Here is a 108,739-nt window from a genome sequence, read left to right on the forward strand (position 1 = left end):
ATTAATTCATCGTATAATTATAATACCCACTTTGTTCATTAATTAATTTTAATTAATGGAGGACTTGTGCTCTACGAGTGAGTGTGTGGTCCTCCTTAACTTGCAATATTGTAAATTGAAACCCTTGTTAGTTTGATTTGAATATATACGGTACAAAAATAATCTAACTAGAAATAGTTTATCAATATCTATCCGACATTTTTTACTTACCTTTAATTACCTTTTCATCAAAGTCTACTCAAATACTATGTCTAAATAAATTTAGAAAGAGTAAAGCAGCTTACTACTTCATATACATGTTCAGATTTGAATTTTGTTTTAAAAATTAAAATTAAGATTAAATTAATTAAATTGAGATAAAATTAAATAATGTTCATTAATATTAGAAGGTATTAATTAGTGTCTAAACCACTTTGATAAGAGTACTGATAAAGGACTTGAGCTCTTGACAGAGTGAGTGTGTGGTCCTTAAAAGGACCTTTGGTTTTTTTTCTCTAAAGACACAGAATGAGCGCTTTAACCTCCGAAGCCGTACAGAGTGCGTCCCTGTCTCTTCAGAGCATACACCACATCCATGGCGGTCACCGTCTTTCTCTTGGCGTGCTCGGTGTAGGTGACGGCATCACGGATGACGTTCTCCAGGAAGACCTTCAACACACCGCGGGTCTCCTCGTAGATCAGACCGGAGATGCGCTTCACTCCACCACGGCGAGCCAGACGGCGGATAGCGGGCTTGGTGATTCCCTGGATGTTATCACGGAGAACTTTACGGTGACGCTTAGCGCCTCCTTTACCCAGTCCTTTTCCTCCCTTTCCTCTGCCAGACATCCTGATATTTCAGATAGTAAATGATCAGTGTACCAAAAACAGAACAGAACAGAACAGATAAGCCTGGTTCCTGTAGGGACAGCTCAGGACTAGCAGTCCTCTCCAGTCCCTGTTTTCCAATTGGAGTTGGTCTGGGCTGGGGGATTGGATGGGAAGAAGAGGTTACCAAGTTCACCATTAATTCACCATTAATTCACCATCACCTCACCTCAATCACCATAATTTTTAAATTTTCAATTTTCTTTTTTTTTTTTTTTTTTCTTTTTCTTTCCTTTTATCCCCATTTTCTTGATTATAATAAAAGTGGTACAAATAATAAAAGAACACCACAATTGCCCCATAATTAAAAATAAAAGAGAGTATGATAATAAAAAGAATAAAACGAATAAATAATTAAATAAAAACTTTTACGATAAAAACCTTAAAAATTAAAAATTGTAGCCCTTAAAATATTATGTAATGGTGTCAGTCTTCTGTGTCAGTACTTCAGTAAGACAGACAGGGGAGTGCTACAGAGGTATCTTGGTGGGTCAGTCTTTTCCTCCTGTATGGTCTGTTGTAATGAAGGATTGTTTTCAGCTCTTTGTAGATATTTTCTTCCCAGGACGGCGATTCTTTCCTGCAGGGTCATGAGGCCAGATAGTTTGTGGGTGTATTTATTGCTTGTATATTTTGGTAGTCTGTAGCACATTTTTATGGCGATGTTTTGGACAACCTGGAGTTTTGTGAGCTGTGTTGTCCCTACGTTGCACCAGGCAGGCACTGCATATTCAAACAGTGGTCTGATGTATGACTGATACACCCTCACAGCTGTTTCAGGATTGGCTCCTCCTTGTTTTCTGCAGAGCACTTTCAGGTGGTTGAGTCTCCTTCGCGCCTCTTTTTCAATTTCAGCTATGTGTGCTGTCCATTGCATATTTTCTTGAAATGTTACACCTAGAAATTTTGCTGTGGGGGTGGTCTGGAGAGTTTGTCCATATAGGTTAAGATTTACCTGCTTATTTTTACGAGAATGTTTAGAAAAGAGCACACATTGTGTTTTTGAGGGGTTTAGTTTGACCCTCCACATATTTGCCCAGGATTCCATCTCAGTGATGCTTCTCTGAAGTTTTTTTGCAGCATGTAAAGGGTTTGTTGATGACGCCCAATAACAGAGGTCATCAGCAAACTGGGAAACTTGTCCTTCTCCTCTGGGTGGGTAATAGATGTCACTTATGTATATTAAAAACAACAGAGGACTGAGTGCTGAGCCCTGTGGTACGCCAGCTTCTGGGGTAAATCTCTTGGAGATTGATGCTCCTACTTTCACTACAATCTCTCTCTGGGTTAAAAAGCTTTTTAAAAGTACAACCATTTGTTTTGGGAGTTGTAAATTACTGTCTAGCAGCCTGTATATGAGTCCTTGATGCCACATTTTATCAAAAGCCTTTTCAATATCAAAGAATACTGCGATAGTTACTTCTTTTTTATTAAAACCTCGTTGGATGTCTTCTGCCAGCCTTAGGATATTGTCGGTTGAACTTCTTGCCTTTCTGAATCCTGCCTGGTGGACCCCCAAAACTCCTAGGGCATCGAAATGTCTCTGGAGCCTGTCAGCCAGAACCCTTTCAAAAAGTTTGCCAAGGTTACTCAAGAGGCTAATAGGTCTGTAATTGACAGGCAGGTGGGGATCTTTGTGTGGTTTGGGGACCATAGACACCAGAGCTGATTTCCAGGGTTTTGGGAAGTATCCAACATGGAGGCAAAGTGTGTACAAATCTGCAAGAACGGTGAGAAGCTCTGCTGATGCTTCCTTGATAAGCCGGTTGTCCACTGTGTCTTCTCCAGGGGCTTTCACTTTGAGCTTCTTAATGTGCTCCTGGAGTTCAGTTATTGTAACCACCTTGATTAAAGGGTGATTGGTTTCTAAATCTACGATGGGTAAGTGGGTGGGTAGACAGATCTGACGCTCTACTATTTCCTTCCACTCTGGGTCAAACAAGGGGTCATCTGGACATGAATGGACATTTTGCAGGTGTTCCTTAAAAACCTTTGCCTTTTCTTTTTCTTCATCAATCAATTGGCCATTGTGTGTTAAAATTGTGCTTCTCAAATTATTTTTTCTTCCATTAAGCTGATTGATCTTTTGCCAGAATGTTTTGGGATTTGGGTCATTGTTTAAGTCTGTGTAAAATCTGTTCCATGTCTTTTCTCGTTCCCTCCTAATTGCTTTCCGTATTTGTGTTTGTAGTTGGTTGACTTTTTGTTTGATCTCCAGAGACCTTGTTTTCATAAATTCTCTCCTTAGTCTTCTTTTTACTTTAATAAGGCGTATCAGAGAAGGGGGGAGGTTGTTTGGGCCTTTAGGATCTCCTCTGAGGCCCACAGAGCTTTCTCTGGCAGTGAGGAGTATCTGTCCGAGCAAGATGGATCTTTGGTCCATGGCAGAAGGTTCTGGGTCGCATGGAGGAAGTTGGACACTTTGGTTGGTGGTAGAGAGTTTGAATGCTTGCCAGTTTGCTGATTTATAGTCATATCTTGGCTGTTTTTTAATAGCCTGGACTTCAAGACTGAGTGAGGTGAGTATTGGTAAATGGTCACTGCCGATGTCACCACAGACAGAAAACACTGTTACTCTTCCAGCTAATTCAGGGGTGCAGAGGCAAAGATCTAAGATGTCCACCGAGTTGTGCGTTGTGGAATAATATGTTGGTTCATCATTGTTCAGTACAACTAGATCACTCTGCTCAATTATATTGTTTAGTACAGTACCTGATTGATTTGTGCTATTATTATTAAAAGCTGAGTGTTTTGCATTTAAGTCTCCCATGATAATTACTTTCTTCTCCTGGAGAAGAATCTTTTGGAAAAGAGAAATGGAAGGAATTACACCAGGAGGACAGTAAATTGACATCAGGAGTATACTAGAGTCAGGGCAGGGTTTGATTCTTGCAGTTATATATTCATTGCTTTGGACTTGATCTGGGCTTAGTGAGATAATGGTCTCATCGTAGGCAATTGTTTTTTTAATGAGCAGGGCCACTCCTCCACCTTTCCCCTGAGGTCTGTCTTTTCTTAGAATATCATAGCCTGGTATGGAGAAGTCTATGAGCGGGGAGAGAAACGTTTCATTTATTGAAGCTGCATGAACATCATTTTCCTGTAGGATGTGGAGAAGCTCTTCTTTGTTTGATCTGATTCCCCTTATGTTTATATGTAAAATATTAAGTTGGTGCATATACAATAAAGAAATAAATGAATGAACTGTTTACTGAAGATGCTTCTCAAGGCATTTCCAAATGGCTTCATATTGTTTTTTATCCTGGCATAGAGTCTTGAGGTCATTTTGCAGAGCAGGGCATTGTGTCAGGGGTTGAGGAGTTTTTTGGCTGGGATGAAGACGAGGGAGAGGCTGGTCCTTGGAGAAACCATTGAGCTGAATCATGGACAGGTAGGTAGGACATTGCTTGGAGGCAGCAGAGTGATTGCCACTGCAGTTGGCACAATTAGGTTCGTGTTTTGGTCTTTCACATGATTTATGTGAGTGACCTGCCCCACATCTGACACATTTAGTTTCATTTTTACATTGCTGGGCTGTATGAAAGAAACCTTGACAATTAAAACATTGCTTTATCTTGGTTGTTGTGAAAGCTTTTTCCACACGGTAGTGGAAAAGATCCATGAAGAATCCTTCGCTGAGGAGTTTGACAGAGTCTTCAGAGTTGGAGAGATGAACTCTGATGAAGGTTGTTGGTTGTTCAGTTTTCCTACTTATGATGCGGTGAGCTTTCTGAATTGGGATGCCTTGGTGGTTCAGTTCCTCTTTGATTTGTTCAATAGTGATATTTGGGGATGGTCCTTTGATAACAACTTGTTTGGTAGTTTGGTTTGACTCTGTCTTGCTTTGATGGTTTGCCAGTTTTACGCTGAGGTTGGTGCTTTTGAATGCATCATCAGGCCATGGAGCCAGGAGCTGGTTCATTGAGCTTGGATCTTTTGGGAAAACCAGCAGCCCTCCTCTCTGCAAATTGACCAGCTTTTGGACTTTGATTGTTGGTTTGCATCTCATTATCTCCTTTGCAATGTCCTTTTCATTTTTGAAAACGGTTCTGTTGATGTTGTCTATGATTATTGGTGGGGGTGAGTTGATCCGTTCCTGTGATCTTCCAGGTGGTGTGTTTGTTTTGGGGCTTGTACTGGGTCTGAGTCGTTTCTTTGGGTTTTGTACCAGTATAAAGTCCTGGTCATCGTGATTTTCTGTCGCAATTTGTGCGTATGTTTTGTGTCTACAAACTGCAGCTGGATTATTTTCATTTAGTAATAAATTATTCATTCTTGTCAATGTTTGTTGCAGCTCTGGCACAAATGGAGCAAGTGGTGTCTTTTGGATGTGTAGACTTAGGTCTTTGAATAGGGTTTGAATTTGTCCAAAGATGGTTTTCAAAATCTCCTCTGATTTATTGTCGCGGTCCAAGCTGTGGCTGACCAGAGGTGGGTCTGGGGCACTTGTTGATCTTTCCATTTGCTCGATATTTTGTAGAGCATTTTCAATAAAATTATCCAGGCTCTGGTTGGGATCTTGGTGGAGGTCAGCAGAAATGAGAGGTGGTTTGGGTTTAATGCTTTGTTGCGGCTTTGGCTTTGTTTGTTTGGATGAATCAACAGCTTGTTTGTGTTTGGTTTGATTTGTTCTGGAGTCAAAGGCTTTTGACCACACTGTTTTCCTCTGATCAGGTGTCAGTGTTTTTGAGACTTGCTTGGTTGCCATTATGATAAATATTTCAATATCTCAAAGTAATAATAAAAGTATGCTAAGATAATTAAATGCAGAACAATATGAATATAGAGTAATGAAGTTTCAATATCTCAGATTAAAAGTTAGAATAGAAGTCTGTTGAAATAATTAAAAGGGGCAATGTGGATAAAATGAGGCACAATAAGTATCAATAATAATAATTAAGTGTTGTGTTTATATATACTTTAAAAGGCGGAGTTGGAGTTGTAATTAAACATTTCCAGTATATAAAAGTACAGTTGTGCCCATCTGAGAAGGAGCAGTAGCCAGGAGGAAAACAGAGTAGAATAAATCAACTAGTAATAATAAAAAATTCTGGTGAGTTGGTGAGAGTGAAAGTGAATTATTTTTAAACAGGTGATTGGGTGACTTTTTCCCGAAGTGAAAATGACAGCACCTGAGGATTAACGCGCCTTACCACTGGCAAGGCAAGTTAGTGAGAAGATGTGGTCCAGCCGTCCTCCTCCCCTGCTGCTGCTCCCCTGCAGCTAAACGTCTGCGTATCAGTGCAGATATAGAGCTGGTAGCTCAAACAGCACGCAACTGGATCAATGACATTTAGTCTTTTTTACATCGAAGAACTTGCGGAGTTTCACAAGCACGTTCGCAAGCACTGCCGAAGTGAGTCGTGAGAAACAACAACGTCAGTGTGTACCAAAAACGTCGCAGCACCCCTCATTTAAATGTTCACTGAGGACGTGATAGAAAATAGAGGCGGGCCTGTTCTTCTTTGTCCTTTCATGGCGGTTGATGATTCACTCTTTGGCAGCGCCACCTGCTGGACTAAAGTCCAGTTTCAACAGTCATGATGTGACTGTATTTTTTATACTGGAAATGTTCAATTGTAACTCTAACTCTGTCTTTTAAAGTATATATACAACACTTCAAAGAAAGCCTAAGCTCCAACAAAGCATTAAGCCCAAATCACCTCTCATTTTTGCTGACCTCCACCAAGATCCCAACCAGAGCCTGGATAATTTTATTGAAAATGCTCTACAAAATATTGAGCAAATGGAAAGATCAACAAGTGCCCCAGACCCACCTCTGGTCAACATCAACAACATCCACAGCTTGGACCACGACAATAAATCAGAGGAGATTTTGAAAACCATCTTTGGACAAATTCAAATCTTATTCAAAGACCTAACTCTACATATCCAAAAGACACCACTTGCTTCATTTGTGCCACAGCTGCAGCAAACACTTACAAGAATGAATAATTTATTATCAAATGAAAATAATCCAGCTGCAGCTTGTAGACACAAAACATACGAACAAATTGTGACAGACAATCATGATGACCAGGACTTTATACTGGTACAAAACCCAAAGAAACGACTCAGACCCAGCACAAGCCCCAAAACAAACACACCACCTGGAAGATCACAGGAACCGATCAACTCACCCCCACCAATAATCATAGACAACATCAACAGAACCATTTTCAGAAACGAAAAGGACATTGCAAAGGAGATAATGAGATGCAAACCATCGTCCAAAAGCTGGTCAATTTGCAGAGAGGAGGGCTTCTGGTTTTCCCAAAAGATCCAAGCTCAATGAACCAGCTCCTGGCTCCATGGCCTGATGATGCATTCAAAAGCACCAAACTCAGCGTAAAACTGGCAAACCATTAAAGTAAGTCAGAATCAAACCAAACAAATTGTTATTAAAGGACCATCACCAAATATCACCACTGAACAAATCAAAGAGGAACTGAACCACCAAGGCATCCCAATTCAGAAAGCTCACCGCATCATAAGTAGGAAAACTGAACAACCAACAACCTTCATCAGAGTTCATCTCTCCAACTCTGAAGACTCCTCAGCGAAGGATTCTTCATGGATCTTTTCCACTACTGTGTGGAAAAAGCTCAAACAGCAATCAAGATAAAGCAATGTTTCAGTTGTCAAGGTTTCTATCATACAGCCCAGCAATGTAAAAATGAAACTAAATGTGTCAGATGTGGGGCAGGTCACTCACATAAATCATGTGAAAGACCAAAACATGAACCTAATTGTGTCAACTGAGGTGACAATCACTCTGCTGCCTCCAAGCAATGTCCTACCTACCTGTCCATGATTCAGCTCCATGGTTTCTCCAAGGACCAGCCTCTCCCTCGTCTTCATCCCAGCCAAAAAACTCCTTGACCCCTGACACAATGCCCTGCTCTGCAAAATGACCTCAAGACTCTATGCCAGGATAAAAAACAATATGAAGCCATTTGGAAATGCCTTGAGAAGCATCTTCAGTAAATAGTTCATTTACTTATTCCCTTATTGTATATGCACCAACTTAATATTTTACATATAAACATAAGGGGAATCAGATCAAACAAAGAAGAGCTTCTCTACTTCCTACAGGAAAATGATGTTCATGCAGCTTCTATAAATGAAACGTTTCTCTCCCCGCTCATAGACTTCTCCATACCAGGTTATGACATTTTAAGAAAAGACAGACCTCAGGGGAAAGGTGGAGGAGTGGCCCTGCTCATTAAAAAAACAATTGCCTACGATGAGACCATTATCTCACTAAGCCCAGATCAAGTCCAAAGCAATGAATATATAACTGCAAGAATCAAACCCTGCCCTGACTCTAGTATACTCCTGATGTCAATTTACTGTCCTCCTGGTGTAATTCCTTCCACTTATCTTTTCTAAAAGATTCTCCTCCAAGTAATTATCATGGGAGACTTAAATGCAAAACACTCAGCTTTTATTAACAATAGCACAAATCAATCAGGTACAGTACTAAATAGTATAATTGTGCAGAGTGATCTAGTTGTACCAAAAATGATGAACCAACATATTATTCTGCAACGCACAACTCAGTGGACATCTTAGATCTTTGCCTCTGCACCCCTGAATTAGCTGGAAGAGTAACAGTGTTTTCTGTCTGTGGTGACATCGGCAGTGACCATTTACCAATACTCACCTCACTCAGTCTTGAAGTCCAGGCTATTAAAACAAAATAAATCCACAAACTGGCAAGCATTCAAACTCTCTACCACCAACCAAAGTGTCCAACTTCCTCCATGCGACCCAGAACCTTCTGCCATGGACCAAAGATCCATCTTGCTTGGACAGATACTCCTCACTGCCAGAGAAAGGAGCTCTGTGGGCCTCAGAGGAGATCCTAAAGGCCCAAACAACCTCCCCCTTCTCTGATATGCCTTATTAAAGTAAAAAGAAGACTAAGGAGAGAATATATGAAAACAAGGTCTCTGGAGATCAAACAAAAAGTCAACCAACTACAAACACAAATACGGAAAGCAATCAGGAGGGAACAAGAAAAGACATGGAACAGATTTTATACAGACTTAAACAATGACCCAAATCCCAAAACATTCTGGCAAAAGATCAATCAGCTTAATGGAAGAAAAAATAATTTGAGAAGTACAATTTTAATACATAATGGCCAGTTGATTGATGAAGAAATAGAAAAGGCACACGTTTTTAAGGAGTACCTGCAAAATGTCCATTCATGTCCAGATGACCCCTTATTTGACCCAGAGTGGAAGGAAATAGTAGAGCGTCAGATCTGTCTACCCAACCACTTATCCATCGTAGATTTAGAAACCAATCACCCTTTAATCAAGGTGGTTACAATAACTGAACTCCAGGAGCACATTAAGAAGCTCAAAGTGAAAGCCCCTGGAGAAGACACAGTGGACAACCGGCTCATCAAGGAAGCATCAGCAGAGTTTTTCACCATTCTTGCAGATTTGTACACACTTTGCCTCCATGTTGGATACTTCCCAAAACCCTGGAAATCAGCTCTGGTGTCTATGGTCCCCAAACCACACAAAGATCCCCACCTGCCTGTCAACTGCAGACCTATTAGCCTCTTGAGTAACCTTGGCAAACTTTTTGAAAGGGTTCTGGCTGACAGGCTCCAGAGACATTTTGATGCCCTAAGAATTTTGGGGGTCCACCAGGCAGGATTCAGAAAAACAAGAAGTTCAACTGACAATATCCTAAGGCTGGCAGAAGACATCCAACAAGGTTTTAATAAAAAAAAGAAGCAACTATCACAGTATTCTTTGATATCGTAAAGGCCTTTGATAAAATGTGGCATCAAGGACTCATATACAGGCTGCTAGACAGTAATTTACAACTCCCAACACAAATGGTTGTACTTTTAAAAAGCTTTTTAACCCAGAGAGAGATTGTAGTGAAAGTAGGAGCATCAATCTCCAAGAGATTTACCCCAGAAGCTGGTGTACCACAGGGCTCAGCACTCAGTCCTCTGTTGTTTTTAATATATATAAGCTACGTCTATTACCCACCCAGAGGAGAAGGACAAGTTTCCCAGTTTGCTGATGACCTCTGTTATTGGGCGTCATCAAAAAACCTTTAACATGCTGCAAAAAAACTTCAGAGAAGCATCACTGAGATGGAAGCCTGGGCAAATATGTGGAGGGTCAAACTAAACCCCTCAAAAACACAATGTGTGCTCTTTTCTAAACATCCACGCAAAAATAAGCAGGTAAATCTTAACCTATATGGACAAACTCTCCAGACCACCCCCACAGCAAAGTTTCTAGGTGTAACATTTCAAGAAAATATGCAGTGGACAGCACACATAGCTGAAATTGAAAAAGAGGCACGAAGGAAACTCAACCACCTGAAAGTGCTCTGCAGAAAACAAGGAGGAGCCAATCCTGAAACAGCTGTGAGGGTGTATCAGTCATACATCAGACCACTGTTTGAATATGCAGTGCCTGCCTGGTGCAACGTAGGGACAACACAGCTCACAAAACTCCAGGTTGTCCAAAACATTGCTATAAAAATGTGCTACAGACTACCAAAATATACAAGCAATAAATACACCCACAAACTATCCGGCCTCATGACCCTGCAGGAAAGAATCGCCGTCCTGGGAAGAAAATATCTACAAAGAGCTGAAAACAATCCTTCATTACAACAGACCATACAGGAGGAAAAGACTGACCCACCAAGATACCTCTGTAGCACTCCCCTGTCTGTCTTACTGAAGTACTGACACAGTAGACTGACACCATTACATAGTATTTAAAGGGCTACAATTTTTAGGGTTCTTATTGTAAAAAAAAATTATGTATTTATTTATTTGTTTTACTCTTTTTATTATCATACTTTCTCTATTCTTAATTATGGGGCAATTGTGATGTTCTTTTATTCTTTGTACCACTTTTATTATAATCAAGAAAATTGGGGTTAAAAGGAAAGAAAAAAAAGAGTAAAAGAAAAAAGTAAAATAAAAAATGTAAAATTTAAAATTATGGTGATTGAGGTGAGGTGATGGTGAACTAATGGTGAATTAATGGTGAACTTCTTCCCATCCAATCCCCCATCCCAGACCAACTCCGACTGGAAAACAGGAACTGGAGAGGACTGCAAGTCCTGAGCTGTCCCTACAGGAACCAGTCTATCTGATCTGATCTGATCTGTTTTTGGTACACTGATCATCTACTGTCTGAAATATCAGGATGTCTGGCAGAGGAAAGGGAGGAAAAGGACTGGGTAAAGGAGGCGCTAAGCGTCACCGTAAAGTTCTCCGTGATAACATCCAGGGAATCACTAAGCCCGCTATCCGCCGTCTGGCTCGCCATGGTGGAGTGAAGCGCATCTCCGGTCTGCCTGCCTGCCTGAAGAGACAGGGACGCACCCTGTACGGCTTCGGAGGTTAAAGTGCTCATTCTGTGACTTAGGAAAAAAAAACTAAAGGTCCTTTGAAGGACCACACACTCTCTCTGTTAAGAGCTCAAGTCATTCATTATTAACATGAGTACTCATATTAAAGTGGTTATTACACTGTTATACACTGCATTATTAACCTTTATCAGTTACATTATCACAATGTTTAGTAGAAGGGTAAATCTGGGACGGGGCAGTAAACCTTTCCTTTACTGTCTTTTGCCCTAAATACCACCCCAATATCTAAATGTATTCATAGTGTTCATGTAGATTTTGTGCAGTAAAGAAAGTAATACTTCTTTTTTAAAAATGTATTATTTTAATTATGTATTTATTTAATAATTAGTTTAAAAAAAAACCATTGCAAATGATATTGACATATGTATAAATATGATAAATTAATTAAAATTCATAAAATTATAGGATTAAGGTTCCTTGAAACGTTTTTTAATTTATAGTGAGATCATTTTTATATTGTGTATATTCACATTAAACAACAAGAAACAAACAATATGGGGTTATAAAGGTTTTAAGTGTATTTACAATATTGCAAGGCAACCAATTAATTATTGTCATGGTGTGAAGTAGTGACTATGGTGTAGAAAATTAATTAATCACTAAAACCGTCATAAACATTTTTTTTATTAATATATAATGTGATGAAGACACAACAGTAGTAAAACTGCAGCTCTCAGTTGAAGTGTTGTGTGGTCCTTAAAAGGACCTTTGTGTTGCTGGATTGACTGTAGCAGCTTTATTTGAAGCTGGTGTACTTGGTCACTGCCTTTGTTCCCTCAGACACGGCGTGCTTGGCTGGGAACTGGCTTGGAACTGCTCATATGTCACATTAACGCACATCATCTGCACAGCAAAAATCCCAGTGTGTATTGTACTCTTTAAGTGTACATTTAACACCAGTTTCAGTGTCTATAGGTCCAAGAGTTCGGTGTTCACTGAACACCGTCAAAAGTGTAAAATATATACTCCAAATCAAGAGTTACATTTGAACCCTTACAGTGTGCAATTGTACTCTGTCACTGGTACTTTTAGACACTATTCCAGTGCTTTTCAACCCCTGCAGTGTAAACCTAGAACTCACAGAGAGTAGAAGATATTCTCTAACTCTGCAGAGTTTATCATTTAACACTCTGAGAATGAGAATATACTCTATGACTGATGTACACTTAACACCTTTAAAGTGAATTATCATCACTTCAAGAATATATAGTACACACATTGAAAATATAATATTATCTTTATTATAATATTATAATAAACACATTAACATATTAACAAATGTCTTAACATTATGTAAGTGTACAGTCGGCTCTTGTTGCAAGGACATCAGTTTTATTTTAGTATAGCCTATGCATTACATTACATAATAGAATAAAGAAACACCAGTGAGATTATCCTTTGGTAGTAAACAAAAAACTGTTGACTATTTTTTGCCTTTTTATAACAGCAATAACTCAATAAAATAATTGAAGAATCTCCTACTTGTCAGTGCAAACTCCCTGACAAAATCCCTCTTTGAATTACTATTGCTCCACTACAGCTCAGCAAAGAAACATTGTCTGCCAAAACACAGATACTGTAACTTTGGGCCTTCAAAAATCTGAACCCATCCTTGAAAAAACAATATATACAGCCTGATAATGTACAACGTGACATCCAACTGGTGCTGCAGTACTGTCAACAGGTGAAATCTGAAACTGAAACATAAATCAGTTCATATACCGGACATCAAACTGACAAAGTTATGCAGCCATGGTGCAAAATAATCTTGAAATATGATTTTTTTTTTTTGTTTTATCACTGAGATAAAAAAAAAAGTGTAAAAGATTAAACATAAACGTTTCCTACACCAATACATGCACAGGCACCACATACTGGTCATCTCTGTCAAAACCATATGTTGTCTGCAGATCAAATGGCTTAAACAAGTACAACTCACAAACTTTCAGCAGGGAAATATTTTCAGAATTACCCTGTCTGACATTAAAAGAATGAAAATGTTCTGCAAAACAAAGTGTCTCAAAATCCTTTGCCAGAAGAAAATAGTCACCATTAAATTCAACAATGTCTTTTATCTGACTGAATACTGGCAAATCCTCCTCTGTGTTTGAACATACCAGAAGGCCTGGGCGATACTCTGTCCCAAAAAACGCAATCCAAGAAGTCACATTAACTTCACTGTGGACGTCAACCTGCCGTTCTTCAGCAATTATTTCACCATTTTCCAAGGCACTGGACTGAATAGTTTTCACTGGACCACAGTTGATGCTTTTGAATGGCATAGATTCCCAGTGGTATGCCACAGCCATCTGATGTTTTTTGGCTAACGACTTTGTTATATTCTTGAAATTTTTGATAGTGTTCTTGAAAAACCTGTGTTTCGCTTCAAACCTCATCGCCCAAACGTGAAGAATTTGGCCTATTTTTCGGATGCATCTGGGGTAATGAGTCATGAAGTGATGCTTGGGAATCATTTTGCGATGTGGATAAATCTCTTTGAAAAGTCTGTGATGCTCAACAATGAGATGCTTCAGACATACCGTCATGCCATCAGTAATGACAGAAAAAAAAATGATGTTGATGATTTGCAGCAGAAGCAGCAAAAGTCTCCAATGAGCATTTCCTTCCTGTACAACATCTCCAAATATCAAAGGCACATTTCGGATCAAGCAAAATGTCTGAATTGCATTGAGACCAATTTCATTTGCAGTCTGCTCTAGGTTGATTCTGGTTGGTCTATTTTTTCACTCAACAAAGACATAGTTGTATGAATATATCCGGTCACAAATATCTGTCTTGGATATGATGTTGTTGTCTGAGAGGTAACAAAAAGCAATTTCAGTTCTAATTGCCCCACTCCTTCCAATATGTCATGCATAATGTCCACTGCATAGTTATCAGACACATGAAAGTACTGTAGATCATTGAGTAAACATGTTGGTTTCACTCCAAATGTTGATGGTAGTGTAGGATCTGCCTTCAAGTCATTGCAATGCTGAGCATGCAGTGTTTTATTGCGGTGTGTTATTCTTGGATCGTCATCACTGAAAACTGACTGTGAGGTTTGTTTATCTACCAGACAGAAGTGACAAAAATAGTTTGAGCTGAATGATTCTACATACCCAAGAAGTGAGTGTAAGCCCAAATTGTCCCCAGTCACCTGTGCAATTGTTCCACAAACAGGTCCATTAGAGAAAGGAACTTCCTCTCCTGTAAACTCAAGGACTTTCAGATCATTTACAAGGGGCTCCAAGATAGCATTAAATCCATACTTTTTTACATCCTCTATATGAAAAAGGGCCAAAAGATGAATATTCATAAGCACTGAGCTTACCTTTGGAGAAAGATTTCGTAGAATAAAGTATATACTTCCAATGTTATGGATCCCATGCTTTGATCCAAGTGGATTTGCCACTTCAAAATCATCATAGAATAACTGTATTTGAAGAGAGTTTGGTTTTTCAGAGAAGAGGGGGTGATTTTTAAAATAACTTCCATCACAGAAATCTTTGTAAAACCCAGTCTTCTCACAAGGCTGCAAAATATGATCATAAATCTCCCTATTGTTGAATATAAACTTAAGCGTTTCCAGTAGAGGAATGTACACAAATTTGTCTGTCACGGAGACCTGATCATATGTGCCAGTTGTTCGATTCCTTCTTGTGTCATACCTCACTCCTAGAACGACCTCAACAGGTTCTACAAGACCCTGTTTCTCACTGAAATGTTTTTTCCATTTTGTCTCAGTGTTCAGACTTTTTTTTCTAAATATATTCCTCATTATTGCAGCAAAACAATGAGGCTTCATCAAACACACGGACTCTCTGTCTCTCTCGTTCTTTGTGTTTTTTCCCCTCATGTCCTCACAGTAGTCCACATGTGGAGGACTATACTGTCTCCTGTTATCCAGGGGATTTGGCTGAACTGTGTAGAAAAAGATGGGATTCCACAGTTTCAGGGTTTAACCCTTTTTATCGCGCTCTGAGCTCAGATAATCTGACCTGAGAGCGCGCTGGATGCGTGGCTGTGCACACGGCTGCAGCAGCATGTGTGTGTGTTGGAGAGGGAGGTGGACTGTGGACTGTTGCACACAATGGTTCTGGAAGTCACTAATAACTTATTCCGACCTCTGTGAGTTGACCGCATCACTGCAGTTACTGACGCTGCTGCGCCTGTTGGCAGCCTTAATGAGCGGAGTCACCTCCACCTGCCGTGTGACGCACCTTTTCTTACAGATGAGGACAGACAACATGACAGCACCATCAACCGGAGTAACCGTCGCGTGCCCTCAGCTTCACTGTTGGAAATACCAGCCATGATTTCCCTGATAACTTGCCTCTTAGCGTGCATTCAGGAGGACAATCTTGTGCATCTTGGTTGTCACGGTGCAGCTGCTGGTGGGCAAAACTTTTGTAGCTCCCATACTACAAACATGCACTGTCTGCACAACTGCACAGCTGGACATGAGACACCACCTCCTAGTGACAAGCAAATAGTTAGGATGTCATTTAAAATCCTCTACTGAACTGTCATTACAAACTAAGACCAATAAGTTAACATTAATAAGAAGCATCATGGGAATAAACTGAATGCATCAAACACCAACCTCAAATGCAGACATTTGAAACTCTGTCCATCTAAAGTCTCACCAACACAAACAACTTGGTTACAGTTTGAAGTTAAAGAATAGGTTCACATGCTTTTCAAGTGTGTCTTCAAACAAAACTCACATTTCCAAAATGCACATTAAAAGAACTGTTGGTCACTTGATCACCAAGAGTAACAAGTTGAAAGTAATCTGTCTGAAATGTCAAAGAGTCATTGTTTCTTACCTTACCTCTTAATGAAAACCAAGTCCTGTCCAGTCCAACTGCATCTTTTGACCCTCTGAAGCTGTGTGTGTCCTGAGTGTTCTAATGGCTCCCTGTTATATATGGTTCTAGCCAGGTTCTAGAATGTTGACGAGTCATCAGAGGAACATCTTCAAAGGAAGTCTGTGACGTCACAGAGGCTGACACACACACACACACACACACACACACACACACACACACACACACACACACACACACACACACACACACACATTGTATTGTTATTGTAAGATCACAAATATAATGACATAATTACATTATTATAAGAATAAATCATTATAACATGGTAGTATGATATAATAGAAAGACTTGTGTCAGGTGAGTAAAAGTATGAGCTCAGCTCTCCTCAGTGTTTTCTTGCAGCTTGTTGTTTGGATGTTGTCTGCTTGAGTTTAGCTGCTGCTTCAAATATCAAAGGTAGCCATCAGTTTATTAATGGAGTGAAGAGCTGGGAAGGAAACATTATTAATATTCTTACTTTAAGTTTGAACGAAACCCAACTGTGTGTGGATTCATGATTCCAAAAGTGAAATTGAAATCTGAGATAAATATCTATTTTATTAATATTATTATTTACATTTTAATCGTTATTTTATTACATTTCATTTATTTATTTTTAATTATTTTTTATTCTTTTAATTTATTGATTCATAATTACTATTATTATTATTATCATACCTTTTTTATTTATTATATATTTTTTAATTTTTTTAATTTATTTTTTTTTTTTTCATTTTTATTTATTTATTTATTTTTTCACATGTAAGGTACAGTTTAAAGGTGGCCAGTAATAATGTTGTGTTATATAGAAGAGAGTTATCTGAGGCATAGATAAAGAAAAGTGATTGGTCATTAAATAATTGGGTCCCGCCCCCAGCTGTGTTCTTTCTCTGACCTTGCGTATATTATCAAATTGAACCTGCATAGTACTACAAACGCTCTGATGAAGGCTTTGTGCTGAAACGCGTAAGCGTTTGTTTTTTGTGATGTGAGCCAAATAAATAACTGAAATGTGAGTATTTTGTCCTCACAGACTTGAGATGTGCTCCCTTTTTGATTTTTTCACAGTATGTGCATGTTATAATTGTCAGTCCCAGTAACAATACAACATATATTACGATAAACAATTTACATCCTAACTCAACAAAGATTTGAACATTTACATTAATATTTTTATGCACTATAACATAGTAGTAAGCTAGTATGAGGATTGTAACTACACCGGTCCAAGGAAAATAATGGCCACGCATCATACAGATGTCTTTTTGAGTTTTATTCCATGTCTTTATCCTCCGCAGACACCGTGAAAACTAGAAAAATAAAATACATAAAAAAACAGCATTTGAAAAATAAATCTCTTATTATTTTAAAGTCTCTCAACAAATGTCCAGCATTTAGACAGGCTCAACAATAGACTTTCCCATGAATATCTGATATAGACAGGTCCCGACACGTTAGCATAACAACAGAAAACATATTAAATTGTCCATTCAAGGTCACAAATGTTAGAAACAGATACAAACCAAATAAATGTAAAACAACAGTTACCGTGTGAACCTCTTGGATCATGTAGAATATTATGTTGAGGCCAAATGTACTTTCTTTTCAACCATGTTGGCGCTCCGCTCTGTAGGCAGCACTTTACTGTTTTTACAGAGAAATTATTTACAGTGTAATTTTACATCATTAGAACAAAGTTGTCTCAGTCCTCTGATGTCTTTTGTCTTTTGCTGAGAGGTGCTGCCACCTAGTGAGTTTAAAATGTGTCTACAACTGTTCATTTGATCCAAACGTGTTGTCATCATGACTGATGTTGATGATGTCACTGGAGAACAAATATGTTTGTGTATTAAACTGAATAAAGGTGTGATATTAAGACTAAACCTTTGTCAAAGGTGAAATTAATTTCATTCTCAGTGTACAGAGGAGGGAAAAGTGTTACTTCATTGTGCTTTTATAAACCAATTTCATCCTACAACACAGACTGATTGAAGCACTAAAGCCTTGTACTTGTTGTACTTATAAAGCCATGAAAGTCAGTCTACTGACTGCTTTGAATGATGTTTTTATATTGACTTTTTATTTGCTCCCAAGTCAGTTTTATACTGCGCTCTGATGGACTGGTGTGTTATTCTAAATGTACCCATATAAAAAAGAGAAAGCTGCACTCACATGTATATAATTCAATACATTTAATCATGTGTCTGCAGATCAGATGACAGACAGATGATGACTAAATGTATTAAATCATATATAACTCTCACACACCATAAGAAATAAGAATAGTCTATATCTAAGCAGAACATTCATTTAACTGAATACACAAATGTAATGATGGTCAGATGTACTCGTGCTCTACTGATGGAGCAGTGATATCATACAGCCCTGTGTCCAGCTGAAAACATCAGGCACCCTTATGAAAATACCCACAATTCAAAATACCTGCTCTTAACTTACGCCTTGAACTGTTTTTAATGTGTGATTAATGTTTTGTGTCACAAATATTTTACTTTTACTTTGCTCTTCATTTGTAAAATATGCCTGTGTGCTGTCAGTAGTCTTGTCGATGCTGAGATCGGTGAGATGCTTCAAATGCCACCCTGTTTATGTGAACATGTTTGTGTCTATATTGGGAAACCTTGGGGTGACTTACAGAGTTGATAACCAGCTTCATGTGACGGCTTCTCCTTGATGGTCTTTGTTAGATTTAGTCGAGTCAGATCACTCAAAGATACTCTGGGTATGTTGAACCTGCTTCGTACAGGCTGCTGCTCCATCACAGGATCAAGCTGTTGCACTTGAGGGGACTGAACTCTGAGCTGACAGGACACAACAAGCAAGACTGGAGCAGGATGAGGGGAGGTGGGCTGTGTATCATGATGCTTCAAACACAAACTCAGTCAAAGATGATGGACACTGTTCTCCACATGTGGAACTTCTTCTGTGAAGACGTCCACCATATTATCATCAACACCTTCAACTTTTTGCTGCTGTTAACATTCAACCTGATGCAAATTAACAAAATGCAATACAGAATTATTTCCTCTAAGTTTAAGTGTAAATGTTGTTTTATTTTATTTAGTTTTATATTTTTATCTGGTTCCATTCTGAATTCAGTAGCATGAAGGAACTACAACTCCCATTTTGTTGTGTAAGCCTGTGTTGTATAATGATAAAAATGACCTTGATACCTTGATGTCAGCGCTGCTCAGCCACTTTTCAAACTCATTTCTCTCCTAAAATGTTTGGAAATGTACCCGAGCTCCATCAAAAATGTCAAATTCAATGGTAAATCAGTCATTTTTATTTATTTATTTATTTATTTTTGGACATACTTTAGTTTTACATTTTGTTTTAAAAACCAAAGATAAAATTGGCTTTAAATATTTTACTACTATATTTTTTATATATATGTATATATATATATATATATATATATACATATATGTAGCAGTAAAACAGCCAGTGCCGTCAGTGCGGCCAGTTTATGAATGACTCTGAAAATCATGTTACTGATACTGTTCCAGATAGTTAATACTTCAGTAACCTTTCATAGAGTCTAAATAACAGCTCCATCAGTACTCCCTCCTCACGTCCATGTCTTCTTTATTCCATTTAACTCTCTTCAAACACGTATTGCGGAAGCAGAAAAAAGCTCGTCAAGACGTACGTCAAGATACTTCTAGATACTTCAATATTAACATCATGGTCTGATCTTTATGAATGTAAACTAATGTGGAGAGTTCTTCAATCAAAATGAACTCACATTTGTTTTTACATGGTAGGACTTCATAAAGTATCACAGCTGTTCTGCTGCGTGCATCTCTCTCTCTGTCTCTCTCTCTCTCTCTCTCTCTCTCTCTCTCTCTCTCCTCACTGACTGTCTCTTCACTTCCCTGTCGTTTCCTTTCTGTCTGTTGGTTGTTAGAATCAGGACAAAGTGGAATTAGAGCCCAAAGTTCAGTTTGCAACAACGAAAATCAAAGAGGAACCGAAGTAAGTAACATGTTGTGTCTGTGTGTCAGTCACCTCTGCTCCGTGTCAGGACCATGGACAGCACAGCTGTCAGGCTGCTACACACAACAGCTCACAGAGCATAGTGTTAATTAATGTTCACAAATTATAATGTAATGTGTGAATAAACTCACAACATTGGAATATTTTCTCTATTATTATTATTTGAGGAGCATCATGTTTTAGAGCTGCCCTCAAATGTTCCAGATTAGACTTTCAGGGGAGTTGATGATCTTTTCAGGTGAGCCGAGCTCCTCTTAGCTTCCCCGTAATTAGAAGCATGTTCTTACCTTACCTCTTAATGAAAACCAAGTCCTGTCCAGTCCAACTGCATCTTTTGACCCTCTGAAGCTGTGTGTGTCCTGAGTGTTCTAAAGGCTCCCTGTTATATATGGTTCTAACCAGGTTCTAGAATGTTGACGCGTCATCAGAGGAACATCTTCAAAGGAAGTCTGTGACGTCGCAGTGGCTGACACACACACACACACACACACACACACACCCTGCATGAACAGTAATGTGAAAAGTAATATTGCACGTGCCATTGCTATTTTATTTTGCTATCAAATACTTTTATGAGTGTATGGCTATATTACAAGGGCATTTTTCCTGTTGCTGCGATTATTCTATCCTTTTTTTGAACATGAAAACCTAATTAGTTAAACCTAATATTGTTAAAACACCACTTAGTAATTCCTGTGAATATGTAATAATGTTTGATATAACCAACAAATGAAAAATTTCACTGCGGGGACTAAACACATTTGTCGGAGAAACATTTTCAGATTATCATCATTATTATCATCGTTGTTGTTGTTGTTATTATTATTATTATTATTATTATTATTATTATTATTATTATTATTATTATTATTATTATTATTATTATATTTCGGGCGGGTTATAATTGAAGTAATTGAAGGTGTTAAAGCTCGGAGCAGCAGAGGGAGAGTGTCTTCAGAGAGAGTGAGGTGGCTCTTAAAAGAGCCGTTGTGTTTGTGGAGCAGCAGCAGATAGTTTAAGCTCTCTCTCCGCGGATGCGACGGGCCAGCTGGATGTCTTTGGGCATGATGGTGACTCTCTTGGCGTGGATGGCGCACAGGTTGGTGTCCTCAAAGAGTCCGACCAGGTAAGCCTCGCTGGCCTCCTGCAGAGCCATGACAGCGGAGCTCTGGAAGCGCAGGTCGGTCTTGAAATCCTGAGCGATCTCTCTGACCAGGCGCTGGAAGGGCAGCTTGCGGATGAGCAGCTCGGTGGATTTCTGGTAGCGACGGATCTCTCTCAGAGCCACGGTACCGGGCCTGTAACGATGAGGCTTCTTGACGCCGCCGGTGGCCGGGGCGCTCTTACGGGCAGCCTTGGTGGCCAGCTGCTTCCTGGGAGCTTTGCCTCCGGTGGATTTACGAGCGGTCTGCTTGGTTCTTGCCATCGTTCCTTCTTTCTCTCGACAGAAGTATGAAAAGTAAAGACACGAGACACGCTGCTCTTAAACTGTGGGACCGGCTGGGATCATGACGCTGCTTCAGACCTCCGCCTCCTGATTGGTGAGAGGCTCCTCTTGGAGCTCAGCACCGACAGGAGGGGCGACCCACCGCCCGAATCTCCGCTGCTGATTGGAGACAAATGTGTTCAAAAAGTCCGCCACAATCCAGAGCGGTCGACCTCTGCTGGAGGCTCTGCTGTGGTTGGTCTGACGGACCCCAGACCCCGTCCGCGCGCGCTCCCTGAGCATATAATTGGGGTTTGACTGTCTGGTCTTCAGTTTCTGTTAGTCTCGACTTCGGAAAGTATCCAACAATGAGCGGACGAGGAAAGACCGGTGGTAAAGCCAGAGCTAAGGCAAAGACCCGCTCCTCTCGTGCTGGGCTCCAGTTCCCAGTCGGCCGTGTTCACAGGCTGCTGAGGAAGGGCAACTATGCGGAGCGTGTGGGTGCCGGCGCCCCCGTCTACCTGGCGGCCGTGCTGGAGTACCTGACCGCTGAGATCCTGGAGTTGGCTGGAAACGCTGCCCGCGACAACAAGAAGACCCGTATCATCCCCCGTCACCTGCAGCTGGCTGTCCGCAACGACGAGGAGCTCAACAAACTCCTGGGTGGAGTCACCATCGCTCAGGGCGGCGTGCTGCCCAACATCCAGGCTGTTCTGCTGCCCAAGAAGACCGAGAAGCCCGCCAAGAAGTAAAGCTGCTGGATCCTCAACCAGACCCCAAAACGGCTCTTTTCAGAGCCACACACTCTCCTCATAAAGAGCTCTGTCTTATGTCTCATGCACACAAACACACTGGAACTCTCACCATGTCTTACTAATGTTGTGGAACTCTGAAAATCATTTACAACCACAGTGGCTTTTCACCACACATCATCTTCATTAAGCTGCAGGAGTTTACAACAACTTTCTTTTCATTTCCTCTCGCAGTAGCGGCTGTTCTCTCCGCCATCGATCAAGTAACGCCAACTATCCGTCATTTAACAGTCCAGTCAGTGAAAACACCAACTGTTACAATTATTACTAAAATGACAAATCAAACACAACAGACAACAACACGTTTTCTCTGAGGGAAACTACATTACAGTCCACAACTGTCAGTGCGTCATGACGCGGAGTTAAAGTACAGTAGATAATACAGTCATCACTCACAACATGTTGAACAACACAACATGAAATTCAATATTTCAAATGTTTCACTCTCTGCTCTGTAAATCACTTTGTAACTTTCTTTTGAAAAGCGCCTCTTCAACTTTTGCAATATATTAAAAAAAACACGCATTTAGCCTTTTTTTCTCTTTGTCACACTTACTTGACACTAAAATAAACCTACAAAAAATAATGGTAAATCAGTCCTTATTTTTATGATATAAAAAGTGGCCTTTAACGTGTGATTTTTGAGATATATCCTTTGTCTCAAACAGAGATATCTCAAAGAAAGACTGAATCATTTTAAAATTGAATATTGATCTAATAAAAACCGCCCATTTTAGTGAAATGTATCATGTGTTGTAAGAACTATTAGTATTTTATGTCTTTTTTCATAAAAAGAACAGCTGTCCCTTTGGGTCACCCTCATTTCCACCACACTGGATAAAATGCAGATTCAGGGAGGAAAAGACATACTGTGATGGAAATGACGATGTCAGTGTTATAAATGTGTTTTATTTGGGTTCTACAACTACAAATATTTCATGTTCAGTTAAAATGTTCAGTCAAACACTTAATTAGCTCTGTTGTGGACCATGAAGGAAGGAGAAGAAGAAAACCTGGGTCCATATCTAAGTTTGACAGATACACACTTCATGTCTTCTGCAGAGAGAGATACCAATATTAAAATGCAGGTGCAGCACCGCCACTGAGTCCATGTTTAACGTGAATGCAAACCATTCTGTTTTGTAAAATAGGCTTGTTCCATTGAAAAGTTTGATTTCATTTAGTTTCACATACTGTTTTAAAAAGTACATTTAAAATTCATTTTATAATCCATTTGATCTCACTTTCATTTAAAACCTATGAAGACAGGAGTTTCATTCTGATCTTAAAAACTTTTTAAAACTTTGTAAAAAGTTGTTTGATTTCATTTTGAAGTTCAACTCATAGATTATAATGTTAGTTTCAAATAGTTGCCTTTTAAACACATGAAATTTAAAGTGGGGATTATTTTCATAATCCACAAATTCATCTGTTCCTTTTCTTTTTTTGATGAATCGATTAATAAATGTTTGTTGTGAAAAATATGGATCAGTGTTTCTCAGAGTGCAGAATGACGTCCTCAAATGTCTTGTTTTGTCCACAGCCCAAAGATATTCAGCTTAATGTCATAAAGAAGTAAAGAAAGCATTGAAGAAGCTGAATTGATGATCTCAGTAGATGGTGATTAATGTCATAATTGATAACTTGATTAATTGTTGCAGCTATAATTTCCAGATGTGTACATCTAAAAATGACAAACTGTCTTTGTTTATTTTAATTGTTTTCTATTGTACTTGTAGTAAGTCCAATCTATACAATTAGCTTGTATGTTTCAGAACATAAAGGTCCATTTTCAATGAATTTTCTGTCACGTGATTGAATGTGCATTAATGGTTTAAGTTTAGTTAACAAAGTTCACTTTGAAAATTGATAATTTTTTATGTCAGAAATAATCAAAGTCAACATTGTTCAACAATGTTGTTTGTCACATGTTATTTCTAACACATGTGGTCTTTTCCATCACATAATATCATCTCCATGACAGCACATATTTTGAAGCAAAATTCATAAGAATAAATACAATAGTCTGAAATTGTTTATGTTTTTTTTTTTTTTTAATTGAGCAGTTAATGTTACAAAAAATCGCGCGCGCACACTCACACACACACACACACACACACACACACACTAACCTGCGGAGGTGAAGGTGTTTGTATTAGTTTGTGACTAAACACTAAAGATGAATAGTGACATTAATGTCATTTTAATCATCTTTATTTATAGAGCTCTTTTCAAAGTCCACATTACAAAGTGCTTCACAAAGGCAGCAAAAGAAAACAGACAGGTTGGAAAGTCAGCAGGTTTTTAATGGAAACACAAAACATGATGTGAAAACAAACAAACAAACAAAACAGTACAATACAGCTGTTGTGTGAGAATTAAAGAAGTTTTGTAACATTCAGCATTCATCAGTGTGACTGTTACATTTAAAAACATGTTTTTGTTCATTAACAGTAGAACTTAACAGCTGATTGAAATGAAAAGTCGTCCTCAGTGAGCAGCTCTGATACAAGTCTGGCACCAGAAGCCTCGGCCATCATCAGTGTGTTTGCTGCTACCAGAATAACTTGACTTTCTTACAAAGTGATGATCAACAGATGCTTGTTTTTACTTGGAGTCTGTGAACAAACACGTGGAGCAGCTGAAAACGGCTTTTGATGGAGCTCGGATGGATTTTCAAACATTTTAGGAGAGAAATGAGTGAGAAAAGTGTCTGAGCAGCGCTGGACGCGGCGGTGAATGTGTGAGTTTTAGAGGCTCCTCAAAGAAAAAGCAGAGAGCATCAGAGCTCTGCATGACGTCAATATGAAGAGACACAAGTCCACTATCGACTCCTTCACTGTCAGTCTTCAGAACTTGTCCCACATTTAGTCTGGACTCTTTTATCGATGAAGAGAAAACACAAGTGACACGACATTCACACCGCTCAGAGGAGCCACGGGCACCTGGACTGAGTCTCCACGGTTCTCATGGTGTGTTTAAGTGCAGCCTCCGGCTCTGGACTCTTCATAGTCCAGTCAGACTCGTGTTGTCGTGATCAGGATCAGATCATTGAGAGAGAAAATGGCAGAAGTAGCTCCAGCTCCAGCCGCCGCCGCTCCGGCTAAAGCAGCCAAGAAGAAGACTCCCAAACCGAAGAGGACTGGTCCCAGCGTCAGTGAACTCATCGTCAAAGCTGTGGCCGCATCCAAGGAGCGGAGCGGCGTGTCCGCGGCCGCCCTCAAGAAGACTCTGGCTGCCGGAGGCTACGATGTGGACAAGAACAAGGCCCGCGTCAAGACCGCCATCAAGAAGCTGGTGGTTAAGGGAACTCTGGTCCAGACCAAGGGGACCGGGGCCTCCGGCTCCTTCAAGATGAGCAAGAAGGTGGCTGAGCCGAAAAAAGTCAAGAAGCCTGCAGCCAAGAAACCCGCTGCTAAAGCCAAGAAGGCCGCAGCCAAGAAACCCGCGGCGGCTAAAAAACCCAAGACCGTAAAGAAGACAGCAGCCGCTAAGAAGTCTCCGGCGAAGGCCAAGAAACCCGCGGCGGCCAAGAAAGCAGCCAAGAGCCCCAAGAAGGCCACCAAGAGCCCCAAAAAGGCCACCAAGAGCCCCAAGAAGGCCCCCGCAGCCAAGAAAGCCCCCGCTAAGAAGGCTGCTAAACCTAAAGTCAAGAAGGCAGCACCCAAGAAGAAGTGAGCTGTCATCACTTTAAACAAACTTTCACACAAAAGGCTCTTCTAAGAGCCACCACGTCATCATTAAAGAGCCTCTTCCTCTTTTTATTGTCCTTATTAACAACAAACATATTATATATTTATTATACGACTTAACGTTTAAAAGGACGTTAAAGTCATTCATTGTTTTCATGCGCGCGGGGGCGCGCGCGTATTAATCAATTCACTTGTCTCCACTTAACATTCATGTCTTGTTATAAACAGTTATAGTGCATTATTCAGGTAAATATTTACTGAACCTCGTGATGAAATGATACTACAGCAGAATAAATAACACGATCAAGACTCAAAGTCACAACATTTAGGTCTAACATATATGAGCTCATTACAATTGTGGTCTTTAATTCAACATCTTCTCACTCGTGACTGGATTATCTACTCTACTTTGATCCCACGGAAGTTTCTCCGTCATGACGCACTCAAAGTTCACCAGAGAAAACGTCCTGCTGTCTCTTCCCCGCACTTTCTAATATGAATACACTCGCTGAAATATTATTCCAGAAACAGATGATTAGTTTGCTTTAATGACTTTTCTGGATGTTTTCAACATCCAATAGTCACCATGTTTTCCCTCTGTCATTTTGTCCATAATGAATTACCGTCTGCAGTCAAGTCACTGCAGTGCTTTAAATAAAATAAAAATAAAGATTTAAATGTGCCTCTTTATTTCAGAAATGAAGTTCAGGTCAGCAAAATAACGAACAAGTGCAGGAGAGGAAATGAAGTCAGTGCACCTTAACAGACACCAGAGTGGAACCCTGAGATTCTCTCAACAAATTAACAACATTTTGAATTTACAGAAGAAAATCAACAATGAGTCAAATTCACTATAAATCTGCCTGGAGAAATACAGAGGAAGAATAAACAACATGTAGACCTTCAGACAAACAGCTGTCGACTCTTTCAAAAACACTTCTACAACTACACAAAAAATAACTAACAAGGAAAAGAACTCGGTGCATTTTAGCAGCAACCAGAATAGACACCCGAATTTCATTTCAACAAATTAAGAAAACGTTACAGGATAAAATCCGTCAGGAGTCAAATTCATCAAAATGCGGCAGAGGAAGGAAAACATTTTTCATGACGTTTTTTTCGAGTAGGGGAGAGTTGGGCATCTTGTCACATGGCTACACAGCAAATTGAGAAGAGTTATATTTCTGGTGTTGGTGAAATCTAAGCAAAAGCAGAGTTAATTCTACTCTGAATAGAGTCAAATCCCTTATATGTAACTCTAAGTTGACAAATAGTTGGAGTCAAAACAGAGTGTCAAAACTAAGTGTCTTCAAATCAAATCTGTAAGTGTCATTGTAGCAACATTAACTCTGAACTATTTCACTCTGAACTCCAAACGTGGATGTGACACTTCAGGTGTTAATTTTAGCCCGCCCCCACAGTGCCACACAGCGACAGGAGTGACATAGGCCTACAGACTGAGGAGCCTCTCGTCAAGCTGCAGGCTGTACGTTTCACCGTGGTTTTAAGGCGACATTGTTCGGTAAGTAAGTAAATTGAGCTACTTTACGTTCAAGTTAGGTTTTGATATTTATATTACCCCTCTGGCAGCTGGTCTGTCTTCAACGGTGAGTCACCGTTCACGATAAAGTTAGGACGCCATATTTGCTGCGCTAAGCAGTAATGATTTTACTTCGTCATTCGGTTCGCTAAAACTTCTAATTTAATGGTAAAGACTATATCTGCTATGATAAAAAGTTTTAGACCGTATTTTGTTGTAGCAAAGCAAGCAAACGTTGATAAAGCAGTGTGTCGGTTGTGGGCTGTAAGCATTACGTTAGTGTTAACATTAAGTTAGCTAAAGACGTAACGTTACTATGTCGGATACGCAGCCCGATATTCTGTATGGTGACTTAAAACAGTGAGTGAACGTTCGGTGTAATGGAAGCCTTGTATTTATTCATTAAAAAATCTTAGCATCAATCGACACAAACGCGGGACAGATAGCAGGCACTGTCGCGTCTGTCTTGCTCATCGATGTTGTTTAGGCTCAAGACGCTGACGATGATAAGGTAAAACTGACCGCACCGATACAGCACGTTGTCTTTTTGGTGTGGCAAACGAAAATATAAACTTTTTATTCAAGCAATGCCGGTAAATTAACGTGTGTAGTTGGCATCTGCCACACTAAACTCCAGTGTTTCAGTGGTATTTTGCTGAAGATTCAAGTGCCTTCAACGTTCACTTATTGTTCAGTGTTTGTATTTTGTATTTAATATGGTGTTGATATAATGACTGTTTTCTTTAGTCTGTGTCTTTTTTAGTTTATAATGAGTTAGTTTTATTGTGGTATCTAAAATTTTAGGTGTTCTCTGACATAAAAATAATGAGCACTTTTCTGTATGCTAAGTTCTCTTTAGAAACACAAGATGCATTAATATCTTCTCCTGACATTTTTTGGGGTAAGCTACTTAAATTTACAAATTTACTATTAATTACTTTGTTTTAATTACATTTGGCCAGAAAAATTGTACAGAAAGCTAACCTCTCATTAATTTTTAAAATGCATTTAGAAAATGCTGGCAAAGGTGGAATATGGAGGAGTCCAAAAATACATTAAAGTTCCACAAACTGAAGAAAACTTCGATTTCTTCCAGTTTATTCAAGAAGGTTTGTATCATGTGTATTTTAATAAAAAAAAATAGCTAAAATAACTCAATTTACAAGTAAATGGTTGATATGATAGCCTAATTTTTTTATCTACAATCTTTTTGATTTCTCCTAGTAACAGACAAATTTAGTCTGCAGGCTCAGCTTCTCACTGAAGGTGTGTTCGCCTTGACTGATACATCGGATACCGAGGTTGACGCAGACATATTTGATGAGCTCATAAAGTCAGGGGTCCGAAACTTCAAGGTTGGATACCGCCACTGCCCAGTAACAGGTAAGGCTATTAAATAAATATCTGGAGGTATTTACTCAGTCTTGGTCTGATATGTATGCATCAGTATTTCTCCTAATATTCACCTTCTTCTTACTTCGTCACAAAATTATTTTTAGGGAATAGTTTTAAATAAGTTAGCACACCAGTTTGATGTGTGTTCCATGACGTTGATGGCTTAAACTATTATTTATTTAATGTGGTAATTAACTTAGATTAAAAATCATTTTTAAAAAAGTTGTTTCCACTAATTGGTATATGTCTGTATGTATGTTTTTTCATTCATCTTTTGACCAATCTTTAGATCTTGACATTCATTTGGTGGAAGATGAATCACAGTCATCGGTATTGCCAGACCCCTCAGCATCATCAGCTTCATTGCCAGACCCCTCAGCATCACCAGCTTCTTCTGTTTCATCTGATTCGACTATAATCCTCCCATCCACAAATAACCGGAAGAGAGGCAAGACGGAGCTAGATCGCAATGAAGCAAGACAGGTAAACTTAGAAACTGTCTACAAATGTATCAGTTTAGCAGCATGTGGACTGTTATCATGCAACTCATACCAGTTTCTTGTAGTACGTCAAACTAACATAAATCGGACAAAACTTACTGTCCAAAATCAATGTAATTTGCTGAAATGTGAAGTTAATGTTTATTTTTGCAGAAGATTGATACTGTTCTGAGGTCCAATCCAAAGGGTGAAGAAATCTTCAAAGAGTATGACAAAACTAAGACGCTGTCAGATGCAACACGTAGACAGATGATCAACATTCTAGTTGCAGAAATGACAGAATCATATGGGTAAGAAATCACTTCAAATGACTAAGATAAACACATTAATTAGACACAAATGTAATAAATATTTTGTTTCAAAAGGAGGATTCCACCCACAAGTGTGCGGACCAGTTATGCACTGGGGATTGTGACCCTTTTTCCATATCTCCAAGATCCATACTCAAAGAATGGATATGTAAGTTTTAATGTGTTTTTGAAATCCAAAAACTGTTGTTTAGTACTTATGTCATTAGTCCATATTTCTGCCTTATATTTGTAATGGCTGTGATTGTGTTTTGGGGCGTGTGTGTATGTGTATGTGTATATGTATGTACGTGTATGTGCATGCATGTGTGAGCAGGAACATTACTATGATCCTGAGGCAAATTCTGGCTATCTTGCTTGGCGACTCAAGACAGTCCAGCGCAACACCCATGATGGCTGCCGCGGGCATTCAAGGTGCAATCTCCAGGACAGCCCAACAGTCCAACGAGAATCGCTGTTGATTGGTGAACAGCTCCTGGGTGAGGAGTGCAGAGAGGCCCTCTCTATAATCAGACACTCAACAGATAAATCTGTGGTCAAAGAGAAGATGAGAGCCACCTTTGAATACAGACAGAAGCTGGTTCATGACCAGGATGCAGCATCCTCAGTCTTGGATCTGTTCCCTCGTTTCCTTGACATACCTGGATTGGTAAGGAATATCTATAGATTATTTGAAAGCATTACAATTATTTGAAAGCTCAGTTCTTCTATATGCAAGTAACCTGCATATGGATGTTTTGTCTCGGTTTAAAGATTGACCAGGATTTTTCCATGATGTTTGGGGACGAAGTATCTGGAAAGTTTCTTGCAAAATGGCCTTCGTATTTCAAGCCCAAAGTCATTGCAGAAAGCCAGAGTCTTCCCTCCAGCCATTATGTTGAAGAGCTGCGGGAAGCTTTTGACCCTGAGATGGAGAATGACTACGGTAAATATATAGACAGTTTACCTGTATCCAAAATATACTCAGTTGCTTGTTTTAATAGTTCCAATATGCAACAGTAAAATAACTTTAAATTAGCAGTCTTGAAATATGGTCATTTGAATATTGACTGCAGCTTCAAAAATACTTAGTTCAACTGACAGCTATTTAAAACAGTTTGAACTTAATAATTTCAGCTTTATTAATGGAATGTCACAGGACTATTGTTTTAAGTTAAATGGCAGCTATATTAAGAAATAAGTAATAATTCATTTTCCCCTTCTGTCTTAAATACAATTTTTGTCTCCAAGGCTGGGATAGTGATATATCAGCTCTCTTGTTGCTGTTGCACCTCCTGCCCCCTACATCAAGAGGCCATAAGAAAGCAGCCAAGATTAGCTCAGCACAGGCAGCCGACCATCTTCTAAGATTTGTTAAGGTATGTACCATCATCTTTTTGTAGTACCAAAATCAGAATTATTGTGTGCTGCAGTTGTATGTAAAAAGTGTGAGATACAGGTTGAAAAACTAAGGAGGAATTTGCTTATCTTGTATGTTTGCTAAGTATACTGTATATATGCATTTGTGTCATCCTAACTACAGCAAGGAGCCAGCCTCACTACATTCCTGGAGAAAGTTGATGCTCGACAGCCCCTCCTCCTCTGCATCGGTGAGAAAAAGAAGAAGATTGAAAAGTTCTTCATCGTTGTGGACCAGAAGGCTCTCCCATGCAACGCTCTGACATCAGTGGCTGCCTTTGATGGGCTATTCAAAGCTCATTATGTTTTCAGCCTGTCTTACGATGAGGCACTTTCCAGTTTCTACACTTTCATTCAAACCACAATCTACAACATTGATGTTGGAAACGCAAAGGAAAGCCCACGAGTCAAGGAACTGAGAGCACGACTGCTTCGAGAGCATTAAAATGCCACCATTGCACAAAGGTCAGAGCATTGTCAACAAAACTCCTCACTGAGTATGTTCATGTGTTTTGTTTGTAAAATGCACCACAAAAATTGTTCACTTCTTTGCCAACATTTAAAGTTTCAACACGGTTTATATCCAGCGAAAAACCTACGTTTAAAGTGTGGAGAGCAAGGATGTCCTTCGACTTTTTGTACATATAATGGCTTCAGAAAGCACCTTAACACTGTACATAGTTTTTCCTGTGATGAACAGGTTGATACTAACCAGGAAGCAGACATGCAAAGACATTTTGAGGTTGACTTTACAAGTGATCAGCCATCAACTTCTGCATCTATGTTGCAGGTTCCCCCTGTTATAACACAGAACTCGCTTGATGGAATGTGCGGTTCTCTTGTTGCACACTTACAAACTTCTGGTCTTTCTGAAAGCATGGTCCAAACAATAGTTTGTTCAATGGAGGAAGTTGTCAATGATGTTCAAAGTCAAGCACGAGAAGCAGTTCTCCAAATGTTTTCCCCTGAAACTAAGGAGTCAGAAATGTATAAGAAAATAGAGCACAGTTTAAATCAATTAGATAATCCCTTTTCAACATTTAACACAGGGACAAAGAGACAAAAATATTATGATGAAAAATGGGAAATAGTTGAGCCAAAGGAATTTGTCCTTGGTGTGAGATTGGATACACAAAGAGACAGAACTACCGGTGTCTATAGTCAGGTTCCTGTTACAGATAAGTACATGTATGTACCAATTTTAGGTACACTAAAGTCCATTTTCAAAAACAGTGAGATTAGAGAGTGCTTCTTGCAAGAGAAACACAGTAAAACAGGGATATACAAAGACATTAATGATGGGTCATATTTCCAAAACCATCCTCTGTTCTCACAACACAGGTATGCTCTACAAATTTTGCTCTACTACGATGATTTTGAAACAGCTAACCCATTAGGTTCTAAAAAAGGTATCCACAAACTTGGATGTATTTATTTTACTTTAAAAAACCTCTCACCGAAATTGAACTCCATGCTAATGAATGTACATCTTGCAGCTCTTTTCTACACAGAGGATTTAAAGACATATGGTTTTGATGAAATACTAAAGCCTCTAATTGATGATTTGAAAATTTTAGAAACAAAAGGAATCCAGCTTCCGTTTATTGATGAACCATTGTTTGGCTCTGTAATTCAAGTCACAGGAGATAATCTTGCGTTAAATAGCTTGTTAGGTTTTGTTGAAAGTTTTAGTGCAACACACTGGTGTAGGTTCTGTCTAACAAATAAAGAAGAAATCCAGTCTGTATTTACTGAGAATAATCCTGGAATTGTTCTGCGTTCCAAAGAGCTTTATACTGAACATTGTAATACACTAAGTGAAGATCCTACTCTACCTTCCATTTATGGTGTTAAAAAATCTTGTGTGCTCAATTCATTACAGTATTTTCATAGTACTGACAATTATGCAGTTGATATAATGCATGATTTGTTAGAGGGTATCGTACAGTATGAGCTGAAGCTGTTTTTTCAGTACCTGATTAAAAATGGTTACACCTCTATGAACACACTGTTAGACAGGATACAGAGTTTTAATTATGGTTACTTAGAACGTAAAAACAAACCAAGTAGGTTAAAAATAGATGATAACAGCAAGCACTTGGGTTTAAATGCAATTCAGTCATTGTGCATTCTCCGCAATACTCCACTTATCTTTGGTGATATAGTTGAAAGGGACAATAATCACTGGAACTTGGTGCTTCTTTTGTTACAGATTGTTAATATAATCTTCTCCCCTATTCTGACTGATGGCATGGTATGTTACCTAAAACATTTGATCTCTGACCACCATAACATGTTCAAAACCTTGTTCCCTGATAAAAAAATGATTCCCAAACACCACCTAATGATCCACTATCCAAGATGCATTAAAAAAATTGGCCCTCTTATCCATGTGTGGTGTATGCGATTTGAAGCAAAACACAATTTTTTTAAAAAGTCTGTAAAAAATTTCAAAAATCTTACAAAATCTCTGGTAAAGCAACACCAGCGTCAACTGGCTTTTTACTATGAAAATTATTATTTTAAGAGATTTGAGTTTGGTCCTTTAAAAATAAAAACAATTGATAGCTTGAAAGGTGGGGAATTACTGTGTCAGACATTACATTTAGACACATGTTCAGATATTTCAACTACATGTTGGGTCAGAAATTATGGTACTGAGTATCAGATTGATCTATTTATATGCACTGGAACATCCCATGACCTACCTGTGTTCAAGAAAATATGCAATATCATAATACATGAACAGCGTGCTTTCATAATAGGTTGTACTGTTGAGACACTGTACTTTGATGAACATTTTCATGCATATTGCATAGAGGAGAAAAATAATGAAAATTCTCTTATTTGCATTGACCAACTCACCTATTTTAAACCCTTTGACAAGCAATATTCTAATGACAGTGAAAGAGCATACATTGTTCCCTATTGTCACATGTTTTAAAGTGTTTTTAAGTGTTAATTTGTGGTGCATGTTTTAAATAAATGAGTTTCAAGGAAACATGATGTCATTATTTTTAGCAAACCTTATTTTCCAAGGATTTTTTTTTGTAATTCAAAAGAGCTAATTTTACACCTTACAGTGTTAAAATGACTGTAACACTTGTGTAGTTAACCCACAATCCTGAAAGAGAGTTAATGTCTAACACTACATAAAAGTGTTGAGATAAAATTACACTGGTTAGTGTTAAGAAGTGTTAAATTTTAACTCCGAAAAGAGTCAATAATTACACTAAATTAGTGTTAAGGTACTAACTCTCCAAAAAGTGTTAAATTAACTCTTTGTGGTGTGGACCCATATAGACACTTCAAAAGTGTTGAAATCAAATCTGAGAGTGTTAATTTGAGTATGCTGATTTTGCTGTGTACGTTGACACAAGTTATATCTCCAAAACCACCGTTGACAAGTCATTTTTCTCTTGACGTGCAATAAATGTGATCTGAGGTGAGAACAATTTTCAGAATTTTCAATCACCTAGAAAAAAAATAAATAAATAAACGAACTAAAATGTAATATTTATGTAATAAACCTTTTATAAATCAGTGCAGTCAATTATATTGTTTTTATACAGTATAGTGCAGAGTAAGTGTGTATTTTGATACCTAAATTCAAGTCATATATTAAAGTTACTTTGTGATATAGCGAGCAACAACACATGTAACTCTGAGGCAAGTTGTCTCAGTGACTTTGCTGCAAATGGTTACATGTCACATTTTTCCCCAGTCTGCAGATCTGACCACAGCCCTGAAGAAACTGACTCTGTTAGCTGCTACAGTTGATTATTATTAGTTTTAATCATATTCACTTACTGAAAATATCAGTGAGTTTAAGTCACATTTTAGTCTCTTGTTTTTGATGATTTAGTTGTTTTGGTGGTTTTTGTTCAAAACTGTTTATTCTTCATCCTTAAAACTAAAGTTCTTTCATACATGTGGATCTTAAATCAGCAAACTTCCTCTCATTGTTACATCTATCACCAGCTCATGTTTCAACCCACCCCAGCGGTGGGGCAGGTTGTAAGAATGGACCTGCTCATATGTCACATTAACACACATAATCTGTGATTGTGTAGGAGACGTCCAATAGAGTTTTATATGTAGTAGACACATCTGAGCGCTGTGCATCAAAGCTTGAGAGATCGAGCAACAACAACCACTGACTGACTGATGGTCAAACAAAAGGTGTCACTAACAACCCCGGTCTCCCCTATTATGTACAAATACATGCATCGGTGATGACAGGATGCTTCATTACTTCTGGGGGAGCGTTAGAGGGTCTCTCTATTCCTGCACATGCGCAGTCTGGAGCACAAGTCAGCCAATCCTGTGTGAGTAACAGCCCACTACTCTTCACCTCATGCACATACATATAGAGCCTCTTGATCGCTCTCAAGTCACTCGTTTGACCAGTTTGGTTGGAAGCGAAAATGCCTGAACCAGCGAAAGCACCGAAGAAGGGCTCAAAGAAAGCCGTCTCTAAAGCCACCAAGAGCGGCAAGAAGAGGAAGAGGACCAGGAAGGAGAGCTACGCCATCTACGTGTACAAGGTTCTGAAGCAGGTCCACCCCGACACCGGCATCTCCTCCAAGGCCATGGGCATCATGAACTCGTTTGTGAGCGACATCTTTGAGCGCATCGCCGGTGAGGCCTCCCGTCTGGCTCACTACAACAAGCGCTCCACCATCACCTCCAGGGAGATCCAGACCGCCGTCCGCCTGCTGCTGCCCGGTGAGCTGGCCAAGCACGCCGTGTCTGAGGGAACAAAGGCTGTGACCAAGTACACCAGCTCCAAGTAAACCCGCTACACTCACTCACTCACTCCAACAACACAAAGGTCCTTTTCAGGACCACACAACACTTCAACTGAGAGCGGAGCTCCTCATTCTTTCGTGTCTTCATCACATGTTGGATTTCACTTTGAACGAATTGAGTTTGATGGATTTAACGATTATTATGTTAGTTTGTGGTCTCTTGGGAAGGTTACTTTCTAATGAAACTTTCCAATAAAACCCTGACTCACATCATCACGATAATCACTTTTTAACACAGTGAAAATAATGATGATGACAGAAAATTATTTTTTTTTGATGGCAAATGTAATATAATGTAATGTCATATTAATATGTCAATCTCAAAGTTGCAATGCTTTAAAAAAAAAAAAAAAAAGATTAAAGAAAATATAATACGTGTTATTATTATTATTATATTTTATGTTATTGAAGTGAAATTAGTTGAAATGATCTTGTCTACAGGAACACTGAAAAAAATAAATTACAAACTATATATGATTTAAAGTTATTTTTTAATTAATTATCTTTCGTGTCTTCATTACGTTTTATCTAAATGGTTTATGACGTTTTTAACGATTTTTTTTTTTTTACAATTTGTAGTTTCTAGAGTTTCGAAAGATTACAACATTACAACGTCAGTTGACCAAATAAATCCCATTGGCTCTGGCTCACAACATTTCTTCACTTCATCACAACAGATTTTTACCCACCATTAATTTCCACATCATAATCACGATTTCACACAGTGAAAATTGGTTGGCTCGCAATAAAATCCTGAAAACCCCATATTGTTCATTTATTTGTTGTTTTATGTGAATATATACGATATAAAAATAATGTAAGTGTTTTTCAAGATTTTTTCAATGAAATTTAAATGTAATTTATACAATAAATTCATTTCAAATTATGTCTTCTGCTACAAAGTCTACATGAACACTGAATTTTTATTAAATTCAGATTTTGTGGTGGTACTTTGGGCAAAGGAAGAATGCCCCAACTTTATACATTAAATAACATTATGCATTAACGTTTTCAAAATCTGAAACACTGTGACGATGTAAGTAATAATAGTTACAACAGTTTATCCAGCTGAGTCCTGGATTCTGTGTATAACAGTATAATACCCACTTTGTTCATTGATTAATCTTAATTATCTAATGTGGTACTTTTCTCGCAAATTGAAATTCTTTGTTCGTTTAATGTGAATATATAAAGTATAATAATAATTATTATTATTAATAATAATAATAATCTAACTAGAAATATTGTATATCAACATCCATATCCAACATCTTTTTTTTAAATCACCTTTTTACCAAAGTCTGACTAAATGAATTCAGATTTTGAGATGGTACAAAGGAGTTTACTGCCCCATACCAGATTTATTACTACACACTATATTGTGTGTGTGTGTGTGTGTGTGTGTGTATGTGTGTGTATGTGTGTATGTATATATATATATATATATATATATATATATATATACACATATATATACATATATATACACATACACACACTTTTTTTTCAAACTTTAACATCGTTTGTTTTAAAAAATCTGAGATAACATTAAATAAAATATTCTTTGACATGAGAATGTATTAATTAGTGTATAAAAACACTTTGATACGAGTACAGATGAAGGACTTGAGCTCTTGACAGAGTGAGTGTGTGGTCCTTAAAAGGACCTTTGGTTTTTTTTCTCTAAAGACACAGAATGAGCGCTTTAACCTCCGAAGCCGTACAGAGTGCGTCCCTGTCTCTTCAGAGCATACACCACATCCATGGCGGTCACCGTCTTTCTCTTGGCGTGCTCGGTGTAGGTGACAGCATCACGGATGACGTTCTCCAGGAAGACCTTCAACACACCGCGGGTCTCCTCGTAGATCAGACCGGAGATGCGCTTCACTCCACCACGGCGAGCCAGACGGCGGATAGCGGGCTTGGTGATTCCCTGGATGTTATCACGGAGAACTTTACGGTGACGCTTAGCGCCTCCTTTACCCAGTCCTTTTCCTCCCTTTCCTCTGCCAGACATTTCGTTCGCTTTTTCTTTCACAGACTGAATCGAGTCTGCTGCTTGAGGACAGACAGTCTGTATTTCTAGACTTTCTGAGGACCTGATAGAGAGCAGATGGAGGGAGTTTCACTGGGCGGTGACTCAGTGGTCATTCCTACATTTTTAACAGCTGAAAGTGAAAATTGTTCCTTTTGATTTTCTTGATTAGAAAATTATTACATTTTAAAAGAGAATATTGTCCAGATGAAGTGACAGTGACACTGATACTGACTGTGGTTTTACTTCATTTTTACTGATAATCTACAGTTACCTACAATAAGCAGCTTAAATATTATTCATAGTAAAATCAGACTTAGTGAAGTTCTTTAAAATACTACAATCATCATTCAGTGTTTCATGATTTAACATTTAATTCCACACACAGCAGTTATAAATGATCCACACAGGTGGTGATATACTGACATTAATAAACATTTAGAAGTTAAAACTTCTTCACTCAAAAAAGACAAAAAACAAACAACAAAGAAAAGGAAAACAGCAAGAAAATACATCAAGCCAAAATTCAAGTTTATAAAAAGCCATCACAGCTCCTGAACAAAATGTAAATATCCCATCAAGTATTAATCATTATTATTTTTAAAAAGATGTGATAAATGAATATGATCATTACATTTAGATTAAAGTCCACTGAAAAAATCAAGACAGGAGATTAAAAAAGAAACAATAAAAAAGAGAAAGAAAGAAGAGAAGATTTTAAAGAGCTTATTACCTTTCTTCTATTTCATGGCTCCAAAACAAAGTTTTCACATATTCAAAACACTTTTTAGGATGATTAAATGATTAAGAAGTGAGAGGGTTTAAAGACAAAGAAACAGCCACCTATCAACAGCCTGCATTTATGAATCTTTTTACTTTGAAATCCTGATCTGTACCTGCATTAGATTTGTTCTTCTGTACATTTCTTGCACAGAAAAATATACAAGTCGTTGTAAAGAATTTCACTGTAAAATAACAGTAAAATACTGGCAGCAGGGATGCCAGTATTTTACTGTTATTTTACAATGCACCTACTGTAATTTATTTTGACAGTATAGTACTGTATTTTGAATTACAGTATATTACCATAGGATAACAGTGTGTGGTGTGGTAATTGTACAGTGCATGTACTGTTATTTATTTTAACAGTATACTACTGTATTTTGGATTACAGTACATGACAGTAGGATAACTGTGTTATGGTAATTTTACAGTATACACCAGTTTATTCACAAAGGATATTAAATCTGCTATTTTGCATTTAATTTCTATAAATCCCCACAAATTAAAAAAGTAGCTTATAACATCATACAGGGCTTTTGAAATTCTGGACTGAACAGCAAGTCAATCTGGACCCATGTCCATCCATACCTCATGTTTATCATGACAGCAGGTAACATCCACGAGTCCTACTATTAACACGCAAGACATGACTTTTCTTGTATTTTACTTAAATTGTGTACCTTCTTGTGCTTGTGCTTCTACCTTAAGCCTATCACAAACGCATCCACCACTATTCGCCTGTCTGTGCCAACTGAAGAAAAGTAGCAAGTGAAGCTAGCGGAGGAGACGGAGGAGAGTAACACAGAGTGAACAATGCAACGACCACTCACTCTGATGCTGTTTTCAAGAATCAAGAACTGACAGAGTACAGAGCGCTCACACTAATGCCGTTTCCCGGAATAATCATAAGTGAACTGATTTAATGTTGATTAAATGTTATTGCCAATCATTCCTGAACTCTGAACTTGAATAAAAACCAGATCAGACCTTTAAGTAGCAAGTTTGAGAACCCCAGGTATAAAACACAAGAGAATATATATTCCATAGCATTGCTGTACTTTAATACAAACCCTCAGCAGACTTTGTAATACTAATAACATTTAGAACATTTGTATTACAAAAAGAAAAGGTATTCCATTACCTATTTGGAAGAAACTGTACATAATAATAAAATCCTTAATGACAGGCTTTACTAATAAGCATAACTTCAGACACTGAATTAAAATAGCATCAAGAGCAGTGAAACACTGAATTAAAATAGCATCAAGAGCAGTGAAACAGAACAGTCTAGCTTGTAAACAAGTCTTTTGCACATGTAGATGTGAACAATAACAGTGAAAGTGGAGAAAGAGAAGAGAAGGAGAAAGACAGAGTGAACAGTGAGAGTACTTGACTGCAGCATTTGGCTGGTATCCTCAATCACCGATGACTAGTGCCTGTAAAACAAACAGACAAACAAAAATTTAGCAACACAACGTCACTGGTAAAATATAAAAATGTGAAATGAAGAACAGTTCTACCTCACTCAGCAGTTGGTTTGCAAAACAAGGTAGACAGAGCTAACAGACTTCAATTTGCTGTATGAAGGTGAAGCGGCCTGGCCTACTGTTTTTTTTCTACAAGCACGAAATCACACAGGCAACACTGTTTGGATCCTCAGGTTGAGTGAGGTCCAAAATTACTGTTTATCACCACAGGTGCCACCACAAAGAATGGAATGCAGATCTTCGAGATAGTTACCTGTACTGTCTATTTTTTAGCTGGCTTCAGTTGAGTCAAAGGATACCCTGATGTTACCTTATTTACAGAACTATGTCATGAAAGGCTGAAAATCTGATGTACTGTTAATAGGCTGGCCTATATTTGTAAGAACTTTTAAATGAAATTAAATGAGTAAGTGATAAGATGCTAACACACCTTACAAAGGTCAGAAACAACACCAGATTGCTAACGTTAGCTAACTGAGTTCAAGCTTGCTAAGTTACAGAGCTTGCTTTGCCAATTTTAGCAGCCTGACCAGGTGAAGCAGACTAATGAAATAGGCTATTATTTATAATGTCAACTGTTTAATAATCATGCAGACAAAACAATACTGGACACTGACAGTTTTTGGAGATAAAAATAACTTTACCTCTTTGGCTGAAGTCTACTGCTTGGAATGATGAAGAAGCTGTGCTGTCCAAAGTCAGGTTCAGGAATATCCTATCACATCTTGTCCCTCAAAAATGACTTGAGTAATGTGAAAAGTTTGATTAATAATTAAGTGGTGTCATCAAAACAGAAACATGAGTCCACAATTATCAGTAAGATGCTGATGGATAGTGACAAGACTTGTGAAGGAATGTGGTGCCACCGCTTGACAGAAAATACTGTTAAATTACTGTTTGTTATTCTTAACCAAGCATGAACTGTTAATTTACATGTGGGGATGAATATTTAACAGTATTTTACATTTTTTTAAAAATACAGTAAGATACTGTTGTAAATTCACCGTAAATTTACAGAAATTTGTTACAGTGTGTGCTTCATGTGACCATCTAAAAGTTGTTTACTTTGTAAAATCAAACATGGTCACACTTAATATTTTATGAGTTTATTTGTGAGCAACTTCTTCAAAGTTTGACCATATCTGAACAAGTTTCCAGTCAGATTATTTTTTACATCATATTCACAACTTTATTGATAATGATAGATATGATGCATGGTGGGTAAATTCATTGAAAAAAAAATATACAGACAGTTGTGATAAAGTGATCAGGAATATCACTGACATTATTTCAAAATAAATGTTTGTGCAATATGGTGAGATTGGGAGGAAGATGGGGTTAATTTGTTGAAATAGAATTCGTAAAAAAAACAAACAAAAATCACAGAGACTATCATTAATTCTGTTTACAATTAAATACATGAAGATATCACATGAAGTGGTTATTAGACTGTTATACACTGAATTGATAAACTCAGCTGAATAAACACACAATTATGACATATTATAACTTTAATATTATTATTGTTGCTATTATTTGTTTTGTTTAATTTAATTTAATATCGAATAGTAAAGTATATGTGGTGTGGGACAAGTTTTTCTTTTATTCTCCTCTGCCACAAGTACCACCATAGAACCTGAATTTATTTATTCTGTGTTCATGTTTAAATGACTTCAATTAATTCCGTTGTATTTCGTTGCAGTAACATTAGAGATATTATACTTTCTTTAATGAATTGGTCATACGAGTTAGTAAAAAGATAGTGAGTTAAAGGTTTTATTGAAATGACATTTATTTGTTCAACAAAAGTTGCAAGTTGTCATGAAGACACGAAAGAATGAGGAGCTCCGCTCTCAGTTGAAGTGTTGTGTGGTCCTGAAAAGGACCTTTGTGTTGTTGGAGTGAGTGAGTGAGTGTAGCGGGTTTACTTGGAGCTGGTGTACTTGGTCACAGCCTTTGTTCCCTCAGACACGGCGTGCTTGGCCAGCTCACCGGGCAGCAGCAGGCGGACGGCGGTCTGGATCTCCCTGGAGGTGATGGTGGAGCGCTTGTTGTAGTGAGCCAGACGGGAGGCCTCACCGGCGATGCGCTCAAAGATGTCGCTCACAAACGAGTTCATGATGCCCATGGCCTTGGAGGAGATGCCGGTGTCGGGGTGGACCTGCTTCAGAACCTTGTACACGTAGATGGCGTAGCTCTCCTTCCTGGTCCTCTTCCTCTTCTTGCCGCTCTTGGTGGCTTTAGAGACGGCTTTCTTTGAGCCCTTCTTCGGTGCTTTCGCTGGTTCAGGCATTTTCGCTTCCAACCAAACTGGTCAAACGAGTGACTTGAGAGCGATCAAGAGGCTCTATATGTATGTGCATGAGGTGAAGAGTAGTGGGCTGTTACTCACACAGGATTGGCTGACTTGTGCTCCAGACTGCGCATGTGCCAGAACAGAGAGGCCCTCTAAAGCCCCCGAGAAGTAAAGAAGCATCCTGTCATCACCGATGCATGTATTTGTACATAATAGGGGAGACCGGGGTTGTTAGTGACACTTTTTGTTTGACCATCAGTAAGTCAGTGGTTGTTGTTGCTCGATCTCTCAAGCTTTGATGCACAGCGCTCAGATGTGTCTACTACATATAAAACTCTATTGGACGTCTCCTACACAATCACAGATTATGTGTGTTAATGTGACATATGAGCAGGTCCATTCTTACAACCTGCCCCACCGCTGGGGTGGGTTGAAACATGAGCTGGTGATAGATGTAACAATGAGAGGTAGTTTGCTGATTTAAGATCCACATGTATGAAAGAACTTTAGTTTTAAGGATGAAGAATAAACAGTTTTGAACAAAAAGCACCAAAACAACTAAATCATCAAAAACAAGAGACTAAAATGTGACTTAAACTCACTAACACTTTCAGTAAGTGAATATGATTAAAACTAATAATAATCAACTGTAGCAGCTAACAGAGTCAGTTTCTTCAGGGCTGTGGTCAGATCTGCAGACTGGGGAAAATTGTGACATGTAACCATTTGCAGCAAAGTCACTGAGACAACTTGCCTCAGAGTCACATGTGTTGTTGCTCGTTATATCACAAAGTAACTTTAATATATGACTTGAATTTAAGTATCAAAATACACACTTACTCTGCACTATACTGTATAAAAACAATATAATTGACTGCACTGATTTATGAAAGGTTTATTACATAAATATTTCATTTTAGTTCGTTTATTTTTTATTTTTCTTTTCTAGGTGATTGAAAACTCCTAAAATTGTTCTCACCTCAGATCACATTTATTGCACGTCAAGAGAAAAATGACTTGTCAACGGTGGTTTTGGAGATATAACTTGTGTCAACGTAGTCATGTGACAAGAAGCCCAACTCTCCCCTACTTGAAAAAAACGTCATGAAAAATGTTTTCCTTCCTCTGCCGCATTTTGATGAATTTGACTCCTGACGGATTTTATCCTGTTAATCCAACGTTTTCTTAATTTGTTGAAAGGAAATTCGGGTGTCTATTCTGGTTGCTGCTAAAATGCACCGAGTTCTTTTCCTTGTTAGTTATTTTTTGTGTAGTTGTAGAAGTGTTTTTGAAAGAGTCGACAGCTGTTTGTCTGAAGGTCTACATGTTGTTTATTCTTCCTCTGTATTTCTCCAGGCAGATTTATAGTGAATTTGACTCATTGTTGATTTTCTTCTGATCTTCTTCTGTGACTATTGGATGTTGAAAACATCCAGAAAAGTCATTAAAGCAAACTAATCATCTGTTTCTGGAATAATATTTCAGCGAGTGTATTCATATTAGAAAGTGCGGGGAAGAGACAGCAGGACGTTTTCTCTGGTGAACTTTGAGTGCGTCATGACGGAGAAACTTCCGTGGGATCAAAGTAGAGTAGATAATCCAGTCACGAGTGAGAAGATGTTGAATAAAAGACCACAATTGTAATGAGCTCATATATGTTAGACCGAAATGTTGTGACTTTGAGTCTTGATCGTGTTATTTATTCTGCTGTAGTATCATTTCATCACGAGGTTCAGTAAATATTTACCTGAATAATGCACTATAACTGTTTATAACAAGACATGTTATGTGGAGACAAGTGAATTGATTAATACGCGCGCGCCCCCGCGCGCATGAAAACAATGGATGCCTTTAACGTGCTTTTAAACGTCAAGTCGTATAATTAATATCCTAATGTTTGTTGTTGACAATAAAAAGAGGAAGAGGCTCTTTAATGATGACGTGGTGGCTCTTAGAAGAGCCTTTTGTGTGAAAGTTTGTTTAAAGTGATGACAGCTCACTTCTTCTTGGGTGCTGCCTTCTTGACTTTAGGCTTGGCAGCCTTCTTAGCGGGGGCTTTCTTGGCTGCGGGGGCCTTCTTGGGGCTCTTGGTGGCCTTTTTGGGGCTCTTGGTGGCCTTCTTGGGGCTCTTGGCTGCTTTCTTGGCCGCCGCGGGTTTCTTGGCCTTCGCCGGAGACTTCTTAGCGGCTGCTGTCTTCTTTACGGTCTTGGGTTTTTTAGCCGCCGCGGGTTTCTTGGCTGCGGCCTTCTTGGCTTTAGCAGCGGGTTTCTTGGCTGCAGGCTTCTTGACTTTTTTCGGCTCAGCCGCCTTCTTGCTCATCTTGAAGGAGCCGGAGGCCCCGGTCCCCTTGGTCTGGACCAGAGTTCCCTTAACCACCAGCTTCTTGATGGCGGTCTTGACGCGGGCCTTGTTCTTGTCCACATCGTAGCCTCCGGCAGCCAGAGTCTTCTTGAGGGCGGCCGCGGACACGCCGCTCCGCTCCTTGGATGCGGCCACAGCTTTGACGATGAGTTCACTGACGCTGGGACCAGTCCTCTTCGGTTTGGGAGTCTTCTTCTTGGCTGCTTTAGCCGGAGCGGCGGCGGCTGGAGCTGGAGCTACTTCTGCCATTTTCTCTCTCAATGATCTGATCCTGATCACGACAACACGAGTCTGACTGGACTATGAAGAGTCCAGAGCCGGAGGCTGCACTTAAACACACCATGAGAACCGTGGAGACTCAGTCCAGGTGCCCGTGGCTCCTCTGAGCGGTGTGAATGTCGTGTCACTTGTGTTTTCTCTTCATCGATAAAAGAGTCCAGACTAAATGTGGGACAAGTTCTGAAGACTGACAGTGAAGGAGTCGATAGTGGACTTGTGTCTCTTCATATTGACGTCATGCAGAGCTCTGATGCTCTCTGCTTTTTCTTTGAGGAGCCTCTAAAACTCACACATTCACCGCCGCGTCCAGCGCTGCTCAGACACTTTTCTCACTCATTTCTCTCCTAAAATGTTTGAAAATCCATCCGAGCTCCATCAAAAGCCGTTTTCAGCTGCTCCACGTGTTTGTTCACAGACTCCAAGTAAAAACAAGCATCTGTTGATCATCACTTTGTAAGAAAGTCAAGTTATTCTGGTAGCAGCAAACACACTGATGATGGCCGAGGCTTCTGGTGCCAGACTTGTATCAGAGCTGCTCACTGTGGCTGTTTTCTTCAAATTTTCTTCAAACATCTCAGAATAACTCAGCATATATAGAGCAGATCATCATTCATGATATGATTTAGATTAAATTCATATTAATCATTCAGTATAAATCTGTACTGTGTTTTTTTTCCTGTTATCACTGATTTACACAAACTAAGAAATGTTTAACAACTTAAAACTAAATTCTAAAAACAAACAGATTAAATAAAAATATTAACCTCATTTGTACAGTTATTTTTTATTCACAGTTTAAATGCTGCATCATGTTTTTATTGTTTTTATGTCCCTATTCTTGCCATTTTAGACAGTATTGTTTTGTTTGTTTGTTTGTTTGTTTGTTTGTTTTCACATCATGTTTTGTGTTTCCATTAAAAACCTGCTGACTTTCCAACCTGTCTGTTTTCTTTTGCTGCCTTTGTGAAGCACTTTGTAATGTGGACTTTGAAAAGAGCTCTATAAATAAAGATGATTAAAATGACATTAATGTCACTATTCATCTTTAGTGTTTAGTCACAAACTAATACAAACACACACCTTCACCTCTGCAGGTTAGTGTGTGTGTGTGTGTGTGTGTGTGTGTGTGTGTGTGTGTGTGTGTGTGTGTGTGTGTGTGTGTGTGTGTGCGCGCGCAATTTTTTGTAACATTAACTGCTCAATTTAAAAAAAAAAAAACATAAAAAATTTCAGACTTTGTGTTATTTCTTATGAATTTTGCTTCAAAATATGTGTTGTCATGGAGATGACATTATGTGATGGAAAAGACCACATGTGTTAGAAATGACATGTGACAAACAACATTGTTGAACAATGTTGACTTTGAGTATTTCTGACATAAAATAATATCCATTTTCAAAGTGAACTTTGTTAACTAAACTTAAACCATTAATGCACATTCAATCAGGTGACAGAAAATTCATTGAAAATGGACCTTTATGTTCTGAAACATACAAGCTAATTGTATAGATTGGACTTACTACAAGTACAATAGAAAACAATTAAAATAAACAAAGACAGTTTGTCATTTTTAGATGTACACATCTGGAAATTATAGCTGCAACAATTAATCAAGTCTGGTTGAGTAAATTTTTGAGAAAATAAGTCCAAAATCTGTGATTTCAGTTTCTTAAATGTGAATATTTTCTGCTTTCTTTACTCCTTTATGACATTAAGCTGAATATCTTTGGGCTGTGGACAAAACAAGACATTTGAGGACGTCATTCTGCACTCTGAGAAACACTGATCCATATTTTTCACAACAAACATTTATTAATCGATTCATCAAAAAAAGAAAAGGAACAGATGAATTTGTGGATTATGAAAATAATCCCCACTTTAAATTCCATGTGTTTAAAAGGCAACTATTTGAAACTAACATTATAATCTATGAGTTGAACTTCAAAATGAAATCAAACAACTTTTTACAAAGTTTTAAAAAGTTTTTAAGATCAGAATGAAACTCCTGTCTTCATAGGTTTTAAATGAAAGTGAGATCAAATGGATTATAAAATGAATTTTAAATATACTTTTTAAAACAGTATGTGAAACTAAATGAAATCAAACTTTTCAATGGAACAAGCCTATTTTACAAAACAGAATGGTTTGCATTCACGTTAAACATGGACTCAGTGGCGGTGCTGCACCTGCATTTTAATATTGGTATCTCTCTCTGCAGAAGACATGAAGTGTGTATCTGTCAAACTTAGATATGGACCCAGGTTTTCTTCTTCTCCTTCCTTCATGGTCCACAACAGAGCTAATTAAGTGTTTGACTGAACATTTTAACTGAACATGAAATATTTGTAGTTGTAGAACCCAAATAAAACACATTTATAACACTGACATCGTCATTTCCATCACAGTATGTCTTTTCCTCCCTGAATCTGCATTTTATCCAGTGTGGTGGAAATGAGGGTGACCCAAAGGGACAGCTGTTCTTTTTATGAAAAAAGACATAAAATACTAATAGTTCTTACAACATATGATACATTTCTCTAAAATGGGCGGTTTTTATTAGATCAATATTCAATTTTAAAATGATTCAGTCTTTCTTTGAGATATCTCTGTTTGAGACAAAGGATATATCTCAAAAATCACACGTTAAAGGCCACTTTTTATATCATAAAAATAATGACTGATTTACCATTATTTTTTGTAGGTTTATTTTAGTGTCAAGTAAGTGTGACAAAAAGAAAAAAAGGCTAAATGCGTGCTTTTTTTAATATATTGCAAAAGTTGAAGAAGCGCTTGTCACAAGAAAGTTACAAAGTGATTTACAGAGCAGAGAGTGAAACATTTGAAATATTGAATTTCATGTTGTGTTGTTCAACATGTTGTGAGTGATGACTGTATTATCTACTGTACTTTAACTCCGCGTCATGACGCACTGACAGTTGTGGACTGTACTGTAGTTTCCCTCAGAGAAAACATGTTGTCTGTTGTGTTTGATTTGTCATTTTAGTAATAATTGTAACAGTTGGTGTTTTCACTGACTGGACTGTTAAATGACGGATAGTTGGCGTTACTTGATCGATGGCGGAGAGAACAGCCGCTACTGCGAGAGGAAATGAAAAGAAAGTTGTTGTAAACTCCTGCAGCTTAATGAAGATGATGTGTGGTGAAAAGCCACTGTGGTTGTAAATGATTTTCAGAGTTCCACAACATTAGTAAGACATGGTGAGAGTTCCAGTGTGTTTGTGTGCATGAGACATAAGACAGAGCTCTTTATGAGGAGAGTGTGTGGCTCTGAAAAGAGCCGTTTTGGGGTCTGGTTGAGGATCCAGCAGCTTTACTTCTTGGCGGGCTTCTCGGTCTTCTTGGGCAGCAGAACAGCCTGGATGTTGGGCAGCACGCCGCCCTGAGCGATGGTGACTCCACCCAGGAGTTTGTTGAGCTCCTCGTCGTTGCGGACAGCCAGCTGCAGGTGACGGGGGATGATACGGGTCTTCTTGTTGTCGCGGGCAGCGTTTCCAGCCAACTCCAGGATCTCAGCGGTCAGGTACTCCAGCACGGCCGCCAGGTAGACGGGGGCGCCGGCACCCACACGCTCCGCATAGTTGCCCTTCCTCAGCAGCCTGTGAACACGGCCGACTGGGAACTGGAGCCCAGCACGAGAGGAGCGGGTCTTTGCCTTAGCTCTGGCTTTACCACCGGTCTTTCCTCGTCCGCTCATTGTTGGATACTTTCCGAAGTCGAGACTAACAGAAACTGAAGACCAGACAGTCAAACCCCAATTATATGCTCAGGGAGCGCGCGCGGACGGGGTCTGGGGTCCGTCAGACCAACCACAGCAGAGCCTCCAGCAGAGGTCGACCGCTCTGGATTGTGGCGGACTTTTTGAACACATTTGTCTCCAATCAGCAGCGGAGATTCGGGCGGTGGGTCGCCCCTCCTGTCGGTGCTGAGCTCCAAGAGGAGCCTCTCACCAATCAGGAGGCGGAGGTCTGAAGCAGCGTCATGATCCCAGCCGGTCCCACAGTTTAAGAGCAGCGTGTCTCGTGTCTTTACTTTTCATACTTCTGTCGAGAGAAAGAAGGAACGATGGCAAGAACCAAGCAGACCGCTCGTAAATCCACCGGAGGCAAAGCTCCCAGGAAGCAGCTGGCCACCAAGGCTGCCCGTAAGAGCGCCCCGGCCACCGGCGGCGTCAAGAAGCCTCATCGTTACAGGCCCGGTACCGTGGCTCTGAGAGAGATCCGTCGCTACCAGAAATCCACCGAGCTGCTCATCCGCAAGCTGCCCTTCCAGCGCCTGGTCAGAGAGATCGCTCAGGATTTCAAGACCGACCTGCGCTTCCAGAGCTCCGCTGTCATGGCTCTGCAGGAGGCCAGCGAGGCTTACCTGGTCGGACTCTTTGAGGACACCAACCTGTGCGCCATCCACGCCAAGAGAGTCACCATCATGCCCAAAGACATCCAGCTGGCCCGTCGCATCCGCGGAGAGAGAGCTTAAACTATCTGCTGCTGCTCCACAAACACAACGGCTCTTTTAAGAGCCACCTCACTCTCTCTGAAGACACTCTTCCTCTGCTGCTCCGAGCTTTAACACCTTCAATTACTTCAATTATAACCCGCCCAAAATATAATAATAATAATAATAATAATAATAATAATAATAATAATAATAATAATAATAATAATCTTAAAACGTTTATCCGACAGATGTTATGTCCCGGCAGTGAAATTTTTCATTTGTTGGTTATATGAAGTATTATTACATAATCATAGGAATTACTAAGTGGTGTTTTAACAATATTTGAAACATTCTAATTAACACAGTAGGTTTCCTCACCTATAAATTTAGAAAATAAAAAATCATCGCAGCAGCAGGAAAAATGCCCGTGTAATATAGCCATACAGTAATAAAAGTATTTGACAGCAAAATAAAATAGTAATGGCATGTGCAATTTTATTTTTCACATTTAATGTTCATTCGGGGTGTGTGTGTGTGTGTGTGTGTGTGTGTGTGTGTGTGTGTGTGTGTGTGTGTGTGTGTGTGTGTGTGTGTGTGTATGAGCCTCTGTGACGTCACAGACTTCCTTTGATGATGTTCCTCTGATGACTCGTCAACATTCTAGAACCTGGTTAGAACCATATATAACAGGGAGCCTTTAGAACACTCAGGACACACACAGCTTCAGAGGGTCAAAAGATGCAGTTGGACTGGACAGGACTTGGTTTTCATTAAGAGGTAAGGTAAGAACATGCTTCTAATTACGGGGAAGCTAAGAGGAGCTCGGCTCACCTGAAAAGATCATCAACTCCCCTGAAAGTCTAATCTGGAACATTTGAGGGCAGCTCTAAAACATGATGCTCCTCAAATAATAATAATAGAGAAAATATTCCAATGTTGTGAGTTTATTCACACATTACATTATAATTTGTGAACATTAATTAACACTATGCTCTGTGAGCTGTTGTGTGTAGCAGCCTGTCAGCTGTGCTGTCCATGGTCCTGACACGGAGCAGAGGTGACTGACACACAGACACAACATGTTACTTACTTCGGTTCCTCTTTGATTTTCCTTGTTGCAAACTGAACTTTGGGCTCTAATTCCACTTTGTCCTGATTCTAACAACCAACAGACAGAAAGGAAACGACAGGGAAGTGAAGGGACAGTCAGTGAGGAGCAGGGCCGTGCAGAGACCTTTGGAGGGGCAGGTGCTCAAAGTTAAAAGGGGGCCACGAATTTGTTCCATGGTGCTGGTTCATAATCTGCCCTTGTAGTGCTAATAATAAAGTAAAAAAAAGAATTAAATGATATAGAAATCATGTATTTAAATGTATTTGTGCTTTTATTCAGTTTTGACTATCCAGTTTGTCCAAGACAGCAAGGTTATAAAAGTTATATATTTTATATTTATGCATATTATATTGAATTTGTGTGTATATATACAAATGTTAGAAACAAGTACTGATATGTTTAAATGAGAGGTTGAGAAAGTCACAATTCAAATTCTTCTAATTATTATTGTTAATGTTGTTGTATTTATACTGTAATAGTCCACAATTATGTGAATATGCATGTACATTGCATAGTTTTAGTGAAATAAAGCCTCATTGTCTCTAGAAACAGAGGAAAAACACTGAAACTAACTTGACAGTAAAATGATACAGATCTCTAATAACAAAAGAAACATATAGAAACAAAATGAAGCCTGACATACTTTTTCCCCTCAGCAGCTGTGTGTGGTTAACTAGCGGCTATAACTTATGAGAGGTGTGTGCAGAGTGACACACACACACACACACACACACACACACACACACACACAGGATGCTCACTGATCGTATCACGGTTTTGAGTAACGGATCGTATCATTTTTTGGATCAGCAAAAAAGAAAAAAGTTGTGGGATTAGAGTTAAATTATTTTAAAAATGCACTTGTCTCTAATCTTTGTCTCTCTGTAATTATCACCATAGTTATGTAATGTAATAATAATGATAATAGTAATGATAATGGTAATAATATTAAAAACTTCAAACTTATACAGTGCTGTATGTACATATATCAGATCATTATACACTGTACAGTATAATACACAACTACGCTCTGTAGTCTGGCTCAATGTCCCGCCTACAGCAGCACATCTGATTGGTTAGAAGTCATGATCAATCAGCAGACACACTGTGTCACAGACGTGGAGAGACAGAGCTGCAGCGGTGAGCAGAGAGGAGCTGTGTAGAAGTTAAGACAGCTGATATCACTAAAGTTTCAATCAACATCACAGTTTTATGATCTGTTTCTTTGGTGATAGCAGAGTTACATCAGTGAAAAAAGTTATGGTCTGGATTTCACTCGAGGTGATGTTACGACTTTTAAATCAGTCGCTCTTCACAGAGATGCGCTGCACACAGCAGCATCTGTCCTGTCTGTTTACTGTAACTCTGCATTGAGATTTCTGATATTATAACTTATACAAAAGTAACAGTGACAGTAAAACTATGATGCTCACATGTGGTCCGCGGATCACACGCGTAGAGGGCGATCCGTTGCTTAGCAGCGCTTAGCTACAGGGCACATCTGGGCAGTGAGGACACATCTACGTGGATCATGTGACCAACCGAGGGTATATCTGAATTATTATTATTTTGTTTTATTTATTATTTTGGGCCACACAGACAGACTTTCACACACACACACACACACACACACACACACACACTTACAAAAAACAAACAAACAAACAAACAAACAAACAAAAAAACACTTTGACAAAAGGGCACTTTGGGCATCAAGGCCCCCCCCCCTCTGCACGTGCCTGCTGCAGACAGAAACTGACTAATGCTCTTCTCACATCTCTCAAAAATCTTTTGTTCAGTTTTTGTCTATTACTCTTTACCCTTCTTGTAATACAAGTAATGTGGTACATCTATAACAATGCTGAAGGTTATTATGGAATCAAATTGATAAAATCATACATTTATACAATCAGAGATTAAGTTAATAGTATTATCTTGGAATGTACAGGGAATTAATAATCTTGATATTACTGGCAGACAAGGTGCTCAAATAGCATTACTACAAGAAAAACAGATAATTCATCAGGATATTCCTATCGGTCCAAAATTACTAGTGGCAGGACACTCTCTACCTTAGCCTTGAATACGTGGCAACTATATGCAATGGTAAACATTTGGAGAGAGCACCATCCAGACAAGAAACAATTTGCTTTTTTCTCATCTAGACACCAAAGATTCTCCAGAATTGATTATATATTGATATCATCTAAGATTACTGATTTGGGGCGGACGTCATAAACTGTCTATATGTCAATGTCTGACCACCATGCTCATTGTACTTAACGTTTCCCAGTACTCCAGATACATAGATACTGACCTCTGCAGACCAGGAACACCCCACAAGAGCTGCAGTTTTGGAGATGCTCTGATCCAGTCGTCTAGTCATCACAATTTGGCCCTCATCAAACTCGCTCAAATCCTTACACTTGTCCACTTTCCCTGTTTCTAACACATCGACTTTGAGACAGACAACCACTCACACTCACATTCACACCTACGGGCAATTTAGAGTCACCAATTAACCTAGCATGCATGTCTTTGGACTGTGGGAGGAAGCCAGAGAACCCAGGGAGAACCCATGCAGACACGAGGAGAACATGCAAACTGGGCTCAGAAGGGCCCTGCCCCAACCAGCCAGGGGATTTGAACTTTGAACTCAGGGCCTTCTTGCTGTGAGGCAGCAGTGCTAACCACTGCATTTAATTTCTGTTATTTCATTTCATTATAGGAGCACAAAATATTAAGTTAATGTTCAGAAGTTACAAGGTCTTCCCTAGTAAAACACATATTGTTTCAGGTGTACAGACACATATGAAACAGTACAGAAGAAAATAGATGTTGTTGCCCCATTTTGCCACAAGAGGGAGAACCCTCTTAAGTGAGTGTTTCTGTCAGATGTAAATAAAGTCCCATTGTGCTGTGGTACTAAGAGGCTGGACAGAAACGTGTCATGATGTAATGTGTAGTTATGTCCATATTTTGCAGAATACAAGTAAATTAAGAAAATCATTAATCACACTAAGTAGCCTAATTATTCATTTGTGCAAACATATACATCAAATGTTCTTCCTGTTGTCCCTGTGGGTGCCACAGGCCCCAAACTTCATACCGACCAAGTCTGGCACAAGTGTACACATCCATATAAATAGATTATCCAGTCTAGAGCTGCAACAATTCATCGATTATTAAATCAATCACCCAATATTTGATAATCTATTAACTGGTTTGAGTACTTTTTAAAGAAAAAGGGTCAAAATTCTATGATTTTAAATGTGAGTATTTTACATTACATCTCAGTAGACTAAATATCTTTGGGTTGTGGACAAAACCTGATGAACACTGATTGACATTTTTCACTATTTTCTAAGATTTTATTAATCTAATAACTAATCAGTTCATCAAGAATATAATCAACAGATTAAGTGATGATGAAATAAATCATTAGTTGCAGCCCATGACAGCATTGAATGATGGGTCACATGACCAGACCATTCAGAATGCTGCTGTCAGGGTTTTAAAATCTAAAATGAGAAATCATACAGCTCCTGTTTTACTTAAGCCACACCGGCTCCCTGTATCTTTTAGAACTGACTCTAAAGTCCTTATCATTGTCTTTTAAGGCACTAAATGGTCTGAATCTCCTTTTATTTCACGGAGTATCATTTTATGATCCTCCACAGCTGCTCATGCCTCAAAACTACAGAACTAGTTATAGTCTATATCTTTTTAAATGTGGCCTCTGAAAAGAAACTGTTAATGCTCTTTTATTAATAGTTGCACCTTCTACCTTCAACCTTGTGCATCTTTAAGTTTTTAAACTTTTGGTTTAGTTGCTTCATTGGAAAGCACTTTCAGCTGCATCCTGTGCATGAACAGTGCTCTAAATACACTCATTAATAATTCATTAATGAGGATACATTAAGGCATTAAAAGTAACCTTCCATTTAAATAAACTAATTGGCACCATAACAATGAGTATTTATAATCAAAGAATATTTTTTACAAATTTCAATAGAATTAATAATAATTTTGTCTAACATTAAATTTAAGGGTTTGATATTTCCTATTTCTTTATTGTACTGGGAATAAATTCCACAGGATGTGTTGTGATGTGATGTCTCTCCCTTCACCATACTTTTTTAAATGTACATTTTTTTGGACAAAATGTAGATTCTGAAAGTGTTTATTTATATCTAACTGTGAGAGGAGAAGGCAGGTTTGTGACTGAGTATTAACATTTCACAAGTGGGATTTAGAAAAGGGAACCATGAGTAGTAATGAATTTATAAATCTGATGAAAACTGAATTTCAGTCTGAAGTCTGATGCCCTGAACACAGAGGTTGACAGGTGTTGACAGGTGGCTGGAGAGGAGACCGACCAAATTCTGAGGACTTTGCTGGTTAAAAGCTTTAAATAAAAAACATAAGTTTCCTGTTCTTAGCTGACAGGAGAGACACCCAGTGTGGTCTTCTGTTGCTGTTCGACATGTTGTGCGTTCAGAGTTGGTCTTCTGCACACCTTGGTTCTAATGAATGGTTATTTGAGTTACTGTTGCCTATCTGTTATCTGAAACCAGTCTGGTCATTCTCCTCTGGCATCAACAAGGATTTTCACCAAGAGAACTGCTGCTCACTGGATATTTTCTCTTTTTCTGACCATTCTCTGTAAACCTTAGAGATGGTTGTGTGTGAAAAATCCCAGCAGATCAGCAGTTTCTGAAATACTCAGACCAGCCTGTCTGATACCAACAAACATGCCACGTTCAAAGTCACTTAAATCACCATTCTGCTCAGTTTGAACTTCAGCAGGTCGTCTTGACCATGTCTACATACCTGAACGCTTTGAGTTCCTGTCATGTGATTGGCTGATTAGATATTTACATTAACAAGCAGTTTATTCATTTATTCATTAACATCATTAACTAACCTGTGATGAAGTGTCTGACACTGACACACACTGACTGGCTGCTTTTACATCCCATTTTCACGCCAATGGAGGCCTGGTTGTGGGACTTGACATATGGCTGCTATCTTCCATGCACGCACACACACACACACACACACACACACACTGAGGAACTAATGAATTAATGAATGTAGGGATCAGGTGGATGGAGAAAAGGAGAGGAGGAGAAAAAAAGCATCCATTCTAATCCTCCCTTTCACAACTGACAAGAAAGACATTTCAACAGTATAAACAGTTTGAGAAAACCATTCCATTTGAATGTGGATTTGCTGTTTTGTTTGTCACCTGCAGTAAAAAATCTAAAGAAAAGCAGACTTTAAACACTATTACACCTATTAAACTGCAGATGGAGGCATTTAGAGGTTCAGATTGTGAATGACAGATAACAGACAACCTGTTAAAAAACAAACACTTTATTGACTGTGCTCAGCTGATACTGCCAGTCATCTTCCACTGTACAGTTTAGCTCATTTCTCTTCTTTGTACATGAAAAATCTAGCACATATTCAAACAGAGACGGAACATGAGACTAATGTACACCAATGTGAGAATCTGGACCCTTAGTGAGAAATGAAGAGACGTTACAAAAAGAGGGGGGGCAAATTCAGTCAAGAGTTTCACAGCCACATTCAGCTGGAGTCAGGCTTGGTAGTCGCATTTGCCATCTTTGTAGTCTGCAGGAATTTCTGCAAGAGAAGGAACAAGGGAACTGGATTAGAGTGGAACATTCAGGTCTCTGTGACTGAACAAATCTTAACATCTTGACACCTGGACTACAGAAAGTGTTAAAGAAGGAATAAAAGGCAAAGACCCATTTGACTAGAAAAGATTTGGGTCCTCATGATTTTGATTTCACTGACAGATCTGATGACAGCCTCGATATTTCTCCGTTATCAAAGTAAGGTACAAGAAAAATCCGCTTTGCCTGTATATAATCATCATCCTGATAATTACGATAAATTTGTGAAGAACAAAGAGAAAAAAAAATTGTTAGCAGTAATTTTTTTTTATTTTCCCCTGTGAATGTGTCCATTTTGAAAAGCATTGTATTTTGTCTTAATCAGTTAGTGGACCATCATGATGAAAAACAGTTGGATTAGGTCCAAGTTATTTTACAAAATGTATTTGGCTTTGATCTCTGTCTGTAGTCATGAACATTGTGATGTAATGGTAAACATAGTAAAACAAAACACAAATAAAATAACAATAATAATCTATATAATAAAAAATATACCATAATATTAATACGATATGGTATACTTGGAATGCTATGCTCTATTGTATTATACTGTATATTATATTGTGTATATGTAGTTTGTATTATACATTACTACATACACAGCGCAATACTTCAAATAATTGTTTAATCATCATTTATCAAATATAATTTTTTAAGAAAAAAGTCAAAATTCTCCAATTCCAGCCTCTTAAATGTTATTATATGACAAACATTTGTCACAGAGGAATAAAAAATATTTGGTTTCCTTAGTCCTTAATGACACTAAACAGAATATCTGTGGGTTGTGAGTAAAACAAGACATTTGCAGATGTCATGTTATGCTTTGGGAAACACTAATAGACATTTATCACCATTTTCTGACAGTTTAAAATAACCAACTACAAATCCATTAATCAAGAAAATAATCTACCGATGAATCAACTATGAAAATTATCATTCGTTGCAGCCCTACTACACTCTGGTTCAATGTCCCGGCCACAGCACTATCTGATTGGTAAGAAGTCATGAGTAATAGCCAATCAACACTGTAGTTTGTGTCACAGACAGGCAGACAGATTTAAACCTGATGAGCTGAGCAGAGCTGTGTGTAGAAAAGAAGACAGCAACAGTAAAACTGTATTTCACACTGTGATGGTTTCATTTAGTCCACTTCAAATACAGCTCAAACGGTTACACATCCAACACAATGATGAGACTAGATATAATACTTTGTTAATTCACTACAGGAGAGGCTTGTTAATTCACTACAGGAGAGGCTTGATGTTCTCTGTAATTAGGTGGAAAAAACATATGACTGACTGTCCAAAGATGTGTCAGCATCGGCACATGCTGATTATCTCAGAATTCCAGATATTTGTCAATAAAATCAATAAATCTAGTATTTCTAACATTTCATCTACTGTGCAAATTTCAAACAGACTGAGGGTTGGAACGATCACCTGCTGTAGTTCATTTTAGAGGACAGCATGACAATCTTAACTGTGTATAAACACACAAATAGAGCTGCAATGTTTTATCAGTTCATCCATTGTCAGAATAGTACATTAATAGAAGATTCATTTAATAGTCGCTTAATAATCAATTAATCCTTTTTGGTCAGTTTTTTTAAATGTCCAAACACTCGTTAACACATTACAATAATTAACATTAGTTAGTGCTCAATAAAGATGACTATGGCATTAATTTATACATTAGTTAATAGCTAATAAAGATGCTCTTTATATTAGTTACAATAATAATTATTAACAGTTAATGCTATAATTAGCATTATATTCTGTTAAAAAATCCCTTGTGAACATTTATTTAAGATTTGCATGTTAAATAGGACACTAACTAATATTAGCATGTGATTGATAAAAATGTTAATTAAAATTTTATGAAGTTCATAGCTAAGAGAAAAACATTTTTAGAATTGTTTATTTACAGTTATAATTGTCCTTGCACTTGTCCATCCCTAAAACTTTGGACCTATTTTTTTTTTGGTAAAGGAGATCAGTGGACACAATCTCATGGTCTAAATGTGGAAGTTTGCTTGTTGCTTTATTTTCATGTAGATGTTCATTAACTTATAGCCTGATCAATATTTTTCACCATTTTCTGATACTTTATAGACCAAACAACTAATCGATTGAGAAAATAATTTTCAGATTAATTGATAATAAATGTAATCATTTGTTGCAGCTCTACACATAAATAAGTGTGTGTGTGTGTGTGTGTGTGTGTGTGTGTGTGTGTGTGTGTTGCCTACCTGTAGGTTTTCATAGTGTTTGAGGGTTTTGCAGTGGCTGATCTCTGCCTCTTTGGTTCCACTGAAGAACCTGTTACACACCTTACAGAAGAAACCTGTCTTTGGGACCAAAAACTCCATACCTGTGGACAGACACACGCACACACACCAACTGTTGACCTCTTTTCGACAGAAAAGTGACAACACAATGAAAGATAAGGTGAAGAAATACGGTGTTTTACCAACTGGGCTGCTGGGGTCAAAAGGAGGGAGCGAGTTGTCTAAGCTCTTCAAGTTCTCCTTCACACTCTCCTCTTGAGCGCTGGTTTGGTCCTCAGAGCTCTCTGTGAGAGTCAGAAACATCTTTAAACACACAACCAGGGGGACTGGGACTGATGTTAAAAGGCCTGGGGCCTCATTACAGAAATCCGTCTGTAATCCTCTCTTAACCCAGTTTAGGGTGACATTTAGGATTGTTGGTATTAAAGGAACCTGTTTCCGAACAGCATTTAGAAAAACAAATTCTTATCTTAGCATAAGAATTTGTTAGCAGAGGATAGCAGATAGCAGAGATGCTGTCCTAAATTCAAAATAACTGTCAGAAATGGCAGCAGCACTGCTGTTTGTTCTGAATGGACATGACAGTGAAGATGGAGAACAACATGAACACAAAATGTTATGACTGAAAGGCTGCTCAACCGTGTGATGATGCTTTCGATTTAACCACATATTAATGGGTGAATATCGACTGCCAAGACAATTAATTTTGAATTTGATGTGTGAATCTCATGTGTAAATGAGATCCTGTAGCCTAAATGAGAATCTGTGAACAAACTTTAAAACTGTTTAAAATGAATTACTGCAGTAAGATGATCTGCTGCTGTTTCATATGAAGAGTGCTGTGACCTTGATTGGTGTAGAAAACTGTTATCATGGCTACAGACAGTCTCATGTGCATTTCACACACAGACATGTCAGGACGAGTGCTAATTGAAGAATCAAGTTTACAGCTCTCGTTAGGATTTCCTAAGTCAAGATATGAAGTCTGAGACAGCACTGGACACAGCCATGAGTTCAGGAACTGCTTCTGTAACAGGAAGACAGGATATTAACTATCTTGGAAACTTAAGTTAAGATAGGGGATTTCTTTTTTCTGTAATGAGGCCCTGGTTTTACTGGATTATCTGGATACAGTATCTGTATCCAGCATAAGGATACAGAGCAATTATCCCTTACACTTTCATGAGGTCAATTAGGACATTAACTTAACAGCATGATACATCACCAAAATATACATGAATAAGGACCTTCACACTGCAGCCATACTATTGTGCTCATTTCCCACATTTTCCCAACCAAATCAAGATTATCTCCTCACAAGCATGATTCTCAGCCACCCGCGCCTCTAATTCAAAGTAAATCAAAGACATCATACCCAGCTCCACAGCAGCAGCGCTCATCTCTTTGTCCTCCTCATCCTGCATCTTCTTGTGTTCCTCTGCTTTGTCCGAAACTGCCTCCGTCTCCTCATCCTTCACGTGACTGTGATTGACAGCGCTGTCAGGTTTTTCCTCTTCCTCGCTCTCTGCAGTCACTACCCCTGGTTCTGCGCTGTTGGAGGAGGACTCATCTGGGGCAACTGAAGCTGCAGGCTCACATGTGGGAAGGGGTTCAACCTCAGTGGTGGAGTCCACAGTGGTTGTCTGTGTAGTCTCTAAACATAACAGAATTCAGGCATAAATGAATTAAACTATTTTAACTTTAAAATACAGCTGTAAGCAGAGATTCTGACCTCAAACTGTTTCAGTCAACAGAAGAAAGCAGCTCTAATGACCCAAATTCAAGGCTGAGTTTCAGGCTTCACAAAGTCGCTTCAGTGAGTTTAACTGTTTTAATTGTTTCATCATCACTGTAATGTATGCAGCACTTGGATAACTGAACACTCAAACTGATACTATTTTCATGCCTTTCACAGATTATGAACAAAGCCTGGTGTAACAGGCAAACCACACCCTGTGCAGCAGCAGGGGTGGGACCAATAAAGCACGTCATTCCAATCAGTTGTTTAGTTTTGTTGGCATCACAGCACGAAAACGCTCTCAAATTGGCATTTCCCTTTTCTGAAACTGAAAAAAAAGAGAGATAAATTTTGACAAAGCATTTCACAGCAAGAGCTGGACAGTAGCATCCTGTTGACTTTTTGTCCCACCCAAACATGATCTATTAGGATCATAAACAAATGCATTTCAGTTTGTATACTGACTTATAATTGATTCTATAAATGTTTATTCATCACACCAATGTTGAAAGTAATTCCTGCACTGCTACTGTTAGAGGTAACAGTTTCCCAGAGCCTTTGTAGCGCTATGTGCATTGTAGGTTGTGTTTTAAGGTCTCCTGTTCCCCAACTCTGGGAAACAGCCCATAAGCTTAAGGGAGACCTTAAGATACAACTTATGACGCACATAGCGCTACGAAGACTCTGGGCAACGGGGCCCTGATCATTTGAATCAGGTGTGTTGGAGCAGGGAAACATCTAAAACATGCAGGACAGTGTGCCCTGAGGACCAGGGTTGGGAAACACTGCGTTATTTGACTGTATTCTATTTTCTGTTTATTTGAATCGCCATGTATTACAGATAAAATGGCTTAAACTAACATTACAATTTGTTGTTATAGTCTTTAAATCATCTAATTATTTTCTTTGCCTCTCACTGATGAATGGGGCATTTGTCTGTGATCTTAACTGATTAGATCAACTGCCTAACCAGCAAATGAATCACTGATTTTCCAAAACACTGTACCTAACATTGTAATACATGCAAATATTCAGGGCAATGGTTTGTTTTGTTTAAACCCCCACAACTGGATAGTGTTGGTATCTATCTTCACTGTTCTGTCTAGATAAAAAAAAACAACTTTTATTTCAGATTTTATGCAATTGTTGGTGTGGTCTTTATACTATGACAGTTTTCCTGAAATTATAAAAAATACATATGCATCACCTTGCTTACATTATTGCAATATATAGTATACAGTACTGTGATATGTATTGTATTGCCAGATTCTTGTCAATAAGCAGCCTGAATGTAAGTTACGGTTACCCTCTCTTTCAAAGGTAATGAGTCATCATCATAATTTGGACTGGAAAAGCAGTTCTAGAGAAAGTTGCAAGCAGTAACACCACAGGCCAAGAAATTGTCCTGTTTGGAGGCCTGTTTTGAAAATTAATAATTAATTGTTTTTCTTCAGCTGATACCAAAGGTGAAATCAGTGTGAGCTTGTACCTGTCTCAGGTGCTTCTGGTTGACATGTTGCCACATGTGTTTGGCTGGGGGAGGAGTCAGGCTGTGGAGCCGGTGTGGGGGATGCTGCAGAGCAGGTGGGGATCTGATCAGGGGTCAAATCTGGTGACACCAAACCATCTGAAGTCTCAGCTGTCGGCACAGTCACATGATCAGACTCCAATATGTGCTCGTCAGACTTAACCAAGTCCGCTTTGGCGTCTGATGTTCCTGTTTCTGTGGTAACCTCCATGGGTGTGACCTGGACGCAGAAAACAGGAAGACCACCATGATGTCGTTACACTGTGGAAATTTAAAAGAATAGTTTGGAATTTCTTAAATAAGGTTATTTGAGGTACTCTTCCATTGTCAGTGTATTATCTACAGTAGAAGGCAGGCGACACAATCCCAATTCAGAAAAGCAGGGGCAGTACACAGCCACCATCTACTGTAGGTAATACACTGACTGTAGGCAAGTACCACATTTAAAGTAATCCAAAATATCCCTTTTAGTCTCAGACAGCCCAATAACCATGCAGAGAAACTCTTTTAAGTCATACACAGAAGTTAAAATGTACCTCTGGAGCATCCTGTTGGACAGATGAGGGAGCGTCCTCTCTCTCCTCTGTGGTTTCCATGGGAACAGTGGGAGGAGGAGAGCTAGGAAGGTCGGTCACATCTCCCACTTCATCCACTGTCACAAAGTCGCTCAGGTTAAACGGGAACTCGTCACACTCCTCGTCCTCCTCCACCTGACAGGACAAAGACATGAAGTGAGGAGAAGAACAGAGAGGACAGTTTCAACATGTTTTTTACACGACTGTGTCTTCTTACCGTTCTGCTCTCAGCCTCTGAGTTGTTGTATTCTTCATCCCTCCAGGAGCTCTGCCTGTAGCCCTCCGACCTGTAGGACGACCTCGACCCTGACAAACCTTCGCCATATGCTCTCTTCCTGTCCCTCCTCTCTCTTTCCCTCCTCTCCCACTCCCTTCTCTCCTCCTCTCTCCTCTCTCTGTCCCTCCTGGCTCTTTCCTCCCTCTCCTTTTCCTTCTTGGCCCTCTCTTCCTTCTCCCATGCCCTCCTCTCCCTCTCCTTCCTCTCTCTCTCCCTGGCCTCTTTCTCTTTCCTCATCTCCCTCTCTTTCCGCTCCCTCTTCTGCCTCTTGGCCTCCTCCTCCTCTGTCTGGTTCTTGGCTGGCTCTTTGGTCTCCTCGGCTGTTTTTTTGCCCTGCTCCGTCTGTCTCTGTGTCTCTGCCTGCTCTCCGTTGGTGGAAGCTGCAGTGTTATTGGACTGGCCAGCCGTTCGTGTCCGGCACTCCACAAGCAGTGCGTTGACCATCTCTTGAGTAACCTGGTGAAACAGGAAGAGATGTCAAAACTCACAAATATCCATGAATATCCTGGAGGTCAAGCGAAACTTGCATTCAATACTTTTGGTACTCAGACCCTAAAAAAGACAATCTGTATGGTTTTGCTCGCAGCCAACCACTGCATTCATTCATTCATTCATTCATAAAGAAGAACCTCTGAAATCCATACTGGCAAAAAGTTTGAAGGATATGAAGAAAAATCAAGTCCCAGAGTTACTTGTAAAGTAATCCTTTATGTTTGTCTGTCCCATATGGTGTTTGGGTGCTGACAGAAAGTAAAGGGGATGATGCTGCTGCTGCTGCAGCTGCAGGAGGAGGACAGGTCTCTCAGTCCTTCACTTCTAGTACTTGTGTGGAGCAGCTGTCCCGCTGAGAGGAGCCATGTCCAGTTTGTGAAGCTAAAGAGAGCCAAATTGTTGCATCTTGTCTAAAATACTTGCGTCTAAAATACTCCCAACACTTTAGATAACGGCAGCAAGTCTTGCTCTCTGCAGCTTGCTCTCTGGGGAAGTCCGTGATCTGACCTGGTGCAGCAGTTCATAGCAACGTTACCGCATAATACACAAAGTGACGGATTTTCATAATTGATGACAGTGATTACACCAACAAATCGTCCCAGCCCCATGACCCAATACCAGCAAGTACATTATACAAGTGAAGTTATGTAAGTTACATCACATGTGCTTCATGTTGTGAAACTGTCAACAGTTTAGTTTAGGCATTAAAACTACTTGGTTATCTTTTGGTAAGTTCACTTTGGCTCTCTACAAACTGCTCCTCAACGGAGACACAGTTTACAGATGAATATGAGATGGGAAACTGTGTGAACTTATTGTCCAGCTGACTACCGAGCTAACAAGCTAACTGCTCTCAGCAAGCTCCTCCCAGTTCAGTAATTATTACTGAATGATGTTCAGTCCTGAGAATAAAATGTCAGGTGGAGTAACCTGTCCAGCACAGAGAAGATTAAACCTCAGAAAGATGTTGTAGTTGTGAGTAAAACAATAATAAAGAAAACAGAAATATATGGCCTGTGTGTGTTCACTACATCATTAAGCTTGTGTGAAGATGCACATTTGTAACAGATGGTGTGACTGGGCCTTTACTCTGCTGTTTTACTCATGCAAACACTGCTACCATTCTGACAGAATGTTTAAAGAACCTTTATTTTGTCTTTTTAGTCGTTATGCCAAAACAACATTCAGCAAATATGCTAGAACAAAAAATCAATCCCAGCTTTTCCAGAGCCTAAATTTTTTGTTACAATTTTTAAGGCCTGTCAAAATCACACTGAGGACATTTTAAGGCCTAAAATTCTTTGATTGGATTTTAAGGGACCAACAGAAACCCTGATTTTACCTTGGGGAGTTCTGGCATGGCCTTCTCCTGGGAAGCTGCTTTGCCGTCAGAGCTGGATGTCTCTGTCTTTCCAACAGCAGCAGTCTCATCATTTGCTACTTTGGACGCAACGTCCTCCTCCTTTTCTGCTGTGTCCATGACCCTTTCAACAGCAGATGTTGCCTTTGTCTCTGTCTCCATGTCTGCCTCTAGTTTGGCGTCTAGTGTAGCCACAGACTCAGAAACCGCATCAGTAACCCCGTCTTTTTTGAGTTCATCATCTTTGCTCAGGATTTCTCCCAAAGCCTTATCTTCACCGGCTGACATCTCAGTGCTTTTCATTTTCTCATCCTTCTCATCACCGTCTTTTTCCATCCCCTCCACTGGAGATTCAGATTCTTCTTTCTGTGCCGTCTCCTCTTTGTCTGCAGCTGCTCTTTGGCTGCCTTTGCCATTTGCAGGTGCATCCTACAACCAGAGACAAGCCGTGTCATATCAAACACCAGCATTCATTTGAATGTGTGTAAGGGGGCTTTTACATCAGGGACGCCAGCCCAGATCCCGAGTCTACTTAAACAGTTGTTGTTAAGTAACTAACGTGAAAACTGGATCTGCCTCCTGAAGAAATGACACCATTAATGAAAATCAAAGACTGTAAGCTGTAATTTGTGACTATAAGTATAAAATGTATAAGATAGTGATGTCATTTCATTTAATTTTAACGTTGTTGTTATATGCTTTGTTTTGTGAATAAGAAAATGCCATAAAAAGGAAGTGTGAAAAAGAAAGCAAAGTTAATGAATCATCAAAGTTACAGACCTCAGGTGAATCCAGGTATGCAGCAATGACTTTGGTCTGTGCGCTGGCTTTAGGGTCAGGCTTACGGGAGAAGAACAGAGGATTGTTCTGGATGATGCATGGGAACGTCTGGAAGCGTTTGTAAACGGACAGCGACATGGCAGCAGTCGCCATCTCACAAATGACCTGAGCAGGAAGAGACAGAGTACATCAACAGCTGTCAGCATGTGAGTTGTTCGCCTGCTAAATGAAGGGGTAACACATGATAGGTTTGGAAAGAATGGATTCTGGAGTTAGCGTATAGCTGTGAAAGAGGGTACGGATGTTCAGGACAAAATGGACCAACAGCCCTCACCATACTGTTGAGCACTAGGGTCTTGATGACTGTGCCAAAGCGTCGCACCAGTTTCTGGACCTCAGAGGAGCCGGATGGCGAGTTGGGAACATTACTGATCACTAACAAGCTGCTCCAGCCTACTGGAACGTGATTCTCCTGCAGGATGCAAAGGAACATTCAGTCACTTTTGAGCCAGTGGATGATCATCAGTCACCACTTCAGTAATAAAACAGCCACGTCAATCAGTTCAAGGTATAAAGACTATTCAAGTTAATTAGACAAAAACCTGCAACATTACATGATAACCATTGATTCATGATGAGAACTGATGCCTGGGACACCATATACGACTTTTAAAGTTGTCAGATCACTGTGGCGTTCACACTACCCCACCTTCTCTCTTGTAACTGTGAGTCTAGAAGTTCTGTGCTTTGCACACTACATACTACACACTACTCAGAAACAACTAGAAGATCATTCACCCAAAGGATCCCCTGTTTGTTTTCCACTATATTTAGTTACAAAAAGATGCTAGAAGGGACATTAGATTATCAATACTTAAGAGTTTGTAGCATGTTACTGTTGTTTACAGTGAAAATGGAGCCTCTTTCCTCCCTGTTTCTATCCTTCACTCATAGGTGTGTTAATTAACTGAGGTAAGAAGCATCCATAGTGCAAAATAACAACTTAACAGTTCCTCCCCCTCTCCGCTGCTTTCAAAAAAAAAAGTTCTTCTATCATCAGTGATCGCATATAGACGAAACACTGGAACTGTATGCTGTCATGAAAACAGTGACATCAGATGAATAATACTGAAACATTAGTGTGCAGCATGTGCTGTCTCACAGTCAGACCTGTCTGTCTGTCTCCACAAAGCTGTGTCAGTGCTGCTGGAGATGGAGCTTGTTTGAACTACTTGCTCCTTTTTAGATACAAATATGTATAAAAGTTGCATTAGTTCTATATTTGGGATTTACTGTCTGCTCCACTGCTCCTCTAGCTCTGCCTCGTCTGCCTCGTTATCTTCTCCTCTCTCAACCTGTGTCTGCTCTAATTGGCAGAACTGTTGCTTCACTCCTGGAGTTGCCGATATCTTTCATTTGTTGGCGAGTAAGAGTTGAGGGCTTAACTTGCGTAGTGTGGCCTTGGCTTTAGTGTAAATCTACTTTTGGGACACCACACAAACATACTTATTTTGAACAATAAATTACTTGACCACCACTGTCTTTTGGGTACCCCTGGTGCATTTACCGCAAAGTTTATCAATGTGCACTGTCCTTGTTAAATACCCCACAAAATAAAAGACATACGCTGGAAGAAATACTCACTAATGGGTCCACTGATCCCATCAGAAGATTGTAGAGAGCCACCTGTGAAAAGAGGTTTCTAAGTTTATTATCAATAATTGCTCAATGTTCATTGTTCAACACAAAACAGGAAACAAAAGAAATTTATACCAACAGTGAATGAAAATTGAAAACAAATTAACATAATTTTGACAAAGAACATTCAGTTGAAACAGAGGGGGCAAAGATGATTAATACACTGTAGTATAAGTGATGAGAACCTACCGGTGTGCTGAGACCAATACACTGTTTGAGATGAGTTATCTTCAGCTCAGTGTCTTTAAACTTAAGAGGCATGAAGGAGTGGACTTTCACCATCTCTTGAGCAATCTCCACATCTAGCACAGACACAAGTGCCTAATATACAAAAAAAAAAAAAAAAAGGCTTTTAATATTGTGTTGTGGGCACAGTGACCATCAAAAAGGTCATCTTCAGACATTAGTGGCTGTGAAAAAGGTTCCAGGACTTTTTTCGCCACCAATCAAAGACAAGAATATATAGAATATACATATACATATATATACATATATATATATATACATACATATATATATATATATATATATATATTGTGACTATCCTGTCAAACTTCAAGGTGCATCAGTTGCTTCACTGGTGTCCTGTTGTGTCCACACGTAAAAGACACACAGTAAAAGCTCCAGATGAAACTGGGTTTACACCAACCTTTCCAATTTGTGTTGCCAAGATGATGTCAAAGGGATTTCCAAAGGGCTGGACCAGCTTGATAATGTCACTCTCTGACCAGCCGCTCTCAGGAAGTCCTGTGATCAGCACCATGCTCTTCTGTTGCGTTGGGAAGGATGGAAAAGCCTGATTACTGATATTTTATTACAAATGATAAAGCCCCAATTTGAAGCAATAACACAGAATATATCAAATTGAAGATTACTGGTTGAATATATTCATAAGCCTTTTCACAATGCTGCCATTTATATTTTACAAAGTATGGATATGGATCATGTACCTCATCAGAAGTCTTCTGGTCAGCCTCTCCTCCTGCAGTGGGGAGTGGGAGGGGTGGTGGTGGTGTAAAAACAGAACTACAGTTTGTATATTTTCAAGAGCTTCAGCCCAAGCCAGTCAAAGCATGATGTCACAGACCTGTTTACATGTGCCTCAGCTACCAAGTAGTGGAATCTTTTAATGCAATTAATTATGTATTGTTAAGATAGAGTTATTAGAAGTTGATATACGGAGCATTTCTTGACAGTGATAGATTTGGAGTGACAGTATTTTATTTGTTTTCCTACCAGAGTCTTCCCCAGCAGCACCTTTGTCTGGTCCTGGCGCAGGTTTGCTGTGAAGACAGAATTATTAATAGTTGAATGCAGCCAAACACATTTGAAATTGTCACAGTGATTGTGCAGAATATTAGGTTAAAAAAATGAAAATGCTTAAGTTGATGATCACTGTGACAAACCTATTGTTAGCAGGAGAAGTCTGCTCCGCTTCAGCTTTCTAAAAAAAACAAATAAAATATTTTTTAAGTGTGTATGAGATTGCGTACATACATGTTCAAACTGTTTCTCAATCAGCAATAGCAGATTAAGAATTAATGCATAAATGCTTTATTCACAAAATAAAAAAAACATTTGTTATTTTGTGGAAGCGCCATGGTTTCTGTGTAACAGGATATGCCGCCCATGCCACATGCTTACACTACTAAAATTATAAAGCAGGTATAATTTAAAGAATATTTTTATTACTAAAATGTTAGGCCAGCATAACATAGTATGTGGTTTTATTTGTTCACTTTGAGGCAGTATACAAGAAATAATGAAACATGAATATAATTTGACACTTAAGAAACATACACTAAAAACAGATGGAACCTGTACACTCAGCATCAAGTCACTTTTAAGAAAAATAACACTCAATTCCAAAGTTCAGTGTTCACATTTTTCACTTGTGTAGTCAAGTGGGTCAGAAATGTACCCATCTGAAGTCAATTTTTACTTGTCCCTGTACAAATAGGCTTATTTGTTTGCAGTTATCATATAACAGTTGTCATTGTTAATCTAGGGCTGTGATGTCTATAAACCATCCAAAAATGGTGAAAAAGGTTCAAACTCCTATGTGATGTCTTGAAATAATTTGTTTTATCAGTCCATAAAAAATATTCAGCCTTATATGATCATAAACAGAGAAAAGCAGGAAATCACCATATGTGAGAGGCTGAAAACAGCATTTTCTATCATTTATGCATGAAAACGCCCTGTAGTCAATCAGTAATTAAAACAGTTAAATTCTTTTTTGACCAACTGACTGGTTGGGCAAGTGAGTTGCTAGATTTACTTGGCGTGTTGCTTGCCCTGGGCAAGTAGGCAATCCTTGTTGTTGAGCCCTATATTTGCCACAAATTCTCTACTAATTACGTGTAGCCCCCCTCCAACATTCATACACTCAGCAACAGCAGACTCCTGATGATCTGTATAATAAGTACATTTACATGTACAATATTTCAATTTTAGTCCCTTATTTGGGAAAAAAACAACACTCTGGCCAAGTAGGGCTGGGTATCAGTACTCAGTACCTTTAAAGTATTGATTGAAATAACCTAATTCCAGGTAGCAAACATTTGCAGTCAAGCAATAACTGTATTCAATCCTTTTGCCCGCAGCCAATCACTGCAAGTGTCTACATCAGTGTCTACATCTGTGCACAAAATGTAATTCTTATTGTAGACCGGGTGTGTGTTTTCCACACAGTACCTTGGCTGTGGAGGCACTGATTGGCTGGTCTCTGATGGAGAGAGTTGTGGAGTTAGCCAGAGCCTGAGCATCTTCAGCCTTCACCATGCACACAGATGCCTGCGACAGGGGAGGGGAACAAAAGGGGACAGATTAAAACAATGATGACATTCTGCAACACAAATACAAATACTTATCACAGTCTGACATATTCACTACTGATTTCAAGTCTCAGGAGTGAGAGCTGGAGACACTGACCGCTTTATCAGTTATTTGCAGGTGTCTTGTTGGCCGCATTTAGAATGAAAATATAGATTTGGCTAATTTTGCTACAACAAAACTGAAATGAAACATTAAAAAAAAAATGGGCAGATTGAATATTATTGCAACTTGTTATTTCTGTTTGCCTGTAACATTCACTGCATGACCTAACACAATGGTGCAAAAAAAAAAAAAGAACTTTGTTATCAAAACAGACTGTGACAAAAAATTGCTAAATAACATCAGCTTATTGGCTTCAAATAATCAAGTAATTTCTTGTAAAATGCATCATTAAGTCTTAGTTTACACTTCACACTGTACCTTCTGTCCTTCACCCCTCTCGCTCTCCTCCTCGGAGCAGGGCATGAGGATCACGTTGTTGATCTTGCCAAAGGACCCGACCAAGTCAGTAACTTCTTGCTCTGACGCATCTTTCGGGATGCCCGTGAGATAAACCAGACGATCCGCAACAGATGAGTCCTGGGAGGCCGGAGTCACTACTTTCTTCTTCTTCTTGGCTGGTGGAGGCTTGACAGACTAGAAATAAAGAAGTCGAACCGAAAATACTTCATTGTTTACCATTTGTGCGCAAAAGGCAGAAATCTTTGTTCACATGTGCAGAAAAACTGCTATTAAAAAAAGTACATGAAAAAACAACATGTCATATCTAAATACAACACATTAAAAGTACATTTACATAGAGACACAGTAGAAGCTACATTAAAAAGAGCACTGGGCACTTGATGGTGAGGACTAAGAAATAGAAAAATCCAGTGTAAGCTGACCAAGGGCAAACTACAACTACGACTTTCACCAACTACTTTGATTTATTCACAGTGACAGTGTTTTGGGGTTTCATGAGTGTTAACTCAGGAATAACTCAGTATCAAATAGTCAAACTGCTAGAACTCTAGGCTCTATAAACAATACTCAAGCTCATAGTTGTCAAAAGTATTGATGCTTCAATACTTTTTTCAATACCATGTGTTTAAAACAATACAATATTTGTTAATCATGTGTCAGAAAAAAATCTTATGTCTATGTTGAGTGATGACTTCTGTAGCTTCAGGAATCATCAAGCAATAGTATGGATATATCAATCAATCAATCAATCAATCAATCAATCAATCAATCAATCAATCAATATTCTGCCTAAAACAACAAATCTGAATCAGAGATCTAACTGCCACTAAGCCACTACTTACAAAAATAGTTGATACACTAGGAGATAATGTACAATTGTGTTAACTTTTACCACCTTTATGTTCAGCCAAAACTATGGGTTTACAGGTGGAACATAAAGTATAACGTTTTCTGTTGGTCATGATCTACCCTTCATTAAACACTAATCTACTAAATTAGCAGTGATATTTTAGCTGAGTTTAATTCAAAACATTGGGCCTCATGCAACAACATTTTCGTACTCTCGTCTTTAATTTCTCTTACTTTCTTTGTACCCAGGGCTCATATGAACACACCACGTCAGATTTAACGCTCATAACTTCAGAAAACCATCTAAATGGTCCACCTGTGCGTATTTGACTGCATGTGCATGAGACTTGTAAATTAGCATAATTAATGCCCCAATAATACCATATAAGGCTACGCTTCCTGTTCCATATGTCTGGAAGGGGTTCCTTCATGACAATGGCATCAAAGATAAAAAAAAGAACTTAAAAAGTTTGGAGTTTGACATCCTGCTTTCAGAGATCCATGAAGTAAAATCTGTCATTTTAACAGCATCAGCAGTGGAATTAAAAGACCCACTAAAGTAAAGAAATGGGAAAAGTGAGTATTGTTAATGCTGTGTTACCTGAGGGTTGGAGAGGTCACTGAAATGAAGAGGGAACGTCTTGATATGAAAATGACTTAAGTACGAAAAAAAAAAGAAAAACGACTTGCCACAGTAAGGGACGATCAGAGACTGCAGCAGGAGGAGAGGGTTAAGGGGAGGTTTTCATCACGGAAACAGAGGACAGAATAAGTGATGACGTTTGCCTGGGCAGAGACTTCATAAACCTGCATGTGCAAATATTCAGCCAATACACCCGACAGCAGGCAATAACGGATCATGAATGAATGATGATAGGCTTTATATGTAAATGTATAACTATATTATAATTTGAAATGTAGTCAAATAGGATAATGTTGACATATTTATGAAGTGTAATTTATTTTTCAAATTCAAAATATCTCCAAACTAATGATATATACAGTCATTACTTGGATTTGTATACTAGCAGACTGACTGCACGACTCTACCACAGGTCGGGACCATTATACACTACACACACTAAATTGTGTTCGTATCTGAAAGAAAACTCAACATATGAGAAAACTGGTGAATGACATGGCTTCTCTTAAATCACTTGTACGCACCACTTAAGAAGCAATCTGTTCGTACGAGCAGTTCTTGAATGAGGCCCTTTGTTCTTCTCTGTGTAAAGCTTTACAAAAAAAAAAAAAAAAGAGGAACACCCACTGCGTCAGTGGCCTTGGCACTTGCCGTCTTAGTCGTCTTGGTTCCAAGCTTCGTCACGGTCTTGACAGTTTTGGTGGATTGTAATGGTCCATGTTTGGTGCTGTGACTTGTCTTGGAGGAGGATGGATGACGGCTGGTGTCGGAGGGGAACCTGCTTGAATCGTCATATGGACGCTTCACACCACTGCGATAGGAACCTCCTGGAAACAAGGCATGAATCAGAGGAAGGAGGGCAGGAACGAAAAAAGGTGTTAAAAAACATGCACAAAGACATGAATTCCATTTGGTTTGGCTTATACAGGTTTGTGAAAAACACGATAATAACCAAAATGTTAATGTAAACATTCATGCTGAAGCCCTTGAACAACCTCTCTTCAGCCCCAGCATGAAGAAATGTATGCTTAAGCATTTAATAAACTAGCTCGATTACTAGTCCCAATATGCATTTGGAAATAATATAATTGTTTTAAAGGAACACAATGATAAATTTTGACATCTGGTGTAACTGCATTACCAAGAGTTACAATAAACATTGAACTGGAAATGGATTAGTGAAATCATACCTGTACTATTTTTGCAAATAAGCTTTAGGACACCCTTATATTAATGACTAAAATTTGACGGCAAATGTTCCAAAATGTTAAAACTATTAAAATTACATCTGTCATGTTATTGCTACATTTCCCAACTTTGAACACCTTAGGCCTACTCTCTAGCATGTGGCCTACCAGTGTAGTGTTGGTGGCGAGGGTGGTGGTGAGGTGAGTAGGGCCTGCCATGCAGCCTGTGGGGATGGGGGCCCACCCCGTGTCTGCGAGGAGGACTTGGGGTAGGAGAACCAGAGAGGGACCGAGACACGGAATGGGATGGAGAGTGATCCTTGGGATCCCACACAGTCCGGCTGCCATACCGTCCACTCCGACTGGATCAAAGATGACAGTCATGAAGACACATAACCAGTGAAATTACAGTGGAAATAACACAACCACATCGATGCAACTAGTGCGATCACTGTGACAAGTTTCACTTTTACACTCACGGTAGCCCTGTAGTTCTCAAACTTATCAATAAAACAATGACAAGGAGACTAACAAAAATCCAAGTCAGCATTTTTAACACCATCAAACTCTTGTATGTGTATTTAACCTACATAAATCATACTCATTTGGTTCATTCTACCTGCAGTAACTCTGTGCCCCACCACTTCCCCCTCCCCTCCCCCCACACTTTAAGAATGTAGCCTAACTTTATGCAATTCTCTGAATCAACAAATGCAACACTCTCAAATGGAAAACCAAATACCCTAATAAGATCTGTGTCAGATTAGTTGTATGTGCACAGTCAAGTTATTTGAAATGTGGAGGAGCCGCCAACTAACAGCAGTGACTGCTGGTCACAGCTAAAAACAGATTATTGGAAACATAAGAGCAGAGTCCAACTGACCTTGGTAGATTTGGTTTCCAGTCAGGGTACCTTCAGAGACACACACAAACACCTGTTAGCATGTCATTCAACATCGTCTTTCTTGTAAACTTGTGTTTAAAATTAGCATGCATTTAACAAAGCTATGTAAACAGCAGAGCAACCATATTTTTTAGTTTGGACTAAGGCCAGACTGATGTCTGTTTCTCCTGGGTGTTCAAGCTGGTAACTATTTGCCAGCACATTTGCTATAAGCCACAAGCTGTGGTTGTTTGTGTTTCATTGTTATCAAAAACTGCTTTATGCAACATTTTTTTTGGTTGGCTCATATTCAACACTTTTTGACTGTTTATCTAAAACAAAATGCAGAACAGTTAGTTGAAGCCTCTTCTACACAGCCTGTTCAAGGTTGGACTGCTGCACCATCATTCTGTCTCACAGTTCTGTATATATAGTTACAGACACATGTTTGTTCCGCCTCTAATCCACCAGCACAGGTAGTAACAGAGTTGAATAATGTAAAATGGCAATGAAAAATGCGTAAAATGGCGAGTCAACAGCACGCTGGTGATTTACACATTTACTGCTGTCAGGAGACAGGAGAGAAAGCTCTACTCACAGGTCATCACACATGGTGATCCTTTCAACTTCACTGTTGCAGAAGAAGTTATACCCCATTTATCCAGGAACACATACAAAGTTCTAAGTTCTGAACTCATGAGGTTATCAGCTCTATGTGTGTCTAGAGAAGAGCAGGGGAACAGAATCAGTTGTTGCCCAGCAGTCATCACTAGGCCTGCAACTAACAACGATTTTCAAAGTCGATTAATCTGGTGATTATTTTTTCGACTAATTGATTCATTGTTTGGCTTATGTCAGAAAATTGTGAAAAATGCCAATCACTGTTTCTGAAAACTCAAGGTTAGGTCCTTAAATGTTTTGTTTTGCCCACAACCCAAATATATTAAGTTTACTGTCAGAGAAGACTAAAGAAACCAGAAAATATTTACATTTAAGAGCCTGAACTCAGAGAATTTTGACTTTAGAAAAAACACTATAACCAATCATCAAAATAGTTGGTGATTAGTTAATTAATCAATTATAAAATTAATTATTCAATTATTATTGCAACTCTAGTCATCAAACTAGACACTGTTGCATTATGTCATGCCTCTTTTTGATTGCACAATGCTGTATAAAACTACAGTGGTGCACCTTACAGGATTTCTGCAGGTTTCAGTCAGTGAAACTTAACACTTTTTATGACCTTTTTATGACCATTATGATTTAAATGCATGACCTACATTCATTAGTGAAAAAATAAATGATTAGTAAAAATGACGTCATTAAAAATTGACATGAAACATTTATTTGTGTTCATCACATATTTCAATCCAGCATTTTATTTGGACCTGCTGGAGTTAGTGCCATCGATGTAGTAGGCCTACAAAACTGTGAGACTGCCTGGGCCCGCTGCAGACTCCTCACAGCAACGGTATGCTTCTCCGATTTAGCATGAGACTGAAGGGCTTTTATGCCCAAACTCGACAGCTCCAACACCATCTTGCATGGATTACAGTATGCTTGGTATTGACTGCTAAGAATGGGCTTAAGCCAAGTTTTAAATCCATCGCTGTCGAGCCAGACTTCATTAAAAGTGCACTTCCCCATCCTTCTCTGTTGATACCTTCCTAAGAATAAGGAAGTACCAGAGCCCATCTAGAAGTACTCTTTGACGTTGGCGGGTTTCCGTGATGTCTGGCAATTAATTCCTTCCGGGAACTCAGCACGGACCCATAATATGGACCCTGTAGTTCTGGAATTCCCTAGACAGAACTACAACAAGAGGAACGAATAAATGCTGTCATCAGCGCATTTCTCAAGGCATTTATCGGAAGGAAAAGGCGATGATGGAACCAATGAATAAACAAGCGAATAATTTTAAGATGTAACTAAACGTTATTTATGAAAACATTGAAAATCCCTACGGATTTAAGACGTTAAGACCTAAAATTTAAATTTTTAAAATTAAGACTTATGACTTTTTATAACACCACAGAAATCATGGCCTTCATAGCAGTGTTGTGTGGTTCATTGTTAAAAAGGTAAGGTGGCACAGAGGTGAGTCTTTGTTGCAGCAGTGTTGTGTGCTCTCTGTCAAAAGGTAAGTTAACTATGACACAATGCTGAAGATATGGTGGAGATGCAGGGCTTCAGCAGCACATTAAAAATGTCCTCACTTGTTGCGCAGGTCTCTGCAGGCAGCAGTGTGGTTGACGGTGTTAATGTGGTCAACCCAGTCCTGAAGAAAAACGACAAATGGGAATGGGAACATCACAATCGGAAACAAATGGAAAGAATTCTCAACAAAGCTAAATTCACATTTCATACATTAAGATAAACAAACCAGGCCAATTCTAAGCACTCAAATACCTCATTTATCTACAGAGTGACTTCAGTAATGACACAACAAGCTAAAGTAAATCTTGGTTCCCTGGTGTCATTTTTTAACATGGTGGGAAAACCCTGAACTGAAAGTGGAGGCACAGTTCTTTGATCCCACAGTCATGTTCAAATTATGTTCCAGCTGCTGGCAGAAATGCAATACAATGCTTAGTCTTGAATATCAGATCATTCACGCTGGTAAAGATGTTCTGTATCCATTGCCCTCAGTGTGACTATCAATCTTCACCATTAATACACTTTATATCACTGGCAGAAACAAACAGACAAAAACAAACAAACAAACAAACAACAAAACAATAAATAAATAAATAAAAAAAAAACAATCCACACACGCGCACAAAAAAGTTTAGTCTTCTTGTTTCAAATGCTGCTCGGTTAACTTACTAAGTTATGTTCCAAGGCCTGATGAGGACAAATCATTTATTACACATTAACCACTGGTCAACCACCAGCCTCTTGCCTATGTTATATGAAATTCCTGTCACAACCAATGACATATGACAATTTTGTTCAAAATAAAAAAAATCCTGTGTTAAAGAATTCCACAATAATTCAGATGAACCAAGTTTACAGTTGGAAAGCTACAAAGCTTGTAGCTCTTAAAAGTCACAGTTAAGAGTTTTGACAAAGACTGCTTTACATTCTGCTACATCATGACATGCAATTAAATAAAGACTAGGCGACTATTTTTTTCCATTAGGGATAACCCTTATATTTATAATGATATTTCTATAAATTTGGCAAATCCTTTATAGAGACAAACATAAATCTTTAAATGAAAAACTGAGAAAGATGAGAGAAATGACAAAATGTTTTTATCCCACTTTACCAGATCTCCCAAAAGCCCACATCTCACTCAACTATAAGTAATAACTGTTATGACACTGAGGCAGAGTGCAAACCATTTTAAAACAGTTTTTCCTGCGTATAGTCAATCACAACCACACCATTTGACAACACCAAAGCCAGAGACCAGACCACTAGATTTTCTCAGAGAACAAAGGAGTGTAATTCAGCAGTAATTACTGATGACCTGAGGAAATATTTCTACTATTCTTTGACAATTCCTCTGATCAGTTTATACCAACTTTAAAATTTACCGTTTGCCCAAGATCATGTAATCAAAAGATATTATTACATAACTAGAGCACTAAAATTACTTTCTGTTGTGATGAGTAACTTAGCATGTTAGTTTTGCAATTCAAATAATCACTTTAGTGATGAAATTATATCACTTTCAGGGTAAACTGACATAAAACTAACTTTTATAAGATGGCCTGTAATGAATAATGTTTTACTTTCCATTATCGTGTATTACGATTTTGATGAGTTGTTTGTTCTGCTAATTGTGCTTGTTTAGCGTCATTATTTTAGTATTTTGTATGCACTTCCATGATTTTGTATGTTTATTTGCTCTAAATGTTCTTTTAAATGTTTTTTAAATGTTCTTTTATCAGCATTTTCCTTGTATGAGACTGTCATACAGTATACAAAACCTTAGCTCAAGTAAAATTTATGTGCTTAAGCTTACCTGAATTTTACATGCTTTGTATGAACTGAATTCTTCTATCCAAATCTTTGATACTGAACTTTGATATGTGAACTTATTTCTTCCTCTCACTTTGCACTTGATCTATGTACAAGCCCAATTAATTTTGTATTGAAGGGGGTGGGATTTTGTGGGTTTCTGGTTTTTAATTCTTGTTCTGTAAATCTTTTAATGTGGCAAACACTTTGTGCTTAATGTCCGTGAAGGTTCTCATTCGTCCAGGTCATTGTAATCTCAAGAAAAAATTAGATCGAAGGCAACTGGACTTGTTTATACGTCTTTAAAGACATTTCAAACTAGTCAAAATTAAACTGAAACTAGTCTGAGCTAGTCAGACTAGCTCAGACTAGTCTGACACGCACTGAACTGACGAAGCTGATGAAGTCCAGTTGCCATCGATTTAATCTTTTCTTGAGACTTTGTTCTTAAGCTTGAAAAGTGCAACATAAACAAAATTATCATTATTAAAATTCCTGATGATATTACCATTTAAAAATGGAATTATTGCGATACTGTTTGATTACTGTGCTTTGAAAACCAACGGGAAATACGGTCTAGCATCAACCACAGTTAGCCGCAGTCTCCCAAACACAGGCACAACATCCAACGTGGGTTTGTTTTGCATCACTGAAACCACTGACATCACAAAGCACATGATGTCATTTTCAAATTGTTGAGAGGTTTTCAATATAAAACTTGTAAATATAAAATGACCAGTGTGTGTATCAGTACTTTTTGAACATTTTGAGCACACTTTAACAATCCTGAGATCTTAATGAAAATTTGTGTCACTTTAATCATGATATGAAATTTTCAGCTCAGAGGTGTAATATAGCTTAGCCAGTCAGAGTGTCATGAAATTTTAACCATGTACAAAGAGTTTTGATTATTGGTAACACAAAAGTACTCTAGCCAATTACTTTTCTGAGTAGGTAACCCTGTGATGTAACTAGCTACTTTTTAATGGCAGTAAGCTTGTAATGTAACCAGTTAGTTTCATTCAATCCAATATGTTTAATTCTTAAACGTTATGCCCTTTAATCCATAAAAAAAAAAAAAAAAATCCATATGAAACACAATCTCACTGTCTGCTTGATGTATTCATGGCTATACTAGCCTACGTGTCGAGATATGTCATAACCCAGGAAAAAACAGTATCAGTTAAAAGAAAACAACAGTTTATTTGATAAAATAACTCAAGGTTCAGGATTGTGTAAAAATTTGAGATGTGGTTATAATTTTTAAACTTATACCAACTGGCACTGCATGAATTCATTAAATACAGCATTTTCCAGAAATTAAAATTAGACATGTCTGGTACTTGACATTTTGATCAGATCACTCAGGAAGTATTCCAATAACAGGTATCAACATCGTTGTAATATGGATGCCAGATAAATCTAGGGGTGCTGAATCTCATTCATTTAATGAGCAAATCACCCCAAGACATTTTTTCTTCTCTGCTTATACCTTTCTTATGTTCATGTGAAAAAGTTCAACAGACTTGAACATAAAACCTCTCGGTGGGAAACTATTATTTTAAAAAATAGTTTCATAGTCCTATCTGTTAAGGCTTGGACTTCACCTGTCAAAGTTAGCGCTACGAACATGCTCAAAAAAATAAGGAGGGGCTCTTCTGGCCTGTAATGGGACACCTTAACAGTTTTAACTCAAGTCTTATTTTACTTCACCAGACATTTGTCTTTTGAATTTTTTAGAATTGTTTATGCTTGTTTTTTGTTCACCACAATTTGTGTTAGTAAGTAAGCAATCAAAACCATGGGTTTCACTGGCAACAAGCTGACTGAATCAATTACAGATTTGTTTCAATGCAAATTACTAACCACGCAAAACACTACTTGAATGATTTCAGAATCACTCATCTTGTCAACTTCCTCATGAAAAAAGGCTGCAAACTAAATTTCAACATGTGATGGTATTCCTTTCAGACATTGGTACGAGGGCATGTTGGCACTCACCTTATCCTGATCACACTGTATGTGGCACAAGGAGCAGGTATGGGGATACACCTTAGGAGGCACAGCTGAGAAATCGCTTATCATGGTGGGAGTAGGTAACTTCTTGCTGCTGCTGTGTGGTTTTGAGCCAGATGAAGAGGAGAGAGACCGTCTCGAGGAAGCCTCACTCCTGGTTTCAGATGAAGGCCTAGGTTTGGGCCCGTCACGCCTGTAGTCTCGGTCTAGATTACGAGATTTGGATGCTGGTGGAAATTCTCTCCCTGGTGACCGACTGCTCTTACGGTGGTCGCTACTTGTCCTGCGGTAGTCCTGGTCTCCATGCTTGCTTGACTCAGTGTGTTCCAAACGAACCTGCCGTCTTTCAACTTTCTCCGCTTTAAGAGCTGATGAGGATGACGACGCAGATGGGTACATTTTAACTGTCCTTTCACTGGAGAGCGGCTCTCTTTTGAAAGTCTCTCTGGTACTACTCTCCTCTTTTGCCCGACTGGCATGACCATAGTCAATGACTTTACCTGCTGTCTGTGTAACAGTAAGAAGGCTGGGCACTTCCGGGGAGCGTGAACGTGCCACTGGCGAAGAGCGGGAAGGAGGCAGCGGCATATCATGAATGGTGCGAGAGAACGAGGATGCAGAAGAGGAAGTTTTCTGGTTGCCCGACTTGTTGATTTGGATGTCGCGGAGTATGAATGGTAAAGTATCTGGTGTTAGCTGATCATCAGGGTAGTGACTCAGCACTTCCAAGTCCTCATTTGAAAGTCCAAAGCTAGCCAAGATACTTCCTGCACTCTCTGGTGTGTACAACCCCTGACTGTCCCCACCACCACCATGAGGGTGACGGGCTTGGGGAGACGGTGAGTCACTTACAGGGGCAGTCCAGTTTGGGATGTTTGCTCCAGCGTGGCTACCCTGCGGCTGCTGTTGAGGCCCCTGGTGTCGTTGGGACTGGTGGCTAGCACCAGGAGGAGGACCGGCAAACAGTTTAGTTGGAGGCTGATAGTTTGACCAGTCTACTCCTTGCTGGTGGCCAGGCTGATTGTCAGAAGTGAGCGTTATTGGATTAGAGCTGTAGCTTCCATGTTGACTAATCCCAGAGCCTGAGCTTTGGTGGTCAATGAGGCGGTGGTCCATGTCCCTAGCACCACGGATAGCCAGGGCAGACTCTAGTTCTTCAGGGAGCTGGGTGGGACGAGGAAACTGGAAACCCATTACCTGCGACAACATATCAGACGCAGGGCGATTCTGATGTTGATTTGGAGGTGGCTGATGATGAGGAGGTCTGGGCCCATTAGAGAAGGGCTGTGACCCTTGTTGTTGTGAGTGGTGGTGGTACATGGCAGCAGAGAGACACGGTTGTGTGTTTCTGTAAGCTTTGTTATTTGTGTCCACGTTAAACCCAACAGCTGACACCCGCTGTCTATTGAAAAGACTCAGGAGGGCCAGGTGAGGAGGTAACGCTGCTGCAAAACCGTTGTTGTTGTGACACTGGGTGCCAATCGTTATGGTCGCTAGAGTGGCAAGCTGCTGGAGAACAATCTGTGCCTGAGTCTCAATCTGAGCCAATCGGAGAGCTGTCACTGCAGCAGCACCAGCCACAGGTCCAAATATGAAATGGGTCCCTCTGGTGCTGTTGGCGACGGAGAATGTTGCACTGGGCTCCAGCTGAAGGGTAGGAGCAAGGTGCGAAATACTGTCTGTGCGCACAGCGAGGCTGTGAGGTGGAAAGCAGAAATATACTATTACAGATGAACAATCTTTGCTTTTTCATTTCAAAAGTAGCTCTCAGATGAAGTCCTTTCTCCCAATGTATTTTTTTACAACAAGCTGGCACAGTCCTTATTTTGCTTGTGATTTTTCCCCAAATTACTAAGAAGTGTGGTCAGCTTTGTGAACTCCTTCCTGTAGTCATGGTGTGCCCACCGTGCTTCTTTCAGGATGGGAAAGCAAAGTAACATTATGCAACAACACTGATTCAATCAAACCCAGACAGCAAATATGTGTTATTTTTGGAATCAGTATCCACCCTCTCTTATTTTCTATACTGTACCTGAGCCCAGCTTGGGCTGAATAGATGGTTGGTTTTCCTTTAACAAGATCTACCAATTGCCTTTATTAATTTTATTTTAGCAATAGTGTCAAGGTACAGGGTGTTACTCAAATCACAGGATATTAGTTGACCCTGCCCTTGTCTTCTTTGTCATACAGTATCTAGCATAAAATCCTGGTGTAAATGTATGCAGCATGTCATAAATAAATCAAAACATATGTTAGTGAGCACATTAAATTGGTGGCATTCTGCAAGCTTTAAGGCCACATTTCTTTTTAACAGACAAAGCCAAGAAACCTCTGACCAAATATTAGCTTTAAGGGAAAAGGTAAACTTGCACACTGGGCAAAACTATATAAACCAGAAACAGGATTGAGAAAATTTTGTTGCTATCATCTCAACAGATGTTGGTTAAGGAGATTAATAGGCCAAATACTCAAGTTGAGTCATGCAACATTTATCTACAGAAAATTATAACATGCAGTTTGATATGCCATTTTCAAAACAAATAAATAAAATAAGAAGGGAAAAGTTGATCACATAATGCTGGAATGTATGCTGTGATTTGACAGTAAAATTATGTTGTAATTAATTATGTTTGTAAAAGGGTTTGGCATATAAAAACGTGTTGGGTGTCTTGAAATATCAGACAGTGACCAGTCCTGCAAAGAGTCACTGCAGTTTGGTTACAAAGTGTTTTACAGCTACTTCATAGAAAATTTCACAAATGTAGCGTACCTAGAGTAATATTACCTGCCTGAAAAATTAGGTTCCACACAGAAGCATTTTTTAACAGAAAAAGGCAGACAAAGCAACAACATCCAAGCCTCTGCATTTCCTCATTGTAAAACCATGCTGACTTCTCACAATGCTTCATGATTTGTTGAATAAATACACAAGTGCCTTCTATGTAATTTAGGGTCTTATGTACAAAATAGTGTAAATGTCTAAATGCATGAGAAATTACTTTTGTCATCTATATTTTGTTCACTTCCAAATATTGGGTTTGAATTGGGAATGCTTAAGCTTTGATTTTTGTTGTAAAATGACTTAATTAATTCCACAAACCAATCATAAAAAAACTTAACCTGGATCAACAAAACCTTTCTACCTCTGCTTAATCTGCCTCTTCTAGTCTAAGCCAACTCAACGATGAAGAACTGAAGCTGTTATATCACATGCACACAGTATTAGAACTAGATTTTCAAACAGTTATGAAGGCTCACTTTCGCTCAGATTTCTTGTGGATGCTTAATGAGGCACTGCACTTTGTTGTCATACATGCAAGGGCTGGGCAGTTTCTTGATACTATATCTGCATTGTGATATAAGACTTACCATTGTCTTAGATTTTGAATATGGTTACACTGTGATACAGCATAAAATGTTGTCATCTCCTGTAAACTCGTGTAATGCTCTGGACTTACCAGACTGTTCTAATTGCTTTATTGTTTAGCTTCACCCACACAGTTATTAAATCTACATTAATGATGACTGTTATCAAAAATATTAGTTTGTGAACATTTTGTGAAAGCACTAATGATCATCTCTAAAATATTGTTACTCTATCTGTAAATACCTATATTGAGGTATCTGGTGAACAATATTGTGACATTTGAGTAGGGCTGCAACTAATGATTATTTCCGCCATCGGGTAATGTATTGATTATTGTCCTTTTAATTGATTTGTTGTTCGGTCTATAAAGCTTCAGAAAATTGAGAAACATGTCAATTAGTGTTTCTCAAAGTCTAAGGTGATGTCTTCAAATATCTTGTTTTGTCCATACAACCCAAAGATATTCAGTTTATTGAGAAAAAGAGAAACCAGAAAATATTCACATCTGAGAATCTGAAATCAGACAATTTTGACATTATTTTCCTATAATAGTACTCAAACCAAGTATGCGATTAGCAAAATAGTTATCAATTGTTTTTAATAATCAGTTCATAATTAATTTAATAATCGTTGCAGTTCTATATTTGATTTTGTCCATATCACCGTGCCTGATATATGGACGTCAGCTAGCCTATTTCAAGCCAAATTTCCACTGGCTTTAATGGTGTGGATGAGCAATAGACTGACAGGTAGAGTTAGAACACTGCATGTTCAGTTTAGGCCACTGGCAGGACACTCCAGGTCAGCACATACAATGCTTACTATACAGATGGTCAATATATCAGAGTGTAGTATTAACTAAAATCAAATCCCAGAAACAGATAAACTGTTGGCATTGATTTACATAGACATCACAGAAGCTGAGGCTTGGAAGCTGCTGTTTTCGTTAGTGAGTATAGCAGATTTTCAATCGGTATTTAGTTTGTTCGTGTTAGTAAAAGTCAGTTTTAGTGCCTTGCTAATATTCAGATCCAACATGTCAACTCCATCAATTATTGTGTTTACGGCTGCACGCGAGCCCCTGAATAGGGCAGAGATGGGCTCGCGAGCCGGGGCCGAATCTGACTACAGCTGCAACCGTCAAACACTTGGCTTTAAACTCTGACTAAACGCACATACAGTCTATAGAATCCATAGCCAACATATAACATAAATAATAGTCCATATTATGATAGAGGGTCGCACAAATCATTCTGTAAACCAGGACACACAGGACCAGTATAAGCGGTACTAGGCCGACCAGCCATTTTGGGTGTTTTCACTAGCTAGCTAGCTAACGCTAGCTACCCAGAGGAAAGCAGCTGTGTAATGTTTTACAGACACTCATACAATCACCGAGTCCATAACGCATCTAATAAATACCTTTCACAAAGAGCCGAAGTGCGTCTTTGTTGTTACCGTAAAGTCTTGATTCCTTTTCAGCCTGTAGACATTCGTACCAAATGCAACTGTCTGCTGCGGATTCTTCTTTGCGTGTTTTGGACGACGGGGATACCAACTCTGATGGTCATACTGCCGCCTACCTGTCCGGAGTACGTACAACATGCGCTAGTTAGGCTATTAAAAATACTATAATCTATTCAACACTATAAACGCAGGAATTCCATAATTACTAGAACGGCCATAAGGGTCATTCTGACTTTTGACTTTCCTCTGTTTTCTGTTATGATACCAAATTTAGAGATTAAATAATTTATTCTGTTAGTTTATCCTTTTAAAAATGTAATAACACAAAAATGTAAATTTATTAATATGCATGACATCACATACAGTGAACCATCATGATTAATGATGATGATATTTTTATGCAGGATGATAAACATCAGTGATCTGATTTAAATTTTAGATCAATCTAGAATTACTCAGAGCAAAAAACAGTTAATCATAATATAATATATAATAGCACATTTTTATACCTATGTTATCAGTGGGTATTGTTAGTTTTAGATTTTGAAGGCTTTTAACATGTACTTGTCGGGGACAAAGGTGTTTTCTGTAGAAACAAGTGGGGGTTTCTGGCACAATTTCACCTACTGACAAAGTGCACAGAGAAGAGGAAAAGGAAAAAAAATCTGGGGCAAATCTTTGGCCACACTTGCACTACAAGTGTTTCAGGTGTGACAGAGCAAGTTTTGATATTTTTTAAAAAGTAAGGAAACCAAAACTTTTCATAATTGACATATATTCTGCATATATAAATCCTGTTGAAATGAATAATTTTATTTATTTATTCTTATTTTATTTATTTAATTATTTATTTTTTATTCGTCCCAATTCTCAAGAGAATGTAGAATGAGTGGATCATCATGCAAGACTTGGAGGGTGGTGGAGGTCTATATGGTGGGTGGTCTAATAATTACAATCTTCTCACAGTTATGGGAGGGTGGGGGGCGATGGAGGCTACAGCTCAGAAAGTACAAAGTATTCATCTCAAAAACTACTCAAAGTATTACTTTACTTTTAACCTTTGATGCCACATCATCTCTTCACATCATCTTAACTTGTTAAGGTCTTTAAATTGTGTTGCCACAACGTTTTGTTTTGTTTTTCAGTTGCACATCTTTGTTTTCTTTGGCCTGTTTGTGATCAGATCACCTGATTGGCTACTGAAATGCTGATGAAAGGTTTGGATATTAATTCAAATTAGTGACTAAGCAGATTACATCTTGTAAGGTATATTTAAGTACAAGTAAAAGCACAGACTTGAAAATCTACTCATAAAAGTACAAGTACCCCCCAAAAAACACTTAATTACAGTAATTTGAGTAATTTGTACTTAGTTACTTCCACTCCTGCTTGTGAGTTTACTTTCCCCAGTAGAAATTATTTAAACCAGGCGATCAAACCTCATGTTGTAAAGAAGCATTTAGACCTTTAGGAGGCACTGTAGCACAGTATTTAAATAAGGCATCACAACATGTGCACACACACACACACACACACACACACCTGTTAAAGCACTCTGTTGCCCACAGTATTCGTCTCCTCTTTCAACTAGTGTGATGGAGGAGGTGAGAGAAACTTGAAGACCCTCAACTCTTCCCCTGCTTAATAACCACATCAGTAGACCCCCCCCCAGAACTCATGTTATTGTAATGGTCTTTTGTTGAAAACTTGCTGAGTAATTGGAATGAAGGACTGACAGAATGAAAATTTAGTGCATGAGAGAGCATGTGATGACAATGTGACAAAGATAATACATGCCATGGCGGCACATGCGAATCTTGCAGCGGGTAGCTCCCTCAAATTTTTGACGGTCAACAATTCACATGTTGTCGATCCCACAGCCAGATCTGGCACAAGACTTAACCCAGCTGGGACTTAAGGCTCCTCCTAAGGCTCCTCTTGTCAAATGTCCAGACAGCAACAGGACTCAAGGAAACTAAAAAAGAGGGAGGGGACATTACATCACTATAGGACATTCTATGCCCTGCTTGGTGCCAAGTTTTGGTGCCAGCTTTATTGCGCCAATGGGAGAAGTACACAAAAAAATATCTATGTTGTATGTCCTCCGATAAAAAAAAATGCAAAAAAAAAGAAAGAACACACTTCAGAGAAGAGCATTCTGATTGATTTTTCCAAACGTGTGCATTTGTTAATTTGCCATTGGTCTCCACATAACATGTAAGCTTCTTTTTTACGTTTCCTTGCAGAGACTTGCTCCATCACATTACAGCACTTGACAGGAAAAGCATGTTCCAAGCAGGTGGGACGGAGACTTTATGATGAAATGCAGTCAAAGTTGACGGACAGTGTTTCCCAGATGTTGAACTGTTGTACAGGACTACAACTTTCATTATCAGACCAACCTCAATGGGAAAATGTGCAGGTTGGTCGGAAGTGAATTTATTCTGACTGATGTCATTTTATTGTCAGGTGGTGCCCCCTAGTGGACATAAAAAACTATTGCAGGAGAAGTATAAAGAGCGAGAAAGTCCACATTTAACTTTCACTTTCTAGTCCTGTGCGGAACAAAAAGTAAACTGAAAGTTATTTAAAGTTTTTAGTAACTTAAAGTTCTGTTGATTACTTCCATCGCAAAAGTGACATCACTTCTGTCATGTGACACACATTATGTTACTTTAACCTAAACCACAGTATTTTCCTAAACCTAACAAGAAGTCTTTGTGTCCAAATCTAACCAAATAGCTTTATTGCCTTAGTCTAACCAAAGTGTGACCGTTTTAGAACATAAACTAAATGTGAGTGACATTGCTTCCATCATGTGGCATATGTAACTTAGTTATTTAAACCAAACCACGATCTTTTCTTAACCCTAACCCAGTAGTTTTTGTGTCTAAACCTAACCAAACTGCAAACATTTTATAACATAAACCACGTAATGTCACATGAGCTACATATCGTAGTTAAGGTCCGTTGTGCCTGTCACTATGAATGCTTTCCATTTTGAGAATAACTGACAATCAATCTATTCTGGTGTGTAGGTACGAGAATGTGTCGTTTGTTTAACTGTTGACTGTATAATGATAGATAAATGACCTTGATACCTTGATGGTAAATAGTATCAGACAGTACAGTCTCCTCCAGGATTTTGAAGGCTTCTTTGGGGATTGATGCACTGGAGATTTCAAGGCAGCTTTTCTAAAAAATTGCGATCTATATTGCGTTGTTTTTAGGGATTGCAGGAACAAGTGAAAATGGCCAAAAAAAAAATTGAAATTTTTTAATAAATCTTTAGTTCATTGAGACATACATGTATTGCATCATGTGGGGGTACTTGAAGGAAACTACAACAATTGGTCAAATTTATGGAAAAGTTGCAATCATTGGACAAACTGCAAGGTCGTATAGAATTCACAGGGATTGGTTTAATTTGTGTTAATTGCTGGAATCATTACTGGTGCTAGATTGTTGCCGTTGGACATCATGAAGGGATCTTCATGTTCGGCAGAATCCACCAGGATGTTCGATACTAGCTAATTGGTCCCCTGAACTTGAAGACAAGATAAGTATTTGGCACGAAGGACTCAAAGTCATTGCTTGATCCCAGAACTTTGATGGCAAATTTAGAAATTTTGTGGTTTAAAATTGACCAGCATCAAAATGAAGGCAATACAATCAACCATTTCATCTCAAAGAAACGGCAAACACTAGAGCTGGTTTGTCAGTTGGTTCTTGTCATGTACTATACTTGTCAACACACCTGAATGTGACAGATACCAAAGGTCCCGTGTGAATGCAGCCAAGAACTTCCTAGTGGATAAATAACACTCCTTGCGGGCCAATGAAATCATTAGGTGCTGAATGAAAATCCCAGTGATTATGACAAAGTATTGTATGTCAGCATACATATCATGCCTGGCAAAAACTCATACACACACACACACACACACACACACACACACACACACACACACACACACACACACAAATAGCCTGTGTGGATGCTAGTAGCCTGTCATTAAGCTTGATTAACAAGCAGTAAGGCTGAAAAGAAACTGAAGTGACAAAATGACGTGGAGGGATGTGTGTGTTTGTGTCTGTTTATTTTGGGGGCAGAGGAGGCATACAGAGCGAGGCATACATACAGATGAAAAAAGAAGAAAAAAACTTTCTGTAAAGGAACTAATTTGGAAAACATTTACAACTTTATTTAACTATCAGGGTAATTTATTATGACTATTCAATGAAGGGCTGGAACAAAAAAGAGAAAGTTTCATCTCTTTCATGCTACACACGTATAAAATAGATAATTAAAATCAGAATGGAGTACGGTAAAATATATCACTTGTTCTTGAGAATTGGGGCAAATCTTCAATATCTTCAATTATGCCGAAAAAATATTTTTTTAAAAGATCAAACTCTTGGTTATTAAACCTTGTAACAGGCCAACCTCAGAGAGGTTAAATTTTTTATTAAATGAAGACGTCATTTTCAGCAAACAGTTGACGTCTTAATGCTAATCGAAATATACATTTTTATACCATAATTCTGATTTAGCTTTGATTTAGAAGGGCTACAGAGTTGAGACACAACCCATAGGAATGTTATTTAAAGAATTTGTTAAGTTTACCAGTGTTTGAGCAGTATTCCAGCCTTTTTTTTAAACCAGGAAGTGAGACAGCGGCCCTTAGGGGATGGCTAAACCTTTTTATCATTTTTTTGTGAAGTTGAATTGTTGGAAATCTGGGACACAACTTTAAAAGGCCAACAGTTTCATAAAACTACTACTACAATAGCACATTTTTATACCTATGTTATCAGTAGCTATTGTTGATTTTAGATTTTGAAGGGTTTTAACATGTTTAAATTGCAAATTCTTTTCTGCAACAAGGCTGTTTTCTGGCACAGAGCAAGTTTAGACATTCCGAAAATCAAAACAGACTGTAAGATTTCATAAATTGCATATATTTCATATATATAAATCCTTAAAGAATACAAAAAAGATGTTTTTACTCTTCTCCCAAGAGACTTTGGCAAGAGTTTGATCTGACTGGTTGAAATTAGCCCATGATAGACAGATGGTTCATCCAATCACCTGACAAATGTGTTTTTTTTTAAAGTGCCTGCCCTTTTCCAAACCATTTCTAAAGAGGACTTCCCAGATAGTTCTGTGTTGCAAACAGTCTAGCATGTCGGGTTAGGCATGGCTACAACTGTGGCAAGACTTCCCTGCAAATTTGCAAATGACTGGGTTTACAAGGCTTACAAACATTATATGTGTGTATTTTTCAGTCTAAATGTCCAAGCTTTCAACATGAAACTGGCCTCTCAGTCCAACTATTTTCATGTACAGCACAGAATAAGAAGGTCAAGGAGGTCAACCATGTTCTCACCAAAGTGACGACTGCTAAGTCCTGCAAAACCATGGTGAAATACTAAGTTCTTAAGGAATCGGACAACAAGCTTGGTGGGCTATTCTCTTGGCTAGTGCTGTTGTGTCTGAGGCAAACTAGCTTGTTCCTGGTAAGCTCGCCAGCCACATAGTTTCCCAACAATCCCCACAAACATGAGCAACTGGCTAACTGTAATGGCCAGAGCCTCGGACATTTAAAGCGTATGATAAATTATGTTGGCAATTAGACAAAAACAAAATAGGCCAAAGACTAAAATAATGCTGTGTAATTATGTAATGCACATGTTACATGAGAAAGAAAGAGGAGATGGAAAGAACAGAATGTAATGAAATGACTGTTATGTGGTCATCTGTTTCTGCAATGAGGTTATACTGATGGCCTCTCTTAACCTGAATGTCAGGGGTTGAACTTTATTAGCAACTAGCCACCGCACTGTGTGTGTGTGTGTGTGTGTGTGTGTGTGTGTGTGTGTGTGTGTGCACGCATGTGTGTGTGTGTGTCAGAGAGAGAGATGAGTGAGAGAGACTGAAACAGAGCTTTTATTCATGCTGATGTGCTGTGGTATTAACTTCATGTCAGTTGGGACTCAGCTTGAGTTTCTGTCTGTCCATGTCTCTCACACATGCACAAAAGCCACAATGCCCTACTGTTGCAATGTGGTGCTCTTAATCTGAGCTACACATAGAGTTTACACAATTTATGTGTCTGATTTCATTTATTTCTCGTAGAGCTCAGTGTGGAACTATTTTAGTTCAATTTTCAGTGTCATTCCTAGGAGGGACTCTAAGGTGTTTGATGGATCTGATGTCCACACTTAAACGACTGACATTGCGAATGCTTGGACATATGTAATCGTGTTCAGGATGAACCACATGCTGTGGATTAGCCCTAATGATGTTCCCACTCAACTTGATCCGTGTTTCTACACCCAGACAACATTCCTCTGCTGAGTCATATGAATGACTTAATTAGATCATCTAGATCAAGTGTTGACTTGGACAGTGGATCGACATACTGCCAGGCCCAGGACAGATCTAACACCAGTCAGGTATCTCTCTGAAGGCAAAAGGAGGAGAGGCAGAATGGGGGAAAAGGAGAAAGGAAGAGAGGACTAAGGCCTGAATCAGGCACTGCAGTGAAAGCGCAGCTCTTGCCATTCATTGTGAATGGGAGTTGTGCGTGGTTAGGGCCGTGGGGTGGTGCTGAAAAAGCTGAAGCAGAGTCAACTTTTGGGAAATGCAGTGGTGGTCAGTCATGACCTGGTGATCAGACTCTGTAGTCAGCCTGAAATATCTGTAGAAAACTCAACTGTTCATGACACATATTCTACAGTTGTGTCTTCGTTTGGTCTATTTTGTGTACACTGCGTCAGTGTCTGGGTCTGGCTGCACTTGACGCTGCAAAATAGCAACATGAAGAAGCCTCCTTTGGTCTGTGTCTATGGTGGGTGAGACATGAGGAGGGGGAGGAGACGGTGTGCAGATATTCTCTGATTGTTTTACAGGGGTTATATTTTCAGCTCAAATAACCCCCCCCCCCACCTTCCCCAAATTGCTGCACGATCCTGCAGCATAACACTGCAGCACCTGATTCACTCTGAATGAGGTCTAATAAAAGAGCGAGGCCAGGAAGAGAAATGGACAGTGGGCAGTGAAGAAGAAAGTCCGTGGGACAAAGTGGAAGGCTAAAAGGCCATGACACTGTACCTGAAGGAGTCAGGCGCATGTTCTCAAATTTAAAGACCCCCTCTGGTGAAAGTCATGTTTTTAACCTTGCTAACATGTGCATATGGTGTTTTTCATGTGTTATAAGACATAACATGAGAGAAATAAGTAGTACACACAATGTCTGAGCACTTCTTGCTGTGAACTTGCAGTGAGCAAGGGCAGTCTCAAACAAAAAAAAAAACAGATTCAGTTCAGGCTGAGTATATGATGTCACAAACCTAAGGAACCAATCCTGTTAATCGATTTCAGTGGTGCTGCACATATCACCAGCAGCGATGCTCATCTCACAGGAGAAGCCGACTGAAGCTTGTTACCTTAATTAGCAAAACAGAGGAGAAACCAGATGTAGCTACTTACGGGTAAGGGGGGGTTTGTGTGGAGAGGCGGGGACTATTTGTATATTCATAAATCCTTGAATACTAAATGCAGGCAAGGTGCAGAGCTATAGACCCTTTTCCAGTTCATAAATAATGAGCAAGCTGGGAGTGCAACAAAAATATGGCGGACCTCAACAACTTGTCAATGGGCGCTGCAAATGCGAGCAGTTTTGATCACATCCTCAGTCCAGTCAACACATTCAATAGCTTGCAGCCATAGACACCGCCAACTGCACCGCCACAGCGATCATGACCCTGTTGTAATCCTGCACAACTTGAGTCGAGCAGTGGAATATCGATTCTAACAGCTGTACATGCAACAACCAGTCATTTTGGTGATTTTGGTGCTCGTAAACCGTCTAATTCAGTAATTATACTTTGATAATTCGTCTGTTTGACTGGGGGAGACCAGTGCATCCGCTTTTTGATGACGTCGACTGTAGAAGGGTTTATATGTAAGCCTTACAGAGCATTTTACTGTCTCTCCTGGGAGATACAATTGTAACACTTAACACAAATTCAGCCAATCCCAGAGAATTCTGCACGACCTTCCTGTCATTGCAACTTTGACCATTCATTGTAGTTTCACCCCATGCTAAAATCTAACATGTGCGTCTCATGAACCCCCTCAATGTTTTATTATTTACCATTTTGTTGTATTTTCATTGTTTTCATTTTGGTACTGAAGAGATTTTTCATAGTTATTTTGCTTCTTTGTGGAATACCCCCAAGTGAACTTCTTCATTTACATTTGTTAGAATTTAACAAAAGAGAAGGTTAGGTACAACATTTAGAACAGTGTGCTTCCATTCTCCCTGGAACAAGCTGTCGATTTTTAATGAATTACACAAAAAATAATTAAAGAATTAAAATTTGCAATTTTGTTTTTTGTTTTTTTGCAATCTTCACTTGGTCCAGCAAATTTCTTTGCAAAACAAGCAGCTTAAAAACATCACAACATGCATCATAATTTTTAAAGAAAAGCTGCAAAATCCTGGAGGAACTGATTTTATATTATTTGACACATGACTGGAGAGCAACTATAAAGTGTTCTAAATAAGTGACAATTTTGAAAAGTTTGGACTGATTTTTACAACTGAAATTACATATTTGTTATTACACAGAGAATAAGGTACCAAAAAAGGCATAAATTATTATATCGGTTCAAATTTGAACAGTACCCAACCCTTGAAGCCTGTAGCACCTACACTGTCTTTACTTCACAGGGACAGGTGGTATGTTGTGTCAGACCAGACGTCCATCACAGCTAGTAGAAACTTATGAAACACGTGAGCACCAGATGCCAAAACAACAATCATCAAAATACTTAAGACTGGTTCACCTCTGAGGGTCAGATCAGGTCAAAGACCCTGCATGAGTTGTCTAATTGTGTCCCTGAGATTTATAGACCACTTAACTGCTGGCACTTCTCAGAAGGGCCTGGGCCATGGGGTCATCTAAACAGCACATTTAGAGGAGGAGTTAGAAAGTTGGTATGTGTGTGTGTGTACCAGTGATCTCATTTGCCATCACAGTGAGAGCCAGTTCAGGTTTTACGGTCAGTCCTCAGTTCTTAAAGAGGGGTTTGGAGTTAAGTATAGTTTAGTTTAAAGAAAACAAAATCATTTACAAATGAAAGTTGGATAAAACGTTATCATTAGATTCAGGATTAGATTTGGAGAAGGGGCTAAGTGACCAATGGGAGGTCCTAACAAGAAGAGAAGAAAGAACATGTGTTTATGTGTGTCTGTCCAGAGGAGTTTATCACGCTGTCAGAGTGGATTACATGAAATTCTGACTAGAAGTCAATCTGCTTTCCGCTCAGCATCTCAAATCAGCCAATCATATCTCCTACAGTGGAGCAGCTACAGCACTGTTATCATTGTAGTTGACTCACAGTCCAGCAGCTACTGGCATTTGTGCAGCGAAATCTTTCACAAATGGAAAGTGCCAAAATTGGCAGAAATGCTCCTTGGGGATTGTTCTTAAGCCATGCAAAAATTAAGGATGCCACTCCAAAATGAATTAATGTTGCTATCATATATATATTCTATCTATTATTAATCACCAATTATTTTGATAATTGATTAATTGGTTTGAGTAATTTTTCAAGAAAAAAGGCCAAAGTCTCGGCTTCTTAAATCTGAATAATTTTGGGGTTTCTTATTCGTCTATGACAGTAAAGTGAAGATATCTGAGTTGGCTATTAATTGATTACTGAACTGATTAATCGACTATGAAAATAATTGTTAGCTGCAGCCCTACATCAAACATTGTTGACCACAGAGAAGCCCAGTGTGTAACCCTGGAGAGGCTAATACGCTTCTGCTATCACCTGGGTGTTCAACAGGGGGCCTGCGACCCATAGGGGGTCCTCAGAGTTACTGCAGGGGGTCTGCCAAATTATTGTTTGATAAAGTTTTTTGTCTCAAAGTACAGATTAACATCAATTCAACATATTATTGGCAAAGATAAATCAGAATATTTGTCAAAATAGAAAAACACAACATTGACAAATGCTACTCACAAATCCTCATGAGCTAACCTGCTACTTTTTCAGGTACATGGCCTGAAAATTGTTAAAGACCCCTGCTCTACCATATTTTAACAATTCAAAGAAAATCAAATCTGCCTCCTGAGCTCTGGGCTGCCAAGACACACGCAGAAGATTTCTAAAGCTTCCAAACCATTACGCTATTCAAGAAAACATAACAACTATACCATTATGACAGAGCTGTCGTAGAGTCATGTGCAGTCACTCTGCTGGTACTTCACTAATGACTGTACATTTTGAGTTTGAAAAATAAATTACACTTTTATGCTAACATTATCCTGCTGGATTGGAAAGCCTAGCATCATTAATTCTATGATGTATTATTACCTCATCTTGTTATTTTCATACGAGACCCTCAGGTAACATGGCATTAACAGCACTGGGTTTCCCATTTCTTTGCTTTAGCAGGTCCCTTAATTCCACTGCTGACACTGTTACAATGACAGATTTTCTTTTAGGGATCTCAGAAAGCAGAGTGTCAAACTCCAAACTTGTAGAATTCTTTTTTTTTTTTTTTTTAACTCTTTGATGGTATTTTCATGAATGAAGACTTCCTGACAAATGGGGCAGGAAGTGGAGCCTTATATGATGTCACTGTGGTGGCCTCATGAATGTGCACTCAAATATGCACAGGTGGATCATTTACATTGAAATTACAAATGTTTGGCGAATCTAACACGGCATGTTCATACGAGATAAAAATGCACAAATGTCTTTGCATGAGACCCATTGATCGTAAAGTGTTATGGTTAACTGCAGTTTACATTTAGTGTGTTTTAAGCAATGCAGTGGCCTAAAATTGCTATATACAATAGCAAAGGACTGTATTCAGTTCCTGATATCAGTTCATAGTTAAAAAAAAAAAAAAAACTTTATTTCAAGGCCAAAATTATCAAAATCAGCCCACTGCAAAAATGATAAAGTTGAAAGAAAAACAATTCAAGGCCACTTACCTCAATAGATTTGTTTGTTTTGCAACTCAAACTCTTAATTTAACAGGTTGATATGGATAATTTAAGATAATTTATTTTTCTTCTTTTTTTGATAAACTTGAACATTTGAGTTCTATTTCAAAAATTGCTGAGTGAACTCATTGAAGTGAAAGTGGGTAACGGTTAATGATATAATATTTTCAAATACAACCATTTTATGTTCAAACACACATCTAATGAGAAATCAGGTTCATAGCTCAATGTGAACTATTTTTGACATTTTTTTGAGGGGGGGTGTTCTGAACCTCAAGTTTATCTAAAAAAAAAAAGAAAAGTAAAAAAAAAGTATTTTCTTAAGTTTATTTCAGAACTTAAGAGACTGATTTTGATTTAAAACTCAAAAATCTAGCTAGGACAGTTGCCTTGAAATGTATAAAAATCCATGATTTCATTTTCAGTTAAGTATATCATCAATCAAAAGTTTTAGTTTAATATACACAAAAGAAAGAACTAACTTCTTAGAATTTCTAAAGTTTTTGCTACTTATTACAACTAACTAATATGAGCATTTGGTTTTACAGTGCAGACTTTAAAGACTTCTAATTGTACTAGTGATGTCGCTGAGTGTTATAGATTGTCTTTGGAAGCTCTAAATGAAATTTTGAAAATGAAACTTTGTCATTGCTCAAGTGCTCTGTGGGTCTCTCCCCCCCTCCTCCCTGTGTGTCAGGTGAGACGCCTACTATATTCTCTGTCTCATGACCGACATCCCAGAATGTCTGAGCAGGACCGGTGTGAGCGGCTGCTGGTCGTAAAGCTGTCTATGATTTGTAGCACTGCTGTCACGGGGATCCCTCTCCTCTCTCGTGGACAAGTGACACCACACTCACTCCTCTGCAATCTATGAATATTTTTACTTCAGACAGCAACCAGCAGCAGAGTTCAGTGGCCTGATGGCCTGGAGACGGTCAGTAAACTTTAGAGTTTGCTGTTAGCTAGCCTATGTAATCGTGCTACAGGTATGTCCTTGATCTGACACATGACGCGCACACACACCAGCAGATCAGATCATGTTAGCAGCATCATTGCCATAGTCACAGGGACACTTCTAGATACAGGTGAGCTAATCTCTATATATGTGAAAGCAGAATCTATAGGCAACAGGAAAGGTTTTGGTATCGCAAGTCTTCTGATTTCTGTTTGTAGTCCTGTTGTAGCCAGAGTAGTGTTGCTTTTGAGACTGGACTGGACTGTAAACACTGACGGGCACTTGAAGGAGGAAGTCTTGGCCTGGGTATCTGTTTTCAACATATCTGCTGGCTAAAACAGAACCCACAAAACATTGGCTGTTGCCCTTAGAGGATAAATTGTCATCAGATGACAGCTAAAGACAGAGGTGGGGCGTTTTAAAAGTCACAAGTAAGTCTCAAGTCTTTGCACTCAAGTCCCAATGTGACACAGACAAGTCCAGAGCCAAGTCCAAAGTCAAGACTGAGAAGTTCCGAGTCAAGTCCCAAGTTCTAAGCTTTGAGTCTTGAGTCTTACACAAGTCATTATGCATTTGTCACCATATGTAATGCATTTTTACAAGAGCCTTAACTTACTGTTGTTTGTGCAACTTTAAATTTCAAACAAAAATGGAAGCTGTTGTGTCTCCTCTGTAACTGTAAAAATTTGGGTCTGGGGAATTAAGCGTTAACTTGCTGAGAATGAAATAATGAGTAGTGTTAACGTTGATTGAGTCAGAAGAAGAAGGGAAATGAACTAATTTGCGGACTCACACTTTTTAAATAACAGACTTTTTAATATTTGGACTTGAGGGAAAGTATTAAGTATTTTCAAGCCAAAGTGTCCAAGTGAAGTCTTGACCTACATATCTAGATATCTGCTGGCTGCACCAGAACCCCAAAACACAGCCAATGACAGAAGAGGGAGCAAGGAAGTCACAAGTCTTTTCACTCAAGTCCCAAGAGATATCTGCTGGATATACACTGGAACACCCAAACACTGGCTGCTGCCCTCAGAGGCTAAATTGTTGTCAGATGATAGCCAATGACAGAGGTACGACCAAGCCATTGATTTAAAAGTCACAAGTAAGTCTCAAGTCTTTGCGCCCAAGTCCAAAGTCAACATAGGCACATCCTGAGTCATGTCCTAAGTCAAGACTGAGAAGTCCCAAATCAAGTCCCAAGTCTTAAACTTTAATTACTTAATACTTAAATTACTGTTTTGCAGTTTAATTTAGATGCTCATTCTATATGCGGCTTACAGAGCATTTTTACAGAAAACCCTGCTGTTCACTCAGCACCAAACCACCTGCTGAATACTGCTGATTTTGCAGTCATGTAGTTCATTTGCTCATACCGCTGTGTAAGAATCATGTATGACTCATGCAAACATCATAATATGATCAACACAGAGATAAAACTCATAAGTGGGCATAATATGTGCACAGGTCGTCCTCAGCTCTGGTCATGTAGTAGGTAGTTGTCCAACCATCTTAGGTCCAACATAGTTAGCCTAGCTTAGCATAAACACTGGATTCACTGATTAACATGTAACATCTGGTTTGTTTAATCCATCAAAAAATTACATGTAAAAACAACAAGTTTTGGTTTTCATAGGGGTTATGTACTGAACTCACTGCACTTGGCCAAGACAGTTCCAGCAAGCAACAGCTTGTAAAACCATAACTGCTGCCTATATCCTAATGCCTCATAATGGAAGACATGAGGCCGGGATTCATTTCATCTTTATTTGCTCACATGCTGTATATAAAACATTTTGCTGACTGTTCCTGGCCACAGCCCAATATGTCATCATCTCCATGTGTCCTGGTAGAAACAGTAGAAAAGATGACGTACACAGGCACACATGACACATCCGAGAATAGAACTGGCAGCAGTGAAGTACGACGTATGCAAACCTAGACAGTATCGTGACAGGGAGCGAGTGTTAAATCACGCTGTGCTTCCCACATACTATTTATACCATATACAGTGTATATACTGGCAGAGGGCTGGGAGGAATCTTTCATCATTAGATAATTATGATGTTGGTTTCTTTGAATGACACAAAATATACTGGGCAGCCATTTATGGCTTTATGGGGGGGGGTGTTATCACGAAACATACTATGTGGCACGGAATAATATGGCATATTTAAGGTCATGCAGTATTGTACATGTATACAGTACAAATAGATAATTCTGTAGTGCTTATTATTTAATGACCAGTTCTGGAGTAAAACAAAAAAGTAAATATTTCACAATAAAACTGAAAAAGCAGCAAGAATTATAATTAATAACACAATAATTGTAAACTAATCGGTGAAAAGTTTCCACCCCAATATATAAGTCCTGCCACAAGGGGCTTCTCATTAAAAAATCACAAAAGATGAGGTCGTGAAGCATCATGGGATCATGGGAGTTTTTGTCTTCATAGTTAAACAACTATGTTTGCAGGTGAAAATCTATCTGACATGACATCGGAGAAATTATGTTCATCAATGAGGCATTGCATTTAAGTTTTATTCGTGTCATGTTTAGTCATGTTTGCCAACTCCTGTCTATCCCTATCCGTAATGTATCTGATGTAGTTGTTTGAAACAATTTTGGTAACACGAGGACACAACCACAACGTAGGTATAGTGTTTTTTGACATTTAACGTGGGAGTGTTACATATTATAGATTTTAAAAAAGTGTGCCACAGGGAGGCTGTTTAGCTCAGTTGGTAGAGCGTCCGCCCCATACATGGAGACTGTCAGTCCTCTGCAGCAGCCACTGGTTTGACTCCCACCTGTAGCCCTTTACTGCGTGTCATCCCCTCTCTCTTCATCTCCCTTTCCTGTCTACTCTTCAGCTATACTATCAAATAAAGGCAAGAACCCCCCCCCCCCAAAAAAAAAACAAACAAAAAAACAGTGTGCCACAAGTGTGAATGGAATAGAACTGGTGTTTGGAACACACTGAGCATTGTGATTGGAGTGGAAAAATTAGATTCAACTGCAGGAGGTTTTTACTTGTCTCTGCTGTGACAGTGAAATCTATTGTAACTGACCTCTGGGAAGGAAGATGTCAACTGCAAAGCTACAAACTTTTCAGAGCCACCTAGCTACAGTTTGATGCTTATGTTGCTTGTCAGTGGATTCGGAGAAGGTTCATAAAGGTGCATTTACTACTTTGAAGAGTAGAACAGAAGACTGGTATGGATTTTCCATCGTGGGAGGGGTAGCTGCACTGAGAAATTCCGTGAACGGTGACCAAGTAGTCGAGCTGCACGAACATTGTGCGAGTGGCTTTCCTCCACACTGCACAGAAAGGTCAACTTGTTTACCTTGATGACCTGTTGGAAGTGTGTTAGTCACAAGCCAGATGTTGCCAGCAGCCATTTTCATCTCACTGTAGCTGTTACTGTGCCATTGTACTGCAATATTTACAGCTGATCTGCAAAGATGGTGACAAACACATTGCATTTCCTTCACAATAAAAGCATCTTACTGGTTAATGAGTGGAAAGCTTCTAGTGTGAAGCAGCAACAGTGTGACACCACACTGTGATATGGCTGAAAGTGGTCATTAATCAGTAAAATAAGGCAGATATGTGAAAGTACAAACAGAAACACAAGAATGAAACTCAAATAAAATCTAATCTGTATGTGGATATGTTGACGTTAGATGTAAATGCATGCATGGGATCAGATTAGCCGGAACACATTTGGAGGCTGTCACATAGGCTGACATAGTAATCAGAGTCCAGCAGATGTAATAGATACAGATATGTGAAAGTACAAACAGAAACACAAGAATGAAACTCCAAACCACAGGTACCCCACTTAAACACATGACATTAAAATGTAATCTGTATGTGGATATGTTGACATTAGATGTAAATGCACGCATGGGATCAGATTAGCTGGACCACATTTGGAGGCTGTCACATAGGCTGACACAGTAATCGGAGTCCAGCAGATGTAATAAAACTCTGTACAGTGTTACAACATTGATATAAGCAAGTTGAAAGGACACCAAACTCTTCCTCTTCCAGCTAGCTTAAGCAAGCCTATCAAAAGGTACAAGTAGCAGCAATCGCTAGCAAGTCATTAACTATTTCTATTGACAAGTCCACCAGCTGCGTCCAACCCATTTTCATATCCGATCACAATGCTAACACAGTTGAGAGCACAGTTTCATACCCAGTGTAAATGCAAAAAGCCATGGATTGGATGTCATCATCCAGGTAGCATATCCAGATACAGGCCACATGTTAATACCAGGTGTAAACTGAGCTAGGAATTAAAGCACAAGCTACAAAAGCATTGAGAGCTGAACACAAAGAGACTTTTAGAGACCGAGCTTTCTCTTAGTTTAACCACCAAGGAAACACATGGGCCTTTTCCACCAGCACTTTTGGCCGTGCTGAGCCAAACCATACCGTGCCAGACTGCATTTCCATTACCACTTTCAGCACACTGTGCAGTGCAGAGGGGCCGAAGTGAGCCCAACCCACCTCCAAGCTGTAGTGACAACTTGCAGGTCTCAATCAACCCATAACAAGCATCCTTTACTTCCGCTCAGACAAGTGAGTGTTGTGATACTGAGCTTGTGTGTGCAGCAGAGCGGAGAGGAAGACATTTCCTAAAGTCTCTTTATGTTCAGCTTTCGGTTATTTGTAGTTTCTGACAGAAACTTTATGTTTTGAAATGCAGTTTCTCTCCTGTGTTGCTGTTAGAACTTTCAGGTGTCTGCATTATTTTACCGTTTTATATTCACTTTCAGTTGTGTCAGAGACATGTTAAGTTACTGCTGATGAAACCCCTGAATAAAGACATTTCCTGTTTGTACTGCTTCACAATCAAAGTGTTAAAAAAAAAAATAACTGGGGCACTCCCATGGATCAGTTGGTAGAGCGTGTTCTCCATGTACTGAGGGCGTTGGTCCTCTGCAGTCCTCACCAGTTCAATTCCTGTCTGTGGTCCATTTGCTGCATGCTATCCCCCCTCTCTCTACCCCCTTCCCTGTCCTATCTTCAGCTGTCACTGTCTAAAATAAAGACAAAAAGGGCCCCAAAAAATCTAAAAAATAAAAAAATAACAACAGGGGACTTTTATTGTGAAGAATTTAAGGAAACAGTATGTTTATCCCAGAGATGTATATGAATGGTTTATCAACTGCTTCACAGGCTGCAGTGGAAATGAATGTCATCACAGCTTGGCTTGGCATGGTGTGGTTAAAACAGACCAACCAAGATCAAGAAAACAAAAACCCTTATGTTAGACCAGGAGTCAGCAACCTGCAGCTGCGGAGCTGCAAGCAGCTCTTTGGCACGTCTCCAGTGGCTCCCTGTGATGAAAAATTATATAGTAATGAATAATGTTTTTGTTTTTAAACATAATCTTTGAAAAATAGATTTTTGAAAGTTTTGAAAATTTTTTATCATCTACCAATCTTTTGTTTAGAGAATTTGTCTTTTATATCAAGTTAAATCTTTGCATTTTTAAGACCCCAAAAGTGTACTTAAAAAAATACTGTGCAAATTCAGTCAAGTGAAAGTGACTGATGGGTAATTTTTGAATATTTTTAATTTAAACCATTTAATTTTCATACACCAAAATAATGACAAATAATTGGGATTAATTTATGAAATTTCAAATTCATTTCTAAACATAAGACTTTGAGCATTTACGTTTTCTTGAGTCATCTGAGCTTTTTGAAAGTGATTCTTAATTTACCAACTATAAAAACATGTAGCCTATACACCAAATTATTTAAAAAAAAAAGTTGTTAGACTGTTGCTTTTAGGTAGTAGACTAATAGACAGATTAATTAAGAATGTAACAGACAAAGCTACAGTTGTGTCACTATGAGATTGTGTCGGTGTTCTGCCCAAGTTTGTGTCTGAAATCCAGTTTGTGTTTGGCCAAAAATCAGCATTATCTGGACTGAAATCAGCGGTGACATTAGCATCATAGCTTCTTTAAGTGATACATATTTTTAACTGCTGCTGACAATCAGTACTGAAGTGTGTTTGTGTGTGTGTTTGTGTGTGTGTGTATCAAAGAGAGGGAGAGAGAATGTTAAAGCACGCTGACAAGCAGCAGCCCATGGGATAAGGCTTCAAGATTACAGCTGTCTACACCAAATGAAAAATTATCCGTCTCTAAAAACACATGTAAATGATACAGGGAAAACACAAACTTCACTGTGCTACACATAAAATAACTCACTGCCACGTTTTCTGTTCCACCGCTTGAGTCTTTCGATGCACATCCATTAACACATCGCACAAACTGTAATGTAAACAATTGATAGAAAAAAATACTAGCCAAGGCTATTGATTATTAAGCTAGAGTGATCAAATTCAAATCCAACCTCTAGTTGTTAAGTTATGACTTTCGAAACACAACTAATAATTTAAAAAGTGTGAGTATGAGTAAGTGGCATGCATAAAGAAATCCATGCAAAAGTGGAACTGGGTTAGAAGGTCAATGGGATGTGCACTGGTGTAACTGATAATCAGATTTATAGACTAATTTATAGGGAAACGGTTGACATAAACATCCAACTTTTCAGTCATTTAACTTCCTAATAGTCAGAAATTCAAAAATAACACATATTGCTGAATTGCTTTCTATTTCAAAACACAAAATTACATGGAAATTAATTCCTTTTAAACATATAAGAGGCTTTTACTTTGCTAAACTGAGCAGGCTCTTCTCTTAGCGAGCCGTGTTACTCACTGACGAGCAGCTTTCGTGAGGTCGGTGCTGGTCCTCAGAGCTCGCTTCTTCCTGTTGGTCTTCTGCATCTCCAGAGCGCTCCTGGGAAAAACCTGGACAACCCCCGGCAAAGATCCGGCGATTACGGTTCGAAACGAAAAAGAGGAAAAGGAAAAAAGAGCAGAGGCTGAAGCGCAAAAGAAGAGAGGAGTAGTCCAAAATGTGAGACCGTCAAAGGCCTGCCTGCCTGCACCGTCTACACAATCAGCCGCCGCTGCTCCGTGTGCAGCCGGCACAGCACAAGTTGGAAGTGTTCTGACCTTGCTCCTGCTCTTCTTCCCTACTGCCTCTCTGGCATTCCACACATTACCCCCTTCCCCCTGTATCACAGAGACACACAGAAGCAGTGTACGGAATTTTTATTACCCCCCTAAACTGTCAGATATACATGCCTAAAGTAACAGCATCTACATTAACGACAGTTCAAATCTAATATGTCTTGTTGCAGTTTATAGAACAAACAGGCTGAAGCTGTGACAGATTCACTTTAGAGCTGCAGGATAACATGAACAGCACACTGATCATACTCCAGCTGAACTCCTCTATAGATTAAACTGTATTTATTTACTCTAAGATTCATTTGGTCAGTCAGTCTAGGGAGCATCCGGGGTTAGCCCTTTTACTGGACGGTCCGGTAGGAATTACTGGGTCACACAAGTCACAGCTTCAGAGTCTCCGGTTTCACCAGACTGCTGATTCAGAAGCGGTATGGTGAAGCGTGGGGGGGGGACAGTGAGGGGGAAGACAAGCTGGAATGATGTAAGAAGATAGAGCGACATCCAAGAAGAAAGAGGGGTGTATTTTGGGGGAGTGAAAGGGAAAGGAGGAAACACCCAACTGTGATCAGACTGTGCAACAGAAACAATATAATTGTGTTGTTGTCGAGGTAGAAAACGATCTGACACAGCGTGGAGCACCAAAGTGTTTTTCCAGTGGCTTTAGAAGCTACTACAGACAGTATTGTGTAAATCAGTTCACAGGTTAAAATGAGCTACTTCAGTGGTTCTCAGACTTTTTTCAAGTATGCCCCATTTCAGAAGCTGAAAAAGTTTGCACCCCCCCTACCCCACAATTTTTATCAATTACTAACAATAACCGAGCCTTTGCAAAGCCCCTCCCTCCTTAGTTACTGTTGCTACGCCTGCCAAGCTTTTCATTCTCACACTGCATTTATGCATTTATGCAGTTTACGGTGAATATGGTGGCAGATTTAACATTGAAATTGGGAGTAATTGTTGAAACATGAGGACTTTGAATCCTTAGAGATGAAAACAAAAGCAGATTCTCATTTCAGCTGACGATGGTGGATTTTGTCGACTATAATGATGAGCAGAATTCAGAAGTGTAGCTGGCTGATGTAAGCTAATCCTATCACATTTTAAAACAAGAACCCTGTGAAAGTGTATAATGTAAAGTTTTTGACAGCTGTGTTCATGATATAATGTTAATGCTAAAAGACTGAGGCTAAAGCTAGCTTACATCTCAGTAAAAACTGGTCAGATGGTGAAATACAGCAGGTATATCTACATGATAGATGACAGAAATACATTCATTAACATAGGAAAAGGAAGCACAGGGACGCGACTAGTGCAGCGGACTGATTGCAGAAGATAACCAGGATAAGAGCTAAGCTAACCTGGCTTAAACCTGAAACAGTGAGCCAGAGAGGTGCATCATCATTGGCCCACTTTGATTCTGCATCAGCCCCAAAATTCACACCGAAGAAGGTGGAATCAGAGAGTATTTTTTTTAAGAAATCAAACCAATTCATCCATTTGAATTAAGATAGCAATTAATTAATTAATTAATGATTGATTAATGATTGATTAATAATCAATTAATGCAGCTCTTGATTAGATGGTGAGTAGGTGAAGTAATTGGAAAAAAAAGAAGAAAGATGAGAAGAAAGTTGAGTTATGGGTCTTCTAATGTCTTTTCATTTTACCTGATCAATAACTTAACTATTTTTATTAACGGGCCCCTGGTCTCCTGTCATTTTGTTAAAGTGACACCCAGTCAGAACAAGCTGAGTATCTCTGGTGCAAAGTGACAATAAATGTGTGTTCACAGTTTGTCCACAGAAACATGATATTAACCACCCAGACACACTGGATGATTCACTCAGAATGATGAAAAAGTGAGCCCTAAAAGAGGAGCCAGAATATTTTCACAACTAATGCAGTGGATTTAGGATTTGCTTTGAACGAAGCCAGAGGTGGTGATTGTTGAACAGTGGAAAAACAAACTAAAATTTTTAGGTTTTTATTATCAGTAGTAGTGTTTTTTTGTTTTTTTTCCTTGTTAAGAAAAATGTTAAGCTGTAATCGGGTTCAGGCTGAAATATGCAAATGAATGACGAGTTCAAGTCAGGTTCAGACACCTCTGGCCTTTTTGGGCTCAACTTTTCAGACCCAATTAAAGTTCTAGTTTGAGGTGTGTTTTACGAACAAGCCGCACATTTTATTATGGAAAACAGAAATTTGATTATTTATCAGAAAATAAAAGCTAACAAAGCTTGTGAAAGTAGCAACCTCACCACCTGGATACATCTTCCAGCTGAAACTACAAGGCAATCAGACAATCGCTTTTTGAGGCACAAAGTGGTATTATTAGACAGAATGGGCTGCAGCTAGCTGGTTAGCTGGTTAGACCTCTGCAACACAAGAATTAATATCTGTCTGTTCTTCATATACTATTGATAGTTCTTTTTTTTTTTTTTTTTTTTTAGCTTTTTAAATGTTTATCAATAAAAATTTATCTTTCCTTTGTGATAGTAAATGCTTTGACACTCACTGTATTTTCAAGTTATATAACTGAAGCTTGATATGATGATTGTGGTGTGTGTAAATGAGTGGTTTGGCTGTGCGTGCCTGTTTGGCTGTGCTGTAAGCTGGCCTGTGTGTGTCCTAAGCAAATCACAGTGACAGGTGCTGATTGATATGAGTGATGATGCTTCCATTTCTGCCCAGGCAAAAAAATGCAAAACCCTGAGCAGCATGAAATTCCATCTGGAGTGTGTGTCAGGCTGTGTGCACGTGTGTGTGAGGTGAAATGTGACTGAGCTTGGTTTAAAGGGATAGTTTACTTATTATTATTATTATTGTACGTCATATTACCGAGTACCTCAAGGATTCTCCTTAAAAATTCTCCCCCTTCTCATAATTTTAACCTCTGATTATTCAAAATAAGAATCTAAACCTGAAAATACCATGAACTAATCTTTAATTTGCACCTGAAAAGGTCCCTTCATTTGTCCATTAATTTGATATCAATTAAAAAAGCATTCATTAAGGAATTAAATGCAATTGAAGTGCTATACAAGTTTCACTTATATTTACACATTGATTTGAAATATTTAAATACCAGCAAAAACTAAACCACTTGCCACTTTGGAGCAGCAGAACAAGCTATTATAACACAACACTGATTTGACTGGAGGGGATCATGCAATCGCATCCATGTGAGTGTGTGTGTGTGTGTGTGTGTGTGTGTGTGTGTGAGACCAGTGGACCTGGAGCTTGTCTGTAGTTAATCTAGAATACCACTGAAGGAATCAGACTATTTTTTTCCACACACATTCATGACTGTACACTGAAAGACTTCTGTGATTCACAATTTTTGACAAACCTTAAATAGCCTTTTTTTTTTTTCTCCTGACCTGACAGAAGTAGCAACAGGCATTGTGTGTTTTGGTCAGTGCGATATCTCAAGAACATCATGAGGGAATTTCTTCAAACTCTGAACCAATGTTCACTTGTACTGAAGGATGATCTGATCAGATTTTTGTGGCCAAACATCAAATATTACTGTAAGCTCATAAAACACATTTTTGGCCATAACTCAAGAATTCATATGATAATTATGACAAAATTTCACACAAATGTCTAATAGGATACTAGCAGTGCTGCAAAGTAACTACTTACCTGTATCTAGTTACATGTAATTAAATTACAAAGTAAATGTAACTGTCTGTCACAGCTGCTGGCAAAATTATGTGATTTTTGTAATAAAATAATTGTGAAGGGAAAGGGCTGCACAATTAATTGCAATCGCAATATGGCCAAGTGCAATATCCAAATCGCAGTTTTTTGAAAAAGGGTTTAGACCTTCTATATCTATATCACATTATCATCAAATTCTTTTTTTTTCAGGGAACATGAAAATTGTAACGCAAAACTGATCATTTCCACTAATTATATCATATATCACAATTTCAGCCAAAATAATCACAGTATGACTTCTTTTTACCAAACTGTGCCTCTCTTACAGTTCCCATATAAAATCATTATGACAAACATGTTAAAATAGTTGCCTATTTATACATAGGGCGTGTGTGTGGGTGGGGGGGGGGATACATTTCAGAAACAAGGCCGGTCATGTGGGGACAACTGGTGCAACTGGGGACAAAAAATCAACATAAGAAAACAGATTTTTGGGTCAGTGGTTGGGGTTAAGTAAGGTTACCTCAACTTAAAATGTACAGCCCTTTAAAGGTATAAAAGAAAGGACAGTCAGTTGGAGCTGACCTTACCTCTCTCACGTCCTTATGACATTTGTTCATTTTGGAGCCTGTGGAGAAAAGCGTTACTGTTAATAATAACAAATTTCATGTGGAAAATAAAATTGTCTACATAAAATCTCTTCCTGATTATTTTTTAACAGGATAGCGTACTACTCACTGTACATTTGTTTGGAAAAATGTAAACACAGGCTGGTTTTCCTCTGATTTCAAAGAGAATTCAACTTGGTGGCAGACATTACTTACAGAAAATCTTCTCATGGACGGTCTTGTTAACGTATGTTGGCCATACAGAGGTGTAATAAACTGAGACTGTTTCATAACCAGTTAAAAACTCCTTGTACATGGCTTGAATATATTGCAAAAAATTTTGTTACAACGTGGATGAAGGGGTTTCTCTTGAGGGTCAAACTGCCTCCTTTGTTTTGGAAGGAGTCCTACCC

General features: G+C 38.9%; 10 protein-coding genes, 1 long non-coding RNA gene and 2 pseudogenes across 11 annotated transcripts; 6 read left to right on the forward strand and 7 right to left on the reverse strand.

The window, feature by feature from the left end:
• Positions 1 to 466: 466 nt before the first annotated feature.
• Positions 467 to 1,055, reverse strand: LOC146330811 (histone H4). Its single transcript, XM_084714336.1, has one exon. The coding sequence runs from the start codon at positions 826 to 828 to the stop codon at positions 517 to 519; it is 312 nt and encodes a 103-aa protein (XP_084570462.1). The 5' UTR covers positions 829 to 1,055; the 3' UTR covers positions 467 to 516.
• A 20,099-nt stretch (positions 1,056 to 21,154) lies between these two features.
• LOC146330812 (histone H3) lies at positions 21,155 to 21,652 on the reverse strand. Its single transcript, XM_084747279.1, has one exon. The coding sequence runs from the start codon at positions 21,610 to 21,612 to the stop codon at positions 21,202 to 21,204; it is 411 nt and encodes a 136-aa protein (XP_084603405.1). The 5' UTR covers positions 21,613 to 21,652; the 3' UTR covers positions 21,155 to 21,201.
• Positions 21,653 to 21,950: 298 nt separating this feature from the next.
• On the forward strand, positions 21,951 to 22,414 carry LOC146330813 (histone H2A-like). Its single transcript, XM_084747366.1, has one exon. It carries the CDS (start codon positions 21,981 to 21,983, stop codon positions 22,362 to 22,364), a length of 384 nt encoding a protein of 127 aa, XP_084603492.1. The 5' UTR covers positions 21,951 to 21,980; the 3' UTR covers positions 22,365 to 22,414.
• A 2,504-nt stretch (positions 22,415 to 24,918) lies between these two features.
• LOC146330814 (histone H1 pseudogene) lies at positions 24,919 to 26,248 on the forward strand (annotated as a pseudogene).
• A 2,423-nt stretch (positions 26,249 to 28,671) lies between these two features.
• LOC146330815 (uncharacterized) lies at positions 28,672 to 32,354 on the forward strand. The gene is made up of 9 exons (XM_084714337.1): positions 28,672 to 28,765; positions 28,881 to 29,039; positions 29,341 to 29,534; positions 29,705 to 29,841; positions 29,917 to 30,010; positions 30,176 to 30,508; positions 30,613 to 30,784; positions 31,090 to 31,217; positions 31,382 to 32,354. Exons 1-9 carry the CDS (start codon positions 28,672 to 28,674, stop codon positions 31,700 to 31,702), a joined length of 1,632 nt encoding a protein of 543 aa, XP_084570463.1. The 3' UTR covers positions 31,703 to 32,354.
• A 106-nt stretch (positions 32,355 to 32,460) lies between these two features.
• LOC146330816 (uncharacterized) lies at positions 32,461 to 34,258 on the forward strand. Its single transcript, XR_014769734.1, has 2 exons — positions 32,461 to 32,598; positions 32,895 to 34,258. It is a non-coding gene; the product is annotated as an uncharacterized LOC146330816 (long non-coding RNA).
• Positions 34,259 to 35,645: 1,387 nt separating this feature from the next.
• LOC146330817 (histone H2B 3-like) lies at positions 35,646 to 36,109 on the forward strand. The gene has a single exon (XM_084714343.1). The coding sequence runs from the start codon at positions 35,685 to 35,687 to the stop codon at positions 36,051 to 36,053; it is 369 nt and encodes a 122-aa protein (XP_084570469.1). The 5' UTR covers positions 35,646 to 35,684; the 3' UTR covers positions 36,054 to 36,109.
• A 1,608-nt stretch (positions 36,110 to 37,717) lies between these two features.
• On the reverse strand, positions 37,718 to 38,673 carry LOC146330818 (histone H4). Its single transcript, XM_084714344.1, has one exon. The coding sequence runs from the start codon at positions 38,083 to 38,085 to the stop codon at positions 37,774 to 37,776; it is 312 nt and encodes a 103-aa protein (XP_084570470.1). The 5' UTR covers positions 38,086 to 38,673; the 3' UTR covers positions 37,718 to 37,773.
• Positions 38,674 to 42,241: 3,568 nt separating this feature from the next.
• Positions 42,242 to 42,706, reverse strand: LOC146330819 (histone H2B 3-like). The gene has a single exon (XM_084714350.1). The coding sequence runs from the start codon at positions 42,664 to 42,666 to the stop codon at positions 42,298 to 42,300; it is 369 nt and encodes a 122-aa protein (XP_084570476.1). The 5' UTR covers positions 42,667 to 42,706; the 3' UTR covers positions 42,242 to 42,297.
• A 1,905-nt stretch (positions 42,707 to 44,611) lies between these two features.
• On the reverse strand, positions 44,612 to 45,925 carry LOC146330820 (histone H1 pseudogene; annotated as a pseudogene).
• Positions 45,926 to 48,591: 2,666 nt separating this feature from the next.
• Positions 48,592 to 49,059, reverse strand: LOC146330821 (histone H2A-like). The gene has a single exon (XM_084747355.1). The coding sequence runs from the start codon at positions 49,023 to 49,025 to the stop codon at positions 48,642 to 48,644; it is 384 nt and encodes a 127-aa protein (XP_084603481.1). The 5' UTR covers positions 49,026 to 49,059; the 3' UTR covers positions 48,592 to 48,641.
• A 291-nt stretch (positions 49,060 to 49,350) lies between these two features.
• LOC146330822 (histone H3) lies at positions 49,351 to 49,851 on the forward strand. The gene has a single exon (XM_084747254.1). It carries the CDS (start codon positions 49,394 to 49,396, stop codon positions 49,802 to 49,804), a length of 411 nt encoding a protein of 136 aa, XP_084603380.1. The 5' UTR covers positions 49,351 to 49,393; the 3' UTR covers positions 49,805 to 49,851.
• Positions 49,852 to 56,239: 6,388 nt separating this feature from the next.
• LOC146330823 (uncharacterized) lies at positions 56,240 to 103,978 on the reverse strand. Its single transcript, XM_084747564.1, has 23 exons — positions 103,739 to 103,978; positions 80,152 to 81,862; positions 76,398 to 76,459; positions 74,179 to 74,208; positions 73,464 to 73,657; positions 72,736 to 72,935; positions 70,575 to 70,790; positions 70,014 to 70,112; positions 68,723 to 68,760; positions 68,553 to 68,599; positions 68,267 to 68,298; positions 67,966 to 68,085; positions 67,506 to 67,637; positions 67,263 to 67,304; positions 65,953 to 66,090; positions 65,619 to 65,783; positions 64,821 to 65,267; positions 62,927 to 63,442; positions 62,671 to 62,844; positions 62,096 to 62,354; positions 60,244 to 60,522; positions 58,830 to 59,152; positions 56,240 to 56,528 (listed from the first exon to the last, which is right to left on the reverse strand). The coding sequence occupies exons 1-23, from the start codon at positions 103,804 to 103,806 to the stop codon at positions 56,472 to 56,474; spliced, it is 5,349 nt and encodes a 1,782-aa protein (XP_084603690.1). The 5' UTR covers positions 103,807 to 103,978; the 3' UTR covers positions 56,240 to 56,471.
• Positions 103,979 to 108,739: the final 4,761 nt, after the last annotated feature.

The sequence above is a fragment of the Lutjanus erythropterus genome, chromosome 3, assembly GCF_056507025.1.
Source record: "Lutjanus erythropterus isolate fLutEry1 chromosome 3, fLutEry1.hap2, whole genome shotgun sequence".
NCBI classification, from domain to species: domain Eukaryota; kingdom Metazoa; phylum Chordata; class Actinopteri; order Lutjaniformes; family Lutjanidae; genus Lutjanus; species Lutjanus erythropterus.

Bases quoted from the DNA above. Each gene is read 5' to 3' on its own strand.
- LOC146330811 (XM_084714336.1), bottom strand. From the start codon at position 828: ATGTCTGGCAGAGGAAAGGGAGGAAAAGGACTGGGTAAAGGAGGCGCT.
- LOC146330812 (XM_084747279.1), bottom strand. From the start codon at position 21,612: ATGGCAAGAACCAAGCAGACCGCTCGTAAATCCACCGGAGGCAAAGCT.
- LOC146330813 (XM_084747366.1), top strand. From the start codon at position 21,981: ATGAGCGGACGAGGAAAGACCGGTGGTAAAGCCAGAGCTAAGGCAAAG.
- LOC146330815 (XM_084714337.1), top strand. From the start codon at position 28,672: ATGCTGGCAAAGGTGGAATATGGAGGAGTCCAAAAATACATTAAAGTT. The intron at 29,040-29,340 runs GTAAGGCTATTA...ACCAATCTTTAG, and splicing joins CCGCCACTGCCCAGTAACAG to ATCTTGACATTCATTTGGTG. The intron at 29,535-29,704 runs GTAAACTTAGAA...TTATTTTTGCAG, and splicing joins ATCGCAATGAAGCAAGACAG to AAGATTGATACTGTTCTGAG.
- LOC146330817 (XM_084714343.1), top strand. From the start codon at position 35,685: ATGCCTGAACCAGCGAAAGCACCGAAGAAGGGCTCAAAGAAAGCCGTC.
- LOC146330818 (XM_084714344.1), bottom strand. From the start codon at position 38,085: ATGTCTGGCAGAGGAAAGGGAGGAAAAGGACTGGGTAAAGGAGGCGCT.
- LOC146330819 (XM_084714350.1), bottom strand. From the start codon at position 42,666: ATGCCTGAACCAGCGAAAGCACCGAAGAAGGGCTCAAAGAAAGCCGTC.
- LOC146330821 (XM_084747355.1), bottom strand. From the start codon at position 49,025: ATGAGCGGACGAGGAAAGACCGGTGGTAAAGCCAGAGCTAAGGCAAAG.
- LOC146330822 (XM_084747254.1), top strand. From the start codon at position 49,394: ATGGCAAGAACCAAGCAGACCGCTCGTAAATCCACCGGAGGCAAAGCT.
- LOC146330823 (XM_084747564.1), bottom strand. From the start codon at position 103,806: ATGCAGAAGACCAACAGGAAGAAGCGAGCTCTGAGGACCAGCACCGAC. The intron at 73,658-74,178 runs GTCAGTTGGACT...TCTTTGATCCAG, and splicing joins TGGAAACCAAATCTACCAAG to TCGGAGTGGACGGTATGGCA. The intron at 67,305-67,505 runs GTAGGTTCTCAT...CTCTTTTCACAG, and splicing joins GTATTGGTCTCAGCACACCG to GTGGCTCTCTACAATCTTCT.